General features: G+C 36.9%; 4 protein-coding genes across 5 annotated transcripts; all 4 read left to right on the forward strand.

The window, feature by feature from the left end:
- Positions 1 to 1,380: 1,380 nt before the first annotated feature.
- Positions 1,381 to 18,667, forward strand: LOC140150841 (uncharacterized). The gene is made up of 8 exons (XM_072172983.1): positions 1,381 to 1,685; positions 5,953 to 6,084; positions 11,744 to 12,535; positions 13,282 to 13,712; positions 14,187 to 14,302; positions 15,763 to 15,960; positions 16,274 to 16,481; positions 18,565 to 18,667. The coding sequence occupies exons 2-8, from the start codon at positions 5,967 to 5,969 to the stop codon at positions 18,598 to 18,600; spliced, it is 1,899 nt and encodes a 632-aa protein (XP_072029084.1). The 5' UTR covers positions 1,381 to 1,685; positions 5,953 to 5,966; the 3' UTR covers positions 18,601 to 18,667.
- On the forward strand, positions 18,601 to 73,164 carry LOC140150840 (E3 ubiquitin-protein ligase rnf213-alpha-like). Its single transcript, XM_072172982.1, has 31 exons — positions 18,601 to 18,902; positions 19,456 to 19,721; positions 21,468 to 21,689; positions 22,365 to 22,572; positions 23,872 to 23,936; positions 24,986 to 25,295; positions 26,938 to 27,036; positions 36,294 to 36,413; positions 37,826 to 38,024; positions 41,554 to 41,931; positions 42,695 to 42,899; positions 44,719 to 45,127; positions 46,788 to 46,947; positions 49,999 to 50,219; positions 51,121 to 51,435; positions 55,255 to 55,608; positions 56,230 to 56,466; positions 58,337 to 58,617; positions 59,293 to 59,417; positions 62,776 to 62,850; positions 63,208 to 63,311; positions 63,913 to 64,048; positions 66,926 to 67,130; positions 67,954 to 68,194; positions 68,854 to 69,000; positions 69,916 to 70,012; positions 70,453 to 70,627; positions 71,362 to 71,536; positions 72,173 to 72,321; positions 72,639 to 72,834; positions 73,052 to 73,164. The coding sequence occupies exons 1-30, from the start codon at positions 18,780 to 18,782 to the stop codon at positions 72,820 to 72,822; spliced, it is 5,985 nt and encodes a 1,994-aa protein (XP_072029083.1). The 5' UTR covers positions 18,601 to 18,779; the 3' UTR covers positions 72,823 to 72,834; positions 73,052 to 73,164.
- Positions 73,165 to 80,289: 7,125 nt separating this feature from the next.
- Positions 80,290 to 101,970, forward strand: LOC140149818 (uncharacterized). 2 transcript variants are annotated; one of them, XM_072171859.1, is made up of 7 exons: positions 80,290 to 80,357; positions 81,209 to 81,291; positions 82,105 to 82,238; positions 86,774 to 86,863; positions 95,725 to 96,528; positions 98,431 to 98,606; positions 101,821 to 101,970. In XM_072171859.1, the coding sequence occupies exons 1-7, from the start codon at positions 80,308 to 80,310 to the stop codon at positions 101,846 to 101,848; spliced, it is 1,365 nt and encodes a 454-aa protein (XP_072027960.1). In that variant the 5' UTR covers positions 80,290 to 80,307; the 3' UTR covers positions 101,849 to 101,970. The 2 variants fall into 2 exon arrangements, with proteins under 2 accessions (XP_072027960.1, XP_072027961.1); XM_072171860.1 differs by lacking the exon at positions 80,290 to 80,357 and adding an exon at positions 80,390 to 80,457.
- Positions 101,965 to 112,126, forward strand: LOC140150168 (E3 ubiquitin-protein ligase RNF213-like). Its single transcript, XM_072172171.1, has 11 exons — positions 101,965 to 101,984; positions 102,861 to 103,083; positions 105,214 to 105,384; positions 105,815 to 105,945; positions 106,167 to 106,292; positions 107,023 to 107,182; positions 107,609 to 107,685; positions 108,704 to 108,836; positions 109,412 to 109,584; positions 110,041 to 110,229; positions 111,985 to 112,126. Exons 1-11 carry the CDS (start codon positions 101,965 to 101,967, stop codon positions 112,124 to 112,126), a joined length of 1,545 nt encoding a protein of 514 aa, XP_072028272.1.
- The last annotated feature ends 5,960 nt before the right edge of the window (positions 112,127 to 118,086 follow it).

The following is a 118,086-nucleotide window of genomic DNA, read 5'->3' on the forward strand; positions in this document are numbered from 1 at the left end:
TTGGGTATAAAATTTAATTACAATGGTTCCTTTAATGTAGCAATCAAGTACCTTCATAATATTGCAAGTAGAGCAATATTTGTTATCCTTAAGAAGGGCAGATCAATGAATCTGAATATTGATATTCAGCTTAAACTTTTTGACTCAGTTGTTGTACCAATCATGCTGTATGGCTGTGAGGTTTGGGGATTCTCAAATATCGATTTAGTTGAAAGGTTGCACTTGAAATTTTGTAAAATTCTTTTAAAAGTTAAAAAAATGCACTCCTTCAAATATGATTTATGGTGAACTGGGCCGCAAACCATTATCCGTTGTAATTAATAATTCAAGAATGATTCAATATTGGTTCAAGATAGTCTCGGGTAATAACTCAAAGCTATCTTCAATTGTTTATAGAGTTATGCTCAAATCATGTCAAAATCACATTCTTAATTGTAATTGGATCCAGAGTGCAAATCTATTTTAAATAATATTGGTCTTGGATTTGTCTGGATGACTCAAGGTTATGGTGTAAATAAGTGTTGGTTGAAAATTAAGGTTTCTCAAATCCTAAACGATAGTTTTGTTCAAGAGTGACAATCAAATATTTTTGATTCAAGCAAATGTTTTAATTATAGAGTATTTAAAACTGAGTTGTGTTATGAAAATTATATCAATGATTTATCTCCAAAATTAAGAATTACTTTTACTAAATTTAGTAAATTGCCTGTTGAAGTTGGATGCTATACAGACATAAGTTACCGTACTCGTATAGAATTTGTGACAAATGTGATCTCAATGACATTGGGGACGAATATCATTATGTTTTATTATGCATTTTTTTTAACGAAAAAAGGAAAAAAAGTCTTTCCAACTATTATCACGATTCACCATCTATGTTTAAATTTAACCAACTTATGAATTCAAAAGGAAATGACTTGGATAGACTGTGCCAGTTTATTCTATTATGCAAAATCTCTAAGGGATGTTCAAATGTAACATCTTAAAATATATGTTCCTTTCATTGAGTTGCAATTTTGTATACATACAAAACTGTAAGAATGTTTATTTTAATACTTTAAAAATCACACTGTTGTTACTGTACATATGTTTTGTAATGTTCGTATACCTTGATTTGTAAGGTTTTTGAACAATAAAAAAACTTGAACAACTTGAAAACTTGTGACCATGACCTGGATAGCGCCATCTAACAATATTGGTCAGAGCAGTGTCCTGGATTTACGTCTCAATTTTAGTAAATCGGTAATAAACAATGTATAAACTTCCATACGTAAATTATGCACAGCGTAAGCTTTCATTTTGATATTGCGGCATTGGGAATTTCCCACGTGTGTCACATTTCCGGCAGTGAAACAATGCAACAAAATTGCGTACCTGGCATCGTCTCAAGGGTGTTTCAACAGTTGAATCATGAAATAGTAGCAAAAATTGCGTATCTGGCATCGTCTCAAGGGCGTTTCAGCAGTTTAATCATGAAATTTAGTTGAGTATTCCCTGCTTCCTATGCTATATACGCGCTTTATCGTGCTTACGAATTACGTGGATCGTTGACAGTTTATACACCTTGTCTTGTCTTGTATGGCTGGTACATGTACTGCATAAATCGCCTGGATGGTGTGGCTATCAACGTACAGACCTATCACCTATGGAACCTAGGATTGATTGCAGATATCTTTGAGAAAGAGGTAAGTCATAGCATGGACGTATAGTTTAGCTGCATTTTTGCTTGAAAATTTGGCGTTTTAATCTAGATTCCAGGGGGTGTCAGGACGTTTCGCCCCACACCAGTACATACCACTACCAGTTCGCCCCAATACACGTACATACCACGACAAGTTCGCCCCAATTGACTCACTGTGTAAACTGTAAAGTGCCATGAATGTAGTGCATGCAGTCACACGGCCAATCAATACAACTTCCCTTTAATATTGTTTGCATTTATATTCATGTACTAGAATACAACCTATTCATATAATAATAATTAGGCTAATGAAAGTTGACTCCCAGTTTCCTGTTACCCGACTCCGGTCAGAAAAAAATGCCGATCAAATATTTCATTATTTTCCATTATTTCATTATTTCACATTTTTCAAGTTTTTAAGAAAAAAGGATAGTTTTAATGTCATCTTTCACGTCCGACACGTATTTTAAGCACTTTTACGCCGACCCTGACCGGCCCGAATAGGCTTTGCAAACGCTGGGTTAAACTATGTGGTAAAATGGCGATATCGTAGGACGCATTTACTGGAGACTAGCAATTCCCTGCATCTAAGTTTCTCCTACCACTAAATGGATAGACCGAACACTAAGAGAGGCAGCCAAGTTCATGGGAACCAGCGTATGAACAAATATGAAAGCATTTTCTACCGTGCACTATGTAGCGCTATATATAGACAACATCAAAATAAATAAAATAAATAAAATTTGAAGTCAAATTTATTCTGCTTTTCTTACAAATATATGTATTTAATAAAATAAACTTATAAATAAAATGATTTATTTGTCAATTTCTTGCATGGTTGTTTTATTATTAACACGTGCACCCTGTGATGATTTTTACCAGCAACCTCCAGTTTGTGCAAGTAGACAAACTAATTTCCGTATAAATATTGCTTCCAAAGATGTGCTAGTGGAGAGTAAGTTTGGTTTGTAAAAAGTAGTGTGCAATAGAACACACAGACACAGTGTATTTATATGGAAAAGTGGTTCTCCAAAGACTATCATGGACTTCTGGTGCTTTCATATGTTGCACAACCTATAGGTTAATTTGAAGATTCCAAAGAAGATGTGCTTAATTAAAATTTGTTTTGAAGTGAAGCATGGGCATTACTAACTATACTTTATTATTTTATTTGGGCCTCAAAACATAGCATTCCGTAATTAACTTTGCACCGATAATGAAAGTTTGAAAATAATGAATAATGAATAATGAAACAGTCACCTACCCAGTCATGAAAAACTATGTAACGGGAAACTGGGGATCAACTTTCATTAGCCTTATAGTAAAAATTAGACTGTATTATTATTATTTTCATATGATAACAATAAAAATATATAATTAAATAAATTAAATTAAATTAAATAATCACCAGGCTTGTTGCACATGTGTTGTCTGCAATATGGTGGCAGGGTTGCCAAAAGATTTCAGCCCGAATCACGGATCAAATAATTGAAAAGTCGCCCAATTTTTCTCTTTACCATTGGTTTCTATGGGACAGGAAACTATCGGAAGTCGCGGGAGCTAAAGTTGAAAAGTCACCCAATTTTTTTTTAACCGTTGGTTTCTATGGGACAGGAAATTGTCAAAAGTCACGGGAAAAATCTTCAAAAGTCGCCCAATTGGGCTACCAAATCGTTGGTTTGGCAACCCTGTATGGTGGATGGCTGTTGCTAATGGCAATAAATAAAGGGCAGTATTGCATAAATTTATTTATATAGGTGTTAAAGAAAATTACAATGTTTCAACTTACCCCGCATTCCAACTAACCCCAATCTCCCCTACAAAAGTTGAAAGCACATCATTGCTGGAATGAACTTGAAGCAATAATGCAAATAAAAGCTATATTATAACATTTGCTGATGTGGATGCCCTCAATATTTGTCAAAATTCTGTTTTTTACATGATTGTTATGTACGGTACTTTAGTAAACTAACATACCCTGCAAAAACAAGACTTAACATGTAGATGCTGTAGTTTTGTCAAAATTCGAATAAACCGAATAAATTTGTGCAGGTTCGAATGAGTGACTCGCATTGGCAACATATGCACTGTTATTAAATAGCAATTCTCATATGGAAATGTTATAGTATGGCTTTAAGGTTGCTTGGTTTTAATGCTGGAATTATGGACATTTTGGGGCCTCATAACTGCCAAATTGTTGGTCTAAAGTAGTATGCAAAGACTTGACAAATCCATCTGTGAGGTTAAATTTGGGCAAAAAGGCTCAGTTCTGAAGAAAATTTAAAAAAAAAAAGAAAATATAAAATAGATAGACCCTATTTTGTATTTAAAAAAAAAATTATCAACTTCAAAGGTTTTTGAAATTTGGGTGAAAATCATGTTTTCTTTATGATTTTTTGTGCAAAATTGAGCATTTTCAACCATTTTGGGTGGTTTGTTTTAAGTGGGTAAAAATTTAAAACAAAAACACTTCATTTTATATATGTTACTAACCAATCACAGGCAGTGGAGAGTTGATCGTCAAATGCAAACTGGTATTTATATTATATCTGGCTCCGATTATGGAGAATGAACTTGAACTTGGTCAAAATAGCCAAATATGTGACTGTACACCACGAATTAACCGTAAATGTCCTAAATTATATTCTGAGTTACAGTGTAAAATGTGCATAAGGTCGTATTCATATAGTCTAATAGCCAGGAGGGGTTCATGAGCACCCCCCTTATAACTAAATTCTAACATGAGTTTTAGCACCTCTAGGACATCACAATTAGGAATTTTGATGTTACGTACCAGTGAAAAAAAATGTCCCACGGGGGTCAAATGGGGGTCATATTTAAAGTAAGGGGGTCAAAATTCAAAATTGCTCAGATTTTGGTAAAATGGACATCAAATTATTCCTCTGGTCATAACGATTCAGAAAAAGTATAGTTTAACCTATCTGCGACATACCGTTCTTGAGTTATAGGCCAAAACGCGAAAGCAAGGGGCGGTCACTATTTTTTTGGCTCCATAGGAGTCAAAAATTAAAAATGCTCTGATTTTGATGAAAATTGTCTCAAATTGTTCGTCATGCAATATAAAGCCAAATCAGAAATAGTTTATAGTGTCTAGAATGCTTTGTTAGTAGCAAAAACTGGCAATAAAGGTTGACCCCCATTGAATCCTATTGTGAAGTATTAACGGTGACATATTTTCCCATTTTACTGGGGTAACAAAGCATTCTAGACACTGCAAACAATTTCTGATTTGGCTTTTTATTGCATGACGAGCAATTTGAGACCACTTTCGTCAAAATCGTAACTTATTTCATTTAAGGCCCAAAAAAAAACCAGGTTGGTTAATTTGTCCATAGAGGCTTATGAAACAGTTGGGTCAGTAGGTCAGATTTTTTTTTTTTTTTACAGATATTGCACTTGAAACTGACAATTTGAAGACTGGTAAATAAGTCAAAACACACAGCACTTTACTGGTTTAACTCTTGAGATGGTTCTGCATACACGGTCAGGACCAGAGTACACGGTCGGTCGGACGTGGACAAACAAACAATTTTTTTTGGCCTAATGGGCACCATTGCAACAATTTGTGCTATTAGGATAGAGTCCGAAGTTTTCCGTTTTACAACACGGAAAATGACATCTTTATATGATGTGACAAAAATTGTTAAAAGACAAGAGAAATAAATGTTTAAACAATCATGAGTTGTGTGTGTTAATTTTTATGATAAAAATGCTGTTTAATAATACAGAAATAAAGGTATATTACCAAGGCATGAACCCCCTATATCCATCCAATCATCGTAACAGTCAGCCTCTTTATCCGTGTGGATATTCCAATCAGAGCATATTGATCGCGATATTGAACACTTTATTGTGACATTATATCATGGTTTATACATTTTAAGCTTTATTCATAAAACACGGATTTACAAAGTTTACAACACGGATTAAAACACGGAAAATGGATTTTAGAAAACTGTAAACTTCGGACTCTAATTAGGCCAAACAAAATTAATTGTTTGTCTTTAGAGCTGCGCATGTTGTTTTAATGGTCTGCCTTGAATATGTCCACTTTCTGGTGACAAGGCATTCAAATATTTTGGGGTTTAGGTCCACTCTTGACAAAAAGTCTGTGCGAAAACTTTTCTTTCAGAAAAAGTTCCACTTTTTGGAAGTCCTGCACCCATTAAAATCCTGTGTACAGGCCTGAATTCATGTATTTACTGTATCATATTTAATCAGCTGCTTTTGTCGCTTTTGTATGTTTATAGTGCCGCAGTGGAGAATGACATCACTTGAAGTGAAATGCCAGCAATGTGGCATTGCATTATCATCAACGAACTATCCGTGTATGGCATGTGGGGTACAACCAGGAATGCATGATCAATCACAGCAGTTTGCAGGTATCTATATGGATGTTACATTATATCTCAGCTCTATACCGGTATAACAACAACAACAAGAAATTCTTAATACCGGTACTTGTAATTTTATACAATCTTAAGCAAAACAACAAATATAATATTAAAGGAGTATCCTCTTTTTTTGACTTCGATATCTGCGAAAAAAAGCTTTCCCCAAAATTTCAGTTGATTCCTATTTGCGAGTTATGCATGATTATCTGTATAACACTGCTCCTTATAGGCCACTGTGTTGTAAGTTTGTTCTGGTATACCAGAACGTAATTCAAATTTGACAATATTTTTGCTAACAAATTTTTTTGGAGAAAAGTGGGGAATGAGGCTGTGGATCCCGAAATGCCCCTTTAAAGTGAAGAAGAAAACTTGTTTCTGTGCAAAAATTTGCAAATTTGTCCACAAGGTATTTTCGGGATTGGTTCAGTGAATTTTGTTGTTGTAATTGTTAATGCTTCTTTTAGCCTGATATGTAATACATTGCATGTCACTTGTACTACAGGGTGAGTCAAAAAAAGTGCAATAGAGAAAAGAATCCATTTTTACTTAAGAATCGAGTTGAACTTTTTAGGTTTGAAAACATTATATATATGGTATATCCATCAGTGACCTTGTGTGAAAAAATTGAGGAATTAACATTTACTGTTTTATTTTTATGACACATTTTATAGCGCTACCCAATTTTAATGTTTGTCCAAGAAACATCTAAAATTTGAATGTCAGCCCACTCTGTGTACTTAGGTAGATTTGGAACTGCCATTTTCTTAACCTCATTGGTATTAAAATAAAATGGAGCACCCAAAGTGTTATTGCCCCTTGGTCTTGTTTAAGGAGAAGAAACATTATTTGTTGTTATTTTCATTTTACCTTTACTTTAAACATGTTAATTCTCTATCAAAAACATACAAATTTGTAGGCGGGTTTTTAAAATGTCAAAATGAAATGCGCGCAAATTGAAATGAATTACAAAATATCCAGTAAGTTGGACATATTGGGATTTAAAAAAACCTGGAGTTGGAGTCGAGTGAGGTATGAAGGACTTAAAGTAATGTTACAAAGTTTGTTTGAACAGAAAAAAGAAATTAAAATAACGCAAACATCAACCTTATTTAAGTTAAAGTCAGTTTCAGATATGGTGCCTTTACCCGGGGGGGGGGGCACTCAATATTTTTTTTTGGTAGGGGTGTGCCACCGCCCGTTTCGAACTTGAGGTCTGGGGAACTGATCGGCAGGTCAAAAAGGGGGGGGGGGTCTAGGGAACTGATCGGCCGGACAAAAAGGGGGGTCTTGGGAACTGTTTGACCGGCCAAAAGGGGGTCTTGGGAACTGATCAGCCGCCAAAATCTGAAAAAATCTCGGCAACTAAACCATGCAGGCCAAACCAGGGTTCAATTTTGTTGCGTTTTTGCCACAGATTTTTGAAGAAATCGATTTCACTTTGAATCAAAATAGGTCTGTTTTGGCCTATTACGATGAAAATCTCAGCAAAGCAAAACAGCATTCGAATCAACATTACTAGACCCTGCAGACCTACAATCTATGCTATATTAGCCTACTGATAATCATAAAAGCCCACCATAAAAACAAACCCACAAGAATATTTTTTTCAGTGCCGAAAAGAAAAACATTTTGACTACATTGAACTACATGAGATGATTGAGTGAAGTGTGCAGAATTTGACACCATTCCACTAGACCAGTAGATCGTAAATTACCAGTGTTCGAAATTTTGGTTGTCCGTTCGCCCGGGACAACCCAAACATGCACCGGGCAACTGAAAATAATGCTCTAGTTGTCTGGCGGACAACCAAAGATCTACAGCCAAAAGTCACTTTTTCAGCATGTTAGTTTGCTCAAACCTGACACAACTGATAATTGTAATTGTTCATAAATTGACTACACTCACTCCACTTTATTGGTCACATGTAGTTGTTTCAGATTGTAGCAGCTTGCGGACAACCAAAAACTTTGGCGGATAACCAGAAATTACAGCCTGGTTGTCCGTGGGACAACCCCTTTTATTTTCTTAATTCGAACACTGTAAATTACCTTTTAATTCACTGTTATGGCCAGCTGCAAGGATGTGCACACAATTATTTGAGGTACTTTTCCTCATATTTGGCAATTTTATTCCCAAAAGAGATCTCAAAATCATTTATTTCTAGCAAAATGTTCATCAGCTGAAGGCATCGGCATCGCGGCAGGCACTGGGCAGTGCAGTGCTGTTTATAAACAAACCAGTGTTGCCACTACTAAAGGAGCCCAAAATCCCGCCCAAAGTTCACCTTATTCCTAATACAATGTGTTTCAATGGGGAAGAAATTTATGGAAAATTCCCTTTTGGGCTCATAAAAGTAGCTTTTGGGCTTGAAATAGTAGGACAGAAAACACGCCTGTCAAGATGCCAATGAGCATGATGAGAGCGGAAATCGATGATCTGAGGGTCTATGGAACGGCTAGAAAAATTTCGGGGCTTCAGAGCGGGCAATCAATGAATTCAGAGGGTCTAAGGAACGGCTAGCGGCTCTGAAAAAGGGGGTCGTCGCCGCGGCACATACCCGTATAGCTGGGAAATGTGAGCCCCCCCCCCCGGGGCCTTTACCATGCACTGTTTGCTCTCATTCAAAATACATGGTACCTCGTGGACAAATAACGAAATTGGGTATCGCAGCAAAAGGACTCATCAAAATTAAACGGTAGTTGCGATTCACTTCATATTTTCACAGAAGGTGGCCATTGAGTGTAGCATTTATAGAATCTTTCAATATTGGGAAAGTTCGATTTGGTGCTTACATAAGTATCGATTCTTTGCTCTATTGCAGTTTTTTTGACTCACCCTGTATGTATTTTTACCATGTAAAGTACAATGGTCTTTTTGGAAATGTGCTCAATATAAATCTTTTTAATAATAATTAATACAAGGAACCAACAGGGTTCGTGGCTTCATGCTGAAGCAGGGTTGATGATTTTTTTTTAATAAATTTTTTTTAAAAATCAGATTGTTTAAAATTTAAATCAGATTTGTTTTTATTTAAATCAATTTTGCTATTTATTTTTTATTCCAAGTACTGCTATACCCCATGACAAAGTCAAAAGAGACCAGTGGAATGCTAGACATAAAATATTACTGGACCCCATATTTTTAAAATGTCAATTTATGGGGTACAGTTGACCCCATAATTTAAGCTTAAGCGTGAACTTTGGGAACCAATTAAATTATTTAAATCTTTGCCTGGATATAGCACCAAAAACAACAGCACCTTTTTCATTTTGTTCAAGATGCTGTGCAGATCAATGATTTTTATGAACCAGAACAACCCAAAACATAAGTTCATTACAAAAACAAACAAAATAGGGATAACAATGTGCTATTTTTAGCGGAACAAGAAAATGGCAAAATGTGAAAGCATTCTATAAGACAATCTGACATTCAAATTGGGCTATTCCAGTTAAAATTCATACACCCTCTGTGGAAGACACAACCTTAATCTGCCACATGGGGGTTGTAGATTTCCCGGGAGATTTCAAATGGAGTCACACATTCAGGTAACACCATTTGCTATTCACACCCCCTGTGTGGGAGAATAAGGTCATGTTTTCCATAGGGGTGGATGGATTTTAACTGGAATAGCCCAATGAAGTAGGATTTATAAAAGTATGTACGTCATACATATTTTGTAGAGCTACATAAGTTAGACATTTGTTGGCACAAAGCTTAAAATCACATCTGCATGTATGTGATTGACATACAATGTGGATCTATTTGGCAGCGAACATTTCCTCAGTGGAAGCTATGAGATGAATCATTTATATTATAAATAGATTAAATTTAAATGTAGTCATTGTTGTTGGCATGTTGCATGATACTTGCAAATTGTAATAATAGAAATAAAAAATGTACATGTTTTTATTTATGTCCAGTTTAGTTTTAGGCTGTGTTTGCTCAATTTCAATTTCACATGTTTTTTCATGTTTTTCTGCAGGCTTTCAGGTTTTTCTACAAATTCTCATGCCGCTTATTGGTCATGTGGTTAAAACTTCTCATTATATAGACCATACTGAAAGCTACTGAACATACACATAAGGATCTCATACTGAAGTTTAAACATATAGTCTTAGTAAATTAGGTCTTTCCGTAGTAATAATAAATTATAAATAAAGTTTGGATTTATAACACATTTTACCATAGGATTCAAAGTGCTGTAATTTCACTGCCACTGGTGAATCATCAGAATCAGATTATATTAACTAGGCTTGTTGCAGCTGAACTTTGCAAACTTGATTCGCACTTAGAGTGTAACATCCACAAAATATCTGTGCAGCTCCCCAAATTTTGTTGGTGAAGGAAATCTCATAACAAACAACTGTAATCCCAGATTTTGAAAGCAGGAGGAAACTGGAGGTCCAGTAGAATGCAATAAACAAATTAAAATACTCTTTATTTCGATTTAAACACTATATACTTGTAAAGCCATATTGTAACATTTCAATGAAAATAGATTTGTATTTCTTTTCCATAAAATGTTATTTTTGACTGTCTGATATGTCCCCTTTTAATTTTGAGCTGAACAACTGAGGTAAAGCAAAGAAAATTGCAATTTAATTCCAGCGCTTATGTCGCCAATGGGTGTCACTTCGTAGATTGTGCTGAGGTTTGTCATTTGATGTGTTCTGTTATGATGACCATCCCGTACCAGGCCATATGACATGTATGTACAGTGTTATCAATATCACGTATGTGTTGATTTGTATTTTGATCCAGGGTTGGCAATATTCTTGATTTTTAAATTGTTGCAAATTTATTTATTCATTTATTTTATTTATTTATTTCAATTCTATAAAAGCTTCAATGCATCAGACCTCAAATCGGCAACACTTAACTTGAACAGCGATTTTGGAGCTCGGAGAAGTTCCATAGCTTCTGCAACTATTCCTGCCCCTAAAAATGTTATATGACTTTGAGAACATCAAAGCTGTGAGTGCTAATTTTTACAGCTAGCCAGGTAGGGACTTTCCACTACTTTATACAATCTTTACCACCAAACACAATTCCAGCTTGCTATTATCATGATATGACTGATATGTTACCATGGTTATATCATTGAAATCTATTTCTGAGTTGAGGTTTTCCCACAATGTGCAAAGAGCCATGAAAGCAATAATCAAGAATAACCCAGACGCATTAGCCAAAAAACATGTATTGATGAAAGGAAATTTCCAATAATTTTGACAATGAAGCAGCTTTAATACTTAAAAATTGTTGCAACATTTTTATCATTTTTTCAAATACTTTTTTCAATCAAAAATAGGGAAAAATATTTACGATTAATATATACAGGCTTAGAAAGTATTTCATGATTTAACTTAATTTGAAGGTAGCTTTAACTATAGCCTTAAGGTTGGTCTGAACCCTGGAATTATGGAAACTTTTGGGCCTCATAACTGCTAAAATGTTGGTCTAAAGTATATAAAAGTATACATATTTAGAATGGCAAAGACTTGATAAGTTCATCTGTGAGGTCAAAGGAATGGCACTCTCCCAAGGTCCCACACTTTTCTATGTCCAGGTGCAGTATGAGATAGGCCCTCAAATTGTGTAGTTTCAGAACTTTCAGCACTCATGCAAACAATTTTCTTCTTTATCGCAGGTTACCACAAGAATGGACACCAAGGCAGCCAACAATTGCATCAACCATGGCCTGAGACAATGGCACCTCCTCCACCAGATTACATGGATGCCCAGAATCAGCAATGTCATCAAGGTGCCAGTTCTACTGAATCTAAACCACCATCAGTCCAGGCATCAGAGCATGGTGGTGGACAACTCAAACAAGACATCACAAAATCCACACCAGATAATCAATCTAAAGGATTTGTGAGTGAAATTGATGTGAAAAAAGAACCACCTGATCCTCACCAAAATGTTGCCATGGAAACAAGTATCTCATCTCAGAATCCAGCAGCAAAAGTGAAAGCAGATCCTGGAACATCTGGTCAGCCAACTCTAAAACTACTACCGCCACCTTCTACAAATTATCAGCCAGCTGCTCTAGTGGAACTGAAGATAGAAAAAAATCCCACAGGGATAAATGGGAATGATGGCGGACAACTTGAGCAACAGAAAACAATAGCTGCTTCTTCAACTTCAAGTAGACAGACTAGTCAAGACTCTCTAGGGATTAAGACCAGTTCGACTGACAACTCAATGCTTTCTACCAACAAAGATCAGCCATCTGACTCTGACAACAAAGATCACCCTTCAGGTACTGACAAGCAAGTGGAGATTATGTCTCATTCATCTGCTGCAGGATCAGGCTCTCAACCAGGGCAAGATAAAGGTAGTGGCGATGAGAAGATGGATGTGGAAGGAGAGAAGGGTTACATTATTCATAAACCACCAACAGAAGATCTGGAAATGAATGAAGCATCAGAAGATGCAGGTAATAAGTTTTACATTAATTGACAAACATTGGTTGTATAGTAAATATATTTATAACAATGTGTTGTTGATGTCATTATATTTTTGTCTGTTTTATCAAGAAATTAGCCTAAATTCTCATACATAGTTTACATGTATATGTAACATACTTCAATGACAGCATTCATGAGTTCATGAGACTCTTTATGGGTTTGAAAAAATATCGGGTTTGATAAACTTAAGGTAGACAATAAAAATGTGTTTCACAATGGCCCATAGAACGGTATATGTGCACGTGGTATACCACAATTGGGGATGAGGGCTATCACTTTTTTCACTCATAACAGCTAAATGGAATTTATGTTTAGCCTAAAATTTCACTGCATTATGAGAAAAATATGAGCTTTCTTTCGATGCCAAAATCTCACTAATTTTGATAGGAAAAAAGTGTGTGTGTGTGTGGGGGGGGGGGTGCATGTGGGGTGATGCTGTCAATCAGGTCACCCATCTTTAAATAGCCCAAAAGGCAAAGTAAAATAGGATAAATTTATTAATTTAATAGCACACCTCAAGGCTCAATTCATGAAAATATGGTTTTATAATTTGTATGGACATTCCTCATTCAAGATTTATCTATAAAACAACGTCAAAATAGCAAGCATTAGATTAGCAGAAGATAAATTAGAGTGGTTGCGTCTCTTTTCAATTAAATGAATACTGTATTTGTGAGGCAAATGATTTGAAACAAGGTGTTTTTTCCACTTTTAGTTTCAGCAAATGAAGATCAGCAAAGCAGAACATCTAAAGATAACAAAAAAGGTCATGATGCCCTTTCAGATTCAACCGATGGCACACACAAGAGACATACATCATCAGATGCAAGCCAAATCAGTGGTGATTCACCAGTCACAGAGGTTGATAGATCAAACCAAGCATCCAGTAGGACTCATGCAACCTTGGCAGATGATAACCCTGATGGTACACCTGGAGATACCAGTAGCTCATCTTCTAAGGCAAAGCAGACACTGGCAGAACAGGCTGAGATGGCAAACACTGGTGGCTCTGGTGACAAAGCTGCAGATGGAGGAAGCAGGAATCAAGATACAGATCAAGAAGATGGTAGGGGAGATGGTGGCACTGAGGATGAAGAAAATATGAACAAGACTGGCAATGGTGATCCTAAGGGAGGAAGTGCTGAGGTAAGTGGCATCTGCTTTCATTGCATAATGTGCATTTTCTTAAGAAATAAAAAAGTTGTACATGGCTTACATATGGTGTAAAGAGGTTTTTTTACTTGTTGCAGGAAATAACTGTTGAGGTGATAAATGGCTATTCCAGTTGAAATCCATACACCCGCTATGGAAGACATGACTAGATGACTTTAATCTCCCACACAGGGAGTGTGAATTTCAAATGGGGATACTTGAATGGGTGACTCCATTTGAAATCTACAAATAAAGTGTGGGAGATGAAGAAGATGTCTCCCATATAGGGGGTGATGCCCGGGGTGTATGGATTACAAATGGAATATAGCTCCAATAAGTGTCCTTAAAACAAGCAAATTTGATCTTACAGGTTTTACATTTTGCTGTAAAGCTTATCAATATGATTCAAATCATTGTAGATAGAATAGAATTCTGTAGATAGAATCATTCATTTAAATTCTATTCCAGGGAGGTGGCCATTATTACATGAAGTCAAAGGACAATGAGGATGAATTTCAACCTGTTTTATCAAACAATCAGCGTAAAAAACTGGCAAGACAAGAGAAGAACATAAATGAGTCAAGGTAAGTGGCCTTTGTACATGTTTGGCTTACTGTATAATAGTAATGGGGAAATCTAAAATAGGCTGAGAATGAAAAACATTGTCTCAAATGAATATTTACTATGCGTAGTGTTCACTACCCATATCTTCGGATGACCTATTTGGGACCGCCGTCCCTTTTTAAAAATTCTGTTACCAAAGGTAATTGTGACAGCAGACAGTTGAGAAAGCAGGCGAGACTCTTGGTTCGAGAACCACCTTGTCTCTCTTTATATTGATCATCACACAGAATATCCTTTGTGGAACTGTTTTCAATATTAGCGATATTATTATCACATGTGTGAAATTAAAAATCCAGTAGCGGCTAGAATGGTGAAGTCCACCATGGAAGTCAAAAATTGGACTGGCAAGAGCAAACGCTGTCGGTGCATCATATTGTGAATTGCAAGAATTGGCCTTCTGTTCTGTTGATGAGACAGTTTGATAAAGTATCTTTTTAAATGAATGGAGAAAGAGATGCCAAGTAAATGTTTGCAACGTTATTGAGAGCCTCATTATAATCTTGTGTATTGTGCAAAAATATTTCACTCTGTGTCTGTCACTGCTTTTTGAAAGCACAAGCTATGTGTAGTGCTATTAGCCCTCAATCCCCCCTCATCATCAATATGCAAGAAACATTATCATCTTTGGTGTATGCTGGGAATACCACAAGGTTACAAACTCACAGTAGAATGATTTTTCTTGCACTAGCTAGCTGCCACCCGCTTATGAAAATCCCTTGCTTGGCAACTGCTTCAACTCATTAATATGTGGTGTGCACACAGAATTATACCAGAAAACCTGTACTTGACCGCCCTCTTGATACACACATGGGGCAAAGATTGTTTTTTTTGTGTATTTGGAAAGCATCTAAAACTAATTTGTGCTTGTATGCGATACTAGACATGCTTCATATGGCGTGATGCACTAGCTGAAGAAATGCAATGCGTTATAGTATTATTTCATGCAGAATTGTTTTAGTTTGTTTCTGCGGACCATCAGCAAGGACCCAAATACCCCCAATTTTGTCCCCAAAACTGCATGTGGCGGTATAGGGAGTTCTGGTTTTTATAATTAATTCTGTGAGTGTGCATTATGATGTGCACTTGAATTGCCACAAGGTAAAACTCAAAAATTTCTCACAGTAGAATTATATTTCTTGCACTATAGCTGCCACCTGCTTATGAAAATCCCCTGCTTGGCAACTTGCGTAAATTTACATTTAAACATGTGCCAGTCATAGCATATATATAAGTGCTGCACCCAATAGGTTGCATACCATTCAAACGATTCTATATCGCTCCATGATGTTATGACTATGAGTCTTCGCCAATTATAATTATAAGCGAAACAAAGTATAGATGTGAGATCTTAAATTTTTAAATCATGCAGTATTTTCAAGAATCAGTTTCATTATTTTATTTCATAAAATATAATCTACAGGTCAAATAACAGCACTTTGTCAAAAGAGAAACCCATTGCTTTAAAAGCATCGGCTGATAGTGGCCTACAAGTACACTTCCACTGCATCATTCCACCAGACTTTGACTACAAACCCAATAGGGATAAAGTGTTTGTACATATGGGAGGAAAGGACTTTGGTGATTTCAAGTACAACTGTGCTGAAATGACTGTTGACAAGTAAGTGAATGTTTTCATAATTTTTGATAACAAAATTTCAAAATAGGGAAACGAATATTGTTTTAGTATATGTATGTGACACAAAACCAGGGACATGGTCAATGTGATTGTCAAATTGTAGCTTTTGGTATCAGCAAAAAGAGTACAGTATTCATACAATGAAAATCATACATCTAATTATCTTTTGCCAAAAGAACAAAATATTCACAAATGCATCTCCTAGTATGTCTTTTTGTTTCTCTGTACATGTATAGCATTAACTGTGTGCTATTAAAGGATGACAATAAATGTGTATTATTGTTTTTTCATGTAGAGATCTAACAGAGGGTTACTATCTACTGAAGGGATGTTCACTGATGGCTATCAATTCTGTCAAGAAATCTCAAGTACCTTACAAGTACTTGGTTCAGAAAAATAAACCAGATGGACAAATCACCCCCAATATGAATGGATACACATCCATGACTCAACTATTTGGAATCGGGTTTTCAGTGTACCAACTGAGTTCTGCAAACCTGGAGGTGAGCTATGCTTTCACATGCACTGTACAATGTATGTCCCAGGTTATGCTATGAAAATGGTTGTGTGTAAAAGTGAAAAGTACATTTTCCATCTCCTCAGAAATGAATTACATATAAGGCTTGCTAAAAGTGACAAAGCTGCAAGTGGAACAGAATTATACCATACAAATTCAAAGAGACTCGATCACAAGAAATAAAAACAAAAGTGTACACACACTATATGTTTAGTTATGTTTATGCAGCATAGTTCTCTCAATCTCTTTTTTTGTCTTCTGTCATAGAGAATGGACTATTCCTGTTGAAATTCACACACCCCCTATGAAAGACATGACCTTAATCTCCCATATACAGGAAGTGTGTGGAATTACCTGAATGGGTGACTCCATTTGAAATCTACACCCTCTGTGTGAGAGACTAAAGTCATGTCGTCTGTAGGGTGTGTATGGATTTCAACTGGAATAGCCCATTATATGACAGGAAGATATGATGAACAGATCAAAGGTCTGTTGCAGTTTCCATAAAGTGTTTTTTCTGACTTGATTTTTTTCAAGTAACAAGAAAGGTACACATTGTGGGTTACTGTTAAATATTATTAATCAATCTAATTCAAAAACTGGTATGAAAACATTGCTTTAACTTTATTGCATTAAAGCCTTAAGGGATCTGGAATGAGCATTTCGACAGTATTTTTGTGAGACATGAGAGCACATCAGACATATCGAATTGCATTCTGAATCTGAAGAATGTCTTTCTGATATCAAATAATTTTCATTTTTGAAATTCAAGATATAATACTTATTTTATGACAAATTATTAAAATTTGATATTTTTCACATTTTCGATATATAACAGTGCTCGAAGTAAATCTAATGATATATTCTTAAAGTGTATGTAGCTAGGAGCAAAAGCCGACGATCAATTGAAAATTTTGACCTTTCATATTGAAGATATGGAATTTTTTCCCAAAAAGACCTAATTTTTTTTGGTGTTTTGGGAAAAAATATCCATATCTTCAGTACGAAAGGTCAAAATTTTCAATTGATATAGTCTAAATCATCAGATTTATCAAGTTTACTTCGAGTACTGTTAAATATCAAAAATATAAATTTTTAATCATTTGTCATAAAATGTGTATTACATTGCAATTTCAAAAATCAAAATTATTTGATATCATTCAGTATTCAGAATGCAATTCGATATGTCTGATGTGCTCTAATGTCCCAAAGTAAATACTGTCCAAACGTTCATACCCCTTCCCTTAATGTACGATTTCCTTGAAATTTTAAATTGTTATTCTATACTCAAAATGCTGAAATAATAAGTAGTAGTAGTGTCGGGAAGGGTTTCTGTCTATTTTGAGCTTAAATAACAAGGTAAAGGGAAAGAAACTCAAGTGGTTATTTTGGCCATTTAAGCAGTTCTATGGGAGGACATAATGTCATAATTTCTTGAATTATGAATTTATGTTGAACTTCGCTCTGTTGACCTACAAACACAACAAATTTGGCTGATTCCTTTTATGTGCAAGTTGGGACATGTTTAAATATGCCAAAAAATCAGGTTTGAAAAAAATTAACCAATTTCATTTTATAATGTTGTACATAGCTTTAAATCATTACAAAAAACACTACATGTTATGTGTATTAAATGTTTTTGAAGTAATCCTGTTTAGATGGAGCAGCAGAAAAATTCTTCTGATGTCATATGACAGTATCTCAGGGCAGCTGGAGAGGGAGGGTTCCTGGGAACAAATTAAGTGCTCAACCCACTGCCACCTGTCCCAAATCGGGGGTGGTTGCAGTAGACTGAGTGAACTGACAACAGGATGTGGTATTACCTGTGCTTGATAATGCTAACATCTTCAAGACTGTACACATCCTATAAAAACCCGGCCATAGTTTTCAATCTCTTGCACTCAACATGAAATTTATGCAAAATACCCAAACTGAAAAGTGGATGCTTGTAGCAAGAACAAGTGGATGTTTGTTCCAATATGTAATGTAATAATTTGACATTATTGTGATTGAAGTTGAGTTTTGAAATGTCAATATTATCAGGTTTGAATTTCTTTTTGTACAAATAGGTGAGTGGCACCAATATGATGAAGCCCTGCAAGTGAAGAAAGTCAACAAAGCTGGCAAAATTCAGAAAGCTTGGCAGGCTTTTAGCTCATACGTCACTGGCAGCAGCGATGCTACAGAAAAAGACTCCCGGCTAGTACAAGACAGAAAACTGGCAATTCTTACATACTTACCTAAGTGGGAAGGATTTGTTTCAGACGGTGCCACTGATGAGCATATGTCTCCTACAGATGCAATAACAAAATTGGAGCTTGTGTTCAAGTGCACAGCTTGGCCTATGGTGATGCATACAAAATCTGGCTGCAAAACATGGAACCCTGATGGTTTTGATGGAAATAAGGTAAGTGTGAGGGTGGTTTATGTGCATACCAATAATAGTGATTTTGTTTAGTCTGAGATGTGACTTTCCATCCCATGTTTCAGCCGTAAACCCAATCTGGCTTAGAATGTTTAGACAGTGTAGGAAGTTGTGAAAATAAAGCCAGGAAAAAGGTTTGTCTCTGTCTGAACTTTCACGCTATACTATATACCTGTAAAATCATAATGCATATAATTTATGCCCAGCCATTTTTATCAAGTTCAATAGTTACTCCTGTGCACAAAATTGGCGAATCCACAGAGTCCTTCACACATGGATGCAAAATATAGCACTATGCTAAGGTGCATACCATGTTACGCCCTACGCAAATGATACACGCAGCCGCGCAGTTCAATATGCTTACTGTGCTCTTTATTGTCTCGTTTAACATGAGCAAGAACCAATTAAAGAAACATTTACTTACTTACATGTACTTACTGCAAGCCTATCCCAACTTCATTGGTGGCATAGTGAGATTTTTGAGAGTCAACATGATTTCAAGCACTTCTTTGTAAATTTTCACATTTTCTTACAGCTGCTGCTAGGATTTTTATCTGGGAAACTTGCATCTTTCTCTAAAGCTGCTGAGGACAGTGAACCACCAAGCATAGATGAAGTTGAAAATCGTCTCATTTCAGCTCTTGCTATAACATTACTGGTGACCCGGTATGGGAACATGCCTCTCTCCAACCAACAGTGGAAAAGTTTGCTTGATGGTCTGCAACTTCCAGTTCATCTTGAGAAGAGACATGCTTTAGAGTTAATGAAATCCATCAGCAATGCATATGCATCTCAAAAAAGGTATGAGAATCATGCATTTAATAAGCTCAGGGGCAGATCCAGGTTTTTGAAAGGGGCTCATGAAAAATGTTCCTTCAGCTTGCCCAAATTTTATGATAGATGCATCTCTATTAGCTATTGTGAGGAGGGCTTGAGAGGGTATTGGAATCTGAAAATGTTGTAGAGTCATATAAAAAGTCTTCTTTTGGGGGGCCATCCTTTTGGACCCCCTGGATCAGCCTAAATGAAGTGACCATGTATGAAGGCAGCCCTATTAAATTGCACAATCTATAATAAATTACTGAGTTTTTCGAATTTGTAAGGCTAAAAACTTCTACGTTTTACATTATTTCGGAAAACGGATTTTTGCGTTTCGTAGAGTAAAGTTGTCCGCACCCCAATAAAACGTCCAATTTTGTTTTTGTTTACGTTAAGGGTGTCAAATTATGTTAATTAGTTTCAAAGGCAGGGCAAAGGCAGTGGCAGCGCACCTGCATGCTAACGCCAACACAATACACTAAGTAATGTTGACATAGCCTGAATTAGGCCTTCTATCCTGTTATCGGTGTGAGGATATTATGCCTGTAGTCTCAACTATTACATGACACAGTAGAAGCAACTATTACATGACACAGTAGAAACTCAATTAACATCTATTGTTTATTCAACTAATTGATCAACATTAGCATGTATTCTGTGCTTTTATGGAGAACCTATAGTTAAAGTGAAACTTTTGAAGGACAAATTAATCAGGGTTGCCAAACCACACCATGAATAGGCCTACTCTGCTTTGTGGTATATAGTGCTATGTTTAATGTTATCAGCATAATGTATGATCAGGTATGATCATAACTTATATGAAATAGAGTGTAAGGAAATGTGAATAAAATTGTTTCAGCTGCACAGTGGTGTAGCCAGGACTTTTCAGAGAGAGAGAGAGGGGGGGGGCAAGGCAAATTTCATGGGGGGATTGTCACAAATGGGCTAAAGAGTACGACAAATTTATCCAAAATGGGCTAACAAATAAAAAGTACAACAAATGCATAGAAATCTAAAATATCAGATCAGCCAGCAGGCCACAGCGGGCCAAGAGGGATGTGAATAAAATTGTGTTCATCTGCTCAGTGATGTAGCCAGGACTTTTGCAGGAGGCGGGGGCAGCAAGGTACATTTCAAGGTGGGGACAAACTTGGATGAAAATGATATAAAATTAGCTAAAAGGTACAACAAATTTGTCCAAAATGGGCTAAAAAGTACTGTAGAAACAAATGCATAAAAATCTTAAATATCAGAGCGACCAGCATCCCACAGGGGCAAGACATGATCTAATTGCAATTTCAAGCCATTGATTTATATGGAAAAGATACTAAATATTATACTTCTAAGTTCTAAATGATCATCTCCTCTCATACCATTAATCACATTAAATAAAACATTTACATGTACACAAAATGTACAAAATTTACCAACCGCGAAAGACCCTGACCGCGAAAGACGGGTGACCGCTAGTGGTATAAATGGCGCACATGCTGTTTATTTGAGGGTGCTCAATTTTACTTAAATAGTCAAAGGTCAGTAGCAGGGTCAGGTCATTTTAATTACAGCTTCCATATTCTATCAAAATATCAATAAGTTGATCTTACATTTTGGGTGTCAAAATTAAATGATTGTATATCCATTTTAATGATTTGTGTATACATGTAAATTTACCTTTGTAAAACCGGGCACATGACTTCAGTAAAGAGTTTCTTCTTTCTTTCTTTTCAGAGACATCATCCTTGGCTTAGAACGCCTCTGCCAGAATTCCAAACTGCAGCTTGCTGGCAAAGGGAACAAATACAACTGGGTGCTGGTTCTACCCATGCTGCATTTCTTCAGGAATGACTGTACACCTTGGACTGATGTTGCCATGACAATGGAATATGTTGACCCCAAATGGTGGGGTGTAGGTGGTCTTGGAATTGATGAAATCAAATATATCAGTGACAAGTTAGTGTTATTTTTAATATTGTTTGTCTTATTAGTATAATGTAGTTGCATGAACACTTGTTCATTGAAGACTTTATATCCCTCTAATGTACTAGTTTACTAGATAGGGTAATTACAAATTTAAGGAGTGAATAAGTATAGCTTTGCAACCAACTCATTCTGTCTTTTTAACAAAGGTAACAACAATTAGTGACTAGTGTAGGGAGGGTATGCAATGAGGTTGATCAGTGATGCTTAATCATCACATCTTTATGAAAGTATATCTATTTTTTCAACTAAAAAAATTGGTGTGATGAAAGTTCTCCCACAAGCACATGGCTTGTTTTGTTGTTATTGTTGTTGTTGTTGTTGTTTGATTTTATTCCATTTTTGTTTATGTCTTGTAAGGAGTGAAATAAGACAAATGAATTAACCATAAATTATGCATCCTTCCATTTGGCTATAATTTTGATGAATTGACATCATGGCTTAATAGATGAAAATATTTATATCATGCATTTGATGAACATGACTCGAATATTACGTTCTGAAATAAGAATATTTTCCAATCTTTGACATTATATTTTCTGGCAGGTCTGAGCAATAGTGAGCATGTACTGTAAAGATCATTTGCCTAATAACTCACACCGTAGCTTAAGATGTTAAAACATAGCTTATTTCCAATTTCTCATACAGGGATGCCAACATGATACAGGAGATACAAGAAGCTCTATTTCCATTCTTTGACATGGACAGACTTCTGCGTCGAAGCTTCCTTTGGTTACAGCTTACCCCTGCAGGTCTACAGCAGTTTCTGAAGTCACAGCTTTACCCTCTTGGTCTAATGTGTAGTGCTTTAGATGTGGTCCTCTCCAAACTACAAGCACACAAAGATCAAGTCAAGGTACAGTTAAATGGCAAGATTTACATCAACTTTTTATAATCCAGCTATGAACACTGGTGTATATGTGAATATTCTGAATCATCCAGGTAGATAGATAAAGTAAATTCAATATTTGTGTACATCCATATCAAAACGATGCACTTGTCGGCTGCTACATGTGTCTCATTTCACATAATAGCTAGGATTAAATACCAGACTCATCTCGAGTGGAGATCACTTCAAATCATTCCCAAGTCGCATGTTTTAGGAATAGAGGACACTCCTTGACCATATGTGACTTTGGAGATGATTTGAAGTGACCTCCACTTAAGATGAGTCTGGTATTTATTCCAAACTAATTATGTGAAATGAGACACATGTAGCAGCCGACAAGTGCATCGTTTTGATATGGAAGTACACATTTTAAGCTGTTAATCTGGTCCCCGGATCTGGTCTCACCTGAGGCACATCATCAGGCCAAATGGGCTGGTGTTGAACTTTTCATCTATGACACAGTTGAAGTGATGTCATGGGATAGTCGCCAAGGAACGTTTTGATGGTTACGTCAAAGACCTTTGACAGGTTGTGGCATAGTCCCCCTCAGTTGAAAGAAGGTTCCTCATGCCAAACCACTTATGTTCTTGTCAAGCACTAAAACTTCATTGTCTTTATGCTTTGTAAATTTGAGGTATGAACACCAATGAATTTTGAGTAGATATACGTAACCAGAAATATCACTTACTCTAGAAACACTCTCTGCTGGTAAAACTAGGAACAATCTTTGCTGGTTTTGGGTAAAACCATAAGGAAAAGTAGAATAAAGAACATCAGGCATTACTTGAGAGGCTAGGCAATACAATTCTAACATCAACATCAATGGAATTTTGGCCGCACTGAAGATTTAAGACAAAAATTCTCAAGTGAGCATAATTCCAGAATAAATATGTTTTGTGTACTGAAACTAAAAATCATGTTGTATGATGGGTTAGATATGGTATTGGTTGAAAGTTGGTCCAAAAATCCAGTGATTAGTGATCAACATGTGAATACTCGGCATGATGATCATGAGTTGTGAAAGAGTGAGACAATATCATAATTTAGAAGGTGATTGATTATGTTTTCCTTTTAACCATGCTAAGTATGATGGAGAAATTAGAATAGTATATATTTTGTATTTAAACAAGGCAACCATACCTGCTAATTTTGTAAATGCGCCCCTATATCAACACAGTTTTGGTCCAGTCCAGCAAAATACTCTACATACATTTGTCTCAATTGATTACTTTAAAACATATTATATATGTTGCTTATTCTTTACAGTCTGTTATAGAAGATATCCAACTGCTATGCAATCAAGTTACCAAGATGTCGGAAGATAACAACAGGTTTATAGTCCAATCTTATTTTAAAAAGAGTGTGTGCATATTTTGTTTACTTTAGGTCTACAGCACCAGTTCCATGGATTAGAATAATCTTAGTCGGGATCTTAAGCTGAATCTTTTGCAAAAGTAATCAAGAATTCAGCTTTATTTTGCTTTGGTTTGACTTGACTTTTGATATCACTACATTTATAAAAGTAGACCCAGTTTTCTGTATTACTGTGTTGTAAAGAAATGAAAAATGAGAAATTGACAGATATAGTGCTATTAATGGTTATGTATTCATACACTCGTTGATAGCGAGAACCAATTAGAGCAAGCGTTAGAAAAATACGAAACATGTATTGATTGTGTATATTGTGCACTCCAGCGTACTACGCGCAGTGTTTCAGCGTGCGTTCAGCGTCGCGTAGGATTGATTCATTTTTCGGGCGGGTTGATGCATTTATATTTGTTTCTATTTTCCATATGTTTAGTGATAATTTGTTATAAAAACAGAAAAATCATGCATTTTTCTGTTTTCTCGTGTATGAAATAGGTTAATAAACACGTATTACTTGTTGCTCGAGGAATTAGACAAAATAATGCACTTGCGCTGATGTTGATGCCTCTAATGTACTACCCCTTCGGGGCTCGTGCATTAGGCGCATCAACATCAGCGATTCAGCGTGTGTCTAGTTTCTCTCCCAACAAGTAATACTTGTTCATTAACCTATAATTCATATAGTATAGTTGTCCATTTCTTTAGTATAATTATGTGTACTACACATTATGTAGTGTCAGTTAGGTCTAAAACAATTGTGTCATTGGTGTAACATAAAAAAAAATAGGGTAGGTAGGTAGTTTTTTTATTTTATTTTAAAAGCTGTAAATTGTGTTTCCTTCTCTTTTTTTTAAGTTAAATAATTTTAAAAAAAAAAAAAAAAAAACACACACAAATCAGGGTCAGGCCTACTTTTAGGGTTGGTCAGGTTATGCCAATCAAACAATTTTTTAGGCCTTATCATCTATCAAGAAATTTAGTTGTAATTTCCAGCTTTTGTCATTTTTAATAGCAAAGATCAAATCTCGATGGAAAGTTGCATACACCTTACCAAAGTAGCAAGTGAGGTGACCAAGAATGCTCTCAAGAAAGCCAACAAAAGTGAACTTCACAGTCTTATGGTAAACAGCTGCTATTTGTTTGCTGCTTGCTACAACCTGTGCTTTGTGAGTCAGACAGGATCACAGCACTCACACATGCAGCATGTAGAAGGTTATCTGGAACAGCTTCAGAAGGATGTGGCCAAGTGGTTGGTTGAAAAACTACCTACCTATCTTTCGACATCAGATGGAAAAGCTCTTACCTTCCCTGAGGAGCTGAATGTAAGACAAGTGTTCATATTAATTTTCTTTATTTTAAACAATATTGCAAAGTCTGATGAGAAATTTAAATGCGATGCATATAATAAATTCTGGCGATTCACAATACATTGCGTCGCCAGCAGTTGCTTTTGCCAATCCAATTTTTGACCTTCAGGGTCGACATCGCCATTCTAGCCACCATGTGAGTGTACTAATAATAGTGTTGAAAACAGCTCCACAAAGGATTTTGTGTACTCAATAAATAGAAAATGGATCTACTATTATATTGTAAATTACTGTTTTACTGCGCATTCGTGTGTAACATCATTATATATTGACAGTTAAACACACAATGACCATATTTTCCTGTGTTGTATTCGTATTATGCGGGCTGTCACCAACATGTTAGAGTATCTTTTAAGATCTTTTTAAAACTGACCACTATTGTCTACCAGATGAAAAATATATCACATCTTAGTCAGTTAGGTCACTTGGCCGTCCCTGTCCAAACCCTACTGGTTAAATACCACTAATTATGTATTACACGGGTTTCAATGGGAAAATGCCTAATTTCGGGTGGAATTTTCTCATATTCAGAACTCTCACAGTTCAATGCCACTAATATCAGGTGAAACTATATGATTAGATGCCAAATGATCAAAAACTCAACATAGGTTGACCTGAGACTTTTCTTGTTTTAACGCACTGAACCGTAAACACCTTAAAATGACAGCTAGTGCGCCCTCGAAGCTGAAAGTTACAATATGATAGGGCGAATGTTTACTAAAAACCGAAGCTGTGCGTATGATTTTTTGTACTATTACAACAGAAATGCCATATAATGAGAGAAAATGTACCATTTTGAAGCATCAAACTCTAAAAAGTACTTTGTTGGCTATATAACTTGATCAATTTCAGCGATTTTAATGCAGTCTTTTGAATGCCATGAAAACAAATAGTTCCTCGTCAGTATTTCAATGTATCGCCCAGGCCTATTAGTGGTCTTTAACCTACTGCACCCGGTAACACTTTACACCAGAATCAATACAGCAAATCCTTCATACTGGGGTGTGAGAGTTCAGATTAAAATCTGAATTAAGGATTTTTGATCTTGATTTTATCTCTTTTCCTCACTTCCTCTGTACAAAAGTAAAGGAGCTTTCCAAATTTCAGAGTTTTCAGACTTTTTTTTTATCTGTGGTCACTCAAACCCTGTTCATACCACCACACACCATCAAAGGACACCTTCATTTTCATTTCTGCCAAGGATTTGTCACCGAGTGGAATGCATTAGACAGAATCAACAATAGCAATAACCGACCCTATAGGATAAAAAAAAATCTACCAATAAGTGATCAAAAGGCACACACACCAAATCCTGTTTATTTGCCCCCCCCTGGTGTTTAGCCATAACAATCTTGAACTTGAGATAAACAGAGATTATCAAAAAGGTATATGTAGCGATAGCCCACAAATTTGCAAACCCATCTGAATTGATAATAAAGACCAACTGTTCCATCAACTGTGAGAAACAAAACCACTGGCTAAAAGTAAATGGCGAATTACACCTGAATAAAAGAGGTCATCATTCCTTTAATTGTTATTATTATGCACAAGATTACAACTTTACATTTGATATGCTTTGTCTTATCGATATACCCAGGTATGGCACAGTCTACTGAGTATTACCTTGGTGGAGCCTCATGTGGCAGACAATTGGAACCAAACACTGGTCAATTTACTCAAAGACAAAGTCAAGAGGGTAAGTCATTATTTAGAGCTTAGTGACTGCACATCAGTTGTTTTGAGGGTTGTGAAATATCTAAACATTGTGTTTTGGAACCAAGGAATATCCCGAGATATTCCGAGGTCCAAAGCACAATAATTAAAAATGTCATAATACGTGAAAAATAACTGATCGAGGCAAAGTCATTAACCTCATTCATAACCATCACTTTTTTATTTCAATTAAGTCACATTTTCTTCTTCTTAATTTGAAAACAGAACACAATTTTAACTAGCTAAGCTTTACTATACCCTACCACATTTGGCCGTCGCCGAAGCTACCCTAGTTTTAGCCCTGCTACACCGACGGCGCGAAACTCGATGATAGGATTACATTGAATGATGTACGGATTAATAAATTTTAAATTTAATTAATATTCATAATTATTGCTTTGCTTCCCATAATCAGCCAGGAATCTTGCTTTGCTTCCCATAATCAGCCAGGAATCACAAATCTGCATAATGATCGGTTTCTTATTTAAAGAAGAGATAAATAATTATTAATTAACTTAAGGGATCTAAAATGAGCGTTTATTGCGTTTCGACAGTATTTTTTGTGGGACATGAGAGCACCTCAGACCTATCGAATTGCATTCTGAATACGAAGCATGTCTTTCTGATATCAAATAATTTTCATTTTTTGAAAATCACAATATAATACAAATTTTATGACAAATTATAAAAATTTGATATTTTTCAAATTTTGATATATAACAGTCCTCGAAGTAAATTATGTAAATCTAATGATATATTCTTAAAGTGTATGTAGCAGGGAGGAAAAGCCGACGGTCAATTGAAAATTTTGACCTTTCATATTGAAAATATGGATTTTTTTCCCAAAAGACCTAATTTTTTTTGATGTTTTGGGGAAAAAATCCATATCTTCAATACAAAAGTTCAAAATTTTCAATTGATCGTCGGCTTTTCATCCCACCTACATACACTTTAAGTATAAATCATCAGATTTATAAAGTTTACTTCAAGTACTGTTAAATATCAAAATATCAATTTTAATGATTTGCATAAAATGTGTATTAAATTGCAAAAAACAAAAAATCAAAATTATTTGATATCAGAATGACATTCTTCGTATTCAGAATGCAATTCGATATGTCTGATGTGCTCTGATGTCCCAAAATAAATACTGTCCAAACGTTCATACCCCAGCCCTTAAGAACATTAAATAAAAACATTAACTTTTAACAATACTCAGTCATTAATTACCGTATAATATGTAAATTATGATGCACACAGGGAAGGTTACCGTTGTTGCAAGGCTACAGCGACTTCGCCGTTTGATAATTAATCAATTAATGTTCTTAAACAATTAACTTTTATCAATATTCAGTCATTAATGTTATGCCCATGAGGAAGGTTATCGTTGTTGCAGGGCTACAGCGACATCGCCGTTTGATAATTAATGAATTAATTAACAAACAAACAAACTTTATAAATATTCACCCATTAATGCGATGCCTATGGGGAAGGTTATCGTTGTTGCAGGGCTACAGCGACAATGCGACATCGCCGTGTGAACTTTGAACAACAATTTCTCAACAACCCTACTACCGATTTCCATGATTTTTGTACCAAATTTCTTCTTTTTAAAAGACCTTGCTAAGTATAGGCCTAACTGATAAAAATTATCATGATTATACGTCGTTCATAAAATGCCCCTACCACTCACAAGCTTTACTTTACATTGACCGCGTTCTTACGTTCAATACAAATCTGAATAAAGATGGAAGTTAACAGTTCTGTTTCATTCACAATGTTTTGTTGACCTTGTAAAAGAAATGTCTTATGATGCTTATTTTTTCACCTAATTAGTCGGGACTGTATGACCATTTTCTTCTTAATTAACTTTTCAGTGGTAACGGTCCTGTTTTTATTTATAACGACTGCAAGGTATGAAATCACATAAACCAGTGTATACGTCGTTCATAAAAGTAGGGATAACCATCAAAATTTTATGTTGCCCCTATTGCTACAAAAGATTGTTTTCTGGGTAGAACTCATCAACATAAGTATTTTGGCGGTTAAATGGTCAAAATCGGTCAAAAACTTTTCGAATTATGAATTATCAAAGTTTCCCATTCTGACCGGTCATTGGAACAAAATAAAATGACAAGGTCCAAAAATAGCAATTGGGAGCAAAATTGGCATTAGCATATATTTACCTTTATATATTTCTTTATTTTAACATATTTGCAAACATGAAACAAGCATATTGTGAAAGTATCAAAGGGGTTTCTTATGAAATGGCACTTAACTAGTCACTGGCATAAATTATTTTTTCAAACCGAGGCATTGAAATCAGGCATTTAGAGAACATTTGCCAAAAATCATCCAAGATGGCCGATATGGCACAAAATCAAAATTACACTAAGTCCAGGTGAACTTTTTTTTTCACAACCAAGAATTTCAATGTTATTGGGTTTAATATGACCAATTAGTAGGTGTTTAAGTGCCATTGAAGGTCATAACAATAGAGATTATCCACTTCACTCATCATGCTCATGTGTGACTTCTAACAAAAGGCGCTGGTTATACCCGCATGCAATAGTTATACCCGCATGCAATAGCATGCAGGGTATCTTCCCATCCTGTGGTTTCTTCTCCTCCTTTTCTTCCATCAAACACATCATTCTGTCAAGGCTAGCGCTAAAACTACAAAGGCCCTGGGGCCCATATGTGGTACACTTATGGGCCCTACCCGTAGAAGTGCCTTTTGCCCATCTTGGCCCCAGAGGTCAAAGGTCACGGCCCCAGGGGCCCAAATGTGAAAATACAAAGCACACCATTTCTCATCAAATGAAGCAACCTCAGGGCCCTGAGTTGGTACACAGATAGCCCTAGGTGTACTCTATATTTACAAATATACAAGAGCCCCATATGTTATATATTATGGGCCCCAGGGGCCCAAATGTTAAAATATGGTGCAACAGATTGACAAGCCTAGCTCTTAAAGTACAAGATCACTAGGGCTCATACTGCCCTCCCATGACAAAAGGAAGTATGGGACAAATTGATGTTATTGAGATATGGCGCAAAAACCAAATTCTCCTTGATTTAGTAAATATTTTACGTAATATTCATACCACATGGTGTTCTGGTATGTTAAATCAGTGTACCTTATCAACTAGTATCAATTTCCATAAAACAATGATTAATTATTTACATGAAATCATCAAAAACTTTCCAATTGTATGTCCCATACTTCCTTTTGTGGTGGTTTTTCGCCAAATGCCGTATATTTTGTGTGTACAAATCTGAGGAAGCAAGTATTATTTTTGCGATTTACCTACTTTTTGAAGATATAACTTAGCCAAACTTTTATTCAACAAAAAGATAGGGGTATAAACAGTTAATTTAAGCCAAAAAAGGCAATTTGAAAAAAATGTCCCATACTTCCTTTTGTCATGGGAGGGCAGCATATGTGGCGTATGTATGGGCCCTAAGTTGTAGATGTGCCTTTTGCCCATTTTAGCCCCAGATGTACAAGGCTGGGGGCCCCAGGGGCCCAAATTTTAAAACAAAGGGCCGGCCGTTTCTCAGCAAATAAAGTAGCTACAGGGTTCAGATAGGTCTTTTAGTATTATATTGTCATATGTATATATAATCCCCATATGTCACATAATATGGGCCCCAGGGCCCCAAACGCTAAAACATAGGGCCGGTCGTTACTCAGTAAATAAAGCAGCTACAATGCCCAGCTTGAGTCTACTGATAGCACTTGAGAATCATACTTCAACATATGTACATGAGCCCCATAAGTCATATATATTGGGCCCCAGGGCCCCAAACGTTAAAACAAAGGGCCGGCCGTTTCTCATCATATAAAGCAGCTTTATGGCTCAGAGTTGGTACACAGTTTGCACCTGAGAACTTCATTGTTATATGTACATATGAGCCCCATATATCACATAATATTGGCCCCAGGGCCCCAAACGCTAAAACATAGGGCCGGCCGTTACTCAGTAAATAAAGTAGCTACAGTGACCAGCTTGAGTCTACTGATAGCACTAAGAAATTATACTTCAACATAATTATGTACATGGGCCTCATAAGTCAAATATTATGGGCCCCAGGGCCCCAAATGTTAAAACAAAGGGCGGGCCGTTTCTCATCAAATAAGGCAGCTTCCGGGCTCAGCATTTGTACACAGATGGCACCTGAGAATTATATTGTTACTAACACCCACACACCCATCCACCCCACACACGGAGGACTAAACAGACAGATCGTATGGTATCATAATTGGAAATACCAGCGTGATGCGTTAAGGCTGTTCCAGTTAAATTACATACCCAGTGGCAGTTCCATTTCAATTACATAATCCCTCTGAAATGGCCCCAAAAAGGCTGTTCCGTTTAATTTACATACTCCCTCTGAAATGGCTGTTCCATTTAATTTACATACTCCCTCTGGAATAGTTTCCCCTGAATCATATTGCATAGCCTCACTGTGAGTAAGAGAGACTGACAACAGCACCCTATGGAGAATAAGAGAGACGACTCCCCTGGGAGGGAACTTTTTACAATATATTTATTTTAAGTGCTACGACAGTGCAACCTACATTCAATTAAAGCTTGTGACTTGGACTTTCACTTTTTACACATACAATTTCTTTATTTTAAGGCCTGATCAGCAAATAAGGACTGTAAGTTTGGGTACACCAATAACATGCGGGTATGGCCGTATTTGTGTACAAATATATAGCCTTCTAGTTCCTGTAGTATTCCTCATTCAAACCAAAGATACTATACTCAATACATTATGAGTATCTTTGTTCAAACCAATTCAATGCTTGACCTCGGAGTTACCTGCATAACATTCGCGGGCTATTTTGAAACAGTTACGGTTGCACATTCAGGTACTTCTTTTGAAAGTCCTAAACAAGGTATAGCCAGCAGCAAGTTGTAGATGGTATAGGCCTAAATATAAGAAAACGTTTAGGGTTGAGATCAGGTGAAAAATACATCGAATGAGCACGAAATTTCACATTTATGTTCAGAAAGGTGTCTTCTTAATATGATTCGAAAGGAGTATGGAAATTCCAAAGGGAAGCTGGTGATTTAATTTGTAACTCGAGATCTACTTGTTCAATTTTTAACCTTTTTACAGAGGGTATGATAGAGGTATTACTGGCAACTCTGCCAAATTACAGCTCAGTAGGCCACGTTGTTCACCTGATCTTACTGATTTGAATATTTTGTGCCATTCTTGAGCAGTGCTGAACTCAGCCACTGGCAATTAAGCGCACTGTGGCGATGGACCAATTTTGACTTGCACTTTCAGAAAAACAAAATAAGTTATGTTGCTGTAATTTGCAAGATAGTTACAAAATATAATTGGCATTAACGTCCCCAATTTTTACAGAAAAATATTGAAAAATAAAAGAATGAGATCAATTTAGAAATGTCTGTGCAAGCAGTGCAAAGTTGAGCTCCCTGCATGTCTATGGGAGTGTTCTAATCAAGTTGATGGTTCATTGGTCATCCCTAATAAAAGGCCCCAACCAGTGATAACCAGGTGCAAAAGTTCTGTTTCTTCTTAATTAACTTTTCAGTGGTCACGGTCCTGTTTTTATTTATAATATCTGGAAATTATGAAATCACATAAACCAGTGTATACGTCGTTCATAAAATGCCCCAACCAGTGACAACCAGGTACAAACTAAGTTATGTGCATTATGCGCTTACCAATGACAACTTAGTAATATTTCCTCTTGTCAACAAACAAGCAACTCCCCATTTCACATGTGCATCATATGTATATCGCCCAAGCATAATCATCTACAATCCAATGATCACTTGTATCAATATGCAAATATATGATTCAATACGTGCATGTTGAATAATAGGGATTAGGTTTTTAACAGCTTTTCACGGTTGTTTGATGGGATCATTTATTCGTTTTTCAAACAAAACATCATGTACAACCAAATTTTAGGCTTAAACAGCTAAAAGTGATATCATGCTAATGTCAACAGATGATTTTTAGTCGTTCTCAACTTTAATTTCCCTCTTTTACAAAATTATTCACTTTTATAGTAATTTTTAAAGCTTTTTCGGATATAGAATGTATCTATTAATGATAAAATTGGTGGCGCTATTTAGTTACTGGAAATTACTCTTTCAAGCTTTTAATACAAATAATTCCTTTTATTCTTTAATAAAATATGTTTATAAAATTTCCTTGTTGCTTGTTTCACCTATTGCAGCTGTTTTAATGGCAGTATTAATCACCTAACCCTTGCAAATAAAAAAATATGATTTATGATAAATAGCGCCATCTATAGTTTGCATTTAGTTAATAATGGAGCCAATTCTATATACATCAAACAGCCGTGTTTTAAGTCGGGCCTGGGCGGGCGAAGCATAAATAAACATGTGTTGCTTAATCCTAAAACCAAGCTGGTCATTTATTTTTATTCTTTAAATAATCAAATAATAATAAAAAATCACTTGCGGCGTCCCTGTAGCACGGCAACAGCGGTACCTTCACCCAATGGCAAGGTATAGGTTAGCGGCGTCGCTGTAGCACGGCAACAGCTATACCTTCCTCCTCTTCATTACATTTATTTGATCAAGTCATTACAAAATAGCACAGCAACAACGATAGCTTCGCGCCGTCGGTGTAGCCCAGTAAAAAGGTATAGCTTCGCGCCGTCGCTGTAGCACGGCAACAGCGATACCTTCGCTCAGTCAGTGTAGCCCAGTAAAAAGGTATAGCTTCGCGCCGTCGCTGTAGCACAGCAACAGTGATACCTTCCTCCCCTACATTAATTTGGTGACATGACCAAATAAGGTATACCTCAGTGCCGTCGGTGTTACCATACAGAAATAGGTATACTTTCGCGCCGTCGCTTTAGCCCCTCAAAAATGTCTAGCTTCACGTTGTCGCTGTAGCATGGCAACAACGACACCTTCGCGCCGCCGGAAATAGGTATACCTTCGCGCCCTCAATTTAGCCCCTCAAAAAGTCTAGCTTTGTGCGGTCGCTGTAGCACGGCAACAATGACACCTTCGCACCGTCGGTGTAGCCCATTGAAAAGGTATAGCTTCGCGCCGTCGCTGTAGCACGGCAACAGCGATACCTTTGCGCCGTCGGTGTAGTCCTGTAGAAAGGTCTAGCTTTGCGCCGTCGCTGTAGCACGGCAACAACGATACCTTCCTCCACCACACTCATTTGCTAATATGACAACTTTAACAATTAGGCCTACATAAGGTGCACCTTTGCACCGTCAGTGTAGCCTTACGGAAATAGGTCTACCTTACCGCCGTCGGTGTAGGCCCCTCATAAAAGGTCTAACTTCGCGCCGTCGTTGTAGCACGGCAACAGCGATACCTTCACGGCGTCGCTGTAGCACAGTAACAACGATACCTTCATTCACCATCACATCATTATTCAATATATGATACTTAACGTATTTACTCCATGAAATAAATGCTACTCATTCTTAATCAAACCACTCATTAACAATTAACATTCCTCTTATCAATATAACTTTAATCACTATTAACAATCATTGTTAATTTCTTACAACAACCCTCTTATCCCTCACACTCATCATTATTATGTCATAATTATTAATTAACTACCATCGCCCTCTAATCCATCATAATAATTAGAATTATATAATCATTCATAACCAATTACAATCGGCCTCTTATACGTCACACTAATTATAATTATATCATGCTTATTAACATCATCTTTTGATGCGGTCATCATTATCTATTATGCATAATTAATACTTCTAAGCCATTATATAATGCAATATAGTTATTTCATTATGCTTAAATTAAATTCAAATGACATTACTACTATCTAGAAGTAACCACAATAATTTAATCGTACTAACACTTATTACCTTGATGAATGCAAACTTCATTAAGTCAAACGCCGACATACTTAATTAAAAACCTGACTCATATACCTCTAACTTAATTTAAATCTATCCCATTAATAAGTAATTCGCGCCGACGTCGGTGTAGTTTTACAAAAAAAGGTGCAGCTTCGCAGCGCCGTCGATGTGGTAGGGTATTCTCCTTTTAACTGTATCTTTCGTTTCCCCTGTAAAAAATTGAATAGCCCATTAGGGAAATACATCTAGCAACCAATCACACTAGCACGCAATCAGGTGATGTCCAATTACGGATGCATAATATGTGATGTAGCGCGGTCATTGTAAAGCATACTTTTATAGCTGCGTCATGAGACGGGGTCATTATACTTTTTCAATAACCTGCATTTGCATCCACGTATTTAAGAGTTATTATCTGTGATTGGATTAAACACATCGCGTATATTCATGAGGTTATGAATGGATGATAAGGCCATGAAAAACAAGTGGTTGATTGTCCTAAACCACTTTTTGGGGTATGGTCTGTTGGAAACATTATAGTAGTTTTATCTTCTCAAAGAGTTGTAGGTCAAGAAGAGAGCACATTCCATTATGAAGTTACATGCTTTTTAAGGAATTGAAATATTGATTGAGAGCAACTATATGTATATAATAAATAATTTTGAGCAGTGAAACTATTCATCTTGTGTTGTGTGAGTAAAATTATGAATGTGTCAATCTTCATTTGAATGACAATAGCTCCCAGATGCAACATCCTATTAGCTTCACATTACGTTTTGTTATCTGGAGAGATTTGATCATGTCTCACCTCCTTTTTCAACCAAATCAATGGTAATAACTCTTGAAGTGAGGGATCAACATTTAACCACACATTGCCTCCAGGAAACACTCACTTCCTGGAAACTGAATACTACACAGGGTCATTTTTATGTAACTCATTGACCTATTTGTGTCATATATTGCCTCTAGCTATAATGACATCCATGTGATCTGGATAACTCATTGATAGATACGAACCTCTGGAGGGAATCCAATTTTTAATCAATTCTCTCCAGGAAGTGAAACGTAATGAGATTATCAGATCATTAAGTTCATATAATTGCCCCTTTCTAGAAGCTTAAAAATTACAATTATCAATTTGATATTTTTAACATTTAAAAAATGTCACATATCCCTGGTTCCAATTATTTTGGTACATTATGTATTCTTCCCTTTATCACTGTATGCATGAATCTCTTAAAACCAGCAGGGTTTCAGAATGATAGAATTCCTGTGAACAGCAGTGAAAATCTCTAATCCTCTAAGCACAGGTTTGTTTTCATAACAAGAGTGCAATAAATACCATTATATTTTGTTTTTAGTTATCTATTGAGCAGAAAATAGACCTTTGGGCAGCCATTGATGTGACTGACAAGCATGGGGATATCAGCAAAATATTCATTGATGCAGCCTTTGATGCACTAAACCAGTTCTTGATGAATGTAAGTTTCTGGACATACATAATAAATACACAATACTTTGATGTAGCAATGTTACCATTTGAAAGCTTTCACATTGCACGTAATACTTTATGAGCCCACATCTAGCGGTGTTTTCTGTATTTTATTTGATACATATTTCATTGTTAACAGTAAGTTTAGTCATTTTGTTCACAGTGCACTGCTGTGTAAATGCACAGGATTGCTGTAACTTCTAATGATGTCAGAAAAAACAAGTATCATTTTTCTATTATGTTGATGATGCTTACAAGAAAACGTATGGAAAAAAATTTGTCTCATTACTTATTTTGAAGTCTGCGCAAACTGTTTAGAACTTGAACTCAATAAAATCTCCCAGTAAAGAACTTTACAACAACGCCGAAATGTGTGTAACAGCTACACATACAACCCGACATGTTATACCCCATTTGAAATTCCCACAGTCACAAACAGTCGCGCTTTATCGATTAACCTGCCGGCCTATTCAGGGGACGTAATTCTTGGCACACACGTTAGCTCTGCCGCGTGATACAACTCCCTATGTCATTTTAAAAATTGCACAAATTTCCAAAGAAAGGTTCCCATGCTCACGATGATTAAACTTTGATATCAAATTTGGTTTCAATCTTCGAAGGAGAGTGTAAAGCAAATTATTATATAAATTATTTTGTCATAAACTCATCAGAATCTGCTTAAATGGAGATGGAACTACTGGAGACTTTCTTTTCTGGATGTGTTTATATATATATATATACACAATATATACATTGTGCAGGCCAGAAAGCTTGATCTCAGTGTTTCAACCAAATTGAGGCTTTCTGGCTAAACTGCAATTTGCTCTACGAGATGTGGCTATAGAATTGTGCTATATAGATCTGCATTATGAAGTGTGATTGGATTAAAGCTTTATGGTTTCAAAAATGTGTGGGTGTTGGTGATTATTTTGGTACCATAATATCAAAATGACCAAAAAGTGAGGATGTACGATTAGCTTCAGTCATTTATGTAAATACCCTGTGGGTTTCTTTGAAGAAAATTGCATGGGGATGTGCCACACAGACTTTCAGATGCTGACTTTCTATATACTTATTTTTTGCTGATTTTGCAACCCATCAGTACTGCCAATTTTTCATAAAAGGTATACCCAACATTGCTAAATCTTCCCAAATCGGGTGCTTAAGGGCAATTGAGCACATTGGTCTTTACTTAAAACCCAACCCATCGATATACCAAAATCACTCAGGGGTACCCCAAAACTGTGGCACATCCCTGTTGCAAGCATTTTAGTATGGTGGATGAAAAATCTGGGGTTAGATCTTAGGGTTATCAGATTCGAATGTTACTCAGTACTATTATAGTACCTTTATAGATTCTGATGACAAAAGATTTGTTGTTTCATTCAAATTTTGATTTAGGATAAGGGAGACAAGAATGTATTTGCCAAGGTTGGTGAGTGGATCAACAGCAAGTCAGAAAAGATTGGTGCCCTGTTCTCTAGTTTTCTTTTGAAATCCTGGCCCAAACCAAGGGTTAGAGGTCAAGATGTAGATGAGATGCAACTCCTGGAACATGTGCTGAGATGGACACCTTTTGTCAACTACTTCAATTTCAGAGGTATATATTTTTTTTGTTATTGTTGAAGCTGTTAATGTTGTTGTTTTAATTTTGATTACACACGCAATTACATAGCATAGTTAATTTTGTGCTTCTGAGCATGTGCATGTGAAGGGATTAAGCAACATTAATCATTGTGTGAACAATGATTTATTCTGGGTTGGATTCTCTAACATCAACAATTGAGAGAGATTACTGACAAGCTGTTAATTTTTACTTGATTAAATTTTGCATGTTCATGGATTAAATTTGTGCAATAATTTTGACACCAAATTTGACATATAACTACAGATATAATAAACTAGATTTCGCGGTTCTCGGGTTGGGCGGTTCTCGTGATAGGCCTATCTCTAATTACCCAACACCCGTTACCCATAATACTTGTCCTAACCTTTCAAACTACTACGATATGCGTCGCTCAATGATTAATCAACTCTGTTAATGTTTTGTAGCTGTGGCGCTTACTCGTAGGCTACCCATAATCTGAAAACCCATCGTTCGCCTCTTTCAAACCTTGTCCTGCTACCACATTGGAGGACCCCAAAATACCCCGAAATACAACCCAAACGGGTTATACCATAACTGATGATTTTTATGTTAATCCTGTCTTGAAAATAGGCCTATTGGTCCGATGAGATGCACCTGTTAGTCACACTGTAATGTTTTTCCGATGCGCGCGACTGTACTCCGCGACACTCCCCGCGTTGATACTCGCGATAGCGCACCGCATGAAAGCACGCGATAGTGCACCGTGCGTGAACGAAAACTTCGCGGGGACGCGAACGCGATAAGCGCAGCGGACAGAGGACGGACGGACACGCCGTAATTAGTATTAAGATAAACTACAGTGAAACAGTTGGGCATATTACACACAAAACCATACAAGAAGTTTACAACACATCTCCGGATCCCAGTTAAGTATCCACTGCCTCAAATTAACCTCTCATCATCTAGATCAATTCCGCACATTCAATCAAGTGCAATAATAAACAGGTCTCATATTGTAATAATAGCCAATCAAGATGAAAAATATAACGCCAAGAAAATGTGTACTTATTCAGAAATCAGCTTGTAAAAGCTATATCTTCTGAAAGATGAGGAGGTTAACATTGCATATAAGTGTTGTTAATCTTATTGTAACTGGAAGCCCAAGGGAAACAATCGGTTGTTTTCCATTAAAAGTGTTCCAAAGTCATATTCTAAAGATTAAATGTCATCCTCAGCTTTGAGCGTCAGTTGGTGCTTCATCATCAGTATGACCAAGGCCAGGGGTGAAGTGCTATTTGAATATATAACCATTGTTAAATTGGTAACTCTGCGAAGAAATAAATCCAATCTATCGTCATCAGCCGTATTATAACAGAATAATATAAGGTTTTTTGTCAAAATTTCACTCTTAAGTAAAGAAGGTGAAGAGTAAAGTTTAAATTCAATTTCACAATTCTCAACGAGAAGCACACATTTTTGATTGGTTTTATATGTTGAATAAGGAAGGATAATATATCATGTTTGGTATCCAAATGTGTGTATTTACTCTTTCCAAATATGTATTTTGGTGTCCCCTTGGCCAATCTTTATGAAAGATATGATGGATCAAAATGGTAAAGAGACTTTTGGGACACCCTGTATATTGTGTGTTTTGCTAAATAAAGGAGCTCAATCCTAATCCTTTAGTTAAATCTAACTGGCAATGAAAGTTCAATTTTAGCCTGATAATTATATGAATACATGAATACAAAAGCCACCTAAGTCCATGCGAAGTTATTTTGAGAGAAAAACCCGTGTATCATTTTAATTCCTTCAGTTAGATTTACCTGGTCAATATGGTAAGTTTTACGTGCAAATGAGTGGATTAACCTGTATTAGGTATGACGATTAGCATTTCAGGGACTTCGTGGGGTTCATTTTAAATTTTGGAACAAAATAAAGCACACAGGTATGTATAATGTTGATAAGCATTCTGCCATGTAATTAGACTGGCCCCAGTCTCGGTTCGGTTCCATCTCTGGATAATGTAACAATAAATAATTACGTAATGCCCTATGAAAAAAATGCCAACTCCCCCCTTATTTTCTTCAATGCCAAAAACCCATTCCTCTTCATCCACAAATCGACGCCACTAATTACACCCACCACAGTCAACCATGCAGCAATATAGAAATATACTCGTATTATAAGTGAACGCGAAAGTCCATTGAGCGCTGATTCCGAGACTGGTCCAATCTGTTAGAGATCTCACTTCCAAATATTCGTTCAACGACGAACGGTGATGCCGATGTCAATTACGAAAGCCCCGCCCCAGTTTCAATTCAAATATGGTAGCACAAAGCTATGCCGCGGGATGTGACGCAAGATCGGATGGGACACTTGTCAACAACTGAGAGGTATTGAGCTCAAGTGGCACGCGCCTGATAGACCCATGGTACGCAATAATAATAAAAGGCAACCACTCGACTCGGACTTAGGCCTATTGTCCATATTGCGTACATTATCAAGTGCGGTTTGCAAATGTTTGCACATTATTTAGCTAGGAAGCTTTTTCAAATATCCCCGCTGCCAAGCTGCGTTGATTGGTCGGATACAATATCGTTGTTTAGTCGCTACACAAACGTTAATGTAGTGAAAACATGGACGTGGTATATAGAAAAATTGCGTGACTCCAAATCCGTAAAAGTGAACTTCCAGCAGTTTGTGGGAGCTGGAAGTCAAATTGCCTACAGACTGGGAGGGTCCGTGTATTGGGTTGATTTTTAATGCTATGTAATCTACATTACCAGTCGTTCTCCACGGACCCGAGGGAGGGTCTACCATGTAATATAAACCACACACTTTCCTTTATTAAACCCATTTTTGTTCAAAAGTCATTCTCTAGCAATGAATGTGTTACAAGTGGACTTTTATACATACTGGATTTCAATCAATGTGTTACAAGACTCAAATCATGGAATTGGGTGATTCTTTCATACATGCTATTTTTCACATGCCCAATAGACACAGAGAATGAATTTGAGTTGTTCTTTCATCCATATGACAGGCCTATGTATAGCAACAATTTCCCATGCTTAACTCAATTTGGCCAAAGTATGGACTTAGGTGGCTTTTGTATTCATATATTCATATTCTTATTATTAGTCAACAGACGTGGCAAGAAATTTCAAATTTCCGCTTGTGCTTTTTATGGCATATAAAATGCCAAAATATTTATAGAAGAGAAAAGAAACAAATAATACATGTTGGATAACACACCGTTTCGAGGTCTAAAAAGGGTGTTGTTATCTGTAGCCTATTGGTTTTATGCTAATGCTGTTACATAATCAAGTATGTGGTATCATACATGTGGTTTGACAGACAAATGTGCAGTCTTTATGTGATCAGAAACAAATTTAATCAAAATAATCCAAACATGGAGTAAAAGATTAACTTTTGAATTACACTGACTGACCCCTATACCATATCTTTTTGGAGTAGGGCATAACTTATGTACACTAGACTAAAATAAAACTATTATTTGATATATTTTGTTTTGTAGCCAATGATAACGCAGGCTTTACAGAGATCCTCTCTGCAGAAGCAAGATCGCAACTGGATTATGCAAAGTCAATCTTCATCTCAGTATCCGAAGCTGTCCAAGATGGCAGCTTATTTGTCAAACAACTCCAGCTCATTACAACAGATGGACAATGTCGTCAGCAGTTTAAAGATCTGTATAAGATCATGGCATGTGCAAAGCAAGGAAGTAGTGTAGATGAGAAACCACAAAGTGGAGCAGAGACAAAGGGACAAATAGATAGGCATGATAAAATGGTGGTAAGGCTACTGAATACAAGGAAACGGGAGTTGGATGAATTGCAACACCAGAGACAGCTCAATCAAACTCTTGTTGCTGTGTGCTGTACAATAGCTCAAGGTGTGTGACTTTTGTACTTGGTATAAATAATAAGATTATAAAGTAAATTAGTGTTTCATTCATATATTTTCATGACTAAACGATTGTTCATGCCCGATGGCAGCTTCCGTTTATACATACCAGAACATTTTGTGATTTTAATTTCATCAAAATGATAACAAAAAATGACAACTAACATAATTAAAAAAACATGATTTTACTTCATTTTCCCTGCCTCGCGAATGCACATGCGGTCCACTGGGCATTAGCGTTGTTTAAGCCCGCCTCTCAAAAAAATCACACATGTTTATATAGCGCATATTAAATGTTATTATTATATCTTTTGTTTGTGGAGGTTAAAAGTTCCGCCTGGAAAGGGTTTTTGTGAATATTTAATGATATACCCTTTTGGTTGGATAAAACTCCAGAATAACTGATCTCCAATATTGTTTCATAAGCCAAAGACTTTGAAGAAAGCTGTTTTATTAGAATCTAGAACCCATTGAATTTTTATTGATGATTGTCTTTGATAAGACTGAAAACTTATTGCAAGTGTTCCATAGAACACACCGCTGGCATTATGTATGGTAATGCTTTTATATACTATTATCTGATGCCTAACTACAGAATTGGGTATGAAATATTTTTTATCTTTCAAGAGAGCCTTGTAACATTTTAGATGCCTTTATGGTTATATAATCAAACTATCATCTTGGGGTAATTTGACAGGAGCATAAGGCAAATAAAGTGTATACACTATTTATAAAATTTTGCAATTTTATAGTTGATTGTCACCAAGTTGAACAGAAACTAAGAACAGATGTTTGTGAGCTCCAACTGAATAAAGTCTGCATGTCAATTACAATGCAGCAACTTGAACAACATGGACTAGTGATCCAGCCAACCATTACACTTTTCTCACATCCAAGACCTGTCCAGGAAGTGCTAGAACAGTTGCATATGATTCATGAGTGCAAAGTGTTTAAGAAGTAAGTCTCTGATTTGATTTGATTTGATTTGATTTTATTTGGTACTCAGAAATTACAATGTTTATATATAAATAGACAATTAACAATAATATAAGATGTACACATTTTTAAAAACAACACATTAGGATGATAAAACATTATAAAAACATTATAAAACAGCAGAGCACCAAGGATAGCCAAAAAGCTTTTCAAAAGAAAAGCTTATTTCCATTGGGGTCCTTAAACATATATGAGGGGAGGGGGAATGCAAAGAACACTGAAGACAAAAAAATATGAAACACCAACACAAAATATTGCACATGAAGTGAGACCAGCTCACATTAATTGGCTTGACCAGCAAGGTGTTTTTTGACTAAAATTTTGAAAGTGTTGATTTTATTAACTTGCTTGATTCCCTTTGGCAAAGCGTTCCAATGATGAATAGTGGTGTTGTAGAATGTGTGACTAGCTTGACCTTTACAAAGATGAACAACAAAGTTGTATGGGCTACCACTGGTGCTGTGCCTATGAGCTGCAGATATACGAGTAAAATACAATTTGAAATATTCAGGGGCAAGATTATGAAAAATCTTAAAAGCATGATTTAGTTTAAGCTGAATAACCCTATCATTGACTGAAAGCATCCCAACCTTATTCAACTCGTTTTGACCAATGTGGGAACGGGGCCCCAAACCCAAAATATATCTGACAGTCTTATTTTGCATGACTTGAAGTTTATTTTTGTAATGTTGAGAAATTGACGAATACCACGAAGAGCAAGCGTAATCAAAATGACATAATATTAAGGCCGATGACAGTATCTTGCGGGTTTTCATATTAAGGAAGCCAGCCTGTCTATATAAAAATTTGAGTCTACCGCTGGTCTTCTGAATGACGTTTGCAGCAATAGAATCACCAGACAATGTGTTATCAAGAGTGACACCCAAATACTTGACAGACGTAGAGTTTTCAATAGTCTCACCATTGCATTTGACAGAGAAGTTATCAATAGTATTGAGCTTCCTTTTAGTTCCAAACAGAATGCACTCAGTCTTACCGAGATGAAGGGACAGTTTGTTATCGATCAACCATTGTTCTGCAGCAATCAAACATTTGCCCCAATGTCACACTCACCAAGGTAATTTTCGCTATATTCTGGTTCATGTTATTCTAAAGATACTTCATTTGTTGCAAAAGCCATGCATCTTAGAAACAAAGAGGGTAATGGCCGAGCGGGTAAATACGATCTGCATGGGTTCAAGCCTTGGGCTTGCCTTCAGTGAGAATTCATTTGCCTATCCCAAAATGTTCCTGCAATTATGTTCTGTTACTGTGAGGTTAGTTTATTTATCAGACATAATTTCTCTGATTGTGAAGCATACTCTGCTGCTTCAAGCAGTACATAAGAATATAATTGTTTGTAGAATTCCTTCTCACCCCCATACACGTCTGCTTAGTACATGCAGATATATGTAGTGTATGAACGACGTCTCATGGTTTGGAAAGTCATAAAGCTGGTGGTCCCAGGAAGAGGCAAAACCCTGTGCACGTTAAGTATTAGAGCTATTCGAAAAGAGAAGGGGGACCATCCCTGGTTCTGATATCTGCAATCAATCGTAGGTTCCAGGATCATGCATAGGTAATCTGTGCATGTAAAGCTTGTGCGACAATACTCAAATTTAGGTACAGCATGTATATAGGAAGAAGAAGAGTGCTAACAGACCTTTTTGAGACCACCGGCCCTATTTGAAATATATTAATCATGGTATGTATTTGTCAGTATTTGATAGAAAGTTACTCCCCATAAAAATATTTATGTTATACGTTTTTTTACCAACAGACTACTAAAGAGTCAAGCAGCAGAAGTGAGAAGCAAGAAGGCTGAACCGGCTGCCGTGCTGTCAATCTTGGAAGTAGCAACACAGGTGTTTGGTCCTGTGTATAATAACCAACTCATAGAAGTCATCACCAAACTCAGCACAGAAGCCATCACACTGGGTGAAGTGGATAACTTGTTCCGGGATATTATAAGTAGACCAGAAATCCTACAGAGTGAGCTTCAGATGCTTGCCAGGATGAGACCCAAGTCTCGGCTGAGAGATGCAGTGTGGGTGGCAAAGAAATTGAACAAGATTCAGGAATATTATCAAGTCCAGCATCAAGCACAGGCAGCAGGGGAATTGCTGAAGATACGCGATGCTTTCGTTCTCAAAGGAAACTTTAAACCTATGGAGACATTGAACAATGTGGTAAGTAGAATACTTTGATTAATATCATTATTAAACAGTTTATGTTAGGAATCTCTTAAGAATATATCAACTAAAATGTATCAAACTAAGCTGAAAATAGTGATCTTTGATCTTTTGATGATTGCATGGATTATAACCCCACTTCTAGATGTGCACAACTGACACATATATATAGTTTCAGTTAAGGACAACTTAAAAAAAATATTGTAGATAATTCAATGTTATTTTGGTTAAATAATCATCCACACTTCTCTCCACGTAAGTAGATTTGAGCAGATTAGTGTTGATTCTGAGAAAATAATCCACAGTTTATTCAACATATTATACTGAATGATATCATACATGTAGCAATGGTTTAATGTGGAGGAATGGCTTTAGATAATTAGCTAGACAATATAATATCTGAACTGCTGTTTTGCTAATTTTATATATGTGTTATCAGTGGTGAGTTGAATGCTATTCCCCTTATAGTGGAAGTTCAACAATTTCAAGAATACATGTAATGCACACTTAACCAAATTCTTAAGGAGACTAAATCTAAATTACAATATACTGGAAAATTTTGTTATATACATACTTAAATACCTCATTCAGCATGATGCTACTTTATTCCACTTAGCTATATGCATTTGAATGACAAAGGTAGAGTTTCAAAAGTGACAATTTGAATATTTTCTTATTCAAGGCAATTTCCACTCCTATTGTTACGGACTCATTATACAGCCTCACATGTATGAATGCTCACTCCACTGTTCAATATCTGTGTGCTTTGAGGGAAAAGTCAATGCACATTTTCGTCACTTTTAAAAAGCTCTCATTTTTACTCAAATTGCTATAAGTTGGTGAAATGAAGTCATGCTGAATGAGGTATCAAAATATGCAGAGCAAACTTCTCCATCTCTCTGCCACTTTATTTTGTAATTTAGTTTTAGTGTCTTTAAGAAATGGCTTTTATTTCAAGTGTTTGAATACTTTTTATGCACAGTATACTTGACTTCTGTATCACACATCCAAAATATTATCCAGTGAAAGGAAATCTACAGACAGTAAGACCTGGAGAATTATTCATTTCCCAAGAAGATTAGCTAAAATGTCCACAAAAGCTAACCATTTTAAAGTCCACTTTTAATGTGCTATACCTTAAAAGGTATAGGACATTTTTTGTTTTGGCTTCCAGCCTTCTCTAATCTTCATCTCCACAGACTTTACATGCAAAATGAAAAGGTCCATTAAAAAGAACCCCATTCAAGTTTGTAATAACATTTTCACAAAATGCTAATTTAGCAAGTACTACTGCAATGCAGAAGTTTTGGAGGGGGAGGGGCTATACAAATTATTTTTTATATTTTTATGTCACTGGTATTATAGTCTTTAAAAATAATGTCCATCTGAAACATTGGTGGATACCTCACTTCTCTCAGCCCTGGCAAAAATACTTTTATTTGACTAGACTTATGTTTGGCCATTATGCATTTTATAAACCTGAGATTTGCAGTACCTTCAGATGTCATGCGATTAAGTATCTAAAATTGGACCTCATCCCATATTCCTGTCCTGTCTTATTCGGTAAGTCACACATTATATATCCCTGTATTTATTTATTTTTATTTTACGGCAGTACAGATTTGATAGTATTTGGATGATTTTTTTTCCTTTTCAGAATGCACAGGCTTCCAAAAATCATCCACTGAGTGCCATCAATGAGGATGTGATCCAAGCAGCTAATATTCTGAGGAATGTTGGTGAGAAAGAAGTGGAATGCTTGAAACAGCTGACACGCTGCAAAGAACTCATCAATTGGGTGCGACAAGAGATCAAAGGTCAGTTGACATGGAAAGTTGTTAAAGCCATAATAATGTATTTCCATCAAATTTTAGTTTTAAATAATGAAGGAGGAGGCGGCCTATTATGCTTCACCCTATTTTGTTATACTTTGTTTTATTCTTTACCCAAGATAGTGAAATAATATTAGTGGTAACTGTCAGGAAGGGTTTTTGACCAATTGGTAAGTTTTTAGCAGGTTCACCGTCGGACAAGTTTTTTTTTTTTTAAGAATGAGACATGTAGGCCGCCCTTAATTGCCTACTGAAAAAAAAAAAAAAGCAGTTCACTGAAGACTGTCCCTTGTTAACAGAGAACAAGCAGACCTTGCCTATCTGCTAAATTTAAAGGTTTGGTGGCTCTGAAAAGAGCTGTTCACTGAAGACTGCCTCTTGTCAACAGAGAACAAGCACATCTCATCTATCTGCTAAATTTAAAGGTTTGGTGGCTATTTTGGCCATTTAACATGGAGGACTTAAACGTTGTATTATAACTTTAACAAATTTGGCTGATTCTATTTGTGTGTCACAGAATTCAGAATATAAAAACACCCTATCGAGACAGAATACCTTGAGGGATATTATTAAGTGATGTGGAATCTACATGGGTCTTTTTAAGGTGTAGAACCATAGGGAAAGCAGGAGCGTATTGAGCCCCTTTTGAACGGGTGCGCGCCCCCCGGTATCAAAAAAAAAAAAAAAAAGAGAGGGGGGGATAAAAAACACCAAAAACTATAAGTTAAGTAATGCAGTCCCTATTGGGCCGGTGGGGCTGGTATATTGGGCCTACAATGATGTGACTCATTGGTGAGGGATGTACTGTTTATAAGTACAAATGATTTGCAAGATCGACAGCATCCCATCACCTCTGCAATCCCCTAATATTTTGCTATCGGATAATCCATACCGGTAATCCATACAATCATCCCCCCAGTGTTGACGCCTGTATCAAGGCTGTATGTGGGTTTCTGACCAAATGAACCTCATATTTGGCCATTTTAGCCACAAAAGTGCCATTTTTGCGGGCTTCGCCCAAATTTATTCCACTTTTGTACCATATTTCACCAGTTTAGCTTTAACATGGCACCAAAAGGTGTTGAATTCACTATACCTCAACAATTTTTTCAAAGCCCATCCCCTCAATGTCAAAAAGAAATCTACACCCCTGGTCATCAGCACCAATTGAGATTAGCCATAGAGCAGGGTGGCAAGTCTGTCCCCTCCCCTGCTCAGTCGACAGATATATTGTGACAAAATTTACGATTTGCATCTTCCTTTTGGTCTATTTTAGACCCAAAATTAACCCTATTTTGGCCCATTTAGTATTAAAATCTTGGGAAAGCCATTCTGTGAGTAGCTCTGCGAGATGTCCCCTTAGAAATTTGTTGTTGTTTTTTTATCTCGAACTTGAACACGAATCTGAAAAATGAGAGTAACTGTTATAACTCCATCCTATCTATAGTCTGTCCACATAGAAGTACAAAGTAAATAGACCTCGGAAACGGGAAGTATGAGAATAATTATTTCAGCGCAATGCTTCTTTGGCGTGCTAACTGCTGCGCGATTTGTACACCACACTCTTTACGCGTCGCATCGCGCTCGCGTGTGACGCAAAGCATCAACCCCCGATGCCACAGATTTGGCTTGTATTTCTAAGTGGACAGACTGTATAATGTAAATCATGAAATCATAAATGATATGAGTGCTAGTGCAGCTCCTCTGATGCCTGGAAAAAGCATAAAACTTGTGTACTGGATCAAAATATCTGGAGGAAATTAACCAAAAGTTGGCCTATGCATCTTCCTTTGGCATGTTTGGCACGATTTTAGGGCACATTGTCCTCAATTTTGTTCATTTTAGCATTGAAATTGCAATTTTTACTCGCGCTTTGCGCGCATCTATCCCATAATGTTCTTTTAATAGCATATCAGTGGGACGATTTGGAAATTTTGCCTCCTGGTTCGGTGACTCCGGTACATCCTCCTTTGAATTTTAGCATTGAAATAGCAAATTTTCGCTCACTACGCACGCACTTTATCAAATTTTCGTACGCTTTTCCCGCCGGAATTCTGGGGACAGCTTGGAAAAAAACTTGTGTCCAGTTGTGGGGTAGAGGGGTGTCTTCTATCTGAAGATCCAGAGGTGGCAATCATATTGCCGTGCCCAGGGGTCATCAAAAGGTAAATCCGCATATATACCAGCAAAAATAATTTCTCGACCCCTCCCCCCCGGCCTAATCCTAATTGCGAGTCTCAAGTCTTATTAAGTGTCAGTGGACCAGTATAACAATTTTTCGAGTTCGAGCCTTTTTCTGTTGTTGAAATAGTGTAAAAGTTGAAAACTGATGCACCAAAATGGCTTCAATTGGACCTTTATTTTGCAAAGTTTCACATCTTCTGAGGGAGACTTGAACATCCCCCTCAAATACTCCCCCTGGCCGTTTTCGCTTCTGTATTACACACCTAAATGTTTTAAGCAATAACTTAATAATTAGGCCTATAGTAATACGTAGTATATAATGTAACTTTTTCTAACTAAAATTGTACACAATAATAGTGTCAAAATCACCCACCAAATGGCTTCAATTGGGCCTTCATTTTGCAAACTTAAAAGCAATAATTTATACAATAACAGTGAAAACTTGTCCACAAATGGCTTTAATTGGGCCGTCATTTCAAACATTTTCGGCTTTTCAAACTAAAATTTTACACAATAATAGTTTCAAAATGGTCCACTAAATGGCTTCAATTGGGCCTTCATTTTGCAAAAGATTCTCACTTCTCATCCCCCCTCAGACACCCCCCTGCGTCGTGCAAGCCCTCCGGGATGGCCGCTTCGCGGCCAAATTGTACTACAAAAAAACTCCTAATTTGCACCCCCCAGTCTACGAATTCCTGGATACGCGCCTGGAAAGATAAGATGTTTTAAGAAGTCTCTTAATTTGAGCATGTTGAAATTTTTTCTCGCTTTTGTGTGCTTTATTTATGCATTCTCTATAGTGTTAGTTAAAATACATAAAAATGTTTTTGGAACATTGATTGTTCTTCACAGTTGTACAAGCACTGAAAGTATTTGTAGACTTGGCTATGATAGCTGCTGGGGAAACCGACATAGAAGTTGACCGTGTGTCCTGCTTCCATCGAGCTGCAACTGGATATGCTCCTTTCATATTTGAGTTGAAGGACTGCCAGGCTGGGTACAGAGAATTACTGAGCATGGCACAGAAAGTGTGGAAAGCTTTGAAGACTGATCAACACCTTCCACAGAAACTGGTATGTTGCTTGTATATAACTTGCAAAAATACTGAGGGCATTGTGGAAATTCTAAACAATTTGTTTTGGAACCAAACACTAGGAGACTTTTTTTTCTGTGAAAAATCTGTGACCAGTTGGAAAATTCGACACAGATTTTTCACGCTATCACAGATTTTTATCTCCTAGTGAAAGAATATCCCAAAGGGCAGAGCTCTTTTTGTCTCACCTTACTTATTCAGAAAGAGACAATGCAGGCACCTATTTTGTACAGTTTGATCAGCTTGTAATACATGTAGGCAGGCCTTATTAACATCACAGATTAATATCAATATATTTTATTTGGAGAATTGTCTTGAGATATCTCGTCAGAAGTACATGTATTATAAATTATTATCACTCTTAACTTGGGTCTACTTTTTGGCGTAATGATAAAAGCATAATGATTCCTGCCGATTATGAGCTGACCTAAGCATACTTGTGTATGAATGTGCTAATTTTGGATAAAGCTTCATAAGATGAATACCATACCAAAAGTATCACTATTATTGGAAGCAAACTTTAGTAGCAATGATCAGAGGGTGGAGGACTTGTGGTGACCTGAAGGATGCTAATTAGGATATCTTGTGCCTTGGGTTCAAATTAGTTCATTATGCACAGATACTAAAAATCGAATTTTTCCCCTGGAAGTAATATTATTACCAAGCTGAAGGTTGGTTCAAAATACTTTGTAAAAGAAGTGTAAAGTGTTAAGTCCCATACCACATCTGGTACATCATGTAAAGGTCATTTTAAAATATCTATAACCTGCATGTGCATAATAGTGTGTTTTTTTTTTCAAATAATAATATGTGAAGACTGCACAAATTATATTTATTAATGGGTCATCATGGTCATGAATTGTTTTTAATTATTCCTTCAGAGAGATACACAACGACAACTGATCTGGCTAAAACAAGTAAAAGATTCCCACGGCTCAGTAGAAACTTCATCCCTAAGGCAGGCAGAAGCCATTAATAGTGGTGGTGTATACACCATAGGCAATCTGAAGAACACTGCCACCATCGAACTTTGCGTTGCAATGCGTGAGATAAATGAAGACGGGAAGGAGGAAGAGAATGAGCGTGTGTATACATTGGAGAAGTTGCGCGATTTACAGAGCAAGTTGACATTGGTGGCAGGCAAGACACAAGAGGACAGGCAGGGATTGCAAGCAAAGGTGGAACAATTTGTTCAGGTAAGAGACATTGTTGTGTGGTTAATTGTGACCCAATTTAGCTCAATTAGTACAATGCCATAAATTTGTTTTAGAGTTGATTTACAATTCAAATCTTAATAGTCTTCCCCGTAGTCTTCATTGATGTTTCAACTATATACATAACACTAGATAATTGGTTAAAATTTCATTTCAGGATGCCAAAAACTGACAATTTCCACCACAGAGTCATGATTCTCCTTGATTGGATCTTAGAATGTTATTCATTTCTGAAGAAGAGCAAGCACATAGAAGCAATTTGCAAATTATGGTTGACCTGATTGAGAGGCTATACCATATAACAAGCAGACTTTACATCTAACAACAAAGATATAACGAACTGGTTGCAGGTTGCTCTGAGCAATAAAATTAATAATAATAATATCAATTCGTTAATCAACCTATGCTGAAACAACCTCAGTATGATTTACACACAAAGTTTACACAAATAGTAAAAATATATTTGTTAAATTACTGAAATCAGAGAGAGATGGCATAAACAGTAGAGAAACAAACAAAACTTTATCCTGTGGTCATGGTAGCCAGCAGACCTGCACCAAGCCCTACTGGAAATAACAGCACCAAATGACTGTTGGTGGCCGTCCACCCACAATTTATGAACCTGATATATAGTCTTCAGGAAATGAGATGTGATATGAATAATCTTGGTCTTGGTATCATTGAGTATCAGTTTGTTGGCAGTAAGCCATGATCTAAAATCAGCATTGTATGCTTCCAGAGTATGTGCACTTAAGGTCAGATCCAGTGCCGCCGACAAGGGGGGGTTAAGGGGGTGCGTTACCCCCAGGCCCGGGATCCTAGAGGGCCGGTAAAAAATAAAAAAAGCATACCTTAACCCTAACCCTCCTGAATACTACAAAATACTACTTGATATATGCGCTGTTCGTGCATGCATCCCACTTGGTGTGATGACGCAATCGCCCTAAGTGATATATAGGCACGGTTTCGCTGGCCAGCGAAGCCCAAGACCCGTGGCAAAGTGTCGCCGACCGGGTGCTTGGCATGCGAGGGGCCTCAGGTTCGAATCCCACCCAGAGCAAACAACTTCTTTCCTTCTTTTCTCTCTTTATTCTTTCCTTCTTTCCCTTCCCGTCGCCAAAAAGCCCCTAGGCGGTTAGGGTTAGGTTACCACTATCGAAACTCAGTATAGGCTTCCTTAACCCTAACCCTCCTGAATACTACAAAATACTACTTGATATATGCGCTGTTCGTGCATGCATCCCACGTGGTGTGATGACGCAATCGCCCTAAGTGATATATAGGCACGGTTTTGCTGGCCAGCGAAGCCTAAGACCCGTGGCAAAGTGTCGCCGACAGGGTGCTTGGCATGCGAGGGGCCTCAGGTTCGAATCCCACCCAGAGCAAACAACTTCTTTCCTTCTTTTCTCTCTTTATTCTTTCCTTCTTTCCCTTCCCGTCGCCAAAAAGCCCCTAGGCGGTTAGGGTTAGGTTACCACTATCGAAACTCAGTATAGGCTTCCTTAACCCTAACCCTCCTGAATACTACAAAATACTACTTGATATATGCGCTGTTCGTGCATGCATCCCATGTGGTGTGATGACGCAATCGCCCTAAGTGATATATAGGCACGGTTTCGCTTGCCAGCGAAGCCCAAGACCCGTGGCAAAGTGTCGCCGACCGAGTGCTTGGCATGCGATGGGCCTCGGGTTCGAATCCCACCCAGAGCAAACAACTTCTTTCCTTCTTTTCTCTCTTTATTCTTTCCTTCTTTCCCTTCCCTTCCCGTCGCCAAAAAGCCCCTAGGCGGTTAGGGTTAAAGGGTCCATAAAAGCAAAGAAAAGATACCTCAGGGGGCCCGTAAAAAAAGGGGCCTGTGCGATCATTTTATCCCCGAGCCCGTAATGGCTCTCGGCGGCACTGGTCAGATCCCATAAAGTTGCATGTTGTCTGCATATACCATGCCCTTGATGTTGTGAGCTTTTAGCATATCGCCGACATGTCCTTAAATATTCTGCAAAATTTTACACTCGAATAGCAAATAAAGGGAGGTAATAAATTTTCTTTCCCTGGTCTTATTTTCACATACCACTGTCAGCAGGATAGCTCCAACCCCAGGACTCCAACCAAGCGATATGTATGATAACCCTTGCCCTTCTTCCCTGAACCTCTGTGCCACTGGCACATACATTTGGTATTTGGTAAAATTCAACATCGGCATTTCATCCCGGCATTTCATGCTTCAATGCAGGGTTCAATTTGTTATTAAAATAGATAAACCTTTCCATAGTATTTGAGCCTGCAAGGAGTTAATAGACTGTCTGAGGGTATCAGTGTCTGGTTGCTAGCATTGGTCTTACTCTATCATGCACTGAGCACTGATATTTGTATCCCATTTTAGTTGTACTTATATATTGTTGTATATATTGTTGTATATTTTATTATAAATCATATAGCAGCCAACGGCTGAATTGCATGACATTTACATTTAAAATAGCATTAAGAAAAATACATATATTTATAGTTAAACACTCAAACATTAAAAATATACAAATAAATAAGAACACATTATAATTGCACTTGACTGGATTTGGAACAATATAAAAAAAAATGAATGAATGAATGATTGGTAAGAAAAAACAAACTACATTGCTTTTAGGATGTTGGTGAGAAATGGTAGGGGACTGTTTTGAAATCTGTTGGTCATACATCTAAAAGAGTCATATTTTGGTTGTCTTCTGAGAGTCATGTGGGAGTGATACTTACTAGGTGGAAACCAGGGTGAGAACCTCACAGAGGTGCTTGCTTTCAGGGCAAATTCCTTGCAGATGTTTTGTCTCCTCTCAGACAACGAATGAAGTTCAAGGGTAGCTAAGGAATCTGCATAGGTAGTATACTTTCTACCAAGGATGTATTTGCAAACACGTCTCTGAATTTTCTCAAGCTGGGCCACCTGATAATGAGTAAGACCAGAATGCCAAAGTGGGGCGGCATACTCTAAAACAGGGCGGATGTACCCCTTGTACACCAATAACAACTCCTCGGGTGAGAAGACTTATTTTCACTTCATAAATTTTCCTCATGAGAATATGTGCAACTAATTTAGATTGTTGTTTTTGCAAAGAAGCAATTTAAAATACCAACAGCAACATATAACCATGATAATCAGAGTCTATAACATAGTAAAACTTGTGGTGAACATAGCTTGCTGTGAAAATTATTTCATTGTGGAAGAAATTTACCAGAGGGCAAGGTATGTCCATACAGAACCAAGTCCTGTTGTTAACTGGTCAATAATGACATATAGTATGAATACACCAGTAGACATTCTAGCTGTCAACTTTCAAAATCTGCTTTCAAAAGTTGTATGGATGTGTACATGTGATGGTTTGATGGCTATGGGTCCAGTATACATGGTCAAATCATGGGTGATGTTGATTTGACCACAGATACATTGTACAGATTGGTGATGATATCACACAGGTGGCCTGACTCCATACACTTCAAGGCAACTCCACTGACACCATACAGCTTCTTGAATCGATCAAGTAAATAAACCATGGTCAATGGTGTCAAATACTGCTGGCAAGTCAAGTATCCTAAGGACCACCTTCCTCTTATCCTCAACTGCACATAGTTTTTGGTACACCTAGAGGAATTAAATCTGGTACTTAGCCCAATGAGACTGCATGACTCACACGTAAACACTTGTGGTAGTTTCTTGATTACCGGCCCTGTTAGAGAATTTTAATTGCTCTTACCATGCTGTGAAGAAGTATAGTTTGATAAGATAACTGTGTTTTTCATTTGATATTCAATAGGTATTCACAGCAGCCCAGCAGTTAGCCTCCACATACACCAAACTCAATTCAGCTGGATGTATTCTCTTCAAAGAATGGAAGGCTGTTTTGTACTGCAGCAGTCTAGGCAAAGTATCAGTGCTGGTTGATTTTGGCGCTTCTGAGCAACTACTACTAAAAGGCACACGCCCTCTCATGGTGGAGCTAAGATTCTTACGGGAATTCATGGATGAGTGTCTCACCCAGTGGCATCATTATGTCGATGAGCAGAGGTCCAAATGTTACGAGCTGAATTACTATACCACAGAGCAGCTAGTTATGTTACGACAAAATTTAGCACAGTTCACAACAAATAAGAAAGATCTTCCTGCACAGGTAATTACATTACCAACGATGTGTGTCCCATAAAACTTGTACCTTAGAACATTAGGTTTATATCATTCTTACATAATTGTATATAAACAGTGCATTTGTTAATTACCATTCAATATTTCACCATCAACCAGTGCCGTTTGATAGTTTTTATGCCGCACAATACATTATGACCCTGATGACGTATCCGGGGCATGCACATGTAGGGAAGAGACTGTGCATGCTCTCTAGCACAATTTGCATGTGCGTTGTCTCTTATAGACTCGCCAATTTATTTGTGGGTAAATTATTGGAATTGAGTATTATGTAATGGCAGAACTTGCTAAAAAAAATGCCACTGTACGTACACAACGTGCGGGTCATAACACATCAAAAGGACCAAACATACAGACTCAAGATCGACAGAGTGACACACATTGGTGTCAAATGCGCTGGTGTTAAATAGCAAATTTTTCTTTGTTTTGCCTAATCTGTTCAGGTCAAAAGTAAAAGGGGACATATTTATAATATCTGACAGTGACATTTTGTGGAAAAGAAATACAAATCATATTTTTTATATATGAAATGTTAATTACAACATGGCTTTAAGTATACAATTTTCAATACTTGCATATTTCTCTTCAGATCTATGTCTTGCTGTCTAGTGTCAAACAGATGTGCAATCCAGATGACATTGATGTTGCACTCAAGGCAGCCATGAGACAGGTGGCTCTTGAAGCAGCACCTGCTCCCATGGAGGCAGAAGCCATTGATGCGCCAGAGGTGAATGAGGCAGACGTATTGAATCAGAAGAAGTTGCTTGCTAAGAAACTAGTCGACGAGTTCTTGTTTGAAGAATCCATGGCACTTGCTGCTGTTGAGGTACTTATTTCATTGATATGGCTTTGTTTGCTTGTGAAGTTTTAGAAATGAAACATTGATATTCATCAATAGGTAAAGCAATGACTACAGTACACATGCTCAATGGTTAACTTTGTTCCACAAATACAAACAGAAAAACAAATCTGTCAATATGTAACACGATCAATGACTACTTGTACACAAAGAAGATTTCACATCATACCCATAATTCACCATGCACTAGCTGCACATTCCACTTGTGTGAAATTTGACCTTTCATCCGCTTTATCAGCAAGACCAAAGCACCCCAGTGGTACTCTGCTGCTATGGTAAAGTATTCATGGTCGCTGTATAAAAGTAAAGGGAGAACCACAGAATCAGAGAAGGAGAATTGGGACTCCTATACCGCCACGTACAATCGCGCCATCAGCTATGGGGAGAAAATTGGGGGTATTCGGGTCCTTGCCGATGGTGCGCGGAGACGGACGAAAACAACTCTGCATCTCATCTGAAGCGTCTCTCAAATGCGTCCTTCATCCATGTCGCGTTGCATGACAACGAATGCCTTGATTGCATTCCGAGGGAAACCGAATACCCTCAATTTTTGCTCCATGTCTGTATCAAGATGGCGGTGGAGTCCCGGTTCTTTAATTCTGTGGGGATAACATATAGGTTCCCATTTTCCATTTCAAATTTCGTAACCCTGTTTTGTCTTACCTTTAACAGCTCTTAATTTTTGAACACTTAATTAGAGTGAACACATGAGACCCCAATTCCGGTTCTCCAAAATACCACCTGAAACCTAAGATCTCCAGTGATGCTGCTGTAAAGCTTAGCTCCTTCGTTTACACATTCAACTTGCATGCATCGGGAACCAAACATCAGTTTTGCAAAAGCATGGTTCATTGTGGTGTTAAAAATCGTCTTTGACATACACATGCCATTTATAGGTGGAGGCACCCTATTTAGATGTTTAATTATTTCCATTATTTTCCACATTGAGAAACCAATAGAATAATATAACTCCACAATATATGCATATCACTCATGGAGGGCAAAATGAGGTCCATTTTGCTATGTGCGTGGCAAACATTGATTTAAATTTTGTGTGTGGGGGTGTGTGTGTGTGATATGTATTAAGCCTAAACAAAGAGTCTTCCCCTCCACCAACCACCTTAAATTCAGCAAAATCAGGGTCAGGGTTTTAAAAAAATAGTCCCAAGAATGACAACCCAATATGGTGGATTTGCCATAGTATAACTCACAGTACTATTTTGAGTCCTGACTCTTAAAGTAAAATTTCTTTGGTCAATTAGAGTTAAGGGATAGCTACGCATTAATTTAAGTCATTACATTTCATGAATAAACAAATGCGATATTTAGTTTGCAACAAATAGTCGTGCAGAATATTCTTTTCATGCTCATTCAACTGTATAGAAATGGCCTTGATGCATGTGGAATAGGGAAATAACAAATAACCTTGAAATCTCTGTGTAAAAGCTACGGAAGCTTAAACTGTCTCATTTGCATAACAAGGAACAATGTTATTAAGAGCCAACGCCCTTAATATCAATTTAGTTGATACTGGGTTTCTCATGGTCAGATTGCCAAGCAAACTGTGGCTCATGGAATGGCTGTATGTTTCAATCTGGTGTTTGGTTTTGTTATCAACGAGGGTGGTAGGATACACCTTCACAGGCTGTTGAACCACATTTAATGGTACTGGCTCCCTTGGATTTGTCATGGGGTTGGGGCATTACCATAAGGGCAAAAAGGTAAATCTTGTCCTGTGCAAAAACATATCCTTTTTGAGTGAACATAGTGCAATCGGGCTGTACTAATAAGCTGCCTTAAAAGTGGTTCACAAATTTTGTTGCCATTCTTCCTGTAGGCTGTTGGATTAGAATATGCTGATGGTGGCCTAGAAGAATACCTAGATTGGTGTCTTCAAAATGAGCAAAACGCTGAACTCATACAAGAACTGGTAACAGGATTGCAGGCCCAAGGTATTAGGCTTAGTGATGATATGACTGATGAGGCAACAATTGGAAAAGAGATGGATTATGATGATGACATCAGCAGGCTAGCGGCGGAAGAAGAAATGTCATTTCCCTCAATGGCTCTCTCAGTGCATGAACTCACAGAAAGCCTCTTGAGAGATGTAAACAGAGGGTATGTATTGAGGGGTGGAGTAACAAGGTATGGATTGATATATGTCATGGGATTGACTGACAGGTGAACAGAAACTAAGTATTGCCAGCTATTGTGTCCCATGTTAATCATCACCTGTTAAAACAGTGGGCAAAAATACAACTTTATAACTAACCCATATTACTTTTCCTGGTTTTGCCAAGTTTAATCTATGTCCCTTGCTAAAGGAGGCAATTTTGAAAATTGGGATACTATGCTTATTACCTTTATACAAACACTTGGCTATCATATACTGAAATCACCTAAGGTCTAGCATACTTGGTTCTATAGAGTTATGAAGTTTTGTGATGTCTATTTTCTTATGTATTTTATTGGTTTTTTTACTCCATATTTTTGCCTTTATCTCAATTTCAAATTTGCCACCTTTGGCCTTCATGGACCAGATAGAAACTTGTAATTAAATTTCAATATAAAAACAAATATACCTTCATGAATAAGCATATGAGCGATGTTTATATCATCTGATAGATGTTGGGTAACTTGTAGCTTTTGTTAAAATTTTATTTTGTGAAATGTTTAGAATATTTGGATGAAATTTTAAAGATATCATACATGTAAGTCTAGATATGTAGTTAATGATCAGTATTATACTTCTGCATAATACATTTTCTGTCTTATTTATATTTTTCTTTCTAGTGATTTGAATAATCAGTTGAAGCAGTTGTGGCAGAATCATCTGCATTCCATGAAGTCAATGGATGTTGAAGATTGTCTCAGCTTGGAGCATCTGGGTATCATTCTACATCATCTCAATCAAGCAAGTATGTATATGTTATTTCATCCTTAAGATGTCCTACTATGGAATAAGAAAAGATAGACCTAGTTTGCCAGCCTAACATACGACGTATGAGCAAAAGTAATGACATTTATCCTACCTTTATTTATGTTAAATATCAGATGTTGACTATGTCAGATTACTCCTGTTCATGTTTGCCAATTTACCCTGTTGATGACTAGCACATTTATGCTTGGTCCAAACTTAAGAGTTTTGATTAATTTATTAGTCTCTGGTTTGGTAAATTACTGATTGCAGTTGAAATTCATATACCCCCTATGGAAGACATGACATTAATCTTCCACACACAGAGTGTGAATTTCAAATAGGGTAGCCTAAATTGGTAACTCCATTTGAAATATACACCTCCTATGTGGAATATTAAGGGTACATACTCTTGTATACTGGTTTGATTGGTCGAAAAAATATTTTTCATTTTTAGCTAGCCGATATGAGTATGGATCATGTGAAATAAAAAAATCAATGAAAACAAATTGTGAAAGTGTCCTTTTTCACCTATTTGTGTAATTTTGACTGGTTGTTAAGGACGCTTATTTTGTTAGCGATGTTTGTAGTCTCCTTCACAACCGGATTCATGTCGTTTTTCACTCGTCGATAACCATAATCAGTATTAGACTTGCTACCAGTCCTACATACGCCGTGCCTATGTATATATAGGACTGGCACACAGCGGTCGTGGCCTTCTACATGTAGTCTCAGGATCGGGCACTTAAAGCAAAAAAATTTTCAATTCGGTTATAAAATTGGTACCCACCTCATTATTTATGCTTACTAATATCAAACTTTTTTGAGATAAATTTAGGGATCGAATGCCTTTCAGTGTCCAAAAAGGGCAAGATTATTGTCAACTTCCGGCGAATTCGGTACCCTTGCGAAGCCCTCTGACGAGTGCATTGGGAATAAAAATATCCGATCTTTGCGATCAGAAACACAAAATTACAACTTTGGACGTACTATGGTCAAAAAACACTATTGCCAAATAATATAGAATAGAACATTTGACGTCAAATTGACAAATTATTGAAGAAAATGTGCTGATAAACATTAAAAATATATGCAGAACAATTCTCATTCAAATGCGTGTGAAGCAGAACACTGAACTCAGACCATGGATCAGACTACTCAAAAGTTCAAAGTTCATCGTTCCAATTGCGTAGCACTTTTTGGCACAACACAGAGCACAAACTGTAAATATTAATGAGGTGACGTCATATATAGTATACTACTAGGCCCATGTCCATATATATATACTTGGTACAATGCAATGATGAGGATGCTTGGAACTATTAGATATTAGAAGACAGATGCAAAAGATCAAATAAATCATGGCTACAATTTTGGAGGTTAAAAGAAGGATAACAAACAATTTTATAACAAAAAACAGACAACATGTTGGGGTTCTATTGGGGCTCTAATATTCAGTTACCGTAGGCCTATATTGGGGCCTATATTGGGTTGGTATAACTATGTTTGGTGAACTATTGGGGGATTAATAGGGGGACAAAGATTTTTGGCAGGCTGGGGAGGGGAGTTTTTGGCAGACTAATAAAAAGGGGGGAAACAGTGGCGTGCAGTGGCTGCTCCTACACTGGGGGCTGAAGAAAATTCAATTTTGCCGCCCCAAAAATAAATAATTAAATAATCAAATAAATAAATAAACAAACATTAAACAATTAATAAACAAATAAATAAATAAATAAGTAAATAAATAAACATAATTATTTATTAATATTTCTAGGTATAGGTCTGTACTAGTACACAATTGTACAGCATCTAAGAAAATAGAAGTGAGTTATTAGTGCCATGTATGTGAGTGAGTTATTAGTGCCATGTATGTGAGTGAGTTAAAGAAAATTAAAACAAACCAACTCCATGATATTATAGGTCTAGGTTAATAGATAAATATTAAGTAAGTAGGCCAAGTAATCAAAGCTAATTAGTATGGCCTCATATAAGTAAATAGGCCTAAATGAAAAAAAAATAAAGCACTACATACAAACAAAGTTTAACATTTTTTTAAATTTAATTTGATATTATGAAACCTGACTAAACCTGGCACAAATTCCCCACAGAACGAGTAAAACCTCATTAATATTAGCATGAAAGTTCATCTGTATTGGTAATCCATATAATTATAAAGATTTTACCTTTCAAATATTTTGTGTTCCATCTTGGCGCCGTGGTCTTTATGAAATGGCGCCCTATAAATGCCTTGTATGTAATGTAATTTTAAGTTTTCATTTCAATACAATATTTACCTCCGTAATTTTCCGATGTAAGGTCTACTATTTTACATCGTTCGTCCAAGTCAGACCTGGTCCAAGTCAGCTGAATGACATCTCATTAATTATTCATGACCTACTCTACGTGGTACCGTATAGTGTTTCTACGTCATCGTCCAAAACAAATTGGCGTCGTTCGGAGACACACATTCACTCAGTGTGTGGAGGAAAATTACACTTGTGGAATTTAAACATTTATATGAATGACAGATTGTAAGTACTCTATTACGTGAACATGGTGGTCAAACGGCCGCTATAAACGTGCCCATTTTTAGCTGACCTTGTTATATAACTAATGAAATATAAACAAATTCAGACTTAGAATCACCATATCTGCCAATGCTGCACATGTCTCAAAATGTTAAGCCCGAGTTTCTTCAAAGAATTATATTGTAAAATATTGGTACATACTATTGCCTCAAAGGTAACATATGCTTGTATTAACATATTCAAGGAAGTCTTGCAATTTTTTAACTTTTCGAAATAACGAACCTAACATTGAAATACAGCCAGTTTAAAACAAAGTTTGGCATATGAGAAGTTGAGTGTAAAATTTGTGTTTTCTAGAACATATAATTTATATTTGCAAGACCCAAAGGTCAAAATTATACAGGCAGGATGTAACTTTGGGGTGTTTGATACATGTCTGCAGTTTGATAGGAAAATCGGGCAAAAGCAAATCTATGAAAAAAATGGTAAAAAAAACCCAGCGAGAGGCCCAATCGATAATCAAATTAATGCACTCCCAGAGAAAATATGTTGAAGCCAAAAACAATTCCCCCCCAAATTCTGAGAAAGAGAATGTATCCTTAAGGTTATGTCTTCCATAGGGGGTATATGAATTTTAACTGGAGTATCTATTTGTTGGAAGAAGAAAGTCAATATCAACTTTTCTGCCCACCTATAAATGCTATAGCCCTAACTTTTACTTCTGGTGTAATTGGTATACTTCGATTCAAACCCTAACATTACTATAATTACTTGGCTTTCTCTCTTGAAGTTTCAGCTCTCACAACTACTGTATATTGTTTTCTCTTTAAGACTCTCACCAGCCTGACAGAAAATTTCCAACATTCTTGAAGACAGGTCAACCAAACCTGATTGTCAGATCTGCAGGTAAATTTATTTACCTTGCTGTTAACTTCTGTTTTTATTATGATTTTTTGGTTTGCTTTTTGTTGCCTGTTGTAATTTTATATGAATTCCAGAATGCAAAATAAGTAAGTCAAATTACATTGGTTTCTTTTTTGGCAAAGCTGTTTAAATGTGAATGGTTTCATTTAGAGGAAAAGAAACTGTCCCTCAAATTTGCCGATGTCCTAAAATATGTGAATGTGACAAATTCTAATGAAAGTATTTCATATTAAGAGCCATTGCCCATCTGTTTTAAGTCAAGTGAGATTAAATTTTGAAATTACGAACAAATTGAAATTTAATCTTCTTGATAGTGATTGGTATTTGATTGTTATGCAGGAGACATCTGGACAACAGTGTTGTCATTATACATGCATGAAGGAGGACATCTGCCTACTCAAGAAGAAGTGCTGATATGCAATACAGCTACAACTCTAGAACAGGTAAGCCCTATTAAATATTTGCATATATTTACATTATGTTAGGTCTCCCCTGTTTATTGCAAGCTGTTCATCATACATGCATATGCTATTTTCAGAGAAATGGCCTTCAAATCAAATCAAGTCAAATCAACTAGTTACAAATCTAAACATACATAAATAACATTGTGAAATGAAAATGGCAAAAAAAGAAAGCCATTGAGGCTTATAAAACATCACCTACATGACAATATAAGCTGCAATATTTTTTAAAAAAAGGAACAAGTAATTCATAGTTTGGCACATTTTGGAACCACATACACCTGAATTAAGGTATGTATACAGACATAAACAGGTTCTTAAGTTGATCATGTAATTGTTTTCAAGATTTGATAGAATTTGATTTGTTTGTGAGAATTTCTGTGTTTCAGATCAACTGCTGAAAGATTGCAACATTGGAATACTATTAAAACCATGGCCATTTATTGTGTGATTTCTTTGGAATAAAAACCTTCATATCTAGTCCTTAGTCATCTGCCGTATCCTTGTGTTTTGACTGTTTCTATGGACAATGTCCTTTGGTAGCTTGCAGTGACATGAAAATCTGTTGCTTTGCTATTTGAAGGTTCTGTTACTATGGAGACGAGCCTTGAGTGACCAATTAAATCGAGTGTTCTGTCTAGTGAGAGCTGACCTGTTGGACTATGATGTCAGTGTGAAAGCAGAGCAGCAGTTGCTTCATTTGATGCAAGGAAAAGCTGGTAAGACGAAAAGAAATGTGAACCTCATAAATATTTTTTCAATAATCCTGACATCTTGTTGGTCAAATGCACCAATATCTGTGTGCTGTATGACTACTTACATGCTTAAAATCGCAGAGATGCAGGGCTTTGAGTTTGGCTAAATGCACAGAAAGTAGGCTTTCACACCCCTATACTACCACACAGTGTTGCAACCCCATTGTTACACTCTGGCAATTCTATATGAATGCGGATATTGCAAAAAAATAGTGGTGAATTTGTTGAGATCACCGATGGACAATAGCACACAAATCTAACATAATATGAAATAGCTCATTAAAATTTATGAGGTAATTATGACACCTTATTGGTCAATTGGACTGGAACAAAGTGTGTAGTAATAGGGGGGTGTGTTATTTTGCAAATTTCAACTTTTTAATATGAATTGCAGTTCAAAATATGGTATCAACATTGGAAATCAAGAATATGAAAGAATTTTATTCAAAAATGATTTCTAACCCCCTGTACATGCCCCTTGAAAATTTTGAAACAAGGTTTCCGAATTCGGCAGGCTTGTTGAGCAGACGACATTAATGGAAGTTGAAATGGCTGTAAACACTTGATTTAAGTGCTTTTTGCTAAAACTATGGGTTGTGTATGTGGCCTTCTTGATTAGCTAGTGTGAAATTAGTTCCATATGATGACATTAATGAGCAATTTTGGACATTTATAGGTTAGTGTGGTGTAAAAAGTGAGTAGGCCTATCTTTGTGATCTTAGAAGCAGCAAGTGGAGTAGAACACTTTAAAATGAAAAGATAGACTTTGTCATCACAGATCAAACAGCTCATAGTGAAGGTGTAGAAAGTCTTTATTGATGAAAGGCTGGATTCTGGGTTTATGTCTGACCATCTTTTCTGTAAGGTGTAGGCCTGTATGCACAAAAGTGGAATTGAGTTCCATCAGGAATGGTCTTTTACTCTTATTTACTTCATAGAGTAATAGCTAGCAAATTCTAAAGATTTACATGAAAAGTTCAAAAACAATACAAAATAAATAGCTTAAGAAAATGTAAAGGAAAATGTTCCTTGTCCTGGGACTAAATTCAACTAACTTTAGACCCGGTCTAACTCATTTGTGCATACAGACCTAAGAGTCTTACCAAGTTAAGTAGACAAGATAATACCCAAGAATAAAACTGCTCAACTACTTCCTCATCGTCAAGCAGTTTGACTCCACAGGCACTTCGCTGCATACAAAGTTAATAAATCATGGAACAAGTCCAATGAATTGACATTCACATTTCCCAGTGAGCCTGAAGGACTCTAGCTATCTCTAGGAGGCCCTATATGAACACATACATGTACTTGCATGCATTGTCAGTGCTTCTTGGATCTGGACTCCCTGAAAACCATATAGTCTTACTATACAGGAGCTCTGATTAGTTTACATCATAATTATAGAGCCATATTTTTCACTAACTAAACTTCAACAGTTACAACCTACTCAAAACTGATAACCGCCTTTTATCAACTTTATGATGACTAATTGCGCAATGATCCCAAGAACCTTAAAACATCAACATTCTAGCATTCTCCTGTGTTTATGGACAGATTCCAGCAAATCAAGTACATGTATGATAATGACATTTGTGACAGGGCTACTCATTCTTAAGTAGCAGAATCTTTCTCATATATGAAGCAACAAAGATAAAGATAATTGATCATGTCTTTTCCGGGGTTTCAGAAGCAGAAGGGAGACAGTTTTACCTTGGAGGAATGTGATCTTACAACTGAGCATGTCATAGGCCTATCTTCCATGGATCCAGAGAAGCTTGACAAGCCACCGATCCAAAACCTTGCGGGCTGTATCTTGAAGATATGCAAGGGACACAAGTCTTTCACTTCTTAAATCAAGTGATGTTTGCAATTAAAAGATCATAGAAAAATGTGTGTGAAATATAATGCCGAAGACATGAATACGGTACATGAACCTCTAGTTGAGGAATGTGATGTCTAGGCAGACCGCGGATGGATTAACGGACTTAAATGAAGCATTGCACTCTCTTCTAGACAAATAAAAAGTGATATTTATCCTCCAGCTGATAAGCTGTTTATGTTATTGTCAACATATTGTATCAAACTCAGCATTTACAATACAAAATAATTCTTAAACAGGCTCAAGAATCACAATTTCTTTCAGTTTCTATGATAATCTACTACATTAAGCATGTGCAAGGCTGCCGAATTCGGCAACCTTGTTACCAAATCTTCAGGGGGCATGTACAGGGGGGTTAATCTACTTAAATTTATTTTTAATGATCATATTCTTGTTTAGTATAGTTGATACCATAATTTCAGCAGCAATTCATAAAAAGTTGGAATTATCACACCCCCCTAGTAGTAAGACACTATGAAATTTTTACACTGAAAATCACACTGATATCTGTAATGGACACTGAAAATTTAACACAATGAACAACACCACTGAAAATAACACTGAAATAGTTCTTTTGTTATTCTGTATGCAAATAACCATTGTCCAACCACACTGAAAAATGGACTGAAACTCCTCTGAAAATCATTGGCCAGTCATTAATCCCACTGAAATGGATTTAATCCCACTGAAATGGATTTAATCACACTGAAATGAGCTAGCCTGTTTTATTGTTATGGAAATTAGTGCCCTGGATCATTGCTCATTATAGCAGACAATAACCACTTGATATACCACTGAAAAATACACTGAAATACCACTGAAAACAATTTCAGTCTAACAATTTCTTTTGTTCTGATGATTTTCAGTGTTACCCTGTCATTTTCAGTGTGATTTTCAGTGTAAAAAATTCATAGTGAGACAGGTACCACCAAAACTGACTACCATTGTGTTTTTGTTATCAGGTTATCATCTAGTAATACTCAGCAGCAGTGAGAGAGAAGACAGCTCTCACATTGTAACAGCTCTAGACCAATATCGTGTCGACATACCCGGCATGCCACCAATAGCTGACATACAGCATTATCTGAGGCAGGAATTAGAAGCACAAGCACAGAGTGTTCAGAATATCACAAGAGTTCACCCAGCAGCTATGATTACACCACATGGGTAAGTCATGGGCCAAGTCCTTTAATCCATCATAACTCCTGAACCCAATCTTAAGTTCCAAACCCAGTGTAACTCTTCTATATAGGATTTATATGTAAGAGTTCTGATGTGTTTGGGCTTACCATGGAGTAAAGGACTTACTTTAACACTTTGTAAAATTCACCCCTGAGAAAAGTAAGTGTCAGTGTATTGAATGAAAGTTATTGTACATTGTTCTCTCTCTGGGTTAATAGGATGATCATATAGCATGACGCTCTAACCAACTGAGCCACAGAGGCATGCTGGAGAAGAGTGGAAGATATAAATCTATAGGTATTAGGTTTGAATGATGTTCTGTTTTTTTCCAACGTTTATGTGCACTGGCTACTCTGGGGAAACATTAACATTTGTTCAGTGTATTGATTGGGCATTCATTCATTCATTTCATTCAGCTGCAAAGCAAAGTTTCTTCATGTACTATGATTTTTTTAAGCCAAAGGGGTAATGGCAATAAAACGTTATCAAAGTCACTTAACAGTTATTGTACATAAGAGAAGTAAGACGTTCTTTGCCTTCCAGGTCTTCTTTTTAACTTGCAATGGGGCATATATAGAACATATCTTCTGCAGAGCATCTTCCTGCATCCTCAAGATATGTTTAACCAAGATTAAATGAGAATGAACTATAGTACCTTTCCATTCTGGGTGGAAAGACCAGGGTGGTCAATGCCTTGTGTAGGACTCAAGCTCAGAACACCAATCCCTGTCTCCATGTGATACTGACTCCACACTTTTCTGTTAAATCCTCATGACTTACCTCATTATTTCTGCCTGTTTTTTGTCAGTTGCACTGTTGAGGTTATAGTATCTAGTCGTCCTGGAGTAGGCAAAAGTCTAGCCATCAAACGCTATGCACAGAAACTATGCAAGCATCTAGGCCGTAATTCTGGTGATAAAGTATTGGTGACAATGCCACTGCAAACAGCACAGGTAGAGGAGGATATAGTTGTATCTGCATTGCTTCCATATCAGCAAGCATCTTATACAACAAGCCCACGGATCTTCCATCTGGATATTGCACCTATGGTGAGTACTATGTTAGATAAATCATAGATTTATAGAACACCCTATGCTGCAAACAAATTGAGAGCTTTAAAAAATGGAATATGTGAGCAAAATACAGATTAGTAGTTGATTGAAAATTTTGAAAATTAGTTCAGAGAGATGTTGCAAGCAATAAAAAAAACCACCAGAGCAAATCACATACTGGCAACTTATGGAAACTAAGCATTCAAAAAGCTTATGGCGTGGTGTGATTGGTCAGACCAATCTTGTACTGAATTGCTCTTACTTCATGCTGCTTATTGAATGCAGTGTCTGCTGCATGTTTGCATGTTTACACCTTCAAATTGGCTAAATATGTTTTGTGGTTGCGCATGATTGGTGTTTTTCATAAAAGTACTCCTGGAAAGGTTTCTTAAATGTGGTGACAAAATCGTAAATTGAAAAGGAAGGGTAAGCACTCAACTGCTCTATACATACTCTGGAAGCCCGATCCACTCTATAGGAGAATCAGTACAGTCTAGTTTGATTAAATGGGCCACCCACCTTCAAATTACAAGCTTACAGCACACCTACCTATTTTGTACAGTATTTCCAGACTTTCAAGATGTATATTAAACTTTACATCCATTCATGATAGAAAGTCTCATTATTATAACTTCAAATTTCTCCCTTTTTCACAGGTCAAGGATGGTCTAGACCATCTGCTCTTCAATCTTCTGATTCTAGGAGGCTTATGTAATAGCCATGGCAAAGCCTGGAAACGCAAACCACAAGACTTGTATGTTGTTGAGATCACAGACTTTACATTACAACATAGACATTCTAGGGTAAGATATGAATTTGAAATGAAAAGGGTCATTACAGTATAAAATTTAAAGTATTGAAAATTTGAGGCCTCCTGTTAACATTTTTTCTCTACAAAGCAACAGGGTTTTTAAATAAAGATAAAACTTAACTAGTTCTGAAGCTTTTGCTAATTGCCTAGCAAAATAAAAGACAATTACAATTAATATGCAAATTGGCATAATAAATGTGCAAATAAAATTGTCCCTAGCAATTCATTCTGATATGCCTTCAAATATTCTTGATGTTAGCAACTTTCTGATCAAAATTTGCACCCATATCTCAATTTAGTACAAATATCAGAAAGGAGTATTTCATCAACCTACTGTGGCGCAGCGGTACGGGCTCTGCCTTGCAATCGGTGGATTGCGAGTTTGAGCCCTGGTGGTGCCATCATGTTGAGCACTTGGGCATGGCACTTTACCTTACTTCTCTCTCTCTACCCAGGGGTGAAATGGGGAGCTGTTTTGAATTGACAGTACCACCCAAAGGTATTTATAAGCATGCCTTGGTCATTGTGTGGCAGCTGACATTAGTGAAAGGTGCTGTATAAATACCAACATTTATTATCTATTTTCAGTGATGAGGCATTTATTAAATCATATCTAAAGCATAAAAATGTGTTTTCATTTCAATAGTTTTGTACATGTACAGATCCAATAAAAAACATTTCCTATTCATACGGAAATATTTTAATATCTGTCAGGTATCTTGTTGACCCTGGAGTGTGTCTAGATCTAGATTTCTACAAACCATTTGTCTGGTTTTGATGATGAAACTATGCTATAATTAAAATCAAAGGAATAAATCAAATTTATGTATATTTTTTGTTTTCCAATTAAGTTTTAGAAATTTTGTTAACATTGAACTAATGATGTAATTTTTTTTTGCATTTTCAGCATTCATCCAAGCACACCACACATCCATTCTATGCCTTACTTCCAAGTGTTACTTGCAGAGCACCTCAAGAAGTACTTTATGCTATGCATCGGTCAGGTAAGATAATACTCTGAAATTATTATGTGTTCAATTAACTTAATAGATGCAGATTTCATTGTGTAATTATAACTGGCTCTTTCACAACATGATAGACAAAAAGTAAAGAAAAGGGAAGTATTTTCAAAATTGCCAATAAAGGTTAAAAAGGAAGAATTAAAGTGCTTCAAACCAAATATTATTTATCATACCAGTTTATGCAAGAAGGTGATAAAATTCTCACTTTAATATTTCACAAACCCTAATATGAGCTACCCAATAGGGGTGGGGGAGGGCAACATGACTGATGAGGATACCCTTGGTCTGATTGAATTGAGGGGTACAGTTCATTTTTTTGTATGGAATGTTTTGTTAAATATCAACTCTGATTGGGGCATGTGGCCCCAGTGCTTCTATGTTGCTATGCCACTGAACTATTACCGTATTTGTATACTTTTTAGCTGTCTGGCCTAAAAGTGACCCAAAGGTCGACGAGGAAGAGTTCAAGAGCGAGGCCTACCAGAGGACCTTCCAATACCTCATGAAGCGAGAACAGAATGCAAATCTGGACGACTTTAACTTCCAAAGTAATTCTGTGGAGGGCACACGAAAACAGTTTCTAGAAACGCTTCTTAGGTAAGCTTTGCATTTTATCTTTTTTGGACCCACCCTCGGTTGTCCATATCATTGTGTATGTTTAGGGGGAATGTGCAAGGTTGCATCTGGGTTTTTGTTTTAAAGCCATACGTGTACATAGGATATCTTAGAATATGAAATTGGGTTTTTTTTTTTCAAACCTAATTTTTTTTGCATATTTGTAATGTTTACACATGTCCCAACTTACACCTAAATGAAATCAGCCAAATTTGTTGTGTTTGTAGGTCAACAGAGAACTTTTGATATAAAGTCATAATTATGACTTTAAGTCCCCCATACATTTGTAGAACTGCATGTTAAATTGCCAAAATATTAGCGGGTTATTTCACTTTACCTTGTTTATTTCAGCTTAAAATGGACAGCAACCCTTCCCTGCAGTATTACTAATATTATTTCAGCATTTGGGTAAAGAATAACAAAATAAAAATTTGACGAAAATTGTACATTATGGCTTTAATATATAGTTACAGGTCGATAGTCCAGCAGGTCATTATTCCGAAAACCCAATAACTTCTCAAGTGATACCCAAGGCAGGCTGTATACACACAGCAAGGCTTTGCCCTGGTTGTATCTATTTGCAAAGTCAATTGTTAATTTTTTATGATTGACCTGTTGCACCTGAAACTTAACAACAGTGTCATGCTTTTCTTTATGAATATAATCTATCACATGGTCACACTTGGCACATTCTTTCTTTGTTTTTTATCACACAGAAACTGTGGTGTAATTGACCCATCTTGGGCAGAGCTGCGCCACTTTGCACATTTCCTAAGCATTCAACTTCAGGATTGCCAGCAGTCAACATTCTGTATTCCTGAATTACTAGCAGACACAGGACTTCAAGGATTCAAATCATTTGTTGTCAAATTCATGGTACAGATGGCAAAGGTAAAGAGTAATGTGATGTTATGTTTGTACTATATATACCGTAAAACCTCATCTACAAGCATATAGAGTACTTTAGATGAACGCTAAATTAATTCAGGCGCCATTCATCAACAATATTATAACATTATGGAGTTTGAGCAAATAAATTACCAATACAAGCATATACAAACAAGTACTATTGTCAGACCAATCTATTGTATTGGCATAGTTACGGCTGTTTCGTATTAATTTAGCTTTCATCGAAAACACTATATGCTTGTAGACGAGTTTTTACGGTATGTGACAGGATTTGATCCGATCAGGCCAAAGGCGGTAGTTTGTGAAATTAAGATTAGCACTGTAAAAGCTCATAACTTCACAACCAAGTCTGATGGGAATTTAAGGATATCAGCAATCAGTGGTGTGGCCGATTATGGTGTCTGGGGGTGAAACCCCTCGTGGGGTTTGAAGGGCCCCTCATGGGGGCGCTATAGGGGCGAAGGCCCCTTGAAGCCCAAGCACTTTTGAAAATGAAATGTACAATTTTTTGACACTAAATAGGCCGAATTACATTTAATGTTTAATGTCCCAATTTAAACCTAATATTCCTTATTTATCATAGATAACAGTCACACAATCTCACATTTCCCATTACAGGACTTCGCCACACCATCCCTCAATATGAGTGAAGAGAGTCCATCCAAAGCCAGGTTGTTATTGGGTAATAATGATGGAAGAGGCAATGGACAACAGGCAGATATCCCAGAGTTAGCTGCCTTTCAGCTCAGACGAAGATGGGAGTCAAGGTACAGGTTATATAATTATTGTAATTGATATATGCAATTTGTATTTTTTGTCCTTCATAACCCAAGAAAGCTTTCAAAGGTCAAGTGACTTTATCAAAGTTATTGAATTTGAGAATAAGTCATTAACATTTTTTTGAAATTTGAAAAAGAAACTTTTTTTTTCTACACTGGAACTACTGTGCCAGAAATAGGTGGAGAAATACAGCTGTTGGAACACCAAACTAGTAGAACTTATAATTAATCTGATTATGTTGTAGGAGGGGAAAGTATTTAATTTCATAAAGGTGCCAATAAGTTTTCTTTCTTTTCATTGACAGCTTCCATCCCTACATCTTCTTCAACCATGACCATGAATCAATGACATTCATGGGCTTCATCATCAACCAGCAAGGTTCTCTAATTGATCCCACCAGACGACAAATCATTGAGCCTGGTCTAATGACACCAGAGCTGAGGGGGAGGGCTTCAGCTTCAGCGAGTGGATCTCAACACAGACTTTGATCAGTTAAGCAGGTTAGTGTTTGGACAAATATGTGTAAACATGGCAGTTTACACTGGAACTACTGATGCAATTCTATTGTAAGAGAAAATATTATTCTTATTTGTCTTCCAGGTGGCCATGAGGGTGGGGATGGGAAATATCACCCACAGGTGTGGCTGAGGAAATCATGTTGCCATTGCTTTCTCAAGTATCCGTCACATAAACTATATATTTTTGTTTTCCTGTCAGAGTCCAGAAACTAATGGCTCTCTGTATGGTGTTGGGTGTAGAAGATGTGACTGACCCAGATGACACCTATGAATTGACCACAGACAATGTCAAGAAAATGTTGGCTATACATATGAGATTCAGGTAATATTAGTTAATGGGTAAGACAGAGGGATACTGTGTGCAATTAGTCCTGCATGGATAAGCTGCAGAAGGCTGAACCTTATAATGGCACAGAGTGCATGTATGGTCTTTATGTTCTCATATAGGCTACTACTGATCATGAAATCAGTAGTTACTTTATTGTACCTCTAAATCACTTACTATGACTATGTTACAGAAAACTAGAGCGGTTACCGCACCATAGCTGAACCATGGGGCTTTGGCAATATATTGTGGTACATGTATATATCACCCCTTTAAAACCCCTTAATGACCTTAAATGAATTTTAAAATGTTTCAAACATGTTTAGAATGTCATAAGGATCATTGCATTTAAATATCAGCTCAATTTGAGCATTTTTGAACACTTGACCTTTGACCCCTTTATGACCCCTTAATGACCTTAAATGAATTTTAAAATATTTTAAACATGGTTGAGAATGTCATAACGATCATTGCATTTAAATATCAGCTCAATTGGAGCATTTTTGAAAACTTGACCTTTGACCCCTTTATGACCCCTTAATGACCTTAAATGAATATAAAAATGTTTTAAAGGGGGCGCAGCACTAATTCAGCGTCCCATAGGATAACGTGTGAATTCGGCCTACTTCAAGCGCCATTTCTAGCGTCCCTGCAATACTTGGCAAAATAAATTTGGTATCAAATTAAAGCTCTGTTTCTCTAGATTCCAAAACTTTTGTCGGCATATATCGATGACCATTGACTTTTTTTGCTATTTTGCGTTGCAAAAAAAAAGAGCTAAAATATACTAAAACTCACCACTCACATTTCAAAATCGGGTTTCTCTTAATCCGCCACAGAGAATTGCTTTTGAGATCAATTGTCCAGTTTTTTTCTGCATGTTATCATTAATGACACTTGTCGAATTCAAATAAGACGATATTGAGTGATTTTAAGTGAACTTGTTGGTAGATATGGTCGCTACAATCTCATATTCACTATGGACTATATTAGCCGAATTTCGTTGTTACATAAAATGCGTAGTGATTTAGTGTTGCGCCCCCTTATAAGGTGTTAAATGTTTTCAAAATCCACATTTATTACTCATTAAGTAAACTAGAGAAAGTTTGAAGCTCAACACCGAAGATTTCATGTCTCTGCGACATTCCGTTCAAGAGAAATGATGTTTTAAAGATCAAGTGCCGAAACGCAGAAAATCGAATATTTCGACTTTTCCTCCAATATGCAAAATTTTGTACAAAACTCACAAAATTAGTGACAGACGACAATTTGAGCACGTCTTTGAACCGAGTTTAATTTCTTTTCTAGATTATCAGTGTTGCCATTTTGTTTTGGAAATCATTTATTACTGAGTCTGAAGTATAAATACCCCCCCCCCGTTCCAATGGTAACAATTACGATCTTTTTGGGTAGGCCTACTGAATATTCAGCAAAACGGCTTCATGCAGATTAACAATGTCTATTAACCTTAAAATCCATTTTTGAGCCTTTTTGAGGATTTTTGGACTCATTTCTAGACTTTGCAGGCACCTACTCGGCCAATAAAGTGGTTTTTTTTCAATAATATTTTATGGGGATGACTTTTTGTAATCTTTGTTTATCATCATGATTGAAATAGAACACATTTTATGAAGCGCATCTGTTATTTTGCGCGAAGAATGTAAAAGGAACGCGTTCATAACGACGGCCGTTACAAGGGGGCGCAGCACTAATTCAGCGTCCCATAGGATAACGTTTGAATTCGGCCTACTTCAAGCGCCATTTCTAGCATCCCTGCAATACTTGGCAAAATAAATTTGGTATCAAATTAAAGCTCTGTTTCTCTAGATTCCAAAACTTTTGTCGGCATATATCGATGACCATTGACTTTTTTCGCTATTTTGCGGTGCAAAAAAAAAGAGCTAAAATATACTAAAACTCACCACTCACCTTTCAAACTCGGGTTTTCTCTTATTCCGCCACAGAGAATTGCTTTTGAGATCAATTGTCCAGTTTTTTCTACATGTTATCATTAATGACACTTGTCTAATTCAAATAAGACGATATTGAGTGATTTTAAGTGAACTTGTTGGTAGATATGGTCGCTACAATCTCATATTCACTGTGGACTATATTAGCCGAATTTCGTTGTTACATAAAATGCGGAGTGATTTAGTGTTGCGCCCTCTTATAAGGTGTTAAACGTTTTCAAAATCCACATTTATTACTCATTAATTAAACTAGAGAAAGTTTGAAGCTCAACACCGAAGATTTCATGTCTCTGCGACATTCCGTTCAAGAGAAATGATGTTTTAAAGATCAAGTGCCGAAACGCAGAAAATCGAATATTTCGACTTTTCCTCCAATATGCGAAATTTTTTACAAAACTCACAAAATTAGTGACAGACGACAATTTGAGCACGTCTTTGAACCGAGTTTAATTTCTTTTCTAGATTATCAGTGTTGCCATTTTGTTTTGGAAATCATTTATTACTGAGTCTGAAGTATAAATACCCCCCCCCGTTCCAATGGTAACAATTACGATCTTTTTGGGTAGGCCTACTGAATATTCAGCAAAATGGCTTCATGCAGATTAACAATGTCTATTAACCTTAAAATCCATTTTTGAGGATTTTTGGACTCATTTCTAGACTTTGCAGGCGCCTACTCGGCCAATAAAGTGGTTTTTTTTCAATAATATTTTATGGGGATGACTTTTTGTAATCTTTGTTTATCATCATGATTGAAATAGAACACATTTTATGAAGCGCATCTGTTATTTTGCGCGAAGAATGTAAAAGGAACGCGTTCATAACGACGGCCGTTACATAGGGGGCGCAGCACTAATTCAGCGTCCCATAGGATAACGTGTGATTTTGGCCTACTTCGAGCGCCATTCCTGGCGTCCCTGCAATACTTGGCAACATAAATTTGGTATCAAATTAAAGCTCTGTTTCTCTAGACTCCAAAACTTTTGTTGGCATATATCGATGACCATTGACTTTTTTCGCTATTTTGCGGTGCAAAAAAAAAGAGCTAAAATATACTAAAACTCACCACTCACATTTCAAAATCGGGTTTTCTCTTAATCCGCCACAGAGAATTGCTTTTGAGATCAATTGTCCAGTTTTTTTCTGCATGTTATCATTAATGACACTTGTCGAATTCAAATAAGACGATATTGAGTGATTTTAAGTGAACTTGTTGGTAGATATGGTCGCTACAATCTCATATTCACTGTGGACTATATTAGCCGAATTTCGTTGTTACATAAAATGCGGAGTGATTTAGTGTTGCGCCCTCTTAAACATGTTTAGAATGTCATAAGGATCATTGCATATAAATTTCAGCTCAATTCGAGCATTTTCGGCTAAAATGACCTTTTTGACCCCTGTGACCCCCAGGATGACCTCTGACGTTGGGATATATTTATTATATTCTTTACTCCTTCCTCTTTCATTTGACACCACTTGGGGGTTCATACCTTTGTGGCATTTAAAGATATGTCCATTTCAGACCAAATGGTTGGTAAGTAAGTAAGCAAGTAAGTAACATACCCTTATCAAGTGCATATTTGGGGGGCTTTGGGGTGCGAGCCCCCTGGGGTAAAAGCAGGGGGCGGCGGAAGAAGAAGGGGTGGCAAAAAGAGGGGCGGCGGAAGAAGAAGGGGCGGCAAAAAGAATTAGTAAAGTAAAAAGGGCGGGAAAATGTGAAAAAGTATAAACATTTTTGAAAAAATGGTACTATACATCAAAATGTGTCTTGCTTTTAGGGCGCTAGCGCCTAGAATCCTTTTTGTTTTTGCTATTCACTTTTTCAAACCCCCCGGGGTAGGAGCGGCCACGGTACGCCACTGCTTATATAGGCTGATACCATTTCATGGTTCAGCAAAAATGCTCTTTTGAATCATTCTAATTTTTCAATAGTATGCTAAATAATTAAGATATACCTAGTAATGCGATCAGCCCTTGCTCATATGAAAAATGGGCCATATCAGGGCAAATGCACATTTAAGTCATGGAGGGCATTATGTTTGTGCTTATTTGCATGGTACAAGTTATTCTTGCTGTCTAGCAATCAGTTGTGTAATCAACCAACACTCAATGTGCCAGTCAGAATGTCTGCATGTTACCTTTGTGGAACTCAATCTACCCCTTTTAATATTCACTCAGATGCATAAGACATGTCCTTAAGAATGCAAAATTCAGAAAGCATTAGCATAATCAAAGAGGCCATTCTCAAATGTGACCATTCAGCACAACTGAGCCCTGAAGTCGCCAATCATCATTTTTGAGATATTCAACCAAAATATTCTGCTTGAAATTAGCTTTAAAATGATGTATATCATGTCTATAGTACTTGACATTTAAGTAGTGAAAATCAATAAAACAGTCAATAAATCCTTTGTTTCCTATTGTTTATTGTTAAGTTCAATGGAGCATATCTCAATAGTGGCACTGGCGACATCCGGGCTCAGTTGTGGTGGATGGTCACAAATGATATGTGAGAGCTGCATGCAGATCATGAAATTCTACTGTTTTACATACCAATTTTTAGTGGGTATATAATCCCTTACTGACATTGTGTATATGCTTGCAAGTCCTGTCATGTTAGATACTTGTAATGAACATGTGTGATTAACACTTTAAATTAGTGAGAGTATTTCATTATGTGTAGAATAATGTAAGTTTTAAAATGCATTTCGCTTTGGGTTTGAAAATCATCGCAAGCTCTGAGACATTTTTATGTTAACATACTGAATAATCACTTTATTTTGTCTGAAGATGTGGCATACCGGTAGTCATCATGGGTGAGACTGGATGTGGCAAAACTCGTCTCATAAGATTCTTGTGTCATCTGCAAGCCGGATGGCACTCTATGCAGGGACTCAACAACATGATTCTGATGAAGGTATGTCTGTCCACTCTGACCCATTTTTTCTTTCCACTCTGACCCATCATTGGGCTATTCCAGTTGAAATCCATACACCCCTATTCAAAATCTGATCTTAATCTCTCATGCAGGGGGTGTAGATTTCAAATGGAGTCATCCATTCAGGTAACCCCATTTGAAATTCGCACTCCCTGTGTGGATGATTGCGGTCCTGTCTTCCATAGGGGGTGTATGGATTTCAGGTGGAATAGCTTATTTATTAGGCCCTTTTGCCCAAACAGTGTTGGAAAAAGTGGTGAATCCAGGAAACTGATTTTGGTATTTGGAGGGAAATTTTGCTTTCCCAAATAGAGAATTATGTGCTAACTGTGTGACATATCTTGGTGGGAAGTTTGGCTTATATTTGCAAGATATTTACATGTTTTCAAAGCCCGACCCAGATCCAGTCCAGCACAAGAGCATTTTTTTGTCAAACTTTGCTATACTTTGTAATTTGATCCATTTTGATCAGGGTTTTATTGTTTGTGAATTTAGCAAGTGGGCATCGAGATGCTAACATTGCACAATACGCGAAATTAGGGTTTCTCTACCGGAAGTCAACTTGTGCCAAAATTCCTTCACACAATGAAATAGGCGTATCGCAAAACAATAGATACAGCTTGAAGGTTAATCCGTCTCCTTTGTTATGGGATACGCCTATTGCATTGTGGGAAGGAATTTCGGCACAAGTTGACTTCCGGTAGAGAAACCCTAAATCCACGTATTACATGTTTTATACTGAGATTTACTTAATTTTGCATAGAAAGTTGTGAAACAAACACCTTGCGTATCTCTAAAACTTTGAAAAATATTAAGACAAATATTTCAGACATTTTTAATATGAAAATTTAATCATCCATCTTTAGACTGTTTCCCCTTGAAAATGCTGAACTTTTTTCAATGAAATTTATTTCATCATTATGCAATTAGGTCCATGGCGGCACCACAGCTAAAGATATCCTGAAGAAAGTGAAGGGAGCTGAAGAAAAGGCCAGAAGAAACAAACAGGAATTTGGTGTAGACACAGTGTTGTTCTTTGATGAAGCCAACACAACAGAAGCCATTGGGCTAATCAAGGAAATCATGTGTGATGGGAGATCAAATGGTGAACATATCAATATGGCTGATGGAGCACTCAAGATAGTGGCAGCCTGTAACCCATATAGAAGGTAAGATTGTTAACATGGACATCCTTAGATCAAATGGTGAACATATCAATATGGCTGATGGAGCACTCAAGATATTGGCAGCCTGTAACCCATATAGAAGGTAAGATTGTTACCATGGATATCCTTAGATCAAATGGTGAACATATCAATATGGCTGATGGAGCACTCAAGATAGTGGCAGCCTGTAACCCATATAGAAGGTAAGATTGTTAACATGGATATCCTTAGATCAAACGGTGACCATATCAATATGGCTGATGGAGCACTCAAGATATTGGCAGCCTGTAACCCATATAGAAGGTAAGATTGTTAACATGGACATTCTTAGATCAAATGGTGAACATATCAATATGGCTGATGTAGCACTCAAGATAGTGGCAGCCTGTAACCCATATAGAAGGTAAGATTGTTAACATGGATATCCTTAGATCAAACGGTGACCATATCAATATGGCTGATGGAACACTCAAGATATTGGCAGCCTGTAACCCATATAGAAGGTAAGATTGTTAACATGGACATTCTTAGATCAAATGGTGAACATATCAATATGGCTGATGGAGCACTCAAGATAGTGGCAGCCTGTAACCCATATAGAAGGCAAGATTGTTAACATGGACATCCTTAGATCAAACAGTGAACATATCAATATGGCTGATGGAGCACTCAAGATATTGGCAGCCTGTAACCCATATAGAAGGTAAGATTGTTAACATGGACATTCTTAGATCAAATGGTGAACATATCAATATGGCTGATGGAGCACTCAAGATAGTGGCAGCTTGTAACCCATATAGAAGGTAAGATTGTTACCATGGATATCCTTAGATCAAACGGTGAACATATCAATATGGCTGATGGAGCACTCAAGATAGTGGCAGCTTGTAACCCATATAGAAGGTAAGATTGTTAACATGGATATCCTTAGATCAAACGGTGAACATATCAATATGGCTGATGGAGCACTCAAGATATTGGCAGCCTGTAACCCATATAGAAGGTAAGATTGTTAACATGGACATTCTTAGATCAAATGGTGAACATATCAATATGGCTGATGGAGCACTCAAGATAGTGGCAGCCTGTAACCCATATAGAAGGTAAGATTGTTAACATGGACATCCTTAGATCAAACGGTGAACATATCAATATGGCTGATGGAGCACTCAAGATAGTGGCAGCTTGTAACCCATATAGAAGGTAAATTGTTAACATGGATATCCTTTTATATCTAGTCTAAAATATTATTTGAATATACATTATAGATAATAAGTCATTGTCCACAATGCTTCTGTTTCTGTACATACTAAATTATTGCCCTACAAGTTGGAACTAAGTAAGTAGGACCCTCTTGTGTGCTACTGGAATGGATTCAAGATTGGGACTTCAAAGGGTGGTTACCCTACTCTTTTCTTACTGACTGCAAGCTGCATCAATATTGTGAATGTAACGGATGCCTTAATATCCCTTCCAAAGGACAGAGTACATATTATCATGGTTCATTGTCTAACTGCAATATTCCATGCATATAGATCAGGGGGGAAGCTCATTTGTTCTACTTATAATTGACAAACATTATTTGCATCAATGAAGTCACAACTTATGTTTGCATCAATTCACATAAGCATTCGCAAGTCACGCATTGCACAACTAGCAAAAGTGCTGCACCCAACTTCGTGCATGTCATTCTATGTTAATACATGATTTTATGAGTCTTATTTTTTTCGCCAACAAACTTTAAATGAAGGCACGGGAAGTAGACAAGCAAGCTTAATGTGTGGCACCATGCTCTTACCGAATAGAAACTAGTTCACATCATCAGTCCATACTGTTTTATGTTGAATTACATGCTGAGAGACATCTGCCTTTTATCTGTCTAAAATAACCAAGATTTCTTTCCATGATGTTATTTCTTATGATTAATGTCAGCACACGTTGCATTTCACCCTAGACATTCAGAGGACATGATCAAGCGCCTGAAGACTGCAGGTCTTGGATACCATGTGTCAGCAGAAAATGCACAAGAAAAGCTAGGTAAGAGACAATTTGATAAACAATTGTGTGTTTCTCAAACTTAATAGTGTAGGTCTACCCAGCAGATTTGCTTAACACTAACAGTGCCTTCATTGATGTGTATTGTTTGCCAATCAAAAAACACACTAGGCTTATAGAAATTGGTATTGTAAATCAGTAAATATTATGGTAAATATTTGTTGTTTGTGGACCATGGGTATATAATAATATGCATGCTAGGTGATTCTTATGATTAGGGGGGCCTTCATATTTGCCTGGCATATTTATAACCAGACTTGCTTCATAAGTATGATAAATATAATTCCATTAAAGAATTGGCCCAACCTAGCTAGGCCTATATTGTCATTGTCATACTCAACTATAATTACATGTAGCAGCATCCCCATGACTCTGCATAGATGATAGAGCATATTGAGTGTCGGAACACTACATCTGGGATTTTGCAACCCAGATGAGAGCCTTGCCAAGTGCCAAGATGAGCTCTCACTCATTCAAACATTTATTGTAGACCTGGCCAAAACTGATATACTATAACTTAGGTGGTCTATTGATAATCGATGATATTGATAAGCGTTTATGGGTTAACGCATAATGCAATAGTGTACTACCAGCATCTATTAATTGGCAAAAGCTTCATATAAAACATTTTAAGGTTTGCGCATCACACAACACATTACATGCAAAAGGCAAACAAACTATGGTAAAATAACCCAGAGGTACAATGTTTTGCATTCCATGTTGGCATGGTGCAGTCGGAACTCTTTTAGTCAGTTATCTTTTTGGTAAAACCTCAAACTTTGTTCTTGTTTACAGGGAGTATACCATTACGTGAGTTGGTGTATCGTGTGCAGGCCTTACCTCCCAGTATGCTACCATTGGTATGGGATTTTGGCCAGCTAGGGACAGATGTAGAAACCAAATACATTAGGCAGATTGTCCAAAGACATGTAAGTATATTACAGGTATTATTTAGGCAGATTTTCCAAAGACATGGCAGGTTGTCTAAAGGCATTAGGCAAGACTGTTCAAAAACATGTAAGTATCCATTTGCATGCAGTGTATTAATCCTTGAATGTTATACTTTACTTGTTCACTCCAGGATATTAAATTTTAAATTCCAATTTTGCATTATTCCCCATAAATCAACACAAAAATATTATAGATATATGTTATTTCTCAGATCAATTGATGCAGTTATTAGCACTCCTTGTGTGAGAATGCTCAACCCACTATTGTACAGCAAACTAAGTTTAAACCTTTCCTTTTACTTTGTGATACAATTTAGTGTTCGTTTGTCATACCGCATAGATAATATTCAATGCAGAACTATATATACCATTCTGGAAGCTTTACACTGGAAGTAATAAGAAAATTAAAAAAATCAAAAGAAATATTAGTAACTGCTATATTTGCCCTATAACCACGATGAGCACAAGACAAAGTCATTTCAAGTGGTACATATTATTTGCTATATGATTAGGGGTCAGCTGATCAAGTCGGACATGCGAAATTTTTCAGGGGCAAAAAAGCTCCCAAAAACCCTAGAATAACATCATCTGGGAGTGTGAAAGCTGGTGTATTCCATCCAAACAGCATCGGTTATCACAATTTCTTCGCACAAGTTACCAGACCAATACCTGGAGCTGCAATTTTGAGACCCTGTTTGCAACGTTCAACCTGGTGCAGAATTCAACAGTTTGTCATGAAAACCAAGATGGCGACCATGTATAGCTAAGTTCCCTATGGGGGGTGGGGCTTCCAATAGTCGACATTAAAATGGGAAATACTGTGCAAGTGCTATTGTTTTGCCTGTTAACATTATTTATCAGAATTGCTGTTACTTCATCTGTAAAGTATGAAAAGATTGAGCTCAACTTCACCAAACCAGAGTATGGTATTTCATCACCAAATGTATCATCATTTCATCAACCACGTTATGATAACACATGTATCTTATTCTCTTGTATGAACACTATATCACTATGGAAAAACACTCCAAAACAATTGAAGATGAAAGAGGGATACTTGTTTATGCTAATCCTTCTTAACTCGTGGGACCTTGAATTAAATCCAGGACCGTATAGAAGAGCCCGTAAAGTAAAATATCCATGTGGTATTTGCGAGAACAATGTAACATGGCAAACGGCTGGTGTACGCTGCGATCAATGCCAAGTTTGGTTCCATCAAGATTGCATGAACATGCCAACATGTGTTTATGAAGGGATTACATCAAATATCTCTTGGTATTGTTGCTCATGTGGCTTACCAAACTTCAGCACATCATTGTTTTCAAATTGGTCCATAAACACATCAAACAGTTTTGCTAGCTTAGATATCGAGGACACGTGTAGTGCGAGTCCAGAGAAACATGGCAAGGGTCCAGTACCTAAAGCTACTTCCTCGCCTATTCACAGTACTACCCGGAAGAAAGTCCAGAAACGCTCCTCACTCCGTATTCTGACAGCAAACTTTCAAGGTTTAAGAGTAAGAAATAGCAACTCCTTCACTCAGCTGACTCCCTGAAACCTGATATTATAGTTGGAACAGAGTCTAAACTTACCAGTTCTTTCAAAGGGAACTACAATGAACTTTTCCCTCCAGGCTACAGGGCCTTTACAAATAACACCAGCCTTGGTATTTTCGTCCTTGTGAAGGAAGAAATTCCAGCGACACTTTTGGAAAATCTGTCCTTGAATGGAAGTGCTATGGTAGTGCAAATTAAAATCAAGGGCCAGAAGTTGCTCCATGTAGTAGCTTTCTATGGCTCACCGAGTGAGAAAAGTTGTAGCTCATTTGAAAATCTCGATACAGTCCTATGTGATCTCCAGCAGAAGCACAGAGACCAACATAACTTATGGCTATGTGGGGATTTCAACCTCCCAGACGTGAGTTGGGAAAACCACCAAGTCATGGCCGGGCAACTAGACCACACCAGTCGGAGTATATGATTGATATTTGTCATAAGTTCAACTTGGACCAGATCCAATTAGAACCAACAAGAGTCACCAGAACAACAGCAAATGTATTAGACTTATTTTTCACATCAAATAGCTCACTCATTGATAATATCAGTGTAATGCCTGGGTTTAGCGACCATGAAGCGGTCCTAGTGGATTCATCTCTAAAGCCTGAAATACATAAGAAACCTCCACGTAAGATCTTTATGTATTCCAAGGGAGATCTAGACAGTTTGAAAATGGATCTTGGCGATTACGTTGAGGGTTACCTACAAAACTGTAATGAACGAACAGTGGAGAGCAATTGGACTGACTTTAAAAATAATTTATTCATGCTCATGGATAAATATGTCCCCAGCAAGATGAGCACCACAAGACATAATACACCGTGGTTCAACAGGAAACTACACAGAATGAGGAATAAACAACAGAGACTTTATAATAAAGCAAAAAAGACTGGCAATGAAAGACTATGGAAGAAATTTCGTGATTACAGAAAACAATACAACAAAGCTCTTCGTGAAGCTCAGAACTCCCACCTCGCGGAAATCTTCAGTCCTGATCATGATGATAGCAAAACGGCCTTCTTCAAATATGTCAAAAATCTCCGGACAGACAGATGTGGTGTTAGCCCATTAAAATCAGGTAGCAACATCGTTTCAGATCCGCTGGGGAAAGCAAATGTAATCGAACTATTTCAAATCAGTCTTTACTCAGGAAACAACTGAAGACGTACCCGAGATGAGTGGAGATAGTTTGCCTACAATTCCTCCTCTTGTGTTTTCCTGTGACGGTATACTGAAACTACTTCTTGAACTCAACCCTAACAAAGCATCAGGGCCAGATAACATACCGATTAGAATACTGAAGGAATGTGCAGAACAAACAGCGCCCCTTCTCCAGGCATTGTTCACGCAGAGTCTTCAAACAGGCACCCTACCAGCTGATTGGCAGACAGCACTTATCACACCTCTGTTTAAAAAAGGAGATCGGTCACTACCATCCAACCATCGCCCTGTTTCTTTAACTTCGGTGTGCTGTAAACTTATGGAACATTGTATATTTAAGCACATTATAAATCACTGTGAAGCGCATGACATCTTAACAAATGTCCAGCATGGATTTCGTCGAAAGCGGTCCTGCGAATCCCAGCTACTTGAAACGGTTGATGATCTTGCCTACTATATTGATCAAGGAAACCAGACTGATGTCATAGTGCTAGACTTCCGAAAAGCCTTTGACACGGTACCTCGCCGCCGCCTCATGTCAAAGCTAGACCATCTGGGTATTCGTGGCTCAACTTATAATTGGATTGAGTCATTTCTCACCGGTCGCATCCAAAAAGTAGTTGTTGATGGAACCGAATCCACAGCTGAGAATGTAATATCAGGAGTTCCGCAAGGCACAGTGATGGGGCCGCTCCTATTTCTCCTATATATTAATGATTTGCCGCAGTCCATTAATTCGCAAGTGCGTCTCTTTGCGGATGACTGTTTAATATATCACACAATTCGCAATAAGTCTGACCACAAGATTCTGCAAGATGATTTACACCACCTTGAAACTTGGCAGCAAAAATGGTTAATGCAATTTAACCCTACAAAATGTATTGTGATAAGAATGACTAGTTCTAGGCGCACACCACAAGTCTTTGACTATTTTTTATGTGGGCAAAAACTCAAATCAGTCGACTCAAACCCATACCTTGGCGTTGAGATTTCTCGCACAATGTCGTGGAACCTCCACATTGACAATACTGTCAAGAAAGCTAACTCCGTCATGGGTCTGGTGAAGAGAAACCTCTACGCAGCACCTAAGGAAACAAAAATTCTAGCATATCAATCTAGCGTGAGACCTACTTTAGAATATGCAGCATCCATTTGGGATCCGCACACACAGAAAAATATTACTAAACTTGAAAAAGTACAGCGCTCTACAGCCCGTTTTGTTTGTAGTAACTATAGCAGATACAGCAGCGTAACATCTATGCTACAAGAACTAGAATGGCAATCTCTTCAAAACAGAAGAGAAGCTGCTAGACTCACCAATCTGTATAAAATCAGAAAGGGTGATCTACATGTAACTGCTGCGGATAAGCGGCTGATTCCAACTAAGAGCACTCGCTTACATTCTGCAAGATATAAACATCTCAACTCAAGAACTGAAGTATATAAGAACTCTTATTTTCCCAAAACAATTGTCGACTGGAATGCCCTGCCCCCCTCGGTCATCGAGGCACCTTCTACACCATCCTTTAAAGAAAGGCTTAAAGAACATTTAATCCAGCGTATCTAAACAGCTGACCCTAACCCCCATTAGCGTGATCCTCCAGAGGAGGCGGTGCTGATTATCAATCCAGATCCAGATCCAGATCCAGAAAGCAACATAAATAAAATTGCCATTAAAATAATGCTAATCATGTCAAATGTTCAGATAATATTGTCTTTGAGTTATCAATAAATAGTATACAGACAGTTCAATTTGTAAGTTTTAGGCTCAATATTTTGTTCATGTTTATTTTTCAGGTGAGACCAGGTGGTTTGGCAAATGACCGACAGGCCGATGTCATCACCAGAGTGCTAGCTGCGTCTCACGATTTCATGAGATCACAGAAGGTAAGAGATGATTGGCAGTTGTATCACAAGTGTCCTCACAATAAAGTTTAACACAGTGCAACAAGTTAAACTCAATTTACCCTTGCTGAGAAATGGACCAATCCATGTTATTGTTTACCGGGTCAGATGTCAATCATTGTCATGCAGATAAATTTGTATTGTTTGGCTCGACCCGGGAACCAATGGGATTTGCCGCCTTCGCGGGGTTCGGGCGTGATTAGGTTGTTATTTATTCACTGTTGGTTTTGTATTGACACGACAACAACAAAATCTTTGGCTACCGATTCTTAGAAATCAACAGCAACTTCATAAGATATAAACAACTGACTGATTGATGATAAAAAATCAAGCTTTGGGAAGCTTAAAATGTGCACGTTTACTGCATCAATAACAAGGACACGCTGATTTTTCTACCTTGTTTCTGCTTACTGCACAACAATATAATCAGGATTCAGGTTGCGAATTTAATGCTGCGCTATGTATAATTGGTGGCGAGTTCGGCGCTGGCATGCAGTGCTAAAACTTGGATGTAAAAAATATTGATACATGTAGTAATATCAACATTTTGTGCACGTTTTGTGAGCTAGTAAGTCAGTATTCTATACAATCGTCGTGGAAAATTCCGGAAAATTACGGTGAGCGAATCCCACTGAACAGCACAACATGCACGCAAAGCAGTCATCTTCAAGACTTCATGAAATTTGTGGTTGAGTAATTTCTGATTAGACAGAGAAATATCCGGGTGAGAATAAATTTATTTAATTTATGTATAATGCGGGAGTCGAAATTGTATTTAAATGCATCTAAATAATATTTAATGGTGTTTTCTTGCACACGAAAACTGCTCCAAAACTTTGCAATTCCTGTGGCTTTACGCATTTAATATTAATGTTTGTTTACCAAGTGTGGTTCTATGAATAATTCATGAGGTGTAATTGTTATGAAGGGGCAGGGTTTTACAATGCACATGTAGCCATTATCCAAATAAGGCAAGGCGTAATAAAAGACACGCTCATTATGACGTCAGGGTCCTTGAGAATTTGACATGGGCGATTCAATCGATATCCCGATTGGCAAACAATGACTTCCCATTGCAAATCAATGGCGAATTTTTCCGGTGTCATCGTATACATTTGAGCCATAGTTTTTACCGGCAATTTGGACAAAGCAATTGTCGAATCAGTTTGGCAGCTCGGAATTGGGATGGCAAAATTTAAGCAAATTAAACTATCGTTTTTTGATTGCGCCGGTTCATTTAAGTAGGTTTTTTTCAGCATCGGATATGTTTTTAGGGTAAAGTTGACAGTCGTATTTTAATTTGGTGCGAATTCAGTTCAAGCAGTGCCAAGAAATATTGTCAGTTTTCTTGAAATTAATGTGGTTTTCATTCAAGGATCCCTTTTATAGTTAAAACTCAAAAATGTTGGGATCATGTGGCTTTACTTAATTTACGTATTAAAAGCTGGAAAATCATAAGTAGAGAATTTACAGATGGTCAATTTTATGTTCCTACTTGTAAATAACAAAATCAATAAAAATAGAATAACAAAAGGGAAGATGTATAAAGACGATGATAATGTCGGTCAACGATTACGATGTTTGGGTTGGGAAATCCCTAATAATGATAATAGTTTTAAGTAGCAAAATATACGGTGTACAGATGATAATATTTAACGCCACTTGTAGCAAAATAGTTCACAAAGGCAATTTATTTTAGCCATAAAAATCTGGAAAAATCCTTGTGCAATTTCCGTCTCCCTCGTTCGTCAAAATGGGGTAAAGACAGCCCGTCACCCCCTGGCGAATTTAGCGTAGTGGGCGTTTGTGGTAAAATTTTAGACAATTTCTAGGTGTGATTTCACCTTTTTATGTTAATGCAAGCATATTTTAGGTGATAATTGTTAGTAAAACATTAGCAGGCCAGGTTTTTGTGGCTTATTGAAAGGAAGGGTATCATGAGTATATTTACCCTTGGATATTTACCTTCATAATGGACGATTATGTCTAAGCTTACTCTGCATAAAACGTATATAATTTACATGACAGAGTCGGTAATGCATTAGTTTTGTTTGTTTGGTTGAATTTGGTTTGATTGTGGCATAATGCCTTACTTAAAAGGTAACCTAGTTTCATCCATAAAGTGGTCATATAGTGTAGGTCTAATTTTAGTCACGGGTTGTAGACAAAATGTATCGAAAAACAAGGATAGCCCGATATGTCCCTAGACGAGAAATGTTATTGAATACTTGGATTTTGGATTTGGATTGGAAATTTGATTGGACTGGAATTGTAATGTTCTTTTCTTTGGATTTGGATTGAAGTTGGATTTAAAAATTGGATGTGAATTTAAAATTTTAAATAAATAAATTGGACTGGAATTGTAATGTTCTTTTCTTTGGATTTGGATTGAAGTTGGATTTAAAAATTGGATGTGAATTTAAAATTTAAAATAAATAAATAAATAAATAAAATATATGCAAGGCTCTTTTCTTAGGATTGAATTTGGATTGAAAATTGGTTTTTGGATTTGGATTGGAAATTTGATTGGACTGGAATTGTAATGTTCTTTTCTTTGGCTTTGGATTGAAGTTGGATTTAAAATTGGATGTGGATTGAAAATTGGAAAAAATAAATAAATAAATAAATAAATAACATTGCAACGCTCTTTTCTTTGCATTGAATTTGGATTGAATTTTGGATTGGAAATTTGATTGGACTGGAATTGTAATATTCTTTTCTTTGGATTTGGATTGAATTTGGATTTAAAATTGGATTAAAAAATAAATAAATAAATAATTGCAATGCTCTTTTCTTTGGATTGAATTTGGATTTGGATTGAAAATTGGATGTGGATTGAAAATGGAGAAAAAAAAATAAATAAATAAATAAATAATTGCAATGCTCTTTACTTTGGATTGGATTTGGATTTAAAATTGGATTTGGATTGGGAAAAAAAAAAAAATAAATAAATAAATAAATAAATAAATAAATAATAATAATGAAAGACCAGGGTTTATCATGTGTGTTACGGTCTGTGTGAGGGATTTTGAGCATAGTTGCATACCTTTTTTAACCTTGCATCCCTTGTTAGGCTTTGATCATAGGCTCAACGGGAATATGGACGAGCTCTTCGAGTCTTTATAGAACTTGATGGTATTAGTAATGTGAAGTTCAGAAGTTCAACGGTAGATTTTAGATCATAAAACTTGGTGAAGAAGGATCTTGGATAGTTTAATAATCTTGTGGTAAATCTCAGGTCAAATATTTGGATGGTGATTTAAGGAGGAGTAGTTATGAGTGCCATAAATACATTGGTCTTCGCCTGTTGGCCAAGGGGGTCAATTTAAAGTAAAGTAAAATAAATTGGATGGTCATGAAACCAATATAAAGATATCTAATTAGGAAAAATCGTTAAGCAGGGTCAAAGAACTAATTAATGTAGAGAAGGATTTCATGAAAACGGGGATAGAAAATTCCTGAGGTCAAGTAAGTAAAAGCCGGATTGTGTGAAAATTGGGAAAATGTGTTCCCTCATCCCTTGCATTTGTGATACAATGACAAGGATATATTGTGTCAAAGCATTTTTATTGTGGATTAAGGGTAATTAAGGCAAAGATTGCTTCAGTTTCTGGAATTAGTAATTAGTAAATGTCATATTTTGAAAGGGTTAAATTTGTATGAGAGTAGATCGCACAAATAATTTGTCATGCTTATCCACATAACACGATGGTTCATAAAAATGGTCGGGAAAGAAATTAATACAAATTAAATATTCATCTGTCTCCTGATAACTTGTGTTGGATCACAAACAAAATCGAGGAGGTTTATTCAAGTTACACAGGGTAATTAGTATAGATGTGCTGGCAGGTTGGTTCCCATTTCTTTCTTTTTCTTTCTTTTATTTATATTGCAGGCGATACCAATGACACTTTGATGCTGGTGGTAAGAAACAAGCCTGGCCTGTATGTACATGTACACCTGGACACCCATATAATTGCTAGTGACTACTAGACTTTGTGTGAGGCGACAGTAGACTTTGACATGCACAGCGAAGCATATTGAAAATTTTGTGTCATCTCTGAAACTGAACGCACGCATACGAGCAATACAAGGAGAGCATGCATCTTTTACACAAATTGTACTGTCAGAAGTCTATTGAACCAAATAAGTTCTGAAGTTCGGAGTCCAGCTAACGAAAAAGTTAATACTTTAGGGCTTCTCTTGGTGTATATAATAGCATCGTTTGATCAACCACAGTTGAACTTTGCATGGGAAATTTTAATTTGAGCATTCCTTCGATGTCGAGTAGTGGAAATTTGGAAGATGGGTTGTGCAGGATTTAGCCATGACCGGCGCTTTGGGAAGGCAACTCAGGAACAAAGGGTTGCATGTCATCGAGAGTGCTGAAATAGAATAAAATAAAGCAAGACATCAGGCAGAATGCTGTTAGCCCCATTGGTCCAATATTTCTGACGCAAAATGGAATTAAACAACCCAATCACTGGGTTCTGTATGTGTGGTTGTGCGTAAGTGTACTGGCCAGTGCAAGGTGCCCTACTCGGATCACAAGGTCTATTTTCACTACACAACAGAATAACTCGATTTCTGCCCGAGATAGAGGAAAAGATTTTTCAATTGGTAACTAAAAGTATGAAAGAAAGTTAACCATTGTGATGTTGATCATCAAAAAGATCAAATCAACATCTTCATATATTTGAAGAAAGAAGAATTAACTTAAAGAGTCGTAAATTCATCCAACCGCATTGGTAGTGGACAACATATACAAAAATTTTATACAATTTCGCAGAGTTGGACGAAAACTTTAGGGGACAACATGGGAAATTTCCATTGGACAAATGAATCTCATGGGACTTGGAATATCACTAATATCTGGATTTTTAAAATTGATTACATTGTAAGTAAAATTGTACAAGAAACAATTTATACAGTGGTGAGCCCTCTGATATTATATTGATGTTTGCGTTATGCGTACGTAATAGTATGACTATACGAGGGTAGAAGTGGTTGAGTACATCACGTCAAGTGCGGTTTATATCTCAACAACACATATATTCTGTTGCACATTTGAAATTAATAACATTTAGTCAATCGTGCTTGTATTTGTTTGATTAAGTCTGTGTTAAAGGGAAGTAGGAATCAACTCCAGGTTGGCATGGGGTAGCTAGACTCTGGGGCCAAGTACTATGCCCTCATTTTTTCTAGTTTTTTGTGAGGTTGCGCATAGAGCCGGCTAGTTATCGCGTTGATTTCTTTCAATATCCTATTGTGACGATACAATGTATCTTGCAGCATATAGAGCCAGCATAATTTAGTAGTGTTATTGTGGAGAATTATATGGATTACAGTCAATATCCAGCAAAGAAATTATAGTGCTGTTTTATGCTAATCAGCAATTAGTGGCACAGAGCCAAACTGTGATTTATATTTCAATGTGCCAACAATAAAATCCTTCATTGAGGTTCCATTTAGTTATCAGTAGCATTATCAAACATAGGCAGATATATCACCATGTAGTTTCTGGTTTTCAAACAGACGCTCTCAAATGCGCTAGTCAACTTTTAAATATGTGCCTCATTCCATTGTGTATCATCCAGGAGCGATAGAGGAGGTTTAGGTAATGATATCCGTGCAGCAAAGTGAACAAACAAGTTTAAGGGGGGAAGGGGGAATTAACCAAGTTCCTTATAAAATAAGTCCCTTGTGTGGGGTTTTGAATTATCTTTTCTGTATTTATTTATTATGATATATGTATATGTCATAGAATGCTAACATTAAGACTTGATCCTTGTAACTTCAGGTAGACCACCTGTTGAAGAGTCTCAGGAATTCCACTTGGGAGCGTGGGAGCTGTCTGCACCAGTACCATAATTTATTGTTGAGTTTCCAGCCATGATATTTGATGAATAATCCACGGGTTCGGGTCAAACGCTCAGAATTTAGCCTCGGGTGGCGGCCACCAGAGTGCAAGTTTGGATCACATTTGGTTTTGCTAAACGAGATTTTCTGCGCCTTTGGTCGTTGTTTCGCTAGAGTCTTGGCTTGGCTAATTCGCTCGATTAGAGAATCTCCTATTATATATTTGGCAATTATAATGGCTGAGAATTTGTTTGTTTGTTTGTTTGTTTATTTGTTGTAGGTACTGAGTGCGGGTCTTAAACAAAAGTCAATAAATGGTTGTCGTGTCTGATTGCCAACATGCATGCAAATTTTGCGTCCGAAAGTGTTTTCAATTTCTCTGTCTTGGGGTAATAAAGTTTAACACAGTGCAACAAGTTAAACTCAATTTACCCTTGCTGAGAAATGGACCAATCCATGTTATTGTTTACCGGGTCAGATGTCAATCATTGTCATGCAGATAAATTTGTATTGTTTGGCTCGACCCGGGAACCAATGGGATTTGCCGCCTTCGCGGGTTTCGGGCGTGATTAGGTGGTTATTTATTCACTGATGGTTTTGTATTGGACACGACAACAACAAAATCTTCCCACCCACCGCGCCCTGTGTGGACATGTGAGAAGGAAGTAAAATATAATTATGTGTGACAGTAATGAGATAATGACCTGTATAAATACAGATATATTTTATCTACTACATGGTAGTGTGTTAAATAATAGCTAATTAAAGCATTTAACTGTCTGTAAGTTTAAAAGAAAAATCAAGAATTATGGTCCCTGTAGATAAGGAGGGAGGAATAAAGAGTTGACGCCGATCATTAAAATTACATGTGACTTGAAATTAATTTCCCTTTCTCAGATCTTCATATTTACAATGTACACTGTTTAATTAGATCATGTGTTCAATATGTTGCTACATAAAATTTATATAATTGTTCTGTATCAAACTTTTTAGAATGATAGTTCAAGAGGGAAAGTAAGTCGTCAAAACTATATATATGTACAGGAATTGACAATCGTATTGTTACATGCAGGCACAGGTCCGGTGTCATCAAAAACAGTAAAGTAGTCTTTTATAAGGTCAAAGACTTCACACAGTAAGCAAAAAGAAAATAATGCTGGGTTTTGAATTATCTTTTCTGTATTTATTTATTATGATATATGTATATGTCATAGAATGCTAACATTAAGACTTGATCCTTGTAACTTCAGGTAGACCACCTGTTGAAGAGTCTCAGGAATTCCACTTGGGAGCGTGGGATATGTATGCACCAGTACCATAATTTATTGTTGAGTTTCCAGCCATGATATTTGATGAATAATCCACGGGTTCGGGGTCAAAGCGCTCAGAATTTAGCCTCGGGTGGCGGCCACCAGAGTGCAAGTTTGGATCACATTTGAGTTTGCTACGAGATTTTCTACGCCTTTGGTCGTTGTTTCGATAGAGTCTTGGGTTGGGTAATTCGATCGATTAGAGAATCTCCTATTATATATTTGGCAATTATAATGGCTGAGAATTTGTTTGTTTGTTTGTTTGTTTATTTGTTGTAGGTACTGGTGCGGGTCTTAAACAAAAGTCAATAAATGGTTGTCGTGTCTGATTGCCAACATGCATGCAAATTTTGCGTCCGAGTGTTTTCAATTTCTCTGTCTTGGGGTAAATGGTAAATTTATGAATAGAAGCAAGGTACACATGTCCAGTGAATTCTGCTATATTCAGATTTTGGCATTTTGGAACAAGCAAAAACTGTTCAAAAGGGTAAATGTGACAGCAATTTTGACATTCAGTTATTGATAGTGTTGAACAAGTCAGTTACCTGAAGATCACCGTTGTGTAAACGTGCATGGAACTCTGAGTTGCAACTCAATGTAAATAAATTTGAATCATATTTGTAACCTGCTACCACAAAATGAGTGTAAAGTTGCAAGTTGGTAGTTTCGAGATCCCTGGCTACTGTGTTTATGTTCTTTGTTTCACACACACATGTTCAGGCCAGTAGTAGGGCCTACGGTATGCCCTTTGTGAATGGGGGAACAATCGGCCATTCACAAAGGACATACTTCTGAATTGTACATGTGCGCGACAAACAAAGAACATAAACTTAGTCAGCCAGGATATCTCGAAACTACAAACTTGTGACGCTACACCAGAGATGTAGACTTGAGTCGTGTGACTCGAGTCTGACTCAAGTCACTATTTTTGGGACTAGTGACTTGACTTGCAACTTTTGCAAAATGACTTGACTTACTTGTGACTTAGACAAAATGACTTGGACTTGGACTTGGACTTGAAAAAATTGACTTTTTACCAACGCATGTCTGAGGTTACTTTCCTGTAAATTGAAATTTATGGATAGAATTTTTGAATATTAATAGGCCTACAATTACATAAATGAATTATCCGCTGGCGGGCCTCGTGTCCAGCATAACCTGAACTGGAAATAAATAAATACATAAATAAATAGTGCCCTCAATCAGCGACACGGGTTCGGCATGGGAAGTAAAAGTATGTCAGGTTGAAAACTCGGGAGTCCTGTCCCAGCAAACACAAAACTGGTGAATAGACTTGTAGTGACTTGTGAAAAGTTGTGACTTACTTGCGACTTGACTTGTGATTTGATGACTTGTGACTTGACTTGACTTGCAACTTTTTCAAAATGACTTGACTTACTTGGGACTTGGACAAAAGGACTTGTGACTTGGACTTGACTTGCAAAAAATGACTTGTTGACATCTCTGCGCTACGCTCATTTCATGGTAGCAGGTCACATTTTAAAAATGTTCTACTTGTATTTGTATTGAGCACTATAATAGGCCTACTGCCGAGATTAGCCAAGATTGGATAATGCTATCAAAATCTGAAGCAATGTGCACTGTCATTGCTGAATAATTCTTCAGGGGATATCTTAAATATAATAACTTATAAATAATTAATTTCTATTTCAGAATGAATGCAGCTTTGTTAGTCTGCGTGATGTAGAGCGATGTCTTGAAGTCATGGTATGGTTCTACAATCGTATGGATATGTTAAAGCCATTGATGGATCGCTTGAGAAGAGAGGAGAAGCCAGTGATGGATCGCTTGAGAACAGAAGAGAAGCCAGTGATGGGTCACTTGAGAGGAGAAGAGAAGCCAATGATGCATCACCTGAGAAGAGAAGAGATGCCAGTGATGGATCGCTTGACAAGAGAAGAGATGCCAGAAATGGATCGCTTGAGAAGAGAAGAGAAGCCAGTGATGGGTCGCTTGAGAAGAGAAAAGAAGCCAGTGATGGATCGCTTGACAAGAGAAGAGAAGCCAATAATGGGTCGCTTGAGAGGAGAAGAGAAGCCAACGATGCATCACCTGAAAAAAGAAGAGATTCCAGTGATGGATCGATTGACAATAGAAGAGACGCCAGTAATGGATTGCTTGAGAAGAGAAGAGAAGCCAGTGATGGGTCGCTTGATAAGAGAAAAGAAGCCAGTGATTGATAACTTGGAAAGGGAGGAGAAGCCAGTGATGAATTACTTGAGAAGGGAAGAGAAGCCAGTGATGGCTCGCTTGAGAAAGGAAGAGAAGCCAGTGATGGCTCGCTTGAAAAAGGAAGAGAAGCCAGTGATGGATCATTTCAGAAGAGAAGAAAAGCCAAGGATGGATCGCTTCAGAAGAGAAGAGAAGCCAGTGATGGATCAATTAAGAAGGGAGCCTCAGGAGCAAAGGAGACAATACATGCGGATGAGAAGACAACAGGAAGAGGATGATGAGGAGGTAATATGGATCTTCCCGATTGTTTATAGAATTAATGTGTGTGTAAAATTATTTGATGTTAGTCAGTGGACTTTGGATATATATATAAATGCGCTTTTATAAATGCGCAAGTGACATCTACAAGTCGCTATACCGTGTTCAACGATGTAAGGTACCTGGATGTACACAAACTCCACACACAAAATTATAGGCAAAAATGGCAGGTTGCAAGGAAAATTGTTCTTGCAAAATAGTGGCATTTATTGCAAAGGGCAAAATAATTTGACCCAAAACATAAACTCTTTATTTGGGTTTTCCATTACAGAAAAAAAAAGAATGACGGAAAAGCTAGTTATAGCTGATATAAAAACTTATATTTCATCATTTCCGTGCTAAATGGGCATGGCAATTGGCCATATTACGGGCATTAAGGTCAGAACTGCGTAGCTGCCGATGATGTTATTTGATAATTTTTGCATGTGATGATAGGGAACTTTGGGGCTGTCATTTTCTTTGGAAGGAATGGGTCATGAATTTATTTATTTGGGAGTCAAGAGAAATATCCCCCCCCCCACCCCGTAGTGCTGCCACTGAACATAACCCTGACCCTAATTTTAACTCTAATTTTAACATAAATTGACGAAACTATAACTTTTGCCCTTTTTGTCGGAATAATGACCCTCTTGAACTTATAGGCTACATGTAGATGTCCCTGCCCGACCCCCTCAACCCTAACTTACTCATTCGCTCGCTCACATTCAATTAAGTATCAAAATGGACAAAAACAAATTCAAAATGGTTTTTAAGCACCTTTTTGTGTTGCCGCATGCTAAATCGATTTAAGAGTATAAACACGTAGATGACTGTGCATGATCTAATCATCCCATTCATACATTATATGACAATTTGACGCACAATTCACATATGCGATGCATGGTTTATTCGGCCAGTATGGCAAGTTAGATCATCATACACATTATTGTCATGGTATTATATATTGTAATTGTATATGGCAATTTTGGTCAGTTTGGTTCAAATGCCTTATAAAGTTTTACTTTACACAGAGCAAAAAACAATTAATTAATTAATATTAATTAATTAATTAAAATTAATTAATTAAATAAATATATAAATAAATAAAAATTAGTTATTTTTGTACATGGGGGGTGCTGTGCAATAATTATGAGTCCGGGGGTAAATCAAATTGGCATCACAGGAACAATGCGTTAATCTATTGTGTATCCTTCGATATCCATGATTTATCCTTGCAAACTAGCATTGAACCTCCTGCCAATGTTCCTTGTCAGTGCTAGCCACGAAACAAGGTGACAACTGTAGCCACTCCCTTAATGGTCACCATTTCAGTGATTGACAGTGATGTAATGCAAATATGGCGCTGGCCATCTGGTCACATGCGCATTTATAAAAGCGCATTTATATATATAACCGAAGTACATTGTTAGTTGTCTCAGGCAAGCTGGCAAGCACTTACTATGAAAGCCATTGGAGTTTAATTTTGGAATAGGGTTAGCTGGTAAAATCTTTCTCAATTTCAATTATGTAATTTGTTGATGTAGGATGCAAACATGTAAAGTCTTCCTCAATTTCAATAATGGAATTTGTTGATGTAGAATGCAAACATGTAATTACAGAAGTGGATCAAATTAAATATAATTGACAGTTACGTTGATGATTTTGCAAATTCACATTAGCCATGAATGATTTTAGGAAGTAAAACTTGCATTTTTGTAACATTGACATACATGACATTGCTACGTAGTGATACATGTGTGTATGCTTTTTCCAAGGAATTCATTTTCCTGAGTATATTTATTTGTGTAAAAAAAGTACATTTCATTTTGCATTTACATTCCACCTACATAATTATATCCTTATGTTAACTCATTTTCTGTTATTTTATAGGCCTATTTGCCAAGTGAAAACATTCCAGTCCGGCCGGGGTTTCATAAAACTACTCAGCTCAGGACAGATCAGTCTGGGGCCAATTATAGCCGGGCTTGGCGTCATTGGATAAATTACACCAGTTTACCAGGTCTGGTCAGGCCAGGGGATCCAACTGTCGAAGTGCCTCGAATCAGGTGAGAAAAAAACCCTTATAACCGCTCATCTCTAATTAATCTCATAATAGAAAGTAGACTTTGCTAAGCCAGGGAACATTTTCTCATTTTCACACAATATTTCAGATAAAATCTAGGGTACCCCCTAGGCTTAGAAGCCTCTAATAGGTTAATATCATTCTATGCCATGATGCCAAATTGTCTTGAAAAAAAAATTAGCCTTGTTTCATCTGTGCCAATAAATCAAAGAGGCCTATTATCCGATTTGGTAAACTTAGGACAGTCCATACCATACTGGTTTCTGAGTCGCGATGAAATAATTTGAGCACACTTTATAGAATCATTTTAAAACTGATGATTTTTAAATCATTTTAAAAACAATCGCTGATGCAAAATTAAGGTACAGGTTACCAAGCAACAGTGAAAAAAATGGGAAAAGTAACTTAAAGTATAGTAAAATTTACGCAAAAATGTTCTTGATATTATTCTGCATAGCTTCTTATTCTGCTAATCAACCACACACAAATTCAGCCATTTTGGTCTCTGCCCTCCATTTTTTAGCACCAGAAAAATGGCCAACTTCCCAGTCATGATCACTAGAGGTAGCTGATTGGTCAGCATCCCGATAATTGAATTTTCTAATTGGTCAGAATTTCAATTGGTTTCATCAGAGTGAATAGATGATGCATGCCCAGGGATGCATGTGACAGCAATGGTTATCAACAAAGGGACTGGTCATTCAATTGTATTTTTTAATATCATGTTTCTATTTGTCTGATTGGTGCAATTTTTTTAAACCATGGGTCATTAACAAAATAGGATTACACATATCCCAGCAAACACACAACGTTTTCGACATCATTCGCAAAAGGTTATAAAAGGTTGTCAGAAAACGTTTAAATGTCGGGTTATATAAAGGGTATATTAAGAGTATAAAACGTTTTCATAACCTTAAAAACATTTATTGATAATAAATACTGCTCAGCAAACAAAATGTTTTACAGAAAACGTTTAAATGTCGGGTTATATAAATGGTATAAAAACGTTTTAATAACATTCCAAAAACATTCTTGAAAACTTGATACAAAACATTCTAAACAAAATGTTATTTTGGGGTTGAAAATGTTTGCCCAAAATATTTTCAATAACGTTTTAAAAGCGTTTTCATGACCTTTATATAACCCGACATTTAAATGTTATTAAAAGGTTTTGAAAAAAACATTTTAAGAACATTTCTGTGTTTGCTGGGTTCAAATATTTTAACATAATGTTATTTCAGTATTGACACAATATTTGGCAAAAATGTTTGCAAAAATAGTTTACATTAACATTTTTTGAAAACATTTAAAAATATTGTTGTAGTGTGTTTTCATACCAAACGTTTTAAAAGCGTTATCATGACCTTTATATAACCCGACATTTTAATGTTATTAAAACGTTTTACCTAAACCAAAAGCCAAAATATAACTTATTTAAAAGCGTTTTTAAACGCGTTTCTGTGTTTGCTGGGATACTGCCAGGCAAAGAACACTGACAACTGCCAGGGAAATATTTGGTATGATGTTGTTATGACTTTTAAATTGGGGAATTAGTCATGGGAAAGAAGAGCGAGGTACCAGATTTGGAGTCCCAAGGGATGAGGGAATGAACGGGAACGGGAATGACTATCTCGAAATAAACAAGATGAAACAGAAATTAAGTATAACAATTTATTATGAATTTACGTTAAACTGATCAAAATACAAGGTGTGTGAGTTTTAATAATGAGTCTTACCAGAGTTACATCGCATCAGAAGAAAGTATAATTGAATTTGATTCACGTGCAAGACATGATGACATTATAATCGTCATCATGTTACCAATCTAAATAATCATCCTGAGCACGTCTGAGCTATACGTCTGCTTGGGTCGCAGGGCTAACGAGGAGTGAAGACTTTATTCACGCAGAAACAAATCCTTGCTTCACTCAGTGCAATTGATGCACGTATTACGTATATAAAACGTTCACTTGATGAATGGTTATCATGGCTTTTTGCACTATGATCAATAATCAATTATTGACTGAATTATCGGCACAACAATGTTCACCTCACCTATAAATTCACCACCAAACAATTGTATTATTCACTCCAATTGGAATGAATTCAAACTCCTATGGAGTGACAATTTCTTCATCTGAGCCTTTAGTAAAATGGTCCCTTTTTTACATTTAGAGAGTAGGAACAATCCGATATTTCAGTCAAAGCATTGTGATCAAAGTAAATCTGTCACAAATAGTAGACCAATTTGACGAAGAGTAAGATGATCAAGCTCAAGCCATCAATTGCTGCATCATCAACATGATCAAGGTATCAAAACAGTGATGTGTTAAGTTCAATGGCTCATTCTTAAACACTTGAGAATGTTCTTGCAATCTTATTGGTTCTTACCCATGTGATATGACATGATATTACACACTTTAGCGCGTGCATGTTGACGTGATACTCATCCGCACTATTTTGAACCAATCGGAGGTGCATAGCAACAACAGGACTGATCGATTCTAAGCCCTAGGTAATTCCTTGTAAAATGTTGGATTTAATTTGACTACAATTTGGTATACTTATGATTAATATATTTATTTGAATTGAAGTGTTTAAGAATGAGAATAAAGGTATTGTTTTTAGCCACTGTCGTGCATCTATCGTCCCATACAACAAGCGATATCATTATTTAAAAAGTTAAAAAACTTGGCCTCGGCTCATAGTTTTACTTAAAATAATGATGTCACCTGTGGTATATGAGACGATTGATGCACACCATCTGCTAAATACAATACCTTTATTCTCTAAATTTAAAAGCATATCGACACAGCCACAGCCCCCCCACTTTTTTCAAAAATAGTTGAGATTTTTATACCAGATTTTCATGCAGATTAATTTGTTTAGCAAAAAGATCATCAAATTTGAATTTCGTTCTGGTATATACCAGAACGAAATTACAACAGTGGCCTATGGAGCAGTGTAGTACACACAATCATGCATAATTTGCAAATGCAAAATTGGAATCAACTGAAATTTGCTTTTTTCATGAATATCTACTGGAAAATGTCATAAAAAGTGGATGTTAGGATCACAAAATCCACCTTTAAGGTACCTCCAACAAGTCTGTGATATCTTATGTTGAATTAAGTTACTTTATGTAGATCTATCTCTTTTTTCAAAGGTAACAATCACTTTTTTCCCACTTTTCACAGTTGCCAGAAAAATTGCAAATGTCCCTAGTACTTGCCCTTGGAGTATGCTATCATGCGTGTCTACAGACCAGCAGGGCAGCTTATAGAAAAGCTGTATCAAGAGTCTTTAAGAAGTCTGGTTCTCTACCTGGTGGAGCTGCCCAGATGCAGGAAGAAATATCCAGGTAGGTTCAAAGCCAGAATGGTCCAACGTATATGCATGCAATTTGCAGTTGTGACAAATAGTGGTGGCACCAGGAGTTTTTTCTGGAGGGCAATGGGAAGAATTTTTTTGGTGGAGGGAATCAGAAAATTATCCTATAATTGAATGATTATGGCCCACCAAAATAGTGGATTTTCTGTCATTTTAGGTCTTGACTGGGAGCAGGGGAATGCCCCCTTGCCCCGGCTCCCGTGGTGCTGCCACTGGTGACAAATGCTGCATTTGGTTAGATTTGTTTGGGGTTTTCTTCTCTTTCCTGAAATTAATTTTGTCACAGCAGCACATTTTGCCCACCCCCGCATGTTGTTTGGGGCTTATGTTATGGCATAGATGTTTAATCAAAATCATGAATACATTCTGCAACCTACATGCAATAACCAATTAACTCCTAACTAGGACGATACAGTATGATCACTTCTTGTACTTTATAGTTTGTGTCATGTTATTTGCATATTTTATTTGTGAGCTACTATTGCTTGAAACTCCATTAATCCTCTCTGCAACTATGCATACAGTTGCAACCACTTGAATGCCAGTATGTCACTACCCTGAGGAAGGTAAAAATACAAGTAAGGTGTGTCTATAGAGAGGCAGAGGTGCTAATAAAAAATGTATATTTCAATATTATTCAAATTATATCCTCTGTCCTGTCCAATGGTGTTATCAAAATATCAATGTACTATTTGTCATCTAAGTTGTACCTAAATCCTTGACTTGTTTCTGTTTTATTCTGCGACTTCCTGTTAAATATTTTTAGATTGATGGCTGTACTTCAAATACAATAATGACATATAATTATTTCCTAATAATCTATATTATATTTTATGATATTTTTTAGATGCCAAGATGTGTTCCTCGCAGAGCTTGAGCTTCCTCCCAACATTGCAAGAAACAGCGCCCTCAAGGAGAACATCTTCATGATGGTGGTGTGTATAGAACTGCGTATTCCTCTCTTCCTAGTGGGCAAACCTGGTAGTTCCAAGTCTCTGGCTAAGAGCATCGTAGCTGATGCCATGCAGGGAGATGCAGCACACAGTGAACTCTTCAAGAATTTCAAGCAGGTAAAACAAACTTTAAAGTTGAATATATGTTGAGAGTACGGAATTATGAAATATCACTAGGCTGAATCACCTAACCCTAACCCTACCCCACATTATATCAAGCTAACAGAGTGCCGAATATACTCATTTTAAGTCATTAGAAGGACATGGAAAACAAGATCAATGCCTTTGCAACATCTTGCTACAGAGTCATGTTAAACATCAAGCGTGTGGATCAGATTCCAAATGAAACCATCTACAATCTGACCAACACCTCTCCACTGGTTGACAGAGTCAGGATTCATCAACTAAAATTTCTCGGCCATATACTGCGTCTTGAAGATGACAAGCCTGTGAAAAATATGCCCTTTATATTCCACCACATGGGAAGAGAAAACCGGGACGGCCGCGTACACTGTACTTACAGTATGTCCTGCACCTCTTGGGAGATACTGAAGGGATGCTGCAGCCAAACAAAATTGTTTCGCTTGGCCCAAGATCGCAATAGTTGGAGAAAGCTTATAGTCGCCTGCTCCGCAGCCAACTGATGATGCTGATGATGATGAGAAAATGTATATCTTTAGAACATTGTACAGATACACCACCTGTCCTTTTATAGTGCTTACACGCAAACACTACTGTCTTGAGAAAGCCAAATGGACTATAATAGTTGAGGATAACATTTGACATTTTAGTCAGTGTTGGAGATTTTTGTACATACAGATACTTCCTTTTTAATATCAGATTTTGTTGTACAAGTCCAGAATTTTATTCATGTTTTAGACGTTACATCTTCCCTGCGGAAGATTTCATTAGTAATGAAATCTGAAATTTCAAACTTTCAACAAAATCTGATATTAAATTTAATTATATACCTCATATATAGATTCCTGTCATCTGATTGGTTGAAAGTGCAGTCATTGAATTAACTATGCCCATAAAATGAACTATGGACGGTCCATGGAAATGAACTATGGACCGGTCACGTGCGTCCACGATCAAACTGCGCGTTTTCCCAGCATAAAATGATATTACGCACGCGTTAATGTTTTCAGCGTTATAATTACGCAGAAATGCAGATTGTAATCTGTGTGCCGTTCGCATTGAAACTCTTAATTTTTCTTCCCAAAATCGATGCTTTTAACCAAACAGATAACAAGAATCTTAAGATTTGGTATATAAAACAAATATTGACTGCTTTTTATTCGGGGCATGGTTAAAATTATAGGCCCGCGGTGATCTCAAAACCATGACTATGAATTCTCCTAAAAGATGTCAGTTGAGAGGCTAGCACCATGAAATTTTTCGTACAGATGTTTCAAATTGCCAAATAATACGGTATATCAAAATGTTCAGAAGAATCTTAATACCCATTTTTTGTCAATTTTACTCAAACATTAGTACAAAATGGCCATAGAAACTTCCTTATCTTTGAATTCTCCGAATAGCTTCAAATTCAAAAAGCCTTGAATATCGATTATATGAAATGTAATACAAACTTTTGTAATGCAAGAAATTGCTAAAAGTTATGAAAAAAGTCAAATGTTGACCAAAATGCCACAAATCACTAAAAACATACATTTTACACCCACTTTAGAGGTCATAGGTCAACAGAAAAATGTTGTGATTGACTTTTATGATCCAAACATCTGCCTCAATAAAATGACATTTTCACCCATAAATCTAATGTAATGAATTAAGTTATGATTTTGTTCATAGATATTAAATATCCATGTGTCATGTATTCACCACACCAAGTTTCTACTATTATTTAATTTCAAAGATATAGCTTGTTCAGATGTTACATTTTTTGGTAAAAATTTAAAAAATCATTCAACAGGGTGACTGCTGCCATGGAAACATTATAAAACGTCCGGGATACAAAATTGCTACAATAGCAGAAAAGCTTCCCCAGACTCTTCGGAACATTTTGATTTATAATTTGTCCATTAGAAATTTTGTCCTACAAAATTGTTAAATAGAGTACTTTTGGCTGCAGGAACTCTCTACTGGATACCAGTGAACATATGCATGTATTGCGCCGGCTCAAAATCAGATCTGGAATTATTGGCGCTGTTGTGTATACTATTTGTGCAATGACAGAAACATATTTTAGTCAATAATATATTATTTCTGTTTGGAATTGGACAGGTGTATATGATATCCTTCCAATGCAGTCCCTTGTCAACACCAGATGGTATCGTAGGTACATTCAAGCAGTGTAGTCGCTTCCAGGAAGGCAAGGATCTCAATCGATTTGTGTCAGTGGTAGTCCTAGATGAAGTGGGCTTGGCCGAGGATTCACCAAGAATGCCATTGAAGGTAAGAGAACTAGTGGTCCATGATGAAGCAGGCATTGCCTCAAGATTCTCCAAAAATGTTTCTTTTAGTACTAGAACAGCACCAGATGGTGTTTAATGTAGCTACAGTCAATTATTCTAATGAATGCTATCCATTGCACATGCAAACCAAAAACAAGTCATTAGAAAGGATTGCTGTTGAAATATAGGACAAAATACTAAGCTTAGATTAAGAAATTTAACATAGCACTCACCAGGATGTACAAGTTTTTGTCTTTCCCGAGAATGGTCATTGCACTTAAATGTTGAGAGAATAAATATGTACTCTTTTCAATTCAAACAAGTACTGCTTGAAGATTTTATAGTGCTAGATCAAATCTGTAATCCTAGGTTTGATCATTGTTCATGCATTCCTCAGCTTGAACCACAGTTCATATAATATTCCATTACAGACACTACATCCACTGTTGGAAACCGGCTCAGAGGAAGATGAAGACAGTCCAGCAGCACACAAGAAAGTTGGCTTTGTGGGATTGTCTAACTGGGCCTTGGATCCTGCCAAGATGAACAGAGGAATTCTGGTGTCCAGGAGGAGCCTGATGAAAAGAACTTGTAAACACAGCTAGGTAAAATGGATTGCTGGCCACTGAGTTTGTCAGGAAAAAGAAAAAATGTTTTTCTTAGTTTCATAACACAGAAGAATATAGTTTTGTTTATGTATTTCTTTAAAAGAATAAAAAAACATATACATATTGCCCTTAAATGTTATTGAATATGCTATATTTATTTGTTTTGATTTGGTAGGGGTATTTGTGCTGGGGACCCTGTGCAAGACCTGATAGAACCATTGATACCATCATTAGCAAAGGCATACCTCTCATTGTACAAGAATCAGAAGAGAGAATTCTTTGGTCTACGTGACTACTACAGGTAAGTAAATACATGTGATATAAGGTCCTTGGAGTGAGGTTTGATAGAACCATTGATTCCATCATTAGCAAAGGCTTACCTCTCATTGTACAAGAATCAGAAGAGAGTTGTGAATACTTTCAATCACCTGGGAATCGTAAAATGAGAGATTAAATTCAATCTAGTCAACCAGATTTTTCCAACATACCTTGGAGCAACCAACATTGCGGTCAGTACCACTGACCTTCAGCTGGGTTGTGATGTGTAACACCTTGATTCCTGATGGCGTCACCTATTATGTCATTTAGCGAGGTAGACCTCTGATTGTTCTGTCCTGGGTGTGTGAAAGATTGTTTCCGAGTCCTCCACCATGGTTGAGGGGCGGTTGTTCTGCCCGCACCCAGATGGCTTCTTTTAGTCCCTGGTCATATCACCGTGGAGCAAACAGGCACTGACTCATAATCAGAAGGTTGCAGGTTCAAGCCCCGGCAACACAATCATGTTGTGCCCTTGAGTAAGGCTTTTTATCTCAATTACTCCTCTCCACCCAAGTGTATAAATAAATAATGGCATTCTTAAATGCTGGGAAGGTAACAGATTCGCTGTGGAGAAGGTGTGACGATTTCACCACAGTAACAGCAGTCTGACTTAATCGCTAACAAAAGAGAGATGGGCACTCCATCCTGTAAAAAATGTAGGGTTGACTCCTTTACCTTTACCTTTTTTCCATTAACTTCTTTTATATTTGCAGCCTTATCAAAATGGTATACAGTTTCTCTAGCAAGTCTGACAGAAGTCCAACTCACCTGGAGATAGAGCATTCAGTTAGGCGCAATTTTGGCGGATTGCTTGGTGCTGAAGATCCAATGAGGCATTTTGAAAAGTACATGCAGATGACAGCTTTAGCTGAGGTTGGTTTGCAGGCAGTTTAAAAAAGAGTATGGTGGAAACCTGTGACTGTCCTCTATTCTGTCCCTATTGCATCCAAAGAGGGCCCATATAAAAAGCAATATGCTTCTGCACTTATTTTAAACTGGCTACCCTCTATACAGAAATCATAAATAAATAAATGTAAATAATAAAAAGGTTCCACACTTAGTCCCATAGGTCTTAACTTTACATGTTCAACTCAGTGAACAGTTAGCTATTGTCAGTATAAGATGGAAGGCCAATTACATTGTTTTCTTACGGTGTCTCTAATTGGCTTAATACAATATATAGGCCCCTTGCAATAACCAATCAAAATAGTTCTCAAAGGAAAATTAACTGCAACTCAAAAACAACAATATCTCAGTATTAGATCACAGTCAATTTGTTTTCACATATTGTAATTTCAGGCCACTCCTGATGATCTAGACTGTAGTCCAGCAGGTCTCCTGCAAGCTAGTCTTCAAGGTCATGCAACAGGAGAAGGGTAAGTATGCCATCTCAATTAAGCAGGTAGTATATCTGCAAATCAATACAAAGGTGATGCCTTTAAAAGAATGAGAATAAATGTATTGCTTTTAGCCCCTGTCATGCATCTGTCGTTTCATATAAAATGGGCGACATTATAGTAAAACAACAAGGCGAATTCTCTTCAGTAAATTAAACAACATATGTTGCCTTATCACTCGTCACTGCTATCAAAGTAAAACAAATCAGACTTCAGATACCATTTCAAGTGACAGTGCTGCTGTACAAATACCCATATTATTGTAAGACCAATCTATTGTAATGTGTTTGTGGAGGGTATTTGCCTTTCGTCAAAAAATACCTCGTTTAGAGGCATATATGCTTGTCGACGGAATTCTACGGTATAACATATTATGGTTGTTTGACGTAATCATTTATTGATTTTTTTAACAAATCATAATTTTCAAATCTATGGACAATACAGCTATCACCCTAATATACACATATGTTTTAGTTATTTTAAACATAGATTTTACTTTCTATATCAAATTATTCACCCTTTTCTGCTTTTTTGTGGTAATTTTTATTCTGTAAACTGTATGTTTCTGTGGAAATTGATGGCGCTATTTGAATATATTTTTAAATTTAAATTAGCCAAATAATATGAGTTATTCCTTACACATCATGATAACATCTGCTGAAGACGCCGGTTGACCCAGTGAAAGCGCTCCAGTGAGTGTACCAAATTTGAGTAGCAAAGAAGTATAATTTTGCTTTCTATTCAAGATTTAAGATAAATAGCGCCATTAGCGTTTACCTTTATTTAGAAATTACTACAGTTTTACATACCATCAAACAACCGTGACATGTCAAAATTTGGCTATGCAATGAATTGTTAACATATATTTTATTCTTATTTCAGTGAGAGTCGGTACCTGTTAGTATTGACAGAGAACTACGCTGCTCTTCCAATCCTACGTCAACAGCTACTGAGCCAACAGGATACTATCATTATATTTGTCTTTTTCTTATTTCAGTGAGAGTCGTTACTTGTTAGTATTGACAGAGAACTACGCTGCTCTTCCAATCCTACGTCAACAACTACTGAGTCAACAAGATGCTATCATTATATTTGGCAGCAGTTTCCCATATGATCAGGAATACACTCAAGTAAGAATTCTAATAAAGAAATTATGATGTGACAAAACTATCTGGCTAAAAGTTTGAAGTTTAACAATGTAAGGAAAGCAGTTTTAGACGCTATTTAAGGATATTTGTAATTATGTTCAACCAGAAAAAATCTTACAACGTAGATGCATTCTGCTGTGCAATCACCTGATATCCTGTCTTTTAGGTAGGAAAGAAACCAGACAGATGTGTAGTATTTGTGTTTGTATTTTTATTTTTATGGTACAATCATCATGGTCTTGTCTTGTAAACCCAGACCAATAATGTAATTATCTTGAAATGATTAAATTCTTTTCAAAACCCTGTTTTATATGACATTGAACATTTAAACCTGCATTTGATGAGATTGGTAATAATTTTAAGTCAAATTATACATAAATGCATAAATACATAAATAGGAAAGGAAATCATTAGATGCTTATGATCTCCCTTGTCAAACAATGATTCATCCTTTCTGTGGTAAAGTCTACCTATTGCAAATTATGATTATTCATCATTTTGCATGATTTAGTAACAATTTGTCATTTTCATTTTCAGGTATGTGAAACATCAGCAAGATTAAAGTCTGCATGGAGACAGGCCGCACTGTGGTCCTTCTCAATCTTGAGAATCTGTATGAGAGTTTATATGATGCCCTCAACCAATACTATGTGAAGTTATTTGGACAGAGATATGTTGATTTGGGATTAGGGACGCACAGAGTGAAATGCAGAGTGCATAATGATTTCAGGTAAAGAATATTGAAATAAAATAGAAATATACAGAAAAAGCAGGCCCAACAAATGTAATGATATTTTAAAATGTTTAAAAAAAATATGATTTTGAATGTAAAAATGGTTGCAGGACCAATGTTACATTTTTTGTGTTGGCGCAGGCTGCGTTAGTCCATCTGTAGATCAATTTTTCTATTTTTTTCCAAAAGTCAGAACAATATTGTAAGAAGTTATAGTTGCATCGCTCTGAGAATATCAAAAGTTTCATTCACATCTTGATACATGTAGGTCTGTAACATTCTTGAGTTATTGGTCTCTGATAATATCTGCCTTCCATTAGGTTGCACTCATGATATACTAGCTCGCTTGAGATATCGTCCCACAGTGTCAAGAGGCCTGTCAATTTGTTGCTGATCAAAGTATGGGCTTCCATCTTTAAACCAATACCTTATTACCATGTGGTTTTGTTTCAGACTCATAGTGATAGCTGACAAAGATGTCGTGTATGAGCGCTTCCCAACTCCTCTCATCAATCGTCTTGAGAAACACTTCCTGGCAACCTCTACCATGCTGACTATGGACCAGAGAGAAATAGTAACACAACTAGAACAATGGGTGAAGAAATTTGCAACTATAGTGCTACCAGCATACAAGATGGATAAGTAAGTTCTTGTATTGCATTCAATCAATTGTCTTTTATATAGCTCCAAAATCATAAAAGGTTCTAAGGCACTGTAGCTCAAAATTACTACTCATAGCTCTCATATGCCTTCTGAAAAAAATTGCTTTCAGGAGATTCTTGAATGTTTCAAATGTACTGTTTTTAATGTGCACCAGCAGTTTGTTTGGGGCATACACAAAAATGCCCCACGAGGGATGGAGTGGGACATTTGTTCGCACTGCCCTCTATCCTACAGCTTACATTAACAGTCCAATCAATTATTGATTGCACAGTTCCTCAAACATGTCAAGTGCTATTCTCAAGTGCCGCGATCGACCAACACCGTTAGTACCTTTGTCCGTGTTAACAAGGTCATTGTTATTATAATTTAGAGTCATAGTTTCGACTATTATTATATAGCTATGATGTTAATTTTTAGGGATATGTTCAGATCTCCCCCACATCCGAGCTTTGGCATCGCTACTGCCCATCAACTATCAACATAAATAAATACAGCAAGAAAACAAACAGGTCAGCGAGGAAGAGTGGAAATTGTATTTACTTTCGTAGCACTTCTATTAAATCATACATTTATCAAATTAGGGGGTGATTCTTTTCTCGCCAAAATAAACTAACAAATTAAATGAAAAGCTGGGACTGGGCTGATATTTACGGTATTAAAATATTTTGATCAGAAGTGCCATGGCCAGCACTAAATTAATTTAGTTATAAACTGCATGATAAACGTTTAGCTCAATATTGGCACTGCATTTACACAGAACTTTATCCACGGGTTGCTGAATTCAACAGGTATATTGGCCGCAAAATGCTTCCGTGTTTTGGTCAAAATTCACGACTTTGTCAAATTTTCCATTCTAAAGTGTTTCTATATCTATGAAGTAAATATACTTGGCCATGCGTTCACGCTCGCAAATGTTTGGTTCACAACCGGTATAATATTCATTTTTTTGATCAAAAATATGACCGATAAGTATCAAAATTTCGCGAATATTTCCTAATTATTGGTAAACAAAAACAAGCATATCTTTGCCGTTAATATTGCGAATGATTTCGCATTTTTTACAAATATTTTAGAGATTTTTTTTGTAATTATGAAAAACATTTTTAAAAGGTCACAGTCTCATAGTCAAGTAGAAAGTCTGTTTATGGTCCATTGTAGCCCGTGAAGAAAATAAAATGGCGTCAATGTGGATGTTGTTGTCGGGCTACCGCTGACAACACTCGCGCATGCACTGTGACAATTGGAAGCTCGTTGGCTAGTATATTGATCGTGTCGATCGAGAAATTGGCTGGGCAATAAGTGTGCACAGTGCCTATGCAGACCGGCCCTCGTGGCCCTGTTTAAATGATTTTGGTCCTGGGCTCAACAAGACATGGTGAACAGGATGTAGAAGATATTAGCTTTCTCCATTCAACAGCATTTCATCAGTATTTCTGAAAAAATATGAATTGGGCACTTGCACTAGTCATGGGCATACCAACCACAGCTGGTAGAAGGTAGAGGTTAATTTACTCCTGGAATGTGTTGTTTGATCCATAGCTAGTGAGGTATCAATCTTTGAAAGACTGTAATGCAGTTGTTTGAAAAACAAAAATACAGGAGAAAAACAAAGCAATTATTTACCATGTTTTGTACTTATAGTATTGTAGCATAAAGTTGTAAAAATTATTGTGTTACATATTTATGGTAATGTGAGAAAGGTATTATTTTAGATAATATATTATCTTTTCACAGCTACAAATTTGCGATATCAGATGCCTTTGTTGGGTACCATGATGACACACTTGCTTCACTGGTATATCAAATATGCTGTGAGATGGGACAAGCAGAGGGAAATGATGAATGGAAATATATGGTAAGATGGTGTCTCTGTTGATTAATAGTATTGTTGGTTACCATGATGACACACTTGCTTCACTGGTATATCAAATATGCTGTGAGATGGGACAAGCAGAGGGAAATGATTAATGGAAAAATATGGTAAGATGGTGTCTCTGTTGATTTATAGTATAGTTGGTTACCATGATGACACACTTGCCTCACTGGTATATCAAATATGCTGTGAGATGGGACAAGCAGCGGGAAATGATGAATGGAAATATATGGTAAGATGGTGTCTCTGTTGATTAATAGTATTGTTGGTTACCATGATGACACACTTGCTTCACTGGTATATCAAATATGCTGTGAGATGGGACAAGCAGAGGGAAATGATGAATGGAAAAATATGGTAAGATGGTGTCTCTGTTGATTAATAGTATAGTTGGTTACCATGATGACACACTTGCTTCACTGGTATATCAAATATGCTGTGAGATGGGACAAGCAGAGGAAAATGATGAATGGAAAAATATGGTAAGATGGTGTCTCTGTTGATTAATAGTATAGTTGGTTACCATGATGACACACTTGCTTCACTGGTATATCAAATATGCTGTGAGATGGGACAAGCAGAGGGAAATGATGAATGGAAAAATATGGTAAGATGGTGTCTCTGTTGATTAATAGTATAGTTGGTAACTATGATGACACACTTGCCTCACTGGTGTATCAAATATGCTGTGAGATGGGACAAGCAGAGGGAAATGATGAATGGAAAAATATGGTAAGATGGTGTCTCTGTTGATTAATAGTATTGTTGGTTACCATGATGACACACTTGCCTCACTGGTGTATCAAATATGCTGTGAAATGGGACAAGCAGAGGGAAATGATCAATGGAAAAATATGGTAAGATGGTGTCTCTGTTGATTTATAGTATAGTTGGTTATCATGATGACACACTTGCCTCACTGGTGTATCAAATATGCTGTGAGATGGGACAAGCAGAGGAAATGATGAATGGAAAAATATGGTAAGATGGTGTCTCTGTTGATTTATAGTATAGTTGGTTATCATGATGACACACTTGCCTCACTGGTGTATCAAATATGCTGTGAAATGGGACAAGCAGAGGGAAATGATGAATGGAAAAATATGGTAAGATGGTGTCTCTGTTGATTTATAGTATAGTTGGTTATCATGATGACACACTTGCCTCACTGGTGTATCAAATATGCTGTGAGATGGGACAAGCAGAGGGAAATGATGAATGGAAAAACATGGTAAGATGGTGTCTCTGTTGATTTATAGTATAGTTGGTTATCATGATGACACACTTGCCTCACTGGTGTATCAAATATGCTGTGAAATGGGACAAGCAGAGGGAAATGATGAATGGAAAAATATGGTAAGATGGTGTCTCCGTTGATTTATAGTATAGTTGGTTATCATGATGACACACTTGCCTCACTGGTGTATCAAATATGCTGTGAGATGGGACAAGCAGAGGGAAATGATGAATGGAAAAATATGGTAAGATGGTGCCTCTGTTGATTAATAGTATAGTTGGTTACCATGATGACACACTTGCCTCACTGGTGTATCAAATATGCTGTGAGATGGGACAAGCAGAGGGAAACGATGAATGGAAAAATATGGTAAGATGGTGTCTCTGTTGATTAATAGTATAGTTGGTTATCATGATGACACACTTGCCTCACTGGTGTATCAAATATGCTGTGAGATGGGACAAGCAGAGGGAAATGATGAATGGAAAAATATGGTAAGATGGTGTCTCTGTTGATTTATAGTATAGTTGGTTATCATGATGACACACTTGCCTCACTGGTGTATCAAATATGCTGTGAAATGGGACAAGCAGAGGGAAATGATCAATGGAAAAATATGGTAAGATGGTGTCTCTGTTGATTTATAGTATAGTTGGTTATCATGATGACACACTTGCCTCACTGGTGTATCAAATATGCTGTGAGATGGGACAAGCAGAGGGAAATGATGAATGGAAAAATATGGTAAGATGGTGTCTCTGTTGATTTATAGTATAGTTGGTTATCATGATGACACACTTGCCTCACTGGTGTATCAAATATGCTGTGAAATGGGACAAGCAGAGGGATAATGATAAATGGAAAAATATGGTAAGATGGTGTCTCTGTTGATTTATAGTATAGTTGGTTATCATGATGACACACTTGCCTCACTGGTGTATCAAATATGCTGTGAGATGGGACAAGCAGAGGGAAATGATGAATGGAAAAATATGGTAAGATGGTGCCTCTGTTGATTAATAGTATAGTTGGTTACCATGATGACACACTTGCCTCACTGGTGTATCAAATATGCTGTGAGATGGGACAAGCAGATGTAAAAGATGAATAGAAAAATATGGTAAGATGGTGTCTCTGTTGATTAATAGTATAGTTGGTTATCATGATGACACACTTGCCTCACTGGTGTATCAAATATGCTGTGAGATGGGACAAGCAGAGGGAAATGATAAATGGAAAAATATGGTAAGATGGTGTCTCTGTTGATTTATAGTATAGTTGGTTATCATGATGACACACTTGCCTCACTGGTATAGCAAATATGCTGTGAGATGGGACAAGCAGAGGAAATGATGAATGGAAAAATATGGTAAGATGGTGTCTCTGTTGATTAATAGTATAGTTGGTTATCATGATGACACACTTGCCTCACTGGTGTATCAAATATGCTGTGAGATGGGACAAGCAGAGAGAAATGATGAATGGAAAAATATGGTAAGATGGTGTCTCTGTTGATTTATAGTATAGTTGGTTATCATGATGACACACTTGCCTCACTGGTGTATCAAATATGCTGTGAAATGGGACAAGCAGAGGGAAATGATGAATGGAAAAATATGGTAAGATGGTGTCTCTGTTGATTTATAGTATAGTTGGTTATCATGATGACACACTTGCCTCACTGGTGTATCAAATATGCTGTGAGATGGGACAAGCAGAGGAAATGATGAATGGAAAAACATGGTAAGATGGTGTCTCTGTTGATTTATAGTATAGTTGGTTATCATGATGACACACTTGCCTCACTGGTGTATCAAATATGCTGTGAAATGGGACAAGCAGAGGGAAATGATAAATGGAAAAATATGGTAAGATGGTGTCTCCGTTGATTTATAGTATAGTTGGTTATCATGATGACACACTTGCCTCACTGGTGTATCAAATATGCTGTGAGATGGGACAAGCAGAGGGAAATGATGAATGGAAAAATATGGTAAGATGGTGCCTCTGTTGATTAATAGTATAGTTGGTTACCATGATGACACACTTGCCTCACTGGTGTATCAAATATGCTGTGAGATGGGACAAGCAGAGGGAAACGATGAATGGAAAAATATGGTAAGATGGTGTCTCTGTTGATTAATAGTATAGTTGGTTATCATGATGACACACTTGCCTCACTGGTGTATCAAATATGCTGTGAGATGGGACAAGCAGAGGGAAATGATGAATGGAAAAATATGGTAAGATGGTGTCTCTGTTGATTTATAGTATAGTTGGTTATCATGATGACACACTTGCCTCACTGGTGTATCAAATATGCTGTGAAATGGGACAAGCAGAGGGAAATGATCAATGGAAAAATATGGTAAGATGGTGTCTCTGTTGATTTATAGTATAGTTGGTTATCATGATGACACACTTGCCTCACTGGTGTATCAAATATGCTGTGAGATGGGACAAGCAGAGGGAAATGATGAATGGAAAAATATGGTAAGATGGTGTCTCTGTTGATTTATAGTATAGTTGGTTATCATGATGACACACTTGCCTCACTGGTGTATCAAATATGCTGTGAAATGGGACAAGCAGAGGGATAATGATCAATGGAAAAATATGGTAAGATGGTGTCTCTGTTGATTTATAGTATAGTTGGTTATCATGATGACACACTTGCCTCACTGGTGTATCAAATATGCTGTGAGATGGGACAAGCAGAGGGAAATGATGAATGGAAAAATATGGTAAGATGGTGCCTCTGTTGATTAATAGTATAGTTGGTTACCATGATGACACACTTGCCTCACTGGTGTATCAAATATGCTGTGAGATGGGACAAGCAGAGGGAAACGATGAATGGAAAAATATGGTAAGATGGTGTCTCTGTTGATTAATAGTATAGTTGGTTATCATGATGACACACTTGCCTCACTGGTGTATCAAATATGCTGTGAGATGGGACAAGCAGAGGGAAATGATAAATGGAAAAATATGGTAAGATGGTGTCTCTGTTGATTTATAGTATAGTTGGTTATCATGATGACACACTTGCCTCACTGGTATAGCAAATATGCTGTGAGATGGGACAAGCAGAGGGAAATGATGAATGGAAAAATATGGTAAGATGGTGTCTCTGTTGATTAATAGTATAGTTGGTTATCATGATGACACACTTGCCTCACTGGTGTATCAAATATGCTGTGAGATGGGACAAGCAGAGGGAAATGATGAATGGAAAAATATGGTAAGATGGTGTCTCTGTTGATTAATAGTATAGTTGGTTATCATGATGACACACTTGCCTCACTGGTGTATCAAATATGCTGTGAGATGGGACAAGCAGAGGGAAATGATCAATGGAAAAATATGGTAAGATGGTGTCTCTGTTGATTTATAGTATAGTTGGTTACCATGATGACACACTTGCCTCACTGGTGTATCAAATATGCTGTGAGATGGGACAAGCAGAGGGAAATGATAAATGGAAAAATATGGTAAGATGGTGTCTCTGTTGATTAATAGTATAGTTGGTTATCATGATGACACACTTGCCTCACTGGTGTATCAAATATGCTGTGAGATGGGACAAGCAGAGGGAAATGATAAATGGAAAAATATGGTAAGATGGTGTCTCTGTTGATTTATAGTATAGTTGGTTACCATGATGACACACTTGCCTCACTGGTGTATCAAATATGCTGTGAGATGGGACAAGCAGAGGGAAATGATGAATGGAAAAATATGGTAAGATGGTGTCTCTGTTGATTAATAGTATAGTTGGTTATCATGATGACACACTTGCCTCACTGGTGTATCAAATATGCTGTGAGATGGGACAAGCAGAGGGAAATGATAAATGGAAAAATATGGTAAGATGGTGTCTCTGTTGATTTATAGTATAGTTGGTTACCATGATGACACACTTGCCTCACTGGTGTATCAAATATGCTGTGAGATGGGACAAGCAGAGGGAAATGATAAATGGAAAAATATGGTAAGATGGTGTCTCTGTTGATTTATAGTATAGTTGGTTACCATGATGACACACTTGCCTCACTGGTGTATCAAATATGCTGTGAGATGGGACAAGCAGAGGGAAATGATGAATGGATAAATATGGTAAGATGGTGTCTCTGTTGATTTATAGTATAGTTGGTTACCATGATGACACACTTGCCTCACTGGTGTATCAAATATGCTGTGAGATGGGACAAGCAAAGGGAAATGATGAATGGAAAAATATGGTAAGATGGTGTCTCTGTTGATTTATAGTATTGTTGGTTATCATGATGACACACTTGCCTCACTGGTGTATCAAATATGCTGTGAGATGGGACAAGCAAAGGGAAATGATGAATGGAAAAATATGGTAAGATGGTGTCTCTGTTGATTTATAGTATAGTTGGTTACCATGATGACACACTTGCCTCACTGGTGTATCAAATATGCTGTGAGATGGGACAAGCAAAGGGAAATGATGAATGGAAAAATATGGTAAGATGGTGTCTCTGTTGATTTATAGTATAGTTGGTTACCATGATGACACACTTGCCTCACTGGTGTATCAAATATGCTGTGAGATGGGACAAGCAAAGGGAAATGATAAATGGAAAAATATGGTAAGATGGTGTCTCTGTTGATTTATAGTATAGTTGGTTACCATGATGACACACTTGCCTCACTGGTGTATCAAATATGCTGTGAGATGGGACAAGCAGAGGGAAAT

The sequence above is a fragment of the Amphiura filiformis genome, chromosome 4, assembly GCF_039555335.1.
Source record: "Amphiura filiformis chromosome 4, Afil_fr2py, whole genome shotgun sequence".
NCBI lineage: Eukaryota > Metazoa > Echinodermata > Ophiuroidea > Amphilepidida > Amphiuridae > Amphiura > Amphiura filiformis.

Excerpts from the sequence above, each read along its gene's own strand:
- LOC140150841 (XM_072172983.1), top strand. The coding sequence starts at position 5,967 with ATGACATCACTTGAAGTGAAATGCCAGCAATGTGGCATTGCATTATCA. Across the intron at positions 13,713-14,186 it reads CTAAGGGAGGAAGTGCTGAG|GGAGGTGGCCATTATTACAT; the intron begins GTAAGTGGCATC and ends ATTCTATTCCAG. Across the intron at positions 16,482-18,564 it reads TGAGTTCTGCAAACCTGGAG|GTGAGTGGCACCAATATGAT; the intron begins GTGAGCTATGCT and ends TTGTACAAATAG.
- LOC140150168 (XM_072172171.1), top strand. The coding sequence starts at position 101,965 with ATGCAGGAAGAAATATCCAG. Across the intron at positions 105,385-105,814 it reads CACCAAGAATGCCATTGAAG|ACACTACATCCACTGTTGGA; the intron begins GTAAGAGAACTA and ends ATTCCATTACAG. Across the intron at positions 107,686-108,703 it reads GGTCATGCAACAGGAGAAGG|TGAGAGTCGTTACTTGTTAG; the intron begins GTAAGTATGCCA and ends TTCTTATTTCAG.
- LOC140150840 (XM_072172982.1), top strand. The coding sequence starts at position 18,780 with ATGTCTCCTACAGATGCAATAACAAAATTGGAGCTTGTGTTCAAGTGC. Across the intron at positions 21,690-22,364 it reads ATCAAATATATCAGTGACAA|GGATGCCAACATGATACAGG; the intron begins GTTAGTGTTATT and ends TTTCTCATACAG. Across the intron at positions 72,322-72,638 it reads AGACGAAGATGGGAGTCAAG|CTTCCATCCCTACATCTTCT; the intron begins GTACAGGTTATA and ends TTTCATTGACAG.
- LOC140149818 (XM_072171859.1), top strand. The coding sequence starts at position 80,308 with ATGGCTGATGGAGCACTCAAGATAGTGGCAGCCTGTAACCCATATAGA. Across the intron at positions 80,358-81,208 it reads GCCTGTAACCCATATAGAAG|ACATTCAGAGGACATGATCA; the intron begins GTAAGATTGTTA and ends ATTTCACCCTAG. Across the intron at positions 96,529-98,430 it reads AGGAAGAGGATGATGAGGAG|GCCTATTTGCCAAGTGAAAA; the intron begins GTAATATGGATC and ends GTTATTTTATAG.